The sequence below is a fragment of the Schistocerca cancellata genome, chromosome 3 (genome assembly GCF_023864275.1).
Source record: "Schistocerca cancellata isolate TAMUIC-IGC-003103 chromosome 3, iqSchCanc2.1, whole genome shotgun sequence".
Lineage (NCBI taxonomy): Eukaryota > Metazoa > Arthropoda > Insecta > Orthoptera > Acrididae > Schistocerca > Schistocerca cancellata.
The window spans coordinates 689,653,540-689,773,279 of NC_064628.1; the positions used below are offsets into that span (position 1 = coordinate 689,653,540).

At 42.0% G+C, this 119,740-nt stretch overlaps 1 protein-coding gene across 1 annotated transcript; it reads right to left on the reverse strand.

Annotated features, from left to right (window-relative positions):
• Nucleotides 1-2,896: 2,896 nt before the first annotated feature.
• Nucleotides 2,897-61,482, reverse strand: LOC126176956 (uncharacterized). The gene is made up of 4 exons (XM_049924164.1): nt 61,329-61,482; nt 48,217-48,455; nt 25,902-26,004; nt 2,897-4,531 (listed from the first exon to the last, which is right to left on the reverse strand). The coding sequence occupies exons 2-4, from the start codon at nt 48,420-48,422 to the stop codon at nt 4,313-4,315; spliced, it is 528 nt and encodes a 175-aa protein (XP_049780121.1). The 5' UTR covers nt 48,423-48,455; nt 61,329-61,482; the 3' UTR covers nt 2,897-4,312.
• Between the last annotated feature and the right edge of the window lie 58,258 nt (nt 61,483-119,740).

Sequence of the window (119,740 nt, forward strand, 5' to 3'; positions counted from 1 at the left end):
GAGACTCAAGTAGAGGTGGACTGCCGTGTCTGGCCTCGAAAGACGGTGCACAAGAAGAGAGGCATAACTATTGTGCTCGGCGGGGATACTTGTGTGCAGACGACTGCTTCTGACAGCGTTTCAGATTTAGCTGTGCCAGTTGTTGCATTGTCATAGAGGCGGGGCCGCTGTAAGGCTTACTGTTGTTATCTAAAATAAGTTTGGGAAGGAGAAGGTACTAGGCGAATTGGACCCTGTACCTTATTTTACTGTCAGGCGTGCTCAACTGATTTACCTTTCTGATATATAAACTGCTAAGTTTTTGAGTTTCAGGTCCGATTTATTTGGTCCCTTCGCCAGCGCTGGGTACGCTGCTTCTGTGTGCTCCAACTATCTATTTATCATTTAATTTTCTATTTATTGTTTAGCGGAATTTGTATTAGTTTCGGTCGTTTGTGCGTCTTCTGTAGCTGGTTTATTGTGGATTTCCTATTCTAAGCTAGAGCATTGTAATATCAATGGTTTTGTTATTCCTTTTAGCCTGTGGAGTTATTATTCCTAGGGTTGTCTATTGTTTTGCACCCTCCTTGTTATTGTAAAGCTACATGTATTTGAGGGGCAAGAATTTTCCAATATTGGCATGTTACGTTAGACAAGAGATAATATGTATTTACTGGATTGTGTTTTAATTTTGCTCGTTTGCTCTGACTTTCTGAGATATGTTGTTGATAAGTGCGTCTAAAACATGTTGAGTACTTAAGACAACAGAACCTACAGTCACTTTTCACTCCCACGTTTACTGTGTCACAAAGTACTTGTTGTCAGGAGTGTAGCCTTTGACAGAGGTGTAACGTGGACGACAAACACACTGGAAGAATAAAACAGAAGCTTTTGAAATGTGCTGCAACAGAGTAATGCTAAGGAATAGCTAGGTAGATCTGAAATCTAATCATAAGGTGCTGAATAGAATTAAGGAAAAAATATATCTCACAAGTTGATTAAAAGAAGGATAGGGCACATCCTGAAGAATCAACTGATCGTCACTTTGTCAATGGAGAGATGTGTGAGGGGTAAATACTGTAGAGGGAGACCAAGGGACGATTACAGCAGCAGACTCAACTACACCTCCGGAAAAGAAAAATTAGTACTCTTTTAGAGATTTCCAATTCACTTAACATTTATTGTTGCAACAATGCATCTGGAGTACATGAAATGATTACATTTACGGATCCATAGCACAAGTGGTTCTGAGGTACCAGGTATCGACCCAAGATGAAACACCCATATTAGTATGTCGTAGCCTCCACGGGCGGCAGTGCAGGCACTGAGCCTGACACCCGGTCGATTGTACAGATGGCGAATCCTGTCCTGGGATACGTTATGCCACGCCTCTCGACCCGTTCACGTAGTTCTGTAAGAGCTGCTGGTTGACGAGTCTCACGAGTCGTTTCTCGTCCCATCACACCCCACGAATGCTCGATTGCAGCCAAGTCTGGAGATCGTGCTGTCCAGGAAAGTTGCCGCTCGTCTTGCTGAGCTAGTTGAGTTTCACGGGCAGTTATGGCGAACATTAGTATACAGGGTGACTCACGAAGATATGCAAATATTTTAATATATTGTTCTACAAGTAAAACTAAAGAAAAAAGTTCATATAAACAAAGGTCCGCAAATGTTTAGTTACGGAGTTACGGCTAATAAAAGATTTTGCCTGAAATTTAGCAACTTCGCTAGTGTGAAGCCATCGCAAAACTGTATGAAGTTAAAGTCAAACACGATTTCCATTTATTTTGTTTTTATTGATCTGCTGAATCTAATAAAACATGTCCCAGACGTGTATCTGCAGTAGTTTTCCAGAACATCCAGATAAGCAAAGAAGTTATTTCGTAAAAAAAAAAAAATTCCCGGCCGAAATGGCTGAGCGGTTCTAGGCGCTACAGTCTGGAACCGCGCGACCGCTACGGTCGCTGGTTCGAATCCTGCCTCGGGCATGGATGTGTGTGATGTCCTTAGGTTAGTTAGGTTTAAGTAGTTCTAAGTTCTAGGGGATTGATGACCTCAGAAGTTAAGTCCCATAGTGCTCAGAGCCATTTGAACCATTTTTTAAAAGTTTTTAATTTATAGTGAGCCTTCTGGCTGTGAGCATTCCCTACTAAAATGTAGGCAAAGATGGCGCTGTGGTAGCTATTCCACTACGCTATCTGTTGGCGGACAACGTTGAAACCATTATCAGTACATCTACTATCTCCCGAGTGCCATATACCGTCATCGGATCTAAATCGATGTCGTCTTTCGCAGTGTACCACTTTTTTCCGGCAGTGTAGAGAGAGGTTGAATTAGTTGTGCAGATATGAGATTTTCATAAGAGGAGCATCAAATCAGACTTCGGATTGATAACGGCAACAAAAATAAGAGAATATTTGGATTGTGTTGTGTAATTTAACACTCAAGTCCGGAGAGAGGAAACTTGTCCTATCTAAATATTACTGTAACAACATTAACCCATTTCTTCCCAGTCTTGCCTAAACGCGACACGAAGTTTTCAGTAATTTATTTTTTTCACCAAGTTTTACACTAATTGTGAAAGACAAAAAACAAAGAGAACTTGTGAATGGCTCTTAAAAGAAGTATGATGAGTTTTGTATAATAAGTTCATTTTGACTGCATTTTGGGATACAACACTGGGGAGAAATGGGTTAACTAAAGTGGTCTGCACTCTGTCAAGTTTCTCTTATCTTCTGATGTGCTAGTGGTTGCATCTGCAGAGTGATGACGATAGTAACGCTTTGTGAAAATTCCGTGAGGTATCAGAATTTCACTGAAGCTGAAAAAACTGAAAAATCAAAAATAAAACGAACAAAATTCAATTAGAGGAAGAAGGCAGAATTCAAATGAAACGACTTGGCATTTGTAAATTGCAAATAAATTTAATATCCAACTGAGCGTTGGAGAGTCTATTTACAGTGATGTATAAATATAGAACCTGTTGTGCAGCTTTACTTTAGCGTGTGAGCGGAACACATTCTTAAGAACACAAGAACCTAATTCTGATACATTAGAATACGAGGTACAGCTTAAGTTCTTTCCATGCTGATGAGATTAGCTCCATTAACAGCTGTAGTTTCACAGACAGAACAGCCGTTGACAATCAGCGGTTAAGGGGGTAGGACGTCAAACGGGACGACTTGGAGTAGGAGAGGCACCACAGGACATTTTAATTTCCACTGTCTATACTTTTACAAATAAATTCATAAAACTTTAACAGCATGACCAGGAAGGATTCAGGATTCATACCCATAGCATTGGAAGCTCAAAAACGTAACAAAACACTTTTTTTACATGTGAAATTTCATCATTTTTTTCATTTACTGCTGGCTGCATTTGTTGCTATAGGTACACTCTTCCTTCAAAGTAAGAGAGATTCTTCGATGACTTTTTGCACAGCATACAAACCATAGTTACAGGTGTATGAAACTCTAAAAGTTATTTAATTTATGAAATAATGAATGAACTGTTACATTTTAAACTTCATGTTTAGAAAAAAACTCAAGTTTTATAGTTAATTATCCATATTTTTTCCACAGTTTTGTAATAGATTTGGAAAATTCTAGAGTTTCATACACCTGTAACTACTGTTTGTATGCTACGAAAAATTCATCGAAGAATCTCTCTTACTTAGGAAGAAAAGTGTACCTATAGCAACAAATGCGGCCAGTAATAAGTGAAAAAATGATGAAATTTGACATGTAAAAAAAAGGTATTTTGCTTCGTTTTTGAACTTCCACTGCGATGAGTGTGAGTCCTCATCCTTCCTGGTCATGGTGACAAAGTCTTATGAATTTATTTGTAAAAGTATAGGCAGTAGAAATTAAAATGTCCTGTGGTGACTCTCCTGCTCCAAGTCGGCCCGTTTGACGTCCTACCCCCCTCAAAGAACAGGCAAGTAGATGCCCAGGGTGATGGTGATGGAATCTCTACTTCACTGGATCTCTGCAGCTAAAATTAAACAAGTATTAGCGCAAAGCGGCGACGTTAACTTCATATGCCCTCATTAGCTCCGACTGTGAGAATTCTGGTGTGAACATCACGAAAAGAGCCAATTCACTAGACACACAACGACATTGTAATTCATCGTTTGTTTTTGAATAGTCCCAGGATGTTTAGTGGAGATTTCGAGGCAGTGAGTAGCTAAAGCAAACTTCGCCGCAGAGTGACAACAGAGGGACGTTAGTAATTGGCAGCACCACATAGCATTTAGCCCAGCATAGCGACTGCTTCAGTAAAGTCAGAACGGTTCTCTGGTTCGGCAGCACTGGACTGGGCTGTCCGGCTGTGGTTAGAAGTAGGGCTGGAAGTGGACGTCCTGGAAGACGGTGACGGGCCCGGAGCGGGGGTGCAGGGCGGTGGCGAGGCAGCGGTAGAGGCCCACGTCGAGCGGCGAGGCGCGGTCCACCAGCAGGGCAGAGCCGCCGGGCAGCGGGCGAGGCCACAGGTGGCCCTGGCTGTGGATGCGGCTCGAGCTGCCCGACCTGTCCACTCTGGTCCACACCACGTTCTGCAACACGCAGTTACGTCCAATATAAAATACACACATCAAAAAAAGTTTTGCATCGCCCCTGTTCCCAGAGCTCCTGAAGATAGACGCTGACTTTGGATATTGTATCACAGACACAGTCCCTTTGCCTGTTCAGAGATGTCACTAAACCCTCCCAAAGATGCAAACAACCATGCATAAGCGGCGCTTATGAAACGGAGGGGGTCCGACAGCCGATCAATTCCAGTCGTTCCACCAGGAAGGACGTACACGGCTCGTGTTGTTTGTAGTTCAACCATGCCTAGACGGTCAGTGCCGCGACTCTATCACGTCCGCATTGTTCCTTTGTACCAGGAAGGTCTCTCAATAAGGGAAGTGTCCAGGCGTCTCGGAGTGAACCAAAGCGATGTTGTTCGGACATCGAGGGGATACAGAGAGACGAACTGTCGATGACATGCCTCTCTCAGGCCGCCCAAGGGCTACTACTGCAATGGATGACCGCTACCTGCGGATTATGGCTCGGAGGAACCCTGACAGCAGCGCCACCGTGTTGAATAATGCTTTTCGTACAGCCACAGGACGTCGTGTTACCACTCAAACTGTGCGCAATAGGCTGCATGATGCGCAACTTCACTCCCGACGTCCATGGCGAGGATCATCTTTGCAACCACGACACCATACCGTACAGATGGACCCAACAACATGCCGAATGGACCGCTCAGGGTTGGCATCACGTTCTCATCACCGATGAGTGTCGCATATGCCTTCAACCAGACAATCGTCGGAGACGTGTTTGGAGGCAACCCGGTCAGTCTGAACGCCCTTGACACTCTGTCCAGCGAGTGAAGCAAAGTGGAGATTTCCTGATGTTTTGGGGTGGCATTATGTGGAGCTAAAGTACGCCACTGGTGGTCATGGAAGTCACCGTAACAGCTGTACGACACGTCAATGACACCCTCCACCCGTTAGTGCAACCATATCGGGAGCACATTGACGAGATATTAAAAAACTAAAAACCCGCCTCGATTGCGAAAAAAGCACCTAGTGTTAAGTGCTAACCCAGGTTTCGGCGTACATAACTACACCTTCTTCAGAACAACAATAAAACCCACAAGTGCCTAAGAAGACCTTTGTCAATTATTAAAAGAACACCAAAGCTATACATTTATAAACGAAAACGAAAAGGAAAACACAAACAGTACATATGTACAAAGCTCCACCTCACACCATTAAGTTAAGTAGTGGTTTTGACTTTGTACATATGTACTGTTTGTGTTTTCCTTTTCTTTTTCGTTTATAAATGTATAGCTATGGTGTTCTTTTAATCATTGACAAAGGTCTTCTTACGCACTTGTGAGTTTTATTGTTGTTCTGAAGTAGGTGTAATTATCTACGCCGAAACCTGGGTTAATACTTAACACCACTAGGTGCTTTTTTCGCAATTGAGGCGGGTTTTTAGTTTTTTAATATATTAACCAACGATTGCTGACCCGCTGCGATGTTGAAGGTTCTTATATTGGGGGGACATTCGTCTTCATGGACGACAATTCGCGCCCCCATCGTGCACATCTTGTGAATGACTTCCATTAGGATAACGACATCGTTCGACTAGAGTGGCCAGCATGTTCTCCAGACATGAACCCTATCGAAAAGGTCTAGGATGGACTGAAAAAGGCTGTCTATGGACGACGTGACCCACCAACCACTCTGAGCGACCTACGCCGAACCGCCGTTGAGGAGTGGGACAATCTGGACCAACAGCGCTTGATGAACTTGTGGACAGTATGCCACGACGAATACAGGCACGCATCAATGCAAGAAGACGTGCTGCTGGGTATTAGAGGTACTGGTGTGTACAGCAATCTGGACACCACCTCTGAAGGTCTCGCTGTATGGTGGTACAACATGCAATGTGTGGTTTTCATGAGCAATAAAAAGGGCGGAAGTGATGTTTATATTGATCTCTATTCCAATTTTCTGTACAGGTTCCGGAACTCTCAGAACCGAGGTGACGCAAAACTTTTTTTGGTGTGTGTATTACACGTCATCACTACACTGAAGCGCCAAAGGAACTGACATAGGTGTGCGTATTCAAATACACAGATACGTAAACAGGCCGAATACGGCGCTGCGGTCGGTAACGCATATATAAGGAACAAGTTTCTGGCGCAGTTCTTAGATCGGTTACTGTTGCTACAATGCCAGGTTATCAAGGTTTAAGTGAGTTTTAACGTGGTGTTATAGTCGGAGCATGAGCGATGTGACATGGCATCTCCGAGGTAGCGATGAAGTGGGTATTTTTCCGTAAGACCTTTTCACGAGTGTAACGTGAATATCAGGAATCTGCTAAAACATCAGATCTCTGGCATCGCTGCGATCGGAAAAAGATCATGCAAGAACGGGACCAATGACGACAGAAGAGAATCGTTCAATGTGTCAGAAGTGCAACCCTTCCGCAAATTGCTGTAGATTTCAGTGCTGGGCCATTAACAAGTGTCAGCGTGAGAAACATTCAACGGAACATCATCGACATGGGCTTTCGGAGCCGGATGCCCACTCGTGAACCCTTGACGACTGCACGACACAAAGCTTCATGCCTCGCCTGGACGCGTCAACACCGACATTGGGCTGCTGATGACTGGAAATATGTTGCCTGATAGGACGAGTCTCGTTTCAAATTGTATAGAGCGGATGGACGTGTACGGGTATGCAGACAACCTCAAGAATCCAAGGACCCTGCATGTCAGCAGGGGACTGTTCAAGCTGGTGGAGGATCTGTACTGGTTTGGGACGTGTGCAGTTGGAGTGATATGGGACCCGTGATGCTACTCTGACAGGTGACACGTACGTAAGCATCCTGTCTGATCACCTGCATCCATTCGTGTGCACTATGCATTCCGACGAACTTGGGCAGTTCCAGCAGGACAATGAGACACCCCACACGTCCAAAATTGCTACAGAGTGGTCCCAGGAACATTCTTCTGAGTTAACACACTTCCGCTCCCTAGACATGAACGTAACTGAGCGTATCTGGGATGCCTTGCAACGTGCTGTTCAGAAGAGATCTCTACCCCCTCATACTCTTACGGATTTATGGACAGCCCTGCAGGATTCATGGTGTCCTTTCGCTCCAGCACTACTTCAGACATTAGTCCATTTCACATCGTGTTGAGGCACTTCTGCGTGCTCGCGGGGTCCCTACACGATATTTGGCAAGTGTAACAGTTCTTTGGCTCTTCACCGTACAACATCTCATGTTTATTTTAAAGACTCCAATGTAGGAAAAGCAATTTTATTGCAATATACGAGGTGTGGCTATGAAATAGCTGAACTGAGGTTGTCACAGAGTAAGCACGCATCCACCAAAGATGAAAGACCGATAACTGTTAAGAGTGAAGTCTTCTCATCCGAATGCGGGATCTCTAGCGTCTGAAGACAAATCACTATGGCCGTGGCCTTCCTTTGTGTAAGAGTTGTTATTTTGTTTTGCCGCAAAAATGATTATTGTAATAATACAGCAACGAGTTGGTGCTAAGTTTCACATGATACTTGCAAAACTACTACTGAAACCTATCTGTGGTTAAAAGAAGTATATGGAGAAGACTGTTTATCACGTACCGAGGTTTTGAGTGATTTAAGCGTTTCGAAGGTGGCCAAGAAGACGCTGAAGATGACTCACGTCCAGGACACCCTTCAACACCAAAACTATATCGAAAATGTGGGTAATCTGATTCGATCTGACCGTCGGCTGAGTGTCGATTGAATGCTGTAACTGTAGGAACTGACAAAGAATGCGTGAGGCAACTTTTGCATAACCAGTTTAACATGGAAGAATGTGCGAAACAGGTGCCGAAAATTCTCACAATCGAGCAAAAAGAAGAATGTGAAAATATTTGTACTGACATTTTGAATACCATTGAAAATTATCCTAATTTCTTGGAAAGGGTGATAACATGTGACGAATCTTCGTTTTTCAGTTACGGTCCAGAAACTAAGCACCAATCCATGCACTGGAAGATTTCACCGACAGCGAAAAAAGCTCTAATGAGCAAATTACGATCTAAAGCAAGATGATTGTTTTTTTTCGATATTCATGTAATTGTGTATCTTCACTGGTTTCGTGAAGGACAAAGTAATAATCAACATTACTACCCTGGGGTTCTTACTGAACTCAGCCACTACTCCGTGAGAAAATAAGAAAAGAAAAACTTCCCAAATTGTGGAAGTTCAAGTCATGGGTCATGCATCAAGACGACGCACCGGCTTCTACCGCATTGTCTGTTAAGAGTTTTCTACTGTTGTTTCCTACTGTTGGATCACCCACCATATTCGCCTGACATAGCATCAAGTGACCTTTAGCTATTTCCCAAGGTCAAATCTGCATTAAAAGGGACAAGATCTCAGTCTCTTGAAGCAATGAAAGAAAAAGCGCCACGTGCCATCAACGAGCTCACAGGGGAAGATTTCCAACACTGTTTCCATCAATGGAAAATTCGCATGGAGCGTTGTAGGGATAGAAGAGGGGAGTATGTTAATGGTGATAATAACTAAACATGTACGTTTTTGAAATAAAATGGTTTACAGCAACAGTCCCGTTATTTTATAGCCACACCTGGTTTTTCAACATACTACCCTCTGTGATTCTTAGCGAGGCAGCGATGTACATCTTTGCTCTCTGATGGAGCAGTTTTCATCCTCTCTTTGAACGCGCGGACGATTTCAAAGATTAGTTCTGGATAATTATTTGCAGCATATTGATGCTTCTTGTAATAAGCTTAGCCGCCAATTTGTGGAAGAATAATTGAATTAGTTATTAGTGCGACTTCCAATAAGTTTAGCATATAAAACTAGCATATATGAGTGCATGCTGGCAATCGACAATTTACAGTGCGTGAACGAAGAACTAAAAAATACTAAAAAGTTAACGAACTCTTTATCATTTAAGAGTCACTACTAATCCCCTCAGATTTTCGTGTTCGCAGGACAAGCTGCCGGACAAAGATGATGATGTAGAGAAAGTAAACTTGTTCCCGTATTTCGTAATTTCAACAAATACGCCCTTAATAAGAACGTCAAAGGGATTTTAAATTTAACAAAACATTCAACGAGATACGAGACTATACACAGTGTTTAAAAAATGTCTCAGTACAGTGTGTTCATATAAGAACAACCCAATTATGATTTTTAATACTACTTTCATTTGTGTGCCCATATTATCCGTAGTTGCTTTACACTTACTGAGGGTATTTGAATTCCGACTTTGCGACTATAGTCATTCAGGGTAACTTTTTACAAGTCAGGTTATCTTTGTACCATTTACTGCTTTTTTTTTTCAAATCGCTCTGCTCCACCTAGTTGCATTATTTTGTACTAAAAGTAACAGTTTTATTACCGATGTGATTTCTAGTTAGTATTTCAATTGTCTTTCCAACTTTCTACAAGCTCTTAGGCTTGTGATTATCCGTCAGTTGCGTTGACTATGAAGAGAACTTCCGACAACAGTGATCTAAGTTGAACAATGCCAGTTCGCCAGCTGCGACATAGTCGCGAATATAAACAGTGATCCAGGTACTGTGAAATGTTTTTTATTCCAGTCTTTGATCACAATATAAATTCCTTTGGCGATGACCGGTTTCAGTCAGTAATGACCATCTTCAGATCTGTTCTACACCATGTCCTAATGTGATAAAGCCGTAATGGCATCGTCAAAACATATAAATACACTCAGCAAAGCATCGTCACATAGAACTAAAATATGGTGTAAAATAGGCCACATCGTCCACAAAGTCATTTTGCAACTGGCTCCCACACGGAGAGAGAACAGTTGTAACTCTCAGGATTGTTGTATATGAAGTCCAGTTTTCCCCTCTCTAGTGACGAAACGCCGGATCCTGACTGGCATTGGCAGTAGCTTGAACAAAATTCTCTGCAAGCGTCCGACCTATGTCTCTGGTTGTTATTTGGAGACATCCCTGTTTCAGCATTGCTGCTATTTGTAAACGACTGCGTTCACCAAAAATCCTCCTGATGGGTCCCCATAGTTTCGTATAAATGGAACGGTTGATAGAGTCCAGAAACGCTTGCCATGGTTTTTTCTTGCGCCCCTTAACTACACGTCGAGCCTCGGCTCTCGCGACTCGAAATGCTTTAAGGTTGTCTGCCATAGGCCAGCATTTAAATCGTTGAAGAGCCGCACGCCTGTCCCGAATGGCTGAAATCTGTCCACCAAGGTACAGGTCGCCTCCTAAGATGACCTGAGGACTGAGGGTAAGTCAGCAGCATGATGCATCACTCGCGTGATGTGGTCCACTCATTCCTGGACGTTGTTGCGATGTTCAAACACAATCACCTGGCTGAACAGCGTCCAGTTAGCCCTGCTAACCATTCACCCTACTGACCATTCATGTTGGTGGCTTCTCTTCAGGTAGCGCTCCAGTCAGTGGTGACTGCGAAGTGGTCACTGGAATGGACGTCATCAATGACCTCCCACTGAACAGAGCTGGCGAGGGCTGGAGAGCAGGAAGAGAGGTAAATGGCCGAGAATGACCAGTAGCAGTGCACAAATGAGTGTGAGTACCTGTGCTGAGGATGCATAACTGGTGAGATGTCGTGAGGGCTCTCCAAAACCCGACCCTGAGGCCAAGTAGATGTCGAGCCCCACAAGTCATGATGGGCGTTGAAGGCTCCCAGACGGAGAACTGGTCGAGGGAGTTTTTCTAAAAGATTTGTGAGAGTCTCACAGTCTGTTGCATCTTGCGGAGGTAAATACAGTCAGCAAACAGTGATCCTTCGACATTAACTTCAACTGCAACTGCTTGCATGTCAGTAGCCAGGGGGAGACCAGAGGAGTAGTGTGCGTTAGTGACAAACACAGCGACCCCTCCGTTGGCTCTTTCCGCCGATAGTTCATCCTTGTGGTATAGCATATGGCCCCATAGTACACGGACGTCAATATCTTTAAAACGTGTTTCTTGTAAATGCAAGCACAAGGGGTGCGCCTGTGCTGGGCGTTTCAGTTCCTCCACATGAGCCCTGAACCCATTCAAGTTCCACTGTAGTATGGAAGCCCTTTTATTGGTATGGTTTTCATTTACCCCTATCGTTGCATCGGGAAGGTGAAGTACTTGTGGAGTGGGGAGGGTAGGGGGAGGGGGAGACTGGAGGGACTGCCCAGATCCTATGCATCTAATTCCATGACGTCCTCCTCATCAGTCAGACGTTCCAGAATCATGTCTGACAGCACCCGGGACAGCTTTTGACCCGAACGTCGTGATCCTTTCCCTGCATCCTGTCCTTTCGAGGATAAGGGGAAAGGGGGCGTTGAGAGGCACTCTGCATTTCGTGTGTCTTCTTGATGCCCACTACGGAACTGGCGCTGGTGTTGGCAGCTGCTTGCATTGCTTTAACCTCACTCGCTTTGTCTTGTCATATACACAGTCAGGTGCTTTTGGTGGGTAGTGGCACGATGTACGTCGTCATGTCGAGGCGTCTACCTTGGGAACAAATTTCTGTACCATGGAAGAATAAGAAGTGGCAAAGACAAGGGATTTCATCGCCTTATATTCTTTTTTGGCTTCGGCAAAAGGGATCCGCTTGGTCACTTTTATTTCGTGTACTTTACGTTCCTCAGTAAAAACAGGACAGTCTCGGCTCCAGACTGGGTGGCTCCCAGAGCAATTGAAGGAAGCCATCGGTGATGGGCAGTCAGTCCCAGCGTCATGGGCTGCTTTTCCGCACTTTCCGCAGGTCGTTTCACCTCCACAGCTTATGGTTATATGGCCAAAACATTGGCACTTATAGAACTGCATAGGGTGTAGTATGTAAGGACCTTGCCATACTATGTTCAGGCAGTGTCAGAGAAATGAATGTGACAAAGAAAGTGGCAGTTTTTTCAGTATCTCAATTATTCCACCGTGTTCGTTTCTCCACATCAACTATCCGCTGGAATGTCCATTCTTGCTTCAATTCCATTATGTCCATGTCCATGATATTACGCCACGTGACCACGCCCTTGCTGAAGTTGACAGAGGTACATGTCGACAACGATATCATATTCACCCAATCTGTGCTATTTCTTAAGACGTTCAACCTGCAGTGACCAGTCAATTTCGGCTAGCAAGGAACCATTACGTAAGCGTTCAATAAACTTTAAAGATGCCAGCAAGTCCTTCCAAACCTTTATGGATATAGTAAGGGGGCACTTTTTCAAATGTCCCCTCCTCTTTATCACCAGAAACTCATAATTATTTATGACTCCGTGAGCCCTGTTACTTAAGTCCAAATTATTCTTATTATCAGGATGGCTATCCTCTCTCTTTCTTTTGGATGAATGGGTGTGAGTACTTCCAGGGGGTACAGCCATCACTCTGGGAGGAGAACAGGAAGATTTTGAGGGTTCCATCTCGGTCCCACGAACAGCTAGGGAAGTAGGGGTCCACTCAGACAGCTGACATGGATCATTACCCGTATGTTGAAGTCTACGTTGTTGTCACTGGCCTCTAGTTATTTGCTTCGAGGTAGAACCGTGTGTGTTAGACCTAGAATTACAACTAGATGTCCTTGCATTCTCCTTCTCTTTACCATGGAATTATTTTAGTCGTATGTGACACATTTAGTGGTTATGCACCCGTCGTCAATTTTACATTGGTTCGCAATTACCCTCATCTGGGTTTCGCTGGACGTGACTTGTGGCATTGCCAGTGTTTTTGTTGTAACGCTGTACGTATTGTCAACTCATAGATTGCTGTCACGTGTTCACATTAAACAGACGCATTGAATTTACTTATGTAGCGTGTTGCGTGGTCTTATCACTGATCAATTAATAATGTAGTTTGTCTTTTAGACGATATGTATGGCCAGTATGTTTCTTTTGATATTTTGATTGCATGGATGTAATGGCTATTGGTTTTAATGTGGTTGAAAGACCAAGGTGTGTACTGGATACGGTACCTTAATCATAAGTATATGTAATTTTAAATTCATTTTTTTGTGTGTGTGTTCATTTGTGTTTAATGCATATAAGTAGTTTTTGAGTGGTTTGTTAGCCAGCAAGCTTTTCTGATACGTCATGAATAGATACTGTTGAGTTATCCTTTATGGTGCACTGCATCCCTGCGTGCTAGTTAGATAGTTGTCCTCGTGTGTTATTGTTTCATGGCAGTACATGATGTATGGATACTTTGGTACATGAATGTTGTTCACCACGAATAGTTTCTTGTGGGGGTTTTCATATATTCTGCATATGTTAAGATTATAGGTGGTGTCCTATATTTGGTCCTCTGACACGTCTTGGACGTTCATTTTATGTATATGACATTAAGTATGCTTCTCAATGGTTTACAACTGAGCAATTTATACTTTGGCATGGCACACGGTTGTATTTATATTATCATATTGACAGCTTACCACACAGACATTTAGATTTTTGTGAGGTTGTCTTTCTGCAAGGACTACTCTCTCACAGATGCGTAGATGTTTTTCATCTTGAACATTACCATGAGTTCTACATATTCAGTGTATGACATGGCATAGGTGGTTCACAACATTTGGTCTCTTGACACGTTCTTGGACATTTATTTTATATATATGACACAAATATGCCTACATTCGGTTTTCAGCTTAGCATTTTATAACTCTGATATGATGCTCTCCTTGTGTAAAGACTGCTAGCGCATAGATGCATGTTTCTTCGCTTTACTTATTTCTGAGGTTGTAGTTTTTTTCACACACTTACAATTTTCTACAATTATTTTTGTCAGTTAGTAGGTTGTTTCAGGATTGTGCAGTAAAAATCATGGAATATTTAATTAATGAAGTTATTAATGAATAGCCTATACGTATAATGTATAGAATGGAAATTCGTTATGATATACTTTAGGTATGTGACAATGGACGTATCTGTTCGTTTAATCAAACTATTATAGTAAATTCACTTATAGTCTTGTCCTTGATTCTCATTCTGTTTTTAATCTGTATCTGTAGTGCATAGTTGGTAAGGTGATGATGATATCATTATTGTTTATGCGTACAGGCCTGAAGATGAGGCACTGAGGCACCGAAACTGATAACCATTTAATAAATGACATCATAAGGACGGCTGTAGGTGTTCCATTTTATTACACAACTGAACGGCCGAAGTTCCTCAGTCCTCCAATCACAAGGATAGACATACAAAAACATTTTCTATTTATTTTCATAATCACGTTAATCATGGGAAATACACAGAAACAGAATGCGCCAGCATTACATGAAACTTTTTTGTTACGTCAAATGTTCAAAACACCCTTTCGTAATTGTTAGGTTCACCGCCAGTGTTTTTGATCCAGATGGACGAAGGTAATGTTGACAGGTGGCTCACTCCACTGCTTGCCTTTACATGCGACTAACTTCATTGTTCGGCTAGCATAAAACTCGTAGTATCAACTGTGAAATGGAAGTGCACTCAAATGAGGAGTCAGCAGACGCCCATTTGCTGTGTGCTGATTACCAGATTGTATTGGCTGTGGCGCTCTGCGTTTGTATCTGGAGAGGTTTCCAGAACGACATTGCCCCTACAGGAACAACTGATCATCGTCTTAGGGAGCGTGGGACTTTTAAGCTTACTACCCGCGACTGTAAGGACGATGACACCTCAACTCAAGGAGGAATCTCTTCGTGCAGTTGACGACGACGGCGTAAGGAAGTTAGCTGCAACCAGTAATGTTGATCACATGAGTGTCTGGAGAGTGCCGCACAAGAACCTGCTGTATCCGCACCATGAATAGTGTGTGAGGGCACCATCAGCATCTGATTTTCGTGCTCGGCTACACTTCTGTGAATGGTTCAATCAACAATCAGTTAAACCTCACTTTAGAAGAAATGTGTTGTTCATAGATGAGGCTTCGTTTCAATCTAGATGATTAATGTGTTCAAGAATTTTATTAACTGAGCTCTAACATGGAAACAAACGTTTCCGGAGCCATGTTAATATATATATATATATATATATATATATATATATATATATATATATATATATATATATATATATATATATATATATATATATATATATATTCTTCTTCTATATTTAAAGAATGTTTCCCCAAAGTTTGGCCATACCCTTTTATTACACCCTGTTTATAGCATTTAAGTGATGGTTGTACATTCTTTGCTTTGTTTATTTTTGTATTAGTAAGCACAATAACATTTTACGGAAGCATCAGACAATGGGATAACAGATAAGCAGTGGAGCCGTTACACATACGAGGGTAAGTCAATTATTATCCGCAATTTAGCTATATTTTTGTTTATTTTGATAGTACTGTCGTTTTACCTTGATGACGCATGCTTTGTTTATTTGTTGTTGTATCTTTGCAATTTTCAAGCTGCTAGGTTAGTTTCATTATCGCTGCCGTGCTGTTAATCATGGCTGCTCCGCTCTCTATTTGCACCAAAGAAGAGTAACGTTCAGTGATCCGTTTTTTGTGGTCAAAAGGCGTATCAGGGGCCAAAATTCATCGAAGGCTTTCGGTACAGTACGGTAACAGTGTTTTGCCACAACGGAGTGTCTACGAATGGATTAAAAAATTCCGGAATGGTCGCACAAGTGTTACGCACGATGAAGCAGCCGGACAACCGTTTTCCGCCACAAATGAAGAAACCATAGAGTTTTCACGTGAAACGATTCTCTTAGACAGACGATTAACTATTCACGAAGCGGCACATCGTCTGCAAATTCGTCACAGTTCTGCCTACGAAATTATCCACAACAGACTTGGGTTTCATAAAGTTTGTGCAAGATGTGTCCCAAACAACTCACACAGTTGCATAAACAAACGCGCTTGGACATCTGCAAAAACATTTGGATCGCTTTGGTAACGAATGGGACAACTTCACAGAAGAGTACGGAATGGAAACATCCAAATTCGCCGTGCAAGAAAAAGTTCAAGACCCAACAGTCTGCAGGCAAACTGTTGCTTACGATTTTTTGGGACGCACAAGGTCCAGCACTGCAACATTATGGGGAAATGGAGACAACAATAAACAGTGTACGTTACAGTGAGATGCTTACTGCCATGCTAAAGCCTGCAATTCGAAGCAAACGCCGAGGACTGCTGTCAAAAGGTGTTGTGTTGTTGCACGACAAAGCCCGTCCGCATACTGTTGCCTACAATGCTGAAACGCTCCAGAAACTCAAATTTGAAGTACTGGATCATCCTCCATATAGTCCCGATCTTGCACCTTCTGACTATCACTTGTTTGGTCCACTCAAACAGGCATTAACTGGCCGTCGATTTGCCTCGGACGAAGCAGGTAAAGAAGCGGTGCATTCCTGGCTCGCAGCTCAACCTAGAACCTTCTTTTATGAGGGAATCAGGAAGCTTGTACAACGATGGACCAAGTACATTGAAACGCTAGGAGACTACGTCGAAAAATGTTTATTCTTGTAAGTTTCCTGTTTGATTACAATAAAATTTTATAACTACTTTGCGGATAATAATTGACTTACCCTCGTAGTAAAAAGTACATTTAAAACGCGACTGTTATTCTTAGTGACGGAATTTTCGCAAGCTTTACTGTAGCGAAGATCATGGGAGACCGATCGAAGTTAAATGCGTAGCAAGAAAACACTCCTGTGAGCCGGCCCTTATTTCTGGAGCTTATTTACCGTCGTGGAAGCAAGGATGCCTTTACAAGAACGGACATCTACGCGGGCAACTTGAGCCCAGACACAGCAGTGTTGCCATTAATTTGCGCGACATTCACCGCCTCATTCAGTATTTGCAGGGAAATGTCAAAGATCTCGAGTGCGGTCTAGCATAGCGATGCTCCGACCTTTGCAATAGGTTGAGCCCTTCATCTAGTACACGGGGCGCCGATCCATTACTTTGGTCGATCCTTGTCCTATCATTTTCAGTGCAGTTCTTTGCCGCATATAATGAACTACGTAAATAATCCATAAGTATTATAAAAATGTGTGTGTGTGCGTTCCGCGTCTTCTTCTAAACCACTGGCCCGATTTCAACTAAACTTGGTACACATATCCCTTACTGTCTGCACCAACAGGAACGCTAACTTCGGAAACGTTTATCGATACCTCGTCCCGAGCCCCGAGAGAGTACGGACATGCTTGCAACTAGGTATTTCATTTTCAGTGTTTAGAGTTATATACACTGATGGCCGAAACATTATGATTACTGCTCTCCGCGTAATTGAATGCCCCATGGTAGCGTTGAGGCCACGTGACGCGCTAAGAAAAATACAGGGTGTTACAAAAAGGTACGGCCAAACTTTCAGGAAACATTCCTCACACACAAATAAAGAAAAGATGTTATGTGGACATGTGTCCGGAAACGCTTAATTTCCATGTTAGAGCTCATTTTAGTTTCGTCCATCTACGCTCAATGGAGCACGTTATCATGATTTCATACGGGATATTCTACCTGTGCTGCTAGAACATGTGCCTTTACAAGTACGAAACAACATGTGGTTCATGCACGATGGAGCTCCTGCACATTTCAGTCGAAGTGTTCGTACGCTTCTCAACAACAGATTCGGTGACCGATGGATTGGCAGAGGCGGACCAATTCCATGGCCTCCACGTTCTCCTGACCTCAACCCTCTTGACTTTCATTTATGGGGGCATTTGAAAGCTCTTGTCTCCGCAACCCCGGTACCAAATGTAGAGACTCTTCGTGCTCGTATTGTGGACGGCTGTGATACAATACGCCATTCTCCAGGGCTGCATCAGCGCATCAGGGATTCCATGCGACGGAGGGTGGATGCATCTATCCTCGCTAACGGAGGACATTTTGAACATTTCCTGTAACAAAGTGTTTGAAGTCACGCTGGTACGTTCTGTTGCTGTGTGTTTCCATTCCATGATTAATGTCATTTGAAGAGAAGTAATAAAATGAGCTCTAACATGGAAAATAAGCGTTTCCGGACACATGTCCACATAACATATTTTCTTTCTTTGTGTGTGAGGAATGTTTCCTAAAAGTTTGGCCGTACCTTTTTGTAACACCCTGTATATACGAGTAAGCGGAGCAGAGACGAATGGGGGAATCATCCTAGCGACAATAAAGGGCGCAAATGGGGAAATCCACTGACTTAGCTACTTTGACAAAGGGTAGATTGTCCTGGAAACGAGCATCTCGAAAAGGCCGAAGCTGATTGGTTGTTCGCGTGCCGCTGAGTGAGCTTCTCTGGAAAGTCGTTGAAGGACGGTGAATCACGAGAAGGCGATTAGATGATGGACGTCCAAACCTCGTCACAGAAGGTAGAGTTCAGAGGCTGATCTGTAAAGCAGCATTAGCAGCGCCGTGACGACAGAGTACAGTGCTGACGGAAGAGGCACAAGTGTTACGGTCATACCGTTCAGTGCAAACTGTTGACTATGGGACTTCGCAACAGATGACCCCTGCGTGTTTTCTTGTCGACCCAACGACACTGACAATTGTGACTGCAGTTGGCACGGGATCATTGAGACTGGGCCGTGTATCAATGGAAACGTGTTGCCTGGTGGGATGGATTAGGGTTCTTGTTACACGACGTTGATAGTTGTTTCTAGATACGCCGTCATTCAAGCGAATGGCTGCTGCACAGCGCCACGGACGCAGGCCTGTGGAGGCAGTATTAATCTATGGGAGACATTCACCTCGGTTTCCACGAGATCTGTGGTTGCAATCAAAGATGTCATAATACTTGTGGACATCGTGACATTATTGTAGACCATCTGCACGTCTTCATGCTTGATGTCTTTCCCGTCTGCGACGCCATCTTGCATCAGGATGGCCCGTGTTTCAAGTCCAGAAATGTGCTGCAGCGATTTGAGGAGTATGTTAGTGAATTCAATTTGTTGTCATGCCCACTGGACTTGCCTGATCTGAACTCAATTAAACACATTTGGGGAGCTTTCTGGCGGCAGCTCTGTGTCCACAAAGCACCGGTCCGTAATTTACGGGGATTGCGTGACCTATCGTGGAAATCTGGTGTCACATACCTCTGTAAGCCTACGAAGGAATTTTCAAATCCATTCTACGGAGAATAGACGCTGCATTGCGTTCCAAAGATTGATGCCATTAAGTAGATAGTCATAATGTATTGCCTCGTCTATGTACGAGATTTGATCAAAAAGTAACGGGATTTTTTTTTAATTTCGCGAGCTTTATAGGTCCGATTTTCAAAATTATTTTTTATCTTATTGGTACACATGTTCCTGATGTATGTTGGCATTTTCAGCTGTTTCTGAGTTTATGGTTGACAGTCGAAAAGTTTGTACGTGTTTTCAAGTGCTCGGCTAGTTTTTACTTTCGGAAAAGATGGATCAAAGAATTTGCATTAAATTTCGCTTTAAAAGTGGAATAAAGGCAGCACTGCATTCTAAATGTCTTTTAGTGGCTTCTGGCGAATCTGCTGCGAGAAAGACAAGAGTTTACGAGTGGTGTAAATGTTTCAAAGAGGGTCGAGAAAAAGTCTAAGACGACGACAGCCCTGGACGCCCCAGCATATCCATTACTGACGCCAGTGTGGAAGAAGTAAAGAAAATGGTCCTCGAAAATCGTGAATCACCGTCAGAGAGGTGCTGATGATGTCGGCATAATCTTTAGCTCATTCCAAGCAATTTTTCGGATGTTCTGGACATGAAACGTGTAGCAGCGAAGTTTGTTCCGAAACTGTTGGATTTCGAGCAAAAACGACATGGCTTAGGCATCACTTGGTAAATGCTTAATGAACTTCTAAATATGGTTCTAACAGGTGACGAAACACGGGTAGATGTGTATGATGCCGTCCCATTGGAAACTCCCTGAAGAGCCAAGAGTGAAAAAAATTCGACACGTTCGATCGCATGTGAAGGATCTCCTCAGTATTTTCTTCGATTACAATGGACTGTGCATCATGAGTTCCTGCCTCAGTAGGCTCAATAAGGAATACTACCTGGGAGTTATGCGCCGTTTGCGTCGAGCAATGCGAAGAAAACATCCAGAATTGCTGCAAGACTACTCATGCAAATTGCATCATAATAATGCTCTCGCCCACATTTCACTTCTTGTTCGTGATTTTTTGGCAAAAAACGATACCGTTACGTTGCCTCAGCCACCGTACTCGCCGGACATGACCCTCCCTCTGCAACTTCTTTTAATTCCCGAGGTTGAAAAGAATCACGAAAGGACGTCGTTTTGCCACCATTGGTGAGATAAAAACAGAATCGCTGAAGGAGCTGAAGACCAAAACAAGAGGGAGTTGCATAAGGGTTCCACGATCGGAAAAGACGCTGGTACAAGTGTATTAAATCTAAGCGGGGTGACTCTGAAAGGGACAAAGCTGATGTTGATGAATAAATAAATATTCTTTAAGAAAAACAAGAATTCCCGTTACTTTTTGATCACACCTCTTATGTTCAATTTATTGTTATTTTTACGTTGTTTATTGACAACAGGTGATCGGAAGGGTATTAAGAGTTCATATTTTTGCAATGTATGGTGAAGCAATGAATCATTAAAAGAAATGAGAGCGGTAAACTGTTTGGCCACGGTCAATGTGTAGATCATTATTGATGAAATTTGTCAAACCATAAGGAACACAGATCACGCTCTCAGTGTGATATCCTTAGAAATGCGAAGAGTTTCGTATCTTTTGCTTAGTGATATTACGCCTGCGTGTTTCAAAACATTAACTTGAAAGATGTACGTTTATTTGAGTACATCTTTCGTTAGAGTATATTCTATCAATTAGGTACGGCATTTTATCATTTTTATTTGCCATCTTCATAATTTTCTACGCGAACCGTTGTCTATGCGAAGTGATCTGTATAGTATGTGTTCTATTTTATCCTAACGTTCCATCTGTAATCAGCAGCCTCTGTTTCATGGACACTCTCTGCCTTGCTTTAAATCCATTCTGTTAGTTTGGCTTTGGGATAAGGCGAATTTTCTGCTGTCCCCGAGCTTAGAAACTGAGGGCTGAACTGTTGGAATGCTCAGGACGGCAGCAGAGGGGAGGACTGGAGAACAAGGAGAAAAATGGTGGCAGATGACCCTATCCCTCTCTGTCTTGTCGTACGTGATTTGGAGCGCGTAGGTAGAACAATCTTTCCCGTCGAATTCATGAGCGAGTGTTTCCTTTGGTTGATGGAAGTTTGCGGTAGAAACATCGACTTCTTGCTAGAAAATCTGAGATGATGATGATGTTTGGTTTGTGGGGCGCTCAACTGCGTGGTTATCAGCGCCCGTACAATTTCCCAACCTTTGCTCAGTCCAATTTCGCCACTTTCTTGGATGATGATGAAATGATGAGGACAACACAAACACCCAGTCATCTCGAGGCAGGTGAAAATCCCTGACCCCGCCGGGAATCGAACCCGGTGCTAGAAAATCTGTCAATCAAAACGGGCGAACAAGGGATCTGTAGAGCGAAGTGAGCCGATTGGACCGCTGTATTGAGCCCGGAAGCTAGGTCTTTGACTGGCCGGAATGTGCGTCAAAAAAGTGTGTCCTTGTGACGTGTTGAGAAACGAAAGGTCGGCAGTGTGGCCGCGACGAGCTGCAGTTTCGATGTGTTGGGGATGCTGTACCACGAGGCAATAGCGGTGAGACGCAATGCAACTGCTTGCTGGCGTATTGTTACTTAGGTCGCGATTACAGCATGTTAGTAGTCAAATTTCTTTGCCACATGTGTCTTAAACTAAACTCTTCACACCGCCCTGTTTTGCCACATGTGTCTTTGCCACATGTGTCTTAAACTAAACTCTTCACACCACCCTGTTTTAGGCTGACAAATTTGTTCGTTTCCTCGTTTCAATAAGAGTGATTAACGTCAGTTGTTCTCTCGCTCTGCCCTTGTCCTGTGCAAGTAGTTTAACGAATTTGTAAGTGTATCAACGACGCGAATCTCTGTGAATGAGTAAGAGTCTCAGTCTCTCTTGTTCTTTTCCCTACGCAGCACTTTTCTGTTGCACCTTGTTGGATCACGCACAAGCTTGTAAAATCCTTTCTCTTGTTCCCATAGAGGAACCCCGCATGCCGACCACTTTGCCTGATAAGTTACTGTCAGGTCTTCATTTCGTGAGGAACAGTACCATTTAAAAACATTTACTGATACGCAATTCAAATTTCCATCATGTAAAAGCAACCGGTTAATACATCCAAAGGTTTGAATTCCATGTTTTACTTCAAGCCTCCCATATCATTTTCATATGCATCAGACAATAGATTAGAAAATACGTGAAGTACGGCTAAACGGTGCATTTGTCTTCATAAGGCGATACTGTGATGCTTCTGTCCGTTGCATTAGGTCAAAGAAATTGTTTTGATTTTTTTAAGGGCAGAAATTCATTGTTCACTCATGCTCATAAATTATGGATAATGCTGATACATGGTGAAACAACGCTCTGGTGGGCGGCTTGCGGGTTTAAATCACCTAGGGGTATGACACTGCGGTGCATTTGACCTGCGGTCGTCGCACGGTGGCACTGTCAGCAGTCCACATATGCAGAGGTGTATTGGTGCATGTCAATGTACGGTGCAGCGACTAAGTATGCAGACGTTTTCAGATGTGCTAATGATTACTGTGTGTTGAAAATGGCTCAAAGAACACATATTGATGACGTTATGAGGGGTAGAATACTAGGGCGACTGGAGGCTGGTCAAACACAGCAGGTCGTAGCACGGGCCCTCCGTGTGCCACAAAGTGTGATTTCAAAATCATGGCAACGATTCCAGCAGACGGAAACTTGTCCAGGCGCTACAGTACGGGACGTCCACAGTGTACAACATCACAAGAAGACCGATATCTCACCATCAGTGCCCGCAGACGGCCACGGAGCACTGCAGGTAGCCTTTCTCGGAACCTTACCACAGCCACTGGAACAGTTGTCTCCAGACACACAGTCCACAGACAACTGAACAGACATGGTTTATTCGCCCGGAGACCTGCAAGGTGCATTCCACTGACCCCTGGTCACAGGAGAGCTCGTAAAGTCTGGTGTCAAGAACACAGTACATGGTCACTGGAAGAGTGGTCCCAGGTTATGTTCACAGACGAGTCCAGGTATAGTCTGAACAGTGATTCTAACCGGGTTTTCTCATGGCGTGAACCAGAAACCAGATACCAACCCCTTAATGTCCTTGAAAGGGACCTGTATGGAGGTCGTGGTTTGATGGTGTGGGGTGGGATTGTGATTGGTGCTCGTACACCCCTGCATGTCTTTGACAGAGGAACTGTAACACATCAGGTGTATCGGGACGTCATTTTGCACCAGTATGTCCGCCTTTTCAGGGGTGCAGTGGGTCCCACCCTCCTCCTGATGGATAATAACGCACGGCCCCACCGAGCTGCCATCGTGGAGGAGTACCTTGAAACAGAAGATATCAGGCGAATGGAGTGGCCTGCCTGTTCTGCAGACCTAAACCCCATCGAGTACGTCTGGGACGCTCTCGATCGACGTATTGCTGCACGTCTTCAAACCCATACGACACTTCAGGAGCTCCGACAGGCAATGGTGCAAGAATGGGAGGCTATACCCAAGTAGCTGCTCGACCACCTGATGCAGAGTATACCAACCCGTTGTGCGGCCAGTGTAAGTGTGCATGGTGGTCATATCCCATATTGATGTTGGGGTACATGCGCAGGAAACAGTGGCGTTTTGTAGCACATATGTTTCGGGTCGGTTTTCTCAACTTATCACCAATACCGTGCACTTACAGATCTGTGTCGTGTGTGTTCCCTATGTGCCTATGCTATTAGCGCCAGTTTTGTGTAGTGCCGCGTTGTGTGGCACCACATTCTGCTATTATCCTTAATGCAGTGTGTGTTGCCTATCATCCAGTCACCCTCTCCGCGTGAAAGACTGTAGGCGTCTCTAAACTTAAATTCTTGATTCGCTTCTAAAATATCATTCTCCTCTTAAAGACACTCATTCCTACGGTTATGTTGTTGAAAATCACTCTAGCAGTTTATTGGGGCAGGGAGTATGCAGCAAACTTGGTTGTTAGTCCCCGCTAGTGCCATCAACCGTCGTCGTCCCGGGGCCGACGAATACTAAAAGGATCCTTAACGTCACTGTGAAGCGACAGCGAACACTTAGTCTCTGACAGAAGTTGTTCCCTATGACGTGATCTGTCACCCTAGACCTGCACAGACTTTGAAACGCCGAGTATAGATCGCTGGAAGCGCGGAATGCCGTCCCGCCTTCCTTTTGTTAGAATTTTCAACATGGTATTTAAAATGGAAAAAATTTCTAGCACAGAAATCTATTGTCGGCTGTGAAACAGTTAACTACCTAAATTAACCATAGTGCAGGCCAGTCAAAATTGTTACTGGCCTAATACAAGATTTTTGTTAATGTACGAGGGTTGGAATTTCAACAGTGGCAACTATTTATTTACAGCTCGTACAAAATAGATACGTGTTTCAAAGATTTACTAACCTTCGAAGTAGTCGCCAGCATTGTGTATAACCCGGTGTCAGCGATGTGGAAGTCGTAGGATACTCTTAGCAGTGCCAGTTGCGTTGACAGTTTGAGCGGCGCGTTCTATTGCCCGACGAATTTGTAGCAGTTCTGAAGCGAATGTCGTGAAGTGTTTCCTTCAGTTTAGAAATCGAGTTGAACTCAGGAGGGTTTAAGTCAGGGGAGTGCAGTAGGTGGTACAGCGCTTAGCAGCCCCATCTGTCAGACAACTCAGTAACAACTTGCACTGTACGTGCTTGAGCATTGTCCAGCAAAATGATGGTCAGGTCCTGCAGAAAGTGTCACCACTTCTGTCTCTAAGCTAGTCGTAGGTTGTGTTCCAAAAATGACGAGCATAGAAACAGAAGTGATGACACTTTCTGCAGGACCTAACCACCATTTTGCAGGACAATGCTCAAGCACGTACAGTACAAGCTGTTACTAACTTGTTTGCCGACTGGGGTGGCCGAGAGGTTCTAGGCGCTACAGTCTGGAACCGTGCGACCGCTACGGTCTCAGGTTCGAATCCTTCCTCGAGCATGGATGTGTGTGATGTCCTTAGGTTAGTTAGATTTAAGTAGTTCTAAGTTCTAGGGGACTGATGACCTCAGAAGTTAAGTCGCATAGTGCTCAGAGCCATTTTCTTTTGTACTTTAATTAACCACAGTGTGGCTAGTGCACTTATGGTGTACGACACCATCATCAATGGATGTGTTAGAAGAACAATAGGAACTAGTGATTAAGTGTATTACTGTCACATTTTTGCCTGTTTCCAACCAACAATACGGATTAAGGTCACTAGTATATCATCAGGTCACTCCACGCTACCAAACATAAAATCGCAGCCGGCACCTTATAAACCTCTAATTAAGTTTTTTCGTGATATTAAACTGATCCCTGTGAAGGTTATCTGCAGCTGAATACGTAAGCAATTAAGTAACCAATCAGGGAAGCACTCACCGAGAGCAGCGGCACTGGGAACAGGCAGTGGAGCTCCGCGGCGCCCCCAGGCAGCGCCCGCCAGCCGCCGTTTCCCATCCGCACGCGTGACTTGGCTGCCCACCTGCACACACACACCACATTTGCCGCCTCAACAGAGATGCAAGGGGACGCGTTCTCTCTGCGTTCTTCGTTCACACGACTGCACCTAATAGCCTTCCACGGCTTGTGCTACATCACTCCGCAGTCCTTTGTTCTGTTCTCGATTCGGTAGTTGCGATCTGTACCAGTTGTGATGATACAGCTTCAAACATTATAAAATCTAGACAGGAGGGAATTAAAGACATTAGCTGCCAGCGGGAATTGATTTGTAGCAATCGGGAAAGTTGAAAATTTGTGCCAGGCAGGGTTTCGAACCTGGATCTGCTACTTACTAGGCAGGCGCGCTGACCAGTATGCCATCTGGACACAGTGGTCACCACAGCCACAAGGACTGTCCTAGCGGTCCTCCAGTCAGACCCAAATTCTCAACCTATACGACACAATGCTGATGTAGTGTTCCTGCCCATTAGCCTCATTACACATGGCATCTCACCGATCCACATACGAGTTCGAGCTTGGTGTGCATCAGCACTGAAGTGGATACCGGCCATCAATATACATGTGATGACTGTTCTTTCGGACACTTAAATAATTTAGGCGCTTTAGTTAACTGCAATTAAAATCGTCTGGGTTAGCAGGCCGCGTCATATTTCTACTAAAATGATCGACGTTCTGAACTGTTCTATCAGTAGTGGACACCACAAGATCCCGAGGAAGATCCCAGCAGAGGGGTCGAAACGTCGATCAGTGTAGTCGAAATATGACGCAGCCTAATAACCCAGACGATTCTAACTACAGTGACAACGGCCACGAAAGCCTGCAGAATTGCATAATTTAGGCGATGACAGCAAATGATCCCTTCAGTGCAGATGCACACCAAGCTCGAAATCTTAAGGAAATCGGCGAAATGACGCGAGTAATGAGGCTAATGGGCAGGGGCACTACATCAGTAATGTGTGGTAAAAGTTGAGTATTTGAGTCTGACAGGAGGCGTGCTAGAGTAGTTATGTGGCTGTGCTGAGCACTGTGTCTAGATGGTGTAGTGGTCAGCGCATCTGCCTACTAAACAGAAGACCCGGATTCGAATCCCAGAGTAGCACAAATTTTCAACTTACCTCACTGATCTAAATAATTGCTTACTGTCAGCTAGTGTTTTTAATTCCTTTGCGTCTCGATTCATAGTGGCTGTAGGACGAAATTGGTTATTCTTTCGGACATGTCCAAAAGAAAAGACACGGCATTTAACTAATACCTGTTGTATAGGCATGAGGGTACAATGGACAGAGAGACATATCTGACATGTGGTCTTAAAACGCTATACTCATAGAAAGCACTCTGTAATCTGGTTAAGGAAAGCCATATAATAGACACTACACGAAAAAGAACTAACATGATCATGAACACGGTTTTTTCACTAGAATTGTATTAAGTAGGCAATATAAGAGTAGAAAGGACACTAGAGCTCCTTTATAATAAAACACAGCGTAACAGTCACTTGAAATCTTTGTAATTAGTGACAGCTTCTAACCAAACAGCGTGCCTACGCAGTATCGCCGCAGGTGTGCGACTGTATTCGTGATCTCCTGTCAGAAAGGTCACAGTCAGTAGTAATAGACGGAAAGTCATCGAGTAAAACAGAAGTAATATCCGGCGTTCCCCAAGGAAGTGTTACAGGCCCTCTATTGTTCCTGATCTATATTAACGACATAGGAGGCAATCAGAGTAGCCGTCTTAGATTGTCTGCAGATGATGCTGTCATTTACCGTCTTGTAAAGTCATCAGATGATCAAAACGACTTGCAAAATGATTTAGATAAGACATCTGTATGGTGCGAAAAGTAGCAATTGACCCTGAATACTGAAAAGTGCGAAGTTATTCACATGAGTACTAAAAGAAATCAGATAAATTTCGATTACGCCATAAGTCACACAAATCTGAAGGCTGTAAATTCAATTAAATACTTAGGGATTACAATTACAAATGACCTAAATTGGAACGATCACATAGATAATATTGTGAGTAGAGCAAACCAAAGACTGCGATTCATTGGCAAAACACTTAGAAGGTGCAACAGGTCTACTAAAGAGACTTCTTACACCACGTTTGTCCGCCCTATTTTGGAGTATTGCTGTGCGGTGTGGGATCCGCATCAGATGGGACTGACGGATGACATCGAAAAAGTACAAAGAAGGGCGGCTCGTTTTGTATTATCGCGAAATACGAGAGATAGTGTCACAGACATGATACGTGAATTGGAGTGGCAATCATTAAAACAAAGGCGTTTTTCGTTGCGACGGGATCTTCTCATGAAATTTCAATCACCAGTTTTCTCGCCCGATTGCGAAAACATTCTGTTGGCACCCACTTACATAAGGAGAAATGATCATCACGATAAAATAAGAGAAATCAGCTCACACAGAAAAATTTAAGTGCTCGTTTTTCCTGCGTACCGTTCGAGAGTGGAACGGTAGAGAGACAGCTTGAAGGTGGTTCATTGAACCCTCTGCCACGCACTTTATTGTGAGTAACAGAGTAATAACGTAGATGTAGATGTAGATTCATGCTGCCTGTAAATAATGAAAGATGAAGATGTAAAGAATGTTTCAAAATCTTTGCGACAAGAGTCTAGGGGTGGTAGATCACGTCATGGCATACAACTTTTGTTGGGGACTTCCCGGCTTCCCAGCGGCACTGCAGTGTAGACATCGTTTACAATAATTACGACGCTTATTCGGAAAGTAAGATCCGATCGATCGCGAAATGGAAACCATGGTGAAAATCCGATAAAGCTGTGCATAGATGTATAGGACAGTCAATCGCATCACGTCGCTCTTTTCAGTTCTGAGGGCACAGAGAGGGCGTAAATATGGCTAGAACAACAGTATGAAGCGCTATGAGAGATTTTGCCTGATTTCATGCAGCCCTTGTAGCGTAACTGACATGGAGTTCCTCCTTTCGAGAATTCCTGGCCGCACTCTGCAGGGGCAGTGTGGACACTGCTGCAGCGTTTTCGTTGGGAAGTGTTTGATCACCACTGTACAGCCCGGACTTGGCTCACTCTGATTGTCATCTCTGCTCACATGACTCGCTGGCTACGAACACAACACTCTTGCGCAGACAACAAGTTACAAGGTCAGTGTAGAGAAGTGGCGGGAACCACAGGCGGCTGCCTTATACGACGATGGTATTGGAAAGTTGGTACAGTGCTCCGACAAATGTCTCAGTCGGAGCAGTTACTAGCTGGTAGTAGCTGGAAGGTGTAGCGAGCGGTTGCAAATAATTTTTTTTTTATTTTCACTGTCGTTTCCGTTTCGCGACCGATCGTCCTTAGCTTCTGACACGGGAACCTCCCCATCGCACCCCCCTCAGATTTAGTTATAAGTTGGCACAGTGGATAGGCCTTGAAAAACTGAACACAGATCAATCAAGAAAACAGGAAGAAGTTGTGTGGAACTATGAAAAAAATAAGATAAATATACAAACTGAGTACTCCATGCGTAAGATAGGCAACATCAAGGATAGTGTAGGCTCAACGTCGTCGTGGTCCCGTGGTTAGCGCGAGTAGCTGCGGAATGAGAGGTCCTTGGTTCAAGTCTTCCCTCGGGTGAAAAGTTTAATTTTCGTTCATTGACGTCTCTGTTCACTGTAATAAGTTTAGTATCTATGTTTTGCGACCGCACCGCAAAACCGTGCGATTAGTAGACGAAAGGACGTGCCTCTCCAATGGGAACCGAAAACATTTGATCGCAAGGTCATAGGTCTACCGATTCCTCCACAGGAAAACACGTATGATATATTCGTATACTGGTGACGGCATGTGCGTCACATGACAGGAATATGTTGTCGACGCACCTAACTTGTACACTTAGCGAATGGGTAAAAAGATTTTTCTACCTTGCCCGATTTAGGTTTTCTTGTGGATGTGATAATCACTGCCAAAAAAGTGACGACGGACAGATAATAATTGTCTGAAAATAAAAAATTAATCTTTTCACTCGAGGGAAGCCTTGAACCAAGGACCTCTTGTGCGGCTGCTGCTCACGCTAACCACGAGACCACAGCGACCTTGTACCTGCACTATCCTTGATGTTGCCTATCTTGCACGTGGACTACTCAGTTTGTATATTTTGCTTATTTTTTTCATAGTTCCACACAACTTCTTCCTGTTTTCTTGATTTATGTGTGTTCAGTTTTTCAAGGCCTATCCACTGTGCCAACTTATAACTAAATCTGAGGGGAGTGCGATGGGGAGGTTCCCTTGTGAGCAACCAACGTAGCTGTGCCCCTGAGAAGCGGAAGGTGCAGGTACTCTGCATCGTTTGTATGCAGTGTGTGTTGCCTATCATCCAGTCACCCCCTCCGTGTGACAGACTAGGCGTCTCTCAACTGAAATTCTTGATTCGCTTCTAAAATATCTTTTTCTGCTTAAAGACACACATTCTTACTGTTCTGTTGTTGGAAATCACTCTAGCAGTTTACTGGGGTAGGGAGTATGCAGCACAATTGATTGGTAGTCCCTGCTAGCGCCGGCAACCGCCGTCGTCCCGGGGCCGACGAATACCAAAAGGACCATTAACATCACTGTGAAGCGACGGCGAACACTTAGTCTCTGACAGAAGTTGTTACCTATGACGTGATCTGTCACCCTAGACCTTTGTCGCAAAGACCTTGAAACGCCGAGTATAGATCGCTGGAAGCGGGGAATGACGTCCCGCTTTCCTTTTTTTAGAATTTTCAAAATGGTATTTAAAATGGAAACATTTTCTAGCACAGAAATCTATGGTCCGCTGTGAAACAGTTAACTACCTAAATTAACCATAGTGCAGGCCAGTCAAAATTGTTACTGACCTAGTACAAGATTTTTGTACGAGGGTTGAAACTTTAACAGTGGCAACTATTTATTTACAGCTCGTACAAAATAGATACGTGATTCAAAGTTTTCTAACCTTCAAAGTAGTCACCAGCATTGTGTATAACCCGGGGCCAGCGATGTGGAAGTCGTAGGATACTCTTAGTAGTGCCAGTTGTGTTGATAGTTTGGGCTGCTAAGTGCTGTACCACCTACTGCACTCCCCTGACTTAAGCCCTCGTGACTTCAACTCGATTTCTAAACTGAAGGAAACACTTCACGGCATTCGCTTCAGAACTGCTAGAACTGCTACAGATTCGTCGGGCAATAGACCGCGCCGCTCGAACTGTCAACACAACTGGCACTGCTAAGAGTATCCTACGACTTCCACAAAGCTGGCAACGGGTTATACATAAAGCTGGTGACTACTTTGAAGGTCAGTAAAACTTTGATACACGTATCTATTTTGTGCGAGCTGTAAATGAATAGTTGCCACTGTTAAAGTTTCAGCCCTCTTATAAGGGACAGTCAAGTGAAAGACAAACACCAGCCACAACGGGACCATGGAATGGTTTCATTCAAAAGTAATCACCACACACGTTAAGACATTTATCCGACTGGGAGACGAGACGATCAATTCCTGTTTAGCAGAACGCGGTCGACCACTGACAGTTCCACAACCACACACGCTCTTGCACTTCTTCGTCCGGCTGAAACCGACATCCAGGCATGTCGTTATTCAGGCCACCAAAGACTTTAAAATCACACGGTGAAAGATCTGGGCTGTACGGAGGTTGTTCCAGTGTTTCCCAACAAAATCACTGAAGCTTAGCCTTCGTCCGATTGGCAGTGTGCGAGCGGCCGTTGTCGTGCAACAGGATGCTTCCTCTGCTCGTCGAGTTCCTCGAGCGTGGAACCACAATCAATGCGTAGCGCTTCGAAGCACTTTGCAGAAACTGAGACGCGCCGTGAAGTCAAAGCGCCCAGGAATGCTATCGGACGGAATCATCTCTAGCACGATAACGCCCGCCCCAACACCGTCAATCTTACGGAGGCTACGCTTGTTTGTTGGGAACGAGGCCTACGAGAAAGACAGGCCGCGGCGCGTACGTCACGAAGGTAGTCCTGCGCTCGCTCGCTTAAATCAGCAGACAAACTACGTTTCTACACTTGTTAACTCGCAACTAGGCGTGTCTGTACAAACGAAAACTGAATCTTCTACTGGAATCTCCTATTATGGAATCTTACTGTTATTAGTCCTATAATGATGGGACGTTCATGGGCGTACTTATAATTTGTTACGGCTGTACTGGAGTACAATAAAATAAAATCATGGTAAAATGATTATCAGTTGCATAAGGCACCATTTCCAGCATGTAATGAGTACTATCAAGCAGAAGAGACTAAATGCTGTAAACAAGCCGTTGTATCATTTATATCGAGTGTTGTTGTTGTGGTCTTCAGTCCTGAGACTGGTTTGATGCAGCTCTCCATGCTACTCTACCTTGTGCAAGCTGCTTCTGAATCTGCTTAGTGTATTCATCTCTTGGTCTCCCTCTACGATTTTTACCCTCCACGCTGCCCTCCAATACTAAATCGGTGATCCCTTGATGCCTCAGAACATGTCCTACCAGCCGATCCCTTCTTCTGGTCAAGTTGTGCCACAAACTTCTCTTCTCCCCAATCCTATTCAATACTTCCTCATTAGTTATGTGATCTACCCATCTAATCTTCAGCATTCTTCTGTAGCACCACGTTTCGAAAGCTTCTATTCTCTTCTTGTCCAAACTATTTATCGTCCATGTTTCAGTTCCATACATGGCTACACTCCATACAAATACTTTCAGAAACGACTTCCTGACACTTAAATCTATACTCGATGTTAACAAATTTCTCTTCTTCAGAAACGCTTTCCTTGCCATTGCCAGTCTACATTTTATATCCTCTCTACTTCGACCATCATCAGTTATTTTGCTCCCCAAATAGCAAAACTCCTTTACTACTTTAAGTGTCTCATTTCCTAATCTAATTCCCTCAGCATCACCCGACTTAATTCGACTACATTCCATTATCCTCCTTTTGCTTTTGTTCATGTTCATCTTATATCCTCCTTTCAAGACACTGTCCATTCCGTTCAACTGCTCTTCCAAGTCCTTTGCTGTCTCTGACAGAAGTACAATGTCATCGGCGAACCTCAACGTTTTTATTTCTTCTCCATGGATTTTAATACCTACTCCAAATTTTTCTTTTTTTCCTTTACTGCTTGCTCAATATACAGATTTTATATCGAGTATTGATCTTAAATTAAATTTTGCTGAGTACTGTTAATCAGTAAGACTTCCAGTGGAAGATGCAATTCTCGTTAGTACTTACACTCCCAGCTGCGAGCTGACAGATTTAGAAAAGCATTTTGTCTGCTGAGCTGAGCGAGCGAGCGAGTTCAGGACTACCTTCGTGACGTACGCGCCGCGGCCTTTCTTTCTCGTTGGCCTCGGTTGGGGAACACTGCAACATCCTCAATACAGCCCGGGTCTTTCATCGTGATCTCTGTTGACCTGAAGAAAGACATGCGTTGACGTCGGTTTCAGTCGGATGAGGAAGTGCAAGAGTGCGTGTGACTGTGGATCCATCAGCGGCCGACAGCTTCCTACGAAACGGGAACGGATCGTCCCGCCTCCCAGTGGGGCAAATGTCTTAACGCGTGTGGTGATTATTTTTGAATGGAACCATTCCATGGCCCCGTTGTGACGGATATTCTGTTTTCGTTTGACTGTCCCTCATACCTGACGAAATGGGTGAGCTTATTATGCTATTAAAATTGAATACTGGAGCAGTACATAGAAGACAGCCTGTACTAACTGCAGGTTAGAAAATTTTCGTTAGATAAAGACTTACTGTGATTGGGACGTTGATGCGAGTGAAATGGAATTAAGAAGCAATATCGCTAATGTTAACCTGCATAAAGTTCGTTACTTAACATGAAACAGAGAAAGTATTTACCAGGGTTCTACTATTACGTACACTGTCTTATGACAATTGAGCTGCATATATTTCATGGTTAGTGCACTGTGTTACGTGTACCGATTTACTGAAGAAGTGTATTGTCGTAGTGATTTGAGAGTTGAGAGAAGGTACATTAAATGTATTGGAGAAAACGTCACTAGAGTGTTACTGCAGAATAATGAGAATGACAGTTTTCAACAGTTTTACATTAATAGTGAAGTTTACAGGAATAACGAGGTTTTTAAAAGAAAAATGCTAGATGAGTACTATATTTTCACTTTCTTGTAATGATGTCATTTCTTAATCACTATAATCAATAACATTCCAGAAATCTATTGAATAATAAAGTAACATTTCATCCAAATGTGGCACGTTCGTTGAATATTTTATAACACATTTACTAACGTAGTATATAACTGTGAGACATAGATACCATTTAAATCACAAACGCAACTATATAATTTTGGAGTCAAAGCCCATCATTAAGTTCTTTATCTCATTTAAGCACATTCATTCTGAAAAGTAATTACAGCAATGATCTTTGGTAAGAAAATCGTATACCGTCTGATAGTTGAATGTGATAAAGTAAGGTAGTGATAAAAGGTGAACTATTTTCTGAAATATATTATCCAAAGAAACCATTAAAAATAAGTTTTAAAGATCCAGCGACGTAGTTTTGCAATAATGAGTAGTTAACTGGGCTATATCTGCCTACTATTCGCTTTACTGTAACAGTGTTCACTGGAAGACATACTATCACATTCTTGGCAGATATCCTACTTGATCTCCCTGTCAGTTCGTGGTTCCAGTATGTTGGAGCCCCAACTGACTTCGCACATCTTGTTCGTGAGCGCCTGTGTCAGATAGTCCTGCAAGGTGGGTAGGAAGAAGAGGTAAAGTTTCGTCATCAGCTCGCTTTCTTGACTTAGCCACGCTTGATTTCTTCTTGTGGTGTCACGTGAAAATTCTTTTACACGAGTAACTAGCCGAGTCTGAAGGAAGTGTCTTGGTAAAAATTCTCGCTGCCTGTGGCACTGTTCGACCAACACCAAAGTGTTTTGAAAAGAGTAGACAGAATTTTGTACGACAATATTATTTCTGCGTATAAGTTGAGGAACGCCACTTCTAGCAACAGCTGTGAATGTAGCACAACATGCAAATTGTCTTTCAAATTCTGAATGTGGCAGGGGTAAAATACAGGGAGCGAAAGGCTATTTACAATTTGTACAGAAACCAGATGGCAGTTATAAGAGTCGAGGGACACGAAAGGGAAGCAGTGGTTGGGAAGGGAGTGAGACAGGGTTGTAGTCTTTCCCCGATGCTATTCAATCTGTATACTGAGCAAGCAGTAAAGGAAACAAAAGAAAAGTTCGGAGTAGGTATTAAAATCCATGGAGAAGAAATAAAAACTTTGAGGTTCGCCGATGACATTGTAGTTCTGTCAGAGACAGCAATGGACTTGGAAGAGCAGTTGAACAGAATGGATGGTGTCATGAAGGGAGGATATAAGATGAACATCAACAAAAACAAAACGAGGATAATGGAATGTAGTCGAATTAAGTCGGGTGATGTTGAGGGTATTAGATTAGGAAATGAGACACTTAAAGTAGTAAAGGAGTTTTGCTATTTGGGGAGCAAAATAACTGATGATGGTCAAAGTATAGAGGATATAAAATGTAGACAGGCAATGGCAAGGAAAGAGTTTCTGAAGAAAAGAAATTTGTTAACATCGAGTATAGATTTCAGTGTCAGGAAGGCGTTTCTGAAAGTATTTGTATGGAGTGTAGCCATGTATGGAAGTAAAACATGGATGATAAATAGTTTGGACAAGAAGAGAATAGACGCTTTCGAAATGTGGTGCTACAGAAGAATGCTGAAGATTAGATGGGTAGATCACATAACTAATGAGAAGGTATTGAATAGGATTGGGGAGAAGAGAAGTTTGTGGCACAACTTGACTAGAAGAAGGGATCGGTTGGTAGGACATGTTCTGAGGCAGGGATCACCAATTTAGTATTGGAGGGCAGCGTGGAGGGTAAAAATCGTAGAGGGAGACCAAGAGATGTATACATTAATCAGAGTCAGGAGGATGTAGGTTGCAGTAAGTACTCGGAGATGAAGAAGCTTGCACATGATAGAGTAACATGGAGAGCGGTATCAAACCAGTCTCTGGACTGAAGACCACAACAACAACAACAAGGAAAATATTACAAAAATATATCTTCTTTGATTTTTATCATTTTTAGCAATCCAAGATGGAGTGCAACCTCACTAGAACGGAAATTATTACTGCCAAATGCTACATTAACCGTTGCAAATGTTTTGAGATAGCAATGTTGCCGGATCTTCCCCAACTGAAAACGTTTGAAGTATTATGGGTAGGGCTCTCCAAACAGCTCGGGATTTTGACGTTCTAAAGCGCCAATTGGACAGAACTAGGCACGATATCCCTCAGAATGACATCCAGCAACTCTGCCAATCAGTGCAAGCCGACCGCTACGGTCGCAGGTTCGAATCCTGCCTCGGGCATGGATGTGTGTGATGTCCTTAGGTTAGTTAGGTTTAAGTAGTTCAAAGTTCTAGGGGACTGATGACCTCAGCTGTTAAGTCCCGTAGTGCTCAGAGCCATATAACCAGTGCAAGCCGAATAACAGCTTGCCTAATGGCCACAGATAGACCAACGCATTATTGACTTGCTCAGTTTGTGAAACAGCCGGCCGGTCCGGCCGTCCGGTTCTAGGCGCTTGTCTGGACCCGCGTGACCGCTACTGTCGCAGGTTCGAATCCTGCTTCGGGCATGGATGTGTGTGATGCCCTTAGGTTAGTTAGGTTTAAGTAGTTCTAAGTTCCAGGAGACTGTTGACCACAGATGTTAAGTCCCATAGTGCTCAGAGCCATTTGAACCATTTGTGAAGCTATTCCTCTGATATGACCTTCATTATTCAGAATGCTCCCGACTTGATTAAAGACAACAGAGAGATCGCTTCTAGGGAAGATTCGATAAAATTACATTAGCTAATCCTACATCAATTCAGCGCACCTAATTTTGAAAGCATGATTAGATACATATGCCCATCTGCATCGTCTTCCTGAAATGGAAGCCTAGGATGGCTTGCCATGAAGGGCGACAAAATGGGGCGTAGAATATCGTCGACGTACTGCTGTACTGTAAGGGTGCCGCGGATAACAACCAAAGATATCCTGCTATGAAATGAAATGGCACCCCAGACCATCACTCCTGGTTGTCGAGTCGTATGGTCGGCGACAGTCAGGTTGGTACCCCACCGCCGGCTGGGGTTTCTCCAGACACGACTTCACTGATCATTGGGGCTCACAAGGGAACCCTCCATACTGTAAATCGCGGATTTTGATGAGCTTTAAATATAATCAAAATATCCACGGGTATGCTGCCGGTCTATAGTGTCCAACGGGCACAATATTTCGGCGATCAAACATGTCGCCATCATCAGGTGAACTGACGGACTGAGCTCCTGTGAACGTGCCGGCACGGGGATCCGTACGCTATGGCTGCTCAGAGGGCCCTCTGAGCAGCCATAGCGTACGGATCCCCGTGCCGGCACGTTCACAGGAGCTCAGTCCGTCAGTTCACCTGATGATGGCGACATGTTTGATCGCCGAAATATTGTGCCCGTTGGACACTATAGACCGGCAGCATACCCGTGGATATTTTGATTATCAAATACGCCGGGAGAAACTCAAGAATCACAGCTTTAAATATGTTGTAGAGACACTTACCATGAGTACCTGGCTATCTGGTTTTTTAGCGACGGGCCTTGGTTTCTGAGAAAACCGAATTTGAAGTTCATTGCGCGCTTTGTATACCCGTAACATTACATATGTTCCGAAAAAGTCAGCGTACCGCAGCGGTAAACGTTCACGGCTACTGTGCTAGAGGTACCGTGTTCGAATCCTGCTCCCATAAGGTTTTTTTTATGTAAGCAAGAACAGTCTGAAAAATTTAGTCCTAACGTTCAAAAACGAGTAGACGAATTAAGTGGGAAATACAGAAATGTAGTCGTGCACGAAATCCGGGAAGTTCACGGAACTGGTATACAAAGAATTTTTGCGTTCTGTTATTCTTCCGTACGTGGGACAGAAAAAAAAAATTTTCTTCATTATCGATTCGTGGGGAGGGCAAACCGATTAAACTCTATACGATCATCTATTCGTTGATGAAAGGAAAGCGAGCACCTACACCTTAAAAGTGGTTCCACCAAACGGCACTCCTTATTGCCAGACCTGCAATGTTTATTTTTACCTATAGGTGAAAATCTTCACGAAAATTATTCAGAATGCTCCCGACTTGATTAAAGACAACAGAGAGATCGCTTCTAGGGAAGATTCGATAAAATTACATTCGCTAATCCTACATCAATTCAGCGCACCTAATTTTGAAAGCATGATTAGATACATATGTTTAGCATCAAAATTAGCGGATGAAAGAGAAATCCTTTTGAATGCAAAAGAATTGTGTTTGCCGCTATCGCTCATGAAGAAACCGTGCGCCTGCAAGACGATTGCTTTTATAAAAAGCGCGTCGTGCTGCCAAAATCTGTGCTTCGATTGTTCCTATGATACGTTGGTTGGTCTGTGGGGGTTGAAGGGACCAGATCTACTATAAGTATCACCCACAATATTATTCTGGCACATCAAGCGATGTGGACGATAAAAACAAGATTTTGTAATATTGTATGACAGAAAAAATTAATAACTGAATATATCTTTATAATTTCGCATACCTTACACTGTTTGTTGATATACTTTGAAATAAAATTGACAAATTCGGTTAGTTTTGAAAAAAAAAATACACCAACAGGGTTCGAACACTATACCTCAGCGCGGTAACCGTGAACCTTTACCGCTGCGCTACGCTGACTTGATAGGAATATTTGTAATGTTACAGAAATACAAAGCACTTCAAAATCGTTTTTCTTAAAAACAAAGGTCCGTCGCTAAAAAACCGGATAGCCAGGTACTCAGGGTAAATGCCTCTACAACATATTTGAAGGACTTCAAAATCCGTGATTTACAGTATGGAGGGTCCCCTTGTCAGTTCGAAGCGGGACTCACCACTGAAGGTAATTCTACTCCAGTCAAAGAGATTCCAGGCCGATGACGTTTCTGTAGACGCCCCGGACAACGGTGGCATACCCTCATAGAACAGAGGCACGTCGACGATATTATACGCCCCGTTTTGTTGCCCTTCATGGCAGGGCATCTTGGGCTTACATTTCAGCAAGATAATGCTCCTCACGTCATGATGATCAGGTCCCATACTCCGAGGAGCGTAGGGGACGATGCGCGAGACCCGCACCGCCGTACTAGGCAAGGTCCTAGCGGAGGTGGTTTGCCATTGCCTTCCTCCGACCGAGGAATGAATGATGATGAAGAGGACACAACAACACCCACTCATCTCGAGGCAGGAAAAATCCCTGACCCGTCGGGAATCGAAACCGGGACCCCGTGCGCGGGAAGCGAGAACGCTACGGCAAGACCACGAGCTGCAAACTGCTGCTGACAACATGGCGATAGTTTCTACTGCTTGTCGTCGTGCTTGCCAAACCCTACCTTGACCAGCAAGGTTGCTGGATCCCTCCCCAATCGAGAACATCTGGCGTATTACGGGCAGAGCCCTCCTCCAACTTGCAGTGTCACTGGTCGATTTTACTTTACAATGGTTACAACACCAATGGTCTGGATTTACCATGTAATGTACCTGATCCGGACGAGCATCGTGTACCACAGACATCAAAACATCACGGAACTTGTGATAAACGTGCATCAGCCTTCTGGACATTCATCAAGTGATGAATTTCGGTTTCACTACTCGTAAACTGAATAACAGGGTGCTGTTCAAACTGTCAGTGTAGCAGCCTTTTTACACTGTTCCTGCGCCAGTGCTGGTGCATCTCCTGTTACGCTGGTTAAAGGACCAAACACCCTGTATGACGGTACGTCACTTAAACGGACATTTGGAGAAAGGGAAAGGAAGTTTTTGTTGTGCGACTTGTGAATTATAAATTATTTCAAGACTGTGTACGTGTGCGCGATGTATAAGAAAGATTAAAAAAGTTAACGAATACCACCAAAAATCACAAACAGCGATGTGATATAAAAATAAAAGAACATTCTTTTTATCTGTGTGATGAAAATGAACATGACCAGAGACTATTACTTTATTGAAAGCTCTTCTGCTTTTGTTTCGTCTAGCGGTAGGCCGCCATTGTAGTGCTATCTGATAATTAACGTAAGTTTCATCAGTATTTTTGAAAAATATAATAGAAATTGTTTTTAGAAAGTGTGTATTATTGACTTTGTTGTCACCCCTCATGATCGCAACCGTTAATTCTCATTAACCAAGTTTTTACACAACTTTGTAGTGCAGGGAGCTCATCTCCCATAGCATGATTTAGTTGGCCATTATGCTGACGATTCATGTTATTACATGTAAAAGCGAGAGGCTTCTCAATTTTGATCTTTCATTAATTTCAAAGTTAAAGACAGTAGTGGTAGATTTCATTTACCAAAATTCACAGTACTGAATGAGTTCAGTATGTTTCGAATGTGGCCGCCTAACGGCAGATGAGATTATGTCCAGTTTTGCCTTGCAAAAAATGAACAAAAAATATTGAAAATATTTTCATTCAATAAGTTCCCCAATATCTCAGTTAATCTTTATGTAGTTTGGTACATAAATAACCAGTAGCCCCTGAGACCCATATTAATAATTACAGTTTGCGTAAGAATACACATATTTGCTTTTCTAAATTGCAGCGCTCACGCGAACTATTTGTTAGAAGCCGGTGAGTCGCGCGTTGTGTCTAAAAAAATATTGTATCGTACGTTCTTAGGGGCAGCCGATGTCCGTACGAGTGTTATCGCGGTATAAGTTAATTAAAGTCTCATGTTATCCCACAATATTTAAAGCCACCTCAAATATATACAGGGTGTTACAAAAAGGTACACACAAAGAAAGAAAATATGTTATGAGGACATGTGTCCGGAAACGCTTACTTTCCATGTTAGAGCTTATTTTATTACTTCTCTTCAAATCACATTAATCATGGAATGGAAACACACAGCAACAGAACGTACCAGCGTGACTTCAAACACTTTGTTACAGGAAATGTTCAAAATGCCCTCCGTTAGCTAGGACACATGCATCCACCCTCCGTCGCATGGAATCCCTGATGCGCTGATGCAGCTCTGAAGAATGGCGTATTGTATCACAGCCGTCCACAATACGAGCACATTTGGTACCGGGGTTGCGTAGACAAGAGCTTTCAAATGCCCCCATAAATGAAAGTCAAGAGGGTTGAGGTCAGGAGAGCGTGGAGGCCATGGAATTGGTCCGCCTCTACCAAGCCATCGATCACCGAATCTGTTGTTGAGAAGCGTACGAACACTTCGACTGAAATGTGCAGGAGCTCCATCGTGCATGAACCACATGTTGTGTCGTACTTGTAAAGGCACATGTTCTAGGAGCACAGGTAGAGTACCCCGCATGAAATCATGATAACGTGCTCCATTGAGCGTAGGTGGAAGAACATAGGGCCCAATCAAGACATCACCAACAATGCCTTCCCAAAAGTTCACAGAAAATCTGTGTTGATGACGTGATTGCACAATTGCAACATTACCTTCCTTCAATTGGGCCAAGTGGCGGTGAATCGAGGAAGTACAGTACATACTGACGAAACTAAAATGAGCTCTAACATGGAAATTAAGCGTTTCCGGACACATGTCCACATAACATCTTTTCTTTATTTGTGTGTGAGGAATGTTTCCTGAAAGTTTGGCCGTACCTTTTTGTAACACCCTGAATATATGCCGTGATAAAGTGCCCACACCCACACACATATACAGCTATATTATGATACCTGACATATCTGTCACTTGTTCAAGTTAACATCCTTGAGTAAAACAAACACAAAATTCAATCTAGAAATTCTGACAAACAGGCTTCGGTTATCAGTGTGAATCACTTTCCAATAGTGACATCAGTTCTTTGCTGACTCTCTCAACATCGTCTTGAAATGCGTCCGAATACGCACACAATTTCGATATGTTTGTCAGCAATATTTTAAACTGCAGTGACGCTATAGCTGCCTGCTGTACTTCCAAAGACAAGGGTATTCTTTTCAGAATGTCGTGCGTTTCCGGGCAACGGTGTTATTAGATACGCGGCTTTCAGCGTGCTTCCTGGGCTCAAAAGCCAATTTCCTAGCTCCTTTTCAATGTTATCCGGCTGAGTAAGAGATTGGAAAAACCGCATTCAATTTCCCTTCTATTCGGCATCACGTGCGGAAAGCGGATTTCGTTTCACGTGAATGCAGTGTTTCTCGGAGGAGTGTCGCTGTTAATGTTTCATTAAGCTGGTGGATCGACGAAAATGGAGTTTGCACCATCGTATCAACGTTTTTAATAAAAATCATTGACGGTGTGGAAATGCAATTGTCCTTTAATTGTTTACTTACATGAAACGAACGATACGAACATTTGAAAGGACAGTCTTACGACGTTGTGGTTTGTGCATGAATAGTTGGAAGTCAGTGCTATTTATAGTAGTTCAGGTAAACAGAAATTTGGCCGTACATCGGTTTTGATTCATAAGATAAAGAACATTGAGCAGTTGATTTTTTTTTTTTTTTTTTGCAATTTTCTTGTTCGCTTTCTTTTACAGAAAACCTCAGTGCGTCGGATACATTTTCACGTAAGCAAGATATCAGGAATCTTTCAGCATTTCTAAAAAATTGAAAACTGTTTGTGATAGTACCATTAAAGTTAAAAATCAAAAATATACCTTTTAGTTACTTGCACGCTTATTCGTAGCTTCATTATTTTACGTAATATGACACAAGTAAAAGATTTGACCCTTCTTATAAGAACATTTAGCAGACTGTTTTGATAGTTGAATTTTAAACACAGCTGAATACGATAAGGAGTTTAACAGTCTCGAACCCTAGAAGTAGATACACGTTACTATTCTGTTTAAGGCACCACATGCTACCAGTAAGCATAGTTATTCTAGGTCATTCAGGAAAGTAACTGACAATTATATTGTCTTCAAAAATCAAATTAATTCCTAGAGAATTTGCCTAAAATCGCCTTCAGCTACGCTGATACTGATGTACAGCAATGTTCCACAGTCCAAAATTCAATGGCTATTTCCGAAGAAAATACGTAATTTAGAACGTAAAATATTTTTTCTGTTTCTAACATCAAACCGATTGACGTATGGTACAAAGAATGGTTCAAATGGCTCTGACCACTATGGGACTTAACTTCTGAGGTCATCAGTCCCCAAGAACTTAGAACTACTTAAACCTAACTAACCTAAGGGCATCACACACATCCATGCCCGAGGCAGGATTCGAACCTGCGACTGTAGCGGTCGCGCGGTTCCAGACTGTAGCACCTAGAACCGCTTGGCCACTCCGGCCGGCCGTATGGTACAAAATCGTTCAATAATAGTTTCTGAAGATTTGAAGTACCCCACTATTGATCTAAAAAATCTTAACTCGATAAATGGCAGATGAAGGAAAACTCCCTGCGACACAATTACAAAAAATTGTCTTTGAAAATTACCTACAACAAATGGTTCAGTAACCAACCCATGAATGATTTGTTGGCAACAAACAGATCCGACTTCTTTCCGGATTTCCGCATGCAGACTGGGATCAGTGATCAGTATACAGTACATTTTCAGCAATAGCAGCCACCAAGATACAAAGGACTAGAAATGGAAGCAGAACAGTCTCCATTTTCAGTAAATTTACGGAAAATATTTTTCACCAAGTAAGGAAAATTAGAAAAATATTTTCACAGGATGAGTCCATCAATGTAACAGTTCTGAGAACAAACAAAGAAAAGTTATTGTTGGAAGAGTACGGAGTGGGATGCAAAGCGGAAAGGCTTGCCCTCAATGAGCAGAGCAAAATATATCTAAATTCTAGCAGCATTTGCTGTAACACTCATGTTAGCTTCAGAGAGATTGCGAATACTTACATAATAAATCAGTCTAGCCATTTCCACATTTTACACACAAAGAGGTTCCCTTTGCATCATGCGTCATTTCAGCGTGAATTTTGTTCGTGGGATGATGGAAAACGCGTGGAATTCTGTCATTCGGTTCTAATGCGAAAATGGGACAAAAAGATGTTCTTTAAAGAATTCTCTTTACCGATACGGAATAGATCACCGACCATACACAAGTCAAAATAAGTAATTACCTAAATAAAAATCTTTTTAACGTAACACGTTTTTAAAACGTATTAAAAAGTACAAAATAGTTTCTCCTCGCCCTATACTGATGCCTAACCCCAACAGATAATCCTGAAAATTTGTACTAGTGAATTTTTAATAGCTATGAAATTACCTGTAGAATTTAAAACGAAAACCGTGGGGCTGTGCAACATATAATAGGAAGGAGGTGAAGTACTCACGCATTAGTTATGTACTGCATGCACCCCACGTTTTTTGTTCTAAATTCTACAAGTATTTTCGTATCTATTAAAATATAATAAGCACACATTTTCAGGACTGTCTGTATTGAGTGAGGAATCTGTATGGAGCTAGGAGAAATTATTTTATACTTTCAGCTCAAAAAATGGTTCAAATGGTTCTAAGCACTTTTTTTTCACTTGCCGCCCTGATTTTACGACCCACCACCTAACTGCTTAAGATGGGTCTTTATTGACCACTTAGCCGCTGCGATCGGTATGTGGGCGCTGATATGGCTGAACCTCCACACCAGTTCTCACATCCGATCGCACCGTTGCCCGTGTCCGCCACGTGGAGGCGGGTCATAGTTGATCGTGTTTTGTTTTTGTCTCTTTTATTTTGTTTTCTTTTACTTGGTTATCTTTGTTTGCACTACGGGACTTAACATCTCAAGTCATCAGTCCCCTAGACTTAGAACTACTTAAACCTAACTAACTTAAGGACATCACACACATCCATGCCCGAGGCAGGATTCGAACCTGCGGCAGTAGCAGCAGCGCAGTTCCGGACTGAAGAGCCTAGAACCGCTCGGCCACAGAGGCCGGGTTTCCAGTTCGTTTTAAGAAAATGTTACATTAAAAAGTTTTATAAATTATTATTTTCTGCCTTTTACTTCTGTGTGTGTAAAATTTTTCAGTCTATTTCAAACATTTATCTTGAAGGTATAAATTAGAGCGAATTGAGTCCACACGGGGACTTACCAACAACCGTTTTTACCAAGAAACACTCGCAAGCGATACAGTAAAAGGGATAAATAGCACCGCCACACACTAGGCAGGAAGGCAGGTTAATATTGCATTGCCGTCGAGTTCTGAGCTATAATAAAAGTTACAGTGGAGAACAAAGTACCTTTCGCCGCACACCAGACAAGAAAGCGAGTTAATACTGCATTGTCATTCAGTTCTTAGTTGTGTTGAAAGTTTCAAGTCCGTATCTCATCAGAAAGTTAGTTTAAAATGAATTGAAAAATTTGTCTAAACAAGCAGATAAGAAAGCGACCTAATAAAAACGTGTTAAAAATATGTATTACTCGGCTGCTGAAGGTCGAAGGAATTTGAGCATCGGAGGCAGTAATGAGAGAATGATTATTGAGGGTTCGTCGCAGACTACATTTATGAGTCAAAACATTACGACCTATGTGGGATGGATTTAAGTCATTGGTAGGCTTGCAGAGGTATGTGGCACCAGATGTCTATGCACGATGCACCGATCACGCAATTTCCCGTATATTAAGGATCGTTGGTTTGTGGCCAGCGGAGCTGGCTACCAATAGCGTCCCATAAGTGTATCGTTGACTTCACATGTGGCGATTTTGGTGACGAAGACATCAACGTGAGTTTTAATATGATGCTCCTTAAACCACTCTACAAGATTCTGGCCTTGTGACAAGGATGGTTGCCGGCGGCTGTGGCCGAGCGGTTCTAGGCGCTTCGGTCCGGAACCGCGCTGTTGCCCGAGGCATGGATGCGTGTGCTGCCCTTAGGTTAGTTAGGTTTAAATAATTTTAAGCCAAGGGGACTGATGGCCTCAGATGTTAAGTCCCATAGTGCTTAGAGCCATTTGAACCATTTTTGAACAAGGATGGTTACCCGCTTGAATATTCCATCGCCGTCGGGAAGACATCAAGTATGAAATGATGTAGGTAATCCTCAATAATGTTCGCGATTACCACCACATGTCCCACGGAAGTCAAAGCGGATGTCCACTGTAGCATAATACTACCCTCCTCGGCCTGCATCTGTGGCGTGGCGCGTATTTAGAACTGTCGTTCGCCTCGGTGACGGCGTATGCAGACATGACAATCGACCTGGTCTCATGAGAATCAGCAGTCATCCGTCTAGGAGACAGGTTCTTCTTTCTCCGCTGTCCAGTCACGGTGTTCCAGTGCCCATCGCAGCTGTAAACGACGAAGTCGTTGAGGCAACATGGGTATAAATAAGGGTCGTCTGCTACGGAGCACTACTATCTTCTACGATGTGCACTGAACGTTTTGCTCCGAAATATTTTTGACTGGATCACCACAGTACGAGAGGCGTTCAATAAGTAATGCAACTCGCATTTTCGTTACGATGTATACTAATCAGCGCAACCCCCTGCCCTCATATACTATGTGATCAGAAGTATCCGGACACCTGGCAGAAAATGACTTGCAAGTGGCGCTCTCTGTCTGTAATGCTGGAATTCAATATGATGTTGCCCCATTCTTAGCCTTCGTGACTGCTTCCACTCTCGCAGGCGTACGTTCAGTCAGGAGCTGGAAGATTTGTTGGGGAATGGTAGCCCATTCTTCACGGAGTGCTGCACTGAGGAGAGGTATGGATGTCGGTTGGTTAGGCCTGGCACGAAGTCGGCGTTCCAAAACATCCCAGAGGTACTCTATAGAATTCAGGTCAGAACTCTGTGAGGGCCAGTCCATTACAGGGATGTTATTGTCTTGTAACCACTCCGCCACAGGCCGTGCATTATGAGCAGGTGCTCGATCGTGTTTAAAGATGCAATCGCCATCCCCGAATTGCTCTTCAACAGTGGGAAGCAAGAAGGTGCTTAAAACATCAATGTTAGGCTGTAATAGTGCCACGCAAAACAAAATTGTTCAAATGGCTCTGAGCACTATGCGACTTAACATCTGAGGTCATCAGTCCCCTAGAACTTAGAACTACCTAAACCTAACTAACCTAAGTACATCACACACATCCATGCCCGAGGCAGGATTCGAACCTGTGACCGTAGCGGTCGCGCAGTTCCAGACTGAAGCGCCTAGAACTGCCACGCAAAACAACAAGGGATGCAAGCCCCCTCCATGAAAAACACAACCACATCATAACACCACCACGTCAGAATTCTACGTTGGCACCACACACGCTCGCAGATAACGTTCACCGGGCGTTCGCCATACCCACACCCTGCTATCGGATCGCCACATTGTGTACCGTGATCCATCACTCCACACAATGTTTTTCCACTGTTCAATCGTCCGATGTTTACGCTCCTTACACCAACCGAGGCGAGGCGTCGTTCGTCATTTACCGGCGTGCTGTGTAGCTTACGAGCAGCCGCTCTACCATGAAATCCAAGTTTTCTCACCTCCTGCCTAACTGTAATAGTACTTGCAGTTCCCTCTTCATCTGACGGCGGTCTCTATCTGTCAACAGACGAGGTCGGCCTGGAAACAGTGGACCTAGGGATGTTTAGGAGTGTGGAAATCTCGCGTACAGACGTATGACACAAGTGACACCCAATAACCTGACCACATTCGAAGTCCGTGAGCTCCGCGGAGCGCCCCATTCTGCTCTCTCACGATGTCTAATGACTACTGAGGTCGCTAACATGGAGTACCTAGCCGTAGGTGGCAGCCCGATGCACCGAATATGAGAAACGTATTTTTGGGAGGTGTCCGGATATTTTTGATCACATAGTATATATACTCCCCGTTAATCATATATTGACGTAATAATATATATGATGTAACGCGTATATAAGTGCAGATGTTTCTAATGGTAACTGAGAACAGTGTACTGATCAAAATTGCATCACCATTTACGTCATTTGCAGAGTAATAACTATAACCAATACAAATCGAATGTTTTTACTTTGGGTAGTATCTCCAATCACATGTGGCAAATGTGATGCGTTTGTGGGAAGACTGTTGAACCCAGAGCAACAACAGTCAAAGACTGATGTGTGCACATTAAGAAATTACCTAACGAAGAGTAACAAAATATTTTTTGTTTAGCCTACGTTATTTCACTAGTGTCCTTACGAAGCGTCAGCTGCTAAAGTGAGACTGGATCGACCCCTGAAATGGTACTGGTATAATGAGCTACTTCTGACTTGACTGAAGGCTTGTGGCTGACTGACCTGTCAGGGCGACTGGAGACGATTCTGTTGTGGCTCGTCGGCAGGCAGTCGCGCCGGGACCACGCAGCGTCGCGGCAACGGTCGTAGCGGCTACCGCCGTCGTCGTAAGTGTAGGCGGCGTCGTCGTAAGTGTAGCCGGCGCGGTCGCCGTCGTAGCGTGCGAAGACGGGCGCCGTCAGCAGAGCCAGCACCAGCAGCAGCCGCATGGTGTCGCGGTCAGGCACCGGTGGGTAGAGAGCCTGTATAGGGAGAGAGTGGCCATAGGTGAAGTTGCCCGTGATTGGTTGATTAGCTTTGGTGCCATTTTTCTGCCAAGCGTCTCTCGCACTTCCCATGTTCGCCGTACTTTTGAGTTGAATTGAAGTTCAGAGGACTTTTGGAAACGATTAAAAGGTATTTGAATTATTGAGAGACTTGTTATACGCTGTGCATGCATGTTCGATTTAGTTGTATATCGTTTTTTAAGCTCTTATTACTTTAACAGTTCGTGCATACTGATAGCATCACAAGCTTTTCTGAAGCCAATATCTGACAGTCCTTGCTGGAAACATAAAGTTCCTGTAATGGTTGTGCCATGCTCATTCGACTTTATAGCGTCAAACTTTATTTCGTTCCGAATCAGAACACTAGGCTTATTTTGGTTTCAGTATTATTGCCTGACCGTTAACGCAGGCACGTTGTAAGCACGTTTTCCGCAGTTGTGGTTGCTGAAACATTATTCGTAATAAATAATTGTAGGCACTCTTGAAGACAGTTTTTAATAGGCCTACTTATTGTGGGGTAGAAGGGATACGGTAGTTTTCTTGTTATATTTGGTCGTTATTACAGTAGCCTACATTTAACATTACCTGATTTTTGTAATCTTTTTCGTGTGTTATCTACGAGAGGTATATATATATATACAGGGTGTTACCAAAAGGTACGGCCAAACTTTCAGGAAACATTCCTCACACACAAAGAAAGAAAATATGTTATGTGGACATGTGTCCGGAAACGCTTACTTTCCATGTTAGAGCTCATTATATTACTTCTCTTCAAATCACATTAATCATGGAATGGAAACACACAGCAACAGAACGTACCAGCGTGACGTCAAACACTTTGTTACAGGAAATGTTCAAAATGTCCTCCGTTAGCGAGGATACATGCATCCACCCTCCGTCGCATGGAATCCCTGATGCGCTGATGCAGCCGTGGAGAATGGCGTATTGTACCACAGCCGTCCACAATACGAGCACGAAGAGTCTCTACATTTGGTACCGGGGTTGCGTAGACAAGAGCTTTCAAATGCCCCGATTAATGAAAGTCAAGAGGGTTGAGGTCAGGAGAGCGTGGAGGCCATGGAATTGGTCCGCCTGTACCAATCCATCGGTCACCGAATCTGTTGTTGAGAAGCGTACGAACACTTCGACTGAAATGTGCACGAGCTCCATCGTGCATGAACCACATGCTGTGTCATACTTGTAAAGGCACATGTTCTAGCAGCACAGGTAGAGTATCCCGTATGAAATCATGATAACGTGCTGCATTGAGCGTAGGTGGACGAAACTAAAATGAGCTCTAACGTGGAAATTTAAGCGTTTCCTGACACATGTTCACATAACATCTTTTCTTTATTTGTGTGTGAGGAATGTTTCCTGAAAGTTTGGCCGTACCTTTTTGTAACACCGTGTATATATATATGAAAGAAAGTCGTAAGCAGTTGTTTACTGTGACGTACTAATACGTCTCACACTTTTTGCATGTCACAAGTAAACAACTGCTTACGACTTTCATTCATCTGACGTAATACAGGTACGGTAAATCTTTAGCGTTATGTACGTCCGATACAAAACAAATGCTATACACTATACTTTTTTTATTTACGTTACTTTCATTGCAATATGTGTAGTAAAGGAACTTTAAAGGAGATAAATGCAAGTAATGAATAATTTTTACACCCACTGTATCAAATTGTCCTGTGCTGTACGTAGTAGGCTACTATGAGTATATTATAGCTGTAAAGAAAGGCATTTAACGAATGATTTCGCCATATTGTCTTGTGCTTTTGATTCGGTGAGTGTGTACTCCAATACTCCACTACTGGCCATTCAAAAGTCCCGCCCGCAGTTTGGCAGAAAAATGGCCACCGTGTCGTTCGGTTGGCCACTCTCTCCCTATACAGGCTCTCTACCGATGGGGGCGTTCCTCTGGATCCTTCGCTGACCGAAGTATCGACGGACCTCGCCACTGAAACACGTACACGAATTTGTTGCCGACTGCATTCGAGTATCAGAAATAAACGTTGAATTTAAGCCAGAAGGGAACTCCTTCCACTGCGCCCCGAGAATACAAATACACGCTGCAACGGTCGTGAGCGTTAGTTACCTTTGAGATTGGACGTTGTGAGTTGATGCACTCAAGAATTCCTGTTAGGCGGCAAGACGCCATTATAAACACCTCACAGCGTTTGAACGAGGGCGTGTAATAGAATTACCGACATCGTCGATGTTTCATCTGCGATACTGCAGAAAAACTTGGCAGGAATGTAGCCATTGTAGGTGATTGCTGGCAGCGGTGGTCGCGATAACGTATGGTCGCAAGAAGACCGGGATCCAGACGGCCACATGACACTAACGAGAGAGGAGAGTATCGTGTTCGGTGCGTGGTCTGGCGCATCATACTGCATCTGCTGCAGCAACGTGAGCAGCACTTGGAACGATAATGACTCAACGAGCCGTTGCAAATCGTTTACTTCAAATACAGCTCCGAGCCAGACGGCCTGTAGCGTGCATCCCACTGTCCACATACCGCCGCCATTTGCGACTTCGGTGGGGTCAAGCGAGAGCTCATTGGAGGCCAAGGTGGAGATCTGTAGTGTTTTATGATGAAATCTTGTTCTGCCTTGGTGCCAGGAGGAGGGCAGCTGAGGGCCTACAACCAACCTGTCTGCGTGCTAGACACACTGGACCTGTTGTCGTTGTTGTGGTCTTCAGTCCTGAGACTGGTTTGATGCAGCTCTCCATGCTACTCTATCCTGTGCAAGCTTCTTCATCTCCCAGTACCTACTGCAACCTACATCCTTCTGAATCTGCTTACTGTATTCATCTCTTGGTCTCCCTCTACGATTTTTACCCTCCACGCTGCCCTCCAGTACCAAATTGGTGATCCCTTGATGCCTCAGATCATGCCCTACCAACCGACCCCTTCTTCTAGTCAAGTTGTGCCACAAACTCCTCTTCTCCCCAATTCTATTCAATACCTCTTCATTAGTTATGTGATCTACCCATCTAATCTTCAGCATCCTTCTGTAGCACCACATTTCGAAAGCTTCTATTCTCTTCTAGTCAAAACTATTTATCGTCCACGTTTCACTTCCATACTTCGCTACACTCTATACAAATACTTTCAGAAACGACTTCCTGACACTTAAATCAATACTCGATGTTAACAAATTTCTCTTCTTCAGACACGCTTTCTTTGCCATTGCCAGTCTACATTTTATATCCTCTCTACTTCGCCCATCATCAGTTACTTCGCTCTCCACATAGCAAAACTCCTTTACTACTTCAAGTGTCGCATTTCCTAATCAAATTCCCTCAGCACCACCCAATTTAATTCGACTACATTCCATTATCCTCGTTTTGCTTTTGTTGATGTTCATCTTAGACCCTCCTTTCAAGACACTGTCCATTCCGTTTAACTGCTCTTCCAAGTCTTTTGCTGTCTCTGACAGAAGTACAATGTCATCGGCGAACCTCAAAGTTTTTATTTCTTCTCCATGGATTTTAATACCTACTCCGAACTTTTCTTTTGTTTCCTTTACTGCTTGCTCAATATACAGATTGAATAGCATCGGGGAGAGACTACAACCCTGTCTCACTCCCTTCCCAACCACTGCTTCCCTTTCGTGTCCCTCGACTCTTGTAACTGCCATCTGGTTTCTGTACAAATTGTAAATAGCCTTTCGCTCTCTGTATTTTACCCCTGCCACCTTTAGAATTTGAAAGAGAGTATTACAGTCAATATTGTCAAAAGCTTTCTCTAAGTCTACAAATGCTAGAGACGTAGGTTTGCCTTTCCTTAATCTTTCTTCTAAGATAAGTCGTAGGGTCAGTATTGCCTCACGTGTTCCAACATTTCTACGGAATCCAAACTGATCTTCCCCAAGGTCGGCTTCTACCAGTTTTTCCATACGTCTGTAAAGAATTCGCGTTATTATTTTGCAGCTGTGTGGCCTATCCCACGCACCGTGACTGCAAATTTTTAAGTCAATCTGGTGATTCGACCTGTTGTGCTACCATTTATTAACAGCATACCAGTGGTATTTTCCAACAGGATAACGCCTAAATACTGCTGTTGTAGCCTAATACGCTCTTCAGGGTGTCGACATGCGACCTTGGCCTACTCAATCACCAGACCTGTCTCCAGTCTAGCACGTCTGGATCATCATCGGCCGAGAGCTCTAGCATCATCCACAATCGGCGTTAACCGAACGGAAAGTGTTACAGATAGTTAGAGACAGTGAAGCAGGCAATACAGGACAAGCGTGCAGTCTACTCAAAGTTGTGCCACCGTATCAGTGTGCCAAGTAAAACACGTAACACAGATAGAGAAATAAAACAAAAATAAATACGAATTCAAATTACATACATTTTCCAAAATGAGTTTTCCAGTTAGTAGCGGAGTGTACTCTATTCTTAAACTTCAGGACACACTGAAACTGTGCGCCCTACCTACACTCTCCCAGAAACTTATTTTTCATTGAACTAATGAAGTTAGCCGGCCACGGTGGCCGAGTGGTTCTAGGCGCTCAGTCCGCAACCGCGTGACTGCTGCGGTCGCAGGTTAGTATCCTGCCTCGGGCATTGATGTGTGTGATGTCCTTAGGTTAGTTAGGTTTAAGTAGTTCTAAGTTCTAGGGGACTGATGACCACAGATGTTAAGTCCCATAGTGCTCAGAGCCAATGAATGGGGTCAGTGGTGTAGTATCATTGCCACAGATACTACTACAACTCCGCGCCAGGCAGCCCGTCGTCTGCCGAGCACAGCGGACTCTAGCGGGCTGTGCAGCTCGACCGAACTGGAGTGTGCCTCGTTCACTTCTTACAAGGGAACCTCCCCATCGCAGCCTCCCTCACATTCAGTTATAAGTTGGCACAGTGGATAGGCCTTGAAAAACTGAACACAGATCAATCGAGAAAACAGGAAGAAGTTGTGTGGAACTATGAAAAAAATAAGCAAAATATACAAACTGAGTAGTCCATGCGCAAGATAGGCAACATCAAGGATAGTGTAATCTCAGGAACGCCGTGGTCCCGTGGTTAGCGTGAGCAGCTACGGAACTAGACGTCCTTGGTTCAAATCTTCCCTCGAGTGAAAAGTTTACTGTCTTTATTTTCGCAAAGTTATGATCTGTCCGTTCGTTCATCGACGTCTTTGTTCACTGTAATAAGTTTAGTGTCTGTTTTGTGACCGCACCGCAAAATCGTGCGATTAGTAGACGAAAGGACGTGCCTCTCCAATGGGAGTTACCTCGCATCGGACGGACGGACGGACGGACAGATAATAATTCTATGAAAATAAAAAATTAAACTTTTTACTCGAGGGAAGACTTGAACCGATGACCTCTCGTTCCGCAGCTGCTCACGCTAATCACGGGACCACGGCGATCCTGAGATTACACTATCCTTGATGTTGCCTATCTTGCGCATGGACTACTCAGTTTGTATATTTTGCTTATTTTTTTCGTTGTTCCACATAACTTCTTCCTGTTTTCTCGATTGATCTGTGTTCAGTTTTTCAAAGCCTATTCACTGTGCCAACTTATAATCAAATCTGAGGGGGGTGCGATGGCGAGATTCCCTTGTTAGATAAATTTCAACCTAGGCAGACGCACTTTCATAATCGGCCCTCAGTCAGTTCTGTAATGTTTGCATTGATTCTCTGAGGAGGACCCATCAGGCTTAGTCCCTGAGAATATGGTGTATTAGTTCATGGTACTCCATGTTACGAGAGTCTCAGTTCATAGCCGCAGCTGCAGTCCTACAAACTACTGAAGATAAGTAATTTCATTGTACTATGTGTTTCTTGAATAATAATCCTTCTCTCTAACAGTGTGCCGTACCGCATATTATTGCAACCTGGACTCCTTCAGCTATCAACTCGGCCTCCTACTTATTTGCATGTAGTAACGAACTGAAAACACCCACGCGTTTTGTGCCTCTAAACAGTGAGACACAATAAGTGGATCTGAGCTAATAGTGAACAACCATACATCTTCATTTTTGCCAGTACCTTTTCTGATTTCCTCAGTTGCGGAAGCTATACTGCTTATTGCCCAGAAACGGCTTATACACAACCTGGAGGATTGTTTCCAGAATAGTCTTTCACGGTGCAACGGAGCCGCTGTTTTGTAGCTCCATTACAAATGCAGCAATCAATCAACAAACTACATACGGATAATTAAGAAGATCGTGGCACTTCCTTTCAGTATCCTTGTGCAGCTGGACGAATGTTACTCTACAGTCGATATCGACATAGACTTCGTCAATGCGTAAGGTCAAGGTTTCCGTCTGCCTTTGTGTATCGAGTAAAACAAACATCAGAATCTGCATTTTTCTAATACATTCATTTACTATTCCAACACTAAAAAAGCAAGTCGGCCGCAGTGGCCATGCGGTTCTACGCGCTTCAGTCTGAAACAGCCCGACCGCTACAGGCGCAGGTTCGAATCCTGCCTCGGGCATGGATGTATGTGATGTCCTTAGGTTAGTTAGCTTTAATTAGTTCTAAGTTCTAGGGGACTGGTGACCTCAGATGTTAAGTCCCATAGTGCTCAGAGCCATTTGAATAAAAAAGCAAAAGTTCATTATTGAACAGTACAGCGATGAAATCTGTATTCACACTCTTAAGTTCCAGCTTCTCGAGACTCTTTGTGTTTATACAGATTGCCCTCAAACTACGATTCGAAACTCTGTTACCTCTTCACTATGAAAAGTCGGAGATGAGGGAGTGAAAGTTCAGTTAAAGTGCTTAGCTGATACATTTCCGCGTTATAATAACTTTAACATATTTCCACATAGCACTGTAACAAGCGTCTTTAGTAAAGCACGGAAGATCTATTAAGACAGAAACCGAGCAGCGGGTCGAAAATCTTCCTCCTGCTCCAACGGTACCTGATTTTTCAATACGTTGACTACTCCAAGCCCTGCAACAGCAAAACCGTACATCGGTAGCTGATCCCTTCAGGGGATGACTTCATCTAAGAACTACTGAGATATGTGAAGAAAATTTGGTTGAAGTCTTATCTGATCAGCGATAAACGCCAAATTAAAGAATAATCAATACAAATTTTTCGTTTTTTCAGTAAAAAGTATTCCGATCGCTGCGGAGAACTTCGAAATTATTAGTGACTTTTATTCGGAAAATTCTGCCTGCTGCCCGTTCAAAAATGTTCAAATGTGTGTGAAATCCTATGGGACTTAACTGCTAAGGTCATCAGTCCCTAAGCTTACACACTACTTAACTTAAATTATCCTAAGGACAAACACACACACCCATGCCCGAGGGAGGACTCGAGCCTCCGCCGGGACCAGGCGCTCAGTCCACCTGCTGCCCGTTCAGTTAAAAAAAAAAAAATAACTGAATGAATTATGTAGTGATTAGACGAGTGGATTATAATATTTTATGCTACTAAACGACGTCAAACTTAGCAGTTAAACGTAAAACCTAAAGAAAAAATTGAGTTATATTTCTGATGTTTATCAGAATGTAAATTAAAAATGTTGAATGTGACAATGCATGTATTTAAGGCAAACATTGGAAACTTCAAATGTGTGTCATTTTCTATTTCGATCACCAATGCTAGCCCCTGCCCCTTGGGTAGAAGAGCTGAACACAACCTCTGCTGAAGGACGCAGCGGGAGAACGCTCGTTTCGCTTCGACGGCGCGACAAATCGGACATCGGCAGTTCAAGGAATGAAGCCTCTTTCTTTAGTATCTTACGTGCGGAAGTGACCAAGTAACCTGAAAAGGGCTCGCGGATACAAATCTTTCCTGACGTTAGTGTGTTAGCAACGTCTTATTTTTTTCTGCAGGTGATGCGTTTCGAACTTTCTGGCAAATAGCACACACCGTTGAACGATTACGACAAGTGAAAAACAATGCACTGTTGTCCTCTGGCAAAAAGTCATATTCTGTCGGAGATCTTCCTATGCTGTTTAGCATTTTACGTGCGTTGCGTGTAAGACTCGAAAAATCATTGATTGTTCACGCAATAAGCCATTTATTCATGATAATCTGTAGTTATTTCAATTATAATCCGATACCGAACCTTAAAAACTGGAATATTTTCACTTTGGCTCGGTGGCTAAGGGGGTAACTCAAAGTTCATAAATCAAAATGTCGATCACAAGATTTGTCTCGCCAATCGCTGGTTTCACCTTTCGAATGATTTGTGTGAGTTAAAAATACCAAATTGGACCATGATTTTGAAATCTACTTTAAACTACAGGTCCCGTTATGGCTGAACGGACAAGTCAGTTGAACAGCCGAAGAAAGGAAAGGGCATACCACAACCGGAACGGCCATGCCTAGTAACATACCGTTATAGAAACATTTCTTCTGTTTCCGTCAGTGGCCACATAGCTTTTTGGTCTTTAGACTGCTGGTTCTGGCCAGCGATAAACATCTTCAGATCTGCAGCAAAACACGTCACAATCAAACACAGCTATTGGGCAGTCTACATGTCAAAACAATCAAATATGCCATAATGAAAAGTATTACTTTCATAGATTTGGAAACATGTGCTTAAATATGACGGGCAATACCTGTTTTTCAACATGTCTTAATATAATGACGGCATAGTGGCATCGTCAAGAAATACACACAAAATCAGCGTGGCTTCGTAGCACTTATTTAAAATATGGTGTAAACTAGGCCACAGTGGCAACAGAGTCATCCTATTAACAGCGCTACTATTCAAACCGAAGTGTCTTACGATCACACATTGCCCTTTTCCTTTTTAATTTAACTTTATTCGTGTTATAATTTGTTACATTTTATCACTGTAGCAACCTATACACCTTAGGAGCTCACTATAGATTTCACCTATTGTATTTTTCATTTTATTGTATTTTGTACAATTATAAAATTAAAGAATATAGGTAAACTTAAGGTAGCGACATCTAACGTGCCTCAGACACAAACATATGTTGTGTCTATTGTACCTCAGTTTGACTTGAACAGCAGCTCCTTCAACAGGATGACTCTGCCGGCGCTGTGACCTAGTTTACACCATATTTTAAATATGTGTTACGAAGTTAAGCTGATTTTATTTGTATTTCTCAACGATGCCTCAGTGATCATTATATGTATTAGGACACTTTGTAAAACAGTTATTTCTCATCATATTTTAAGTGCATGTTTCCACATCTATGGAAATAATACTTTTCATTATGACATATTTTATTCTTTTGAAATGTAAACTGTCCACTAATTGTATTTGATTTTCACATGTTTTGCTGCAGATGTGAAGATGCTCATGCTGACCGAAACCGGTAGTCAAAGGAACAAAAAGTTTTGTGATCACTGACAGAAACTAAAGAAATTTATTCTACACTTCCTCGATCACTGTTTTAATCTGCGACTATACTGTAGCATGTGAAACATACTGTTGTGTTGTGTTCAAACCGACCATCTGTTTGAGAATAGCTTCCGTTAATTACTCATTAAAAGTGCTCGTGATAATTTTCATTACTTGCTATTTTTCCGGCCGTGTAATTGGTTCAAATGGCTCTGAGCACTATGGGACTTAACAGCTGTGGTCATCCGTCCCCTAGAACTTAGAACTACTTAAACCTAACTAACCTAAGGACATCACACACATCCATGCCCGAGGCAGGATTCGAACCTGCGACCGTAGCAGTCGCGCGGTTCCGGACTGCGCGCCTAGAACCGCGAGACCACCGCGGCCGGCCGCAGTGTAATTACTTTTGTCAAAATGATAGAGGAAATTACCTGATCGTTGCGTTTTCTTAATGCCCATTGATACCAGCTGTATTTCACTTCATGTCCACAGAACACGGGGACACTTCAGTCCTCTTAGTGTTTCCCCTTCACATAGCAGTCGGTGTTTCCAAAAGGGCAGTTTTCGATTCGTTGTATGTGATTATTTTGGTTGTATACATTTTAATTCCAAATGGCATTTTTCTGTTCTTGTATTCGAGATGCAGTTGCACATATATCGCCAGTAAATCTGAAGCACTGCTTTGCCTAAATGAAGTAAGCCGCCCGGAGTGACCGAGCGGTTCTAGGTGCTTCAGTCTGGAACCGCGCGACCGTACGGTCGCAGGTTCGAATCCTGCCTCGGGCATGGATGTGTGTGATGTCCTTAGGTTAGTTAGGTTTAAGTAGTTCTAAGTTCTAGGGGACTGATGACGTCAGATGTTAAGTCCCATAATGCTCAGAGCCATTTGAACCATTTAAATGAAGCAAAATGCGACAGGAGTAAATAGAAACAAACAACGACCATTCGCCAGTGACTTTCCCTTACCGCTACAGTTATCAAAAATAGGTAAACGGCCGAAAAACGATGGTACATTCACATCCAAAGGAAGATGACATCAGCAGTTTTCACTTTTTAGACCACATCCGGCTACAATGAAAGTGAGTTTCCCGAGTGCACAGACTGTTACTTGCGAAAAACGTTTCAGGATATTTAAACTTCTGGTGATACCATTTTTTTTAATTTTTAGAACAACTGCATCTTCAGCAGTGATATAGATTTATCAGCGACAATTATGTACTCTGTAAGTATTAATGGTTTGATCACGTATATCTATGTGGCCTTACACCTTGTACTAATGTCTGGCGAGGTCTGTCCGCCAAGGGTGTCATACCGTGTCCTGTTAGCACGAATCGCCAATTCAGTCACCTGTCTGGCAAGAAGTTTCGCAAGTACGCGGTTTGTTTACGTACACCAATGTCGAACAGCTTCGAAGACTTCGGCAGCGCCATCATCTACAGCAAGGGCCGCATGGGCCCTAAGGCAAATATCAATAGTGCCCAAGATCACAGGATCGGTAAAAAAAATTCCATAAAATTCCGTTTACGTAAAATTACAATAAATTGCATATTTTCGATTTGAAACTCCCGCCACACAACGTTGTTTCCTCACTGATCCATCCGATTCTTAGCATTGTCGCCCATGCTCGTTCTTGTAACCGGCCGATGAGTCAGATTCATTGGTCTGTTATCTACCGGCTATTTCAGTCTCAACTGCGAAACTAGAGATTTAGAGACGTATAATGAAATTAATTTAAGGAAATACATGAAATTCTGTATTATTTCTGTACAGTTGTGATTAAGAAATTTTTTCATCGTCGTTCTCTTCACTACCAGTCGCTAAAGAAATCTTCGTGTTATTTGCAATTACTGCCAATGTTTGCTATCTAACAGTATCGAAATACTGTTGTAATAATTTTAATTTGATATGCTATCAATTGCTACAAAAAGAATCACATTTGAAGATGAACGTGTGTATAATGTGCTTTCACGAGCTCTGTGCTATTTCTATAATAGCAGATGATAAGCACAAAGAGATCAGCTTTAATTCAATTGAATTTCTTCAATCGAGAGCCCACGGACTAGCTTCCTATGGGATTGAATCATCGTCAATTCCAGCAATTCCTTGTAAATTTCGATCATGAGCATGGCGGTAGCGTATATTTTACAGAAGTAAGTTGGCTCAGTCGAGGCCAGATGTTAAAAACATTTCGTAGCATAATTAATTAAATCAAATAGTTCATGATATCAAAAGCAAAATCTATGCCAGAATTTGACGATGTGAACTGGGTGGCAGATTTAGCATCTTCGGTCGATTTGACTAGTCATTTAGGGTAACTGCAAAAAATGGCTCTGAGCACTATGGGAATCAACTGCTGAGGTCATTAGTCCCCTAGAACTTAGAACTAGTTAAACCTAACTAACCTAAGGACATCACACACATCCATGCCCGAGGCAGGATTCGAACCTGCGACCGTAGCGGTCTCGCGGTTCCAGACTGCAGCGCCAGAACCGCGCGGCAACTTCGGCCGGCGGGTAACTTAAAGAGGCGTCTTCAAGATAGAAACCTACTTATCAGTAACACGTTTCAAACAATAAACAGGTTCCAAATGAAACTGAGATTATGGCAAGCGCAAGTAAATGCAAACTTTTTTTTTCATTTCAATACGTTGGCCAAACATTTTCCTAAAGACGGGGTGAAATAAACAACTAAACTTTTCGATTTGTTGCAACAACTGAAAATGGAATTCAGAGTTTCCGAAAAAATAATCAAAATTTTTGTATTTATGCGACACATTTTACCGACAATGTAGATACTTTGCCAGAGATTCATAGATGGAATGCATAGTTGAAGTGTGACATCCAAGTAAAAGGAAAATTTGGTCGTGTATCTTCGTTGGACCTTTACGAATCATACCTGCCCAGAGACAAATATCCCTTGCTGCAAAGTCATGCGTTATATATCTAATCTTTTTTTGGAAGTCGGGAGAGCGGTGTGCTGACCATATGCCCCTCCATTTTCGCATACAGTGACGCCCGTGGTCTGAGGATGATACGGCGACCGGTCGGTACCGTTGTGCCTTCATGGCCTGTTCCGAGTTGTTTTTTAGTTTTTCTTTCTTGGAAGTACGTACGTTTGTGAACAGATATTTGCAGAATAAAGCATACAAAGAGTAAAAGTTGAACCAAAATCTCAGATTAACACCTTGAGAACACCCTGGGAAGGGCAACCACTTCGATCTAACCTGATACTGATCCATTAATTTCACAAATTCAAATGTCACATTCTTTGTATAAAATTATGAATGAAATGTCATATATAAAACTTCAGATTAATTCCATCTCTTTCAGCATAAAGGATCATAAGTTAATAAACTGTAAATTAGTTACATGTTTCCCTATATACCCGCGACCATCCCTTATTGTTAGCGTTAAGTACTCGTATATTACGTGTGGTCCAAAAAATACTCGTCTTCGTCCAAAGTGACCCAGGTATGCTAAAATGTTGGACACCCCTGGTCTACAGCCTTCTAGTTATTGGAAGTGTGAAGATCACTCTAAGTACCTTGCGATCGTGGTTTCCGGAATTCACCCTGATTTCTGTTACATAAGCCGAGGAGCAGCGTCGCCTGCTGGAACGAGGGACTCGGGGTCCAGAGAGCCTGGCGCCAGCGTACCCCAGCGGCGAAGAGCGGTCGTTGGCTGCTGGCGCCGTAGACCCAGCTGCAACTGCGGCCGCGCCGCGTCGTGCCGCTTCTTATTGGAGGCGGGGGGAGGGGGGAGGCTGGCCACGGACGCACACTTCGACGACCTCCTGGGCTAAAAGCCTTCGCGTGTACAGCACTCGCTTATTGCACTGTACCCTTACACAGGCTAGTGCTTTTGACTAGTGTCCCAGAAAATAGGGAATAAATCGCGTAGAAATGGAGGTATCCGAGCGCGAGGAAAAAGGAAATCCGCGTTCCTCTGAGCCAGCGTACACGCCGGCGAGGACAGATTCGAGGAAGAGGGGCGGTCATGACGTTGCGGCAATTGGGAATGCCGCTGTTTTCAGAAAGCCATCGATTGAGGTGAAGCGGGGACTACAACACATCACTCAAGTTTTGCAGCATCGGGGTTCAGAGGCTCGTCCTTCCTTCCTGTTCGCGCGACTGGTTCATAAATAACCCCGGCTGCAAATTGGGATTGACTTTTCGAAAGTTACGGATGCAATAGCTGGCCGGGGAAGAATGGCCAGAGAATTGGAGTCTTTCAGTCTCCTCGTACAAACAGGAAATGTCCTGACTGACTCATCATCGTCCTGCCAAAACCGCTAAGGACAAAAGCTTGATATTTGGAGACGGTGTTGATCTTATACTCTGGGCTCCGTTTAATACGGGATTTCTCGAAATTCCACCCATAGTGTGATGAAATAGGGTACGAAAGGTTATTTGAAAATATGAAGCAATTAAGGCAATTTTGAAGCTAGAATTAGGAAAATTGATTTTTGGTTTCTCGGTAGGAAACAAATAAATACGTGTTTCGGATCTTTGAGAATTTATCTCCTATGGAGGTGAAATAGCGGGTGACTTTTTTCTAAATAAATAATTGTTAAAGAACCACTAAAGAATTTACTAAGCTACAACTATGAAAATTAGTATTTGACTTCACGGTTACAAATAAAACATACCTGTTTCAGTGTTTTTGGAAATTGAGCCCCTAAGGGGGTGAAACAGGACCTGACTGATTCACTGACTCGTGATCGCCCAGGCCCAATAGCTATGGGTGGAAACTTAAAATTTGCAGAGGATGTTGATCTTTTACTGTAGGCATTATTTAGTAACGGATTTTTCGAAATTCCTCCCCTAGTAGGAGATGAAAGGCTTTTTCAAAATATGTCGTTAATAAGACAAATTTTAAGCTACTTGTAGAATTACGAAAATTGGTATTTGGTTTCTCAGTCAGAAATTAAAAAATATGTGCTTCAGCATTTTTGGAAATTCAAATACTAAGAGGTAAAATAATGGATTAAATGTTTTTGAAAACAGATCATTGTTAACGAACTACTAAAGCATTTTATAGCTGCATCTGTGAAAACTGGTATTTGACTTCTCCCTTATAAATAAAATAATACGAGTTTCAGTGTTTTTGGAAATTCAACCCATAAGTGGACGAACATTTTTATGAACATTTTTGTTCTATTAAAACATTTATAAAGCTAAATCTGTGAAAATGTTATTTGACTCTAAAGAAATATGTGTCAGAGGACAAAAGTTTCTATGGAAATATCACCGCATGAACTCAAAAGACAGGATTAACTGAGATCTCCGACTCCGGCTACCACACTCGCTTTTTAGTCAGAAAAATATTCGGAAAACATCATGCTTCTATCGGCTAAATTAGCGTGAAAAATTTAGAAGATATTGCAGTTTTTGAATAACATAAAAATTCGACTAAAGAAAAACAAATTCAATTGAAGAACAACAAAAAAACCTGTGCAAACTATACAGTATACGCGAAGGAAGCAGTGGGCGCTAAGTTCGTCTATCATAAAGGTCAACACCACGCTGCCGTGCAACCAGCAATTAGAAGAACCCACTGGTTTCGAACATATCAAGCGAACGGGAAGCCGAACTCCAGGTACGAAGGCGCACCACCATAGACCAACACCTTCCCACTTATGTCTTATAAGCATCAAAGATAATCCTTTGTGCAACTGTCGGAAGAAAGATGCTGTTTACTTATAGTTTTTTCAAAGCACAGCAAAACTGCTTACTGCAAAACCTTGTGAAACTGAAGGTGGCCCTTGCAACAAGTGCTCCTGTTTTACCTTGTCACGGATATTCTCAAATATACAAAGCGCTTTTTTTTTGTTTTGTGCGGGACTATAACGTAAATACATGAAATTTAAGGTTATATTGTGTTTGTATCAGCGCTCTAATTTGGAAGTGTATGCTTCCCAATTTCCGCTGGGTTCTCTTGCTTATATTCTATTTTGTCTACGGTTGGTATGTCAAGATTCCTTAAGTATAACTATTGAACCTATGTAGAAACCGTTAAATAATTTAAAATCATTGTTCAAGCTAAGCTCACCGGACAAAAATTTAGTCACTCCAGTGCGCACGCACAGATAGTGCAGCGATCGAGCTAAGTGATCAACCGCACGCGCACTGCCTCTACCTGGTCATAAGGAAGTAGTCATCAATGTGACATTTATGTTTGAAGCGGACATGACTGAAAGAAACGACGTCACAGAGTGGCAAAAAGGGGAATCGTGTTTCGTCGTGCCCATGGCCACACGGTGAGTGAAGTTGCTGGATTGGTTGACGTTTTGCGGCGGACAGTTCAATGTATCTACAAGCAGTAGTGTAACACACGTGGCTTCGAAACACGAATTTTACCGGAGAAGCGTTTCATGGCTTGTGAATCAAAATCGATTCCAAACCCGACAGGAATTGCTACAGGCAATGATTGAAGGTCCATCCCAACCTGTCAGCGAGAAAACGTTGGGACGGGAACTGCATGCAATGAACATGTGGAACCGGTCACCTCGCAAGAAGCCATTCCTCGCACGGGCACATAAAGCTGCGAGTCTTCAATGGGCTAGAAACCATACAAACGTGGACAGTAGCTGATTTGTGGAACTTAATGTAGCCTGAATAATCACGTTTGTGCCTATATTCAAATGACGCACGTAGTCGAGTGCATCGAAGGCCAAATGGAGCATTTTATCCTGAATATGCACAAGATCAGGTGCAAGCTGGAAGTTGGTCTGTGATATTTTGGGGGTGTTTTTCCTGACCTGAACCCCACTGAAAATGCGTGGGACATGTTGAAAGAGTGGGTAAAAAGCCGGCGGCAGTATCCCCGCAGTCTGATGGAACTGCTTGATCAGATCCTCAGCGAGTGACTTAACTTAGCATCAACTTACCTAGACAACCTTGTGGTCTCACTCCATTACAGAACCCAGGCTGTTATCAAGTCCAGGGCGGACTTACAGGGTATTAAATGATGCCAATAATGACTTCTCAAGGTGTGTCAAATTTTTTGGTCAGTGAGCTTATTTACACAGTGATTTCTCACTATGTATGATTCTGTATCTATAATTGGTACTATGGTTCAATAAAACCAAGTCTAAAAAAAAGAAGTTCCTTCCCAACTGTTCTCCACTCCAAACTTATGCTCCGTTTGTAATGAGTTCGTATTCGATTCAACGTTAAGCCCTCAGATGCCGTAATAGCCATGGGTCAAACATGGTTTTCTTTTCATTCTGAGATATTGTTCCGTTACTAATAGTCGCGATAACGGTGGGGCAAACAAAACAAAAATTATTGCGCACCCCGTACTGCGAAAGTGTATCCAGATGCACCATATTGTTCAGAAGTAATCACTCGAGAGTTTGCGATTGTCCAATAGACTGACGAGTACGTCGAAAAATTGCAGATATTCGTTTGTAGCGAATGTGTGAATCTGCAGCAGAAATTTCGCTCTAATAAAACTACCCAGCAGGTTACCACTTGTGCCTTTGGAGCACATCAACTGAATTTTCTGCACTCTCCCCTCTGCTAGTCTCAAAGCTCGGTTGGAGGACTGAAGTTTCGAGGGGGGATCGAATAGTGCTACGACGTTTGAGCCAATACCGCTTAAGATCGCCTTCCCCAAGGGAAAGAGGTCAGCTTTACCTATTGTAAGTAGGCTGTTTAGGTTCTTATATTGGTAACGCCGCCGCCACGTAGCGCTCTATATGAAAATCACTGGCTGTGCTGTGTGCAGTCTGTGGCTAGTTTGCATTGTTGTCTGTCATTGTAGTGTTGGGCAGCTGGATGTTAACAGCGCGTAGCGTTGCGCAGTTGGAGGTGAGCCACCAGCAGTGGTGGATGTGGGGAGAGAAATGGCGGAGTTTTGAAATTTGTAAGACTGGATGTCATGAACTGCTATATATATTATGACTTTTGATGACTATTAAGGTAAATACATTGTTTGTTCTCTATTAAAATCTTTCATTTGCTAACAATGCCTATCAGTAGTTAGTGCCTTCCGTAGTTTGAATCTTTTATTTAGCTGGCAGTAGTGGCGCTCGCTGTATTGCAGTAGCTTGAGTAACGAAGATTTTTGTGAGGTAAGTGATTTGTGAAACGTATAGGTTAATGTTAGTCAGGGCCATTCTTTTGTAGGGATTTTTGAAAGTCAGATTGCGTTGCGCTAAAAATATTGCGTGTCAGTTTAAACACAGTCATGTATAATTTTTCTAAGGGGACGTTACATATGTCGACCCTTAGCCGAGGATACCTCACTGGAATCTTCTGATTTTTTCTTGTAGTTTGTGTAATTAGTGTAGTTTTGTTTATTGCTAGCGCGTAATTGTAGAGAGAATCTCCTTTGTAGTTGCAGTCTTTTATTGTTGTACAGTAAAACAGGTGTGGCACGCATGTAAATTTGCACCAAGTATTTCGCAGCTGCGCTTGCAATTAATTAGATATTATTTTCAGTGCTATGTTAATGTGTTCTCTTATTTTTGCTCTTCAAACTGTGCTTTTCTGTGTTGTCGTGTGAAATATTGTCACAATAATGGCGTGTGGAAAACGTAATACTAGGCTCCAAAGTAAACTGAGAAATGACAGTGAAGACGAAAGCAGTGTGTTAGCGCCACCATGTAATGAATTAACTAATGTTCAAAGTAGTAATTTGATAATTGTGCATAGGGAAATGGAGCGGGCTGCAAATAATGGTGTAGGCAGTGAAACAATTAGTGAACAGGGAAGCATTATCGATCGATCGTCGGCAATAGCTCGCCTCAGGAATCCGAAATGACAGGACACAATTTCGCAAATACTGTAGATTCAGGTTTTGGGTCCTCACCGTTTTCTCAAATAAGTCAAGACACATTTTCTGCTTGTCAAAATGTGAATGTTGCCGGTGCAAATTCACTGCCGAAAAGCACTGAGGAACATGTTTCAGACACCAGTGCACTGTTATTACAGTTAATGCAACAAATGGGACAAAGGCTTCAAAAGTTAGACACAATGGAACAAAATCTTCAAAAGTTAGACACAATGGAACAACACCAGAGACAAACACAGCAACAGTTAGACACAATGGAACAAAATCTTCAAAAGTTAGACACAGTGGAACAAAATCTTAAAAAGTTAGACACAATGGAACAAAATCTTCAAAAGTTAGACATCACACTTGAACAAACACGTGAAGATTTAACTCCTAAGTTACATAACATCGAATCGAAATGTCAAAAAGTCTGTAATGACGTAAAAACACAAATCTGTGAGCATTTCCAACCTATTTTTTCGCGTCATGAAAATGCATTACAGAATCACGAAGCAGCCATAAAAGAACTGCAAACTATTGTTCATTAAAATCACGACACCTTGCAAGCTAAAACTGACTCAGTTGCATCTAACGATTCGGTTACGCTACTTTCAAAAACTCAGGAAAACTTAAAGAACACAGTAGATACGATTTCAACACAAATGGACACTCTGAAACTTGGTTCAGAAAAACACACTGAGGAAATAAGTACACTATCGAAGAAAGTAGCCGAACTTCCGGATCAGTTCACTAACTTATCTGCAAAGGTAGATGATGATCTGAATGACACAAGACCTGTAGCCATCACTGACACAGAAGAGTATGAACAAATTAAGAAATTCAAACAAAATCAGAATCAAATTAATACTCAATACAAAAGAGAAATCTGGGAAGTACAAGATCAGTTGGCACAAGTAATACAAAAATTACGTATTTCAGAGGACACTCGCGCCCCAATACGGGAAGAGGGACATAGAAATACGGAACAGCCACAAAATAATAACACAGCAAATTTCGGAATTTATGAAAGAAATTGGCAAGGTGCACCGAATTTTGAAATGGAACCGCCGAAACGACGTAACAATGACCGATATGCGACTCGCCGACATGATGACTTTGACTATAAGCTGTTCATTACTACACTTAAATTCAAAACATTTAAGAATTCCGGCAACGACATTCATCCACAAGCATGGCTTCATCAATTCTCTCATTGTTTTCCTCCCAACTGGTCATTAGAGCACAGATTAGAATTTATGTGTGGCTACTTAGAGAATGAACCAGCTGAAAGAATGCGATCGGTCATTCACGATTGTCACAGTGAAGGAGAATTTTATCATGCCTTCCTCTCAGCATATTGGTCTCAAGCTACACAAGACCGAGTAAAACATAGCATCATAATGATGAAACATTTCGAACAATCTGAATTTTCCAGTCTTGCGAAATATTTTGAAGACATGTTACATAAGAATCAATATCTTTCAAACCCATACAGCCCTTCAGAACTCATCCACATTTGCTTAATGAAATTGCCTGAACATTTAAGAAATATTATTTTGGCAGGACGTTGCAAAGACGACATTGAAGCTTTTCAGGGACTCTTACAAGAATTAGAAATTGACACTGACAATGGCGGAACGCGAAAACAGGAACCCAACAATTACATGTCACATCCGTCGCAATTCCGCGATAACAGAAATAATAACTGGACACGACAAGGCTATTCTCACAACACAAATCGTGAACAAAACAGACACCACCCATATGACAACCATTGGCAGAGTAGTAATAATTACAGGGAAAGATCACCTCTCTGCAGTAGTGACTATCACAGAGACAATCAGAGAAACAGACAATATGGGAACCAAAAAATTATTATCAAGGGAGACAGAATAACTTCAGACGCAACAGTCCAATGCGCAGTTACGATTCTGGGAGAAATTCTCCACCACATGACCGACAAACAAGAAACTATGTAAACTACCGACAAAACGACAGACCTGAATTCCATCAGAACTGGCGAGATTCAAACAGAGCAGGGCACTCTTGACAAGGTGAATTTGTAGAAGTTAGGTCTCCTAATACCAATAACGACGCACGCCAACAAAGAGACAGACAATGACTCGCACCGCAGGCAGCCACGTGCGCCGGCTGGCTCAGGGAAAAATTACATAGACGCTAACCTTGAGAAAAATTCCAGTATTCTTTACCGACGTATACTACACGATAATTGCATCGAAGTTGAAACACTACGTACTAGGAAGAGTAAAGGTTTACACCACATTTCACATGTAAAACCGTTTATTGAGAGATAATCTGCTTTTTAACTTTGTCTTTGCCATATAACTTTTCACTTTACATTGATAGTTTGCTTTGTCAGACTTAGAATCTGTTAACATGCAACAATGTTTGAAGTTAAATATCCAGTCAAGAACCAAGAGCACTTATTTCAACAGAAATTACGAATGCATTGTTATAGTGAACAGGCGACACAGTGTTGTTATTTGTACATTCTTGCTTGTTAGTTGCACGATTACGTAACGACTATAAGGCTCACATGCTTAGAACATTTACCAGTACTGCTAATGAGATTTTAATGCAACATTTTGGTTTACTTGAAAATACATTCTGGATTTAAAGTACTTTCAGTGAGATACCACATGACACAGTGGTTAGTTTATGTGACAGCTACACGATTTTATCACGACAGTACTAATGAGTGACAATTTACAATGCTGCTTTTACGGTGTTTCTGTTTTATATCTGCACAGTTTTTCTGAATTATTCTGGAAAGTAAAACATGTTTTAGTAGTAACTTTTGTGGTATAGCTACAATGAGACTGCCTTTTCCGTAGCACAACAATACGTTACAGCACAGTACTTTCTTCATCATGGCAATAAGCATAATAACTAAGGTATCTATACGCAAAGCATTTCACTTTTGTTTATCATGAGGTAAGTACATTGGCTTCTGCGGAACTTAGCTTTCGGAGGACGATAACTATGACACTTCCACAGAGATTATCTTGCAACAAGACGCACAGTTTAGCGCTACAGTACACGTATTTGAGTGATTAATTTTGTACTTAAAACATGTATTTTTAAAGATATTTGAAGTACAATGATACAAAGGTTTTCCGTGATACATTTCATTCCATTGCTGTAATCTGTAACACCTGAGGGTATAATTACATTAATCCTCAGGGAGTACATGCCTACTTTGTGTATCATGTGTTTGGCAAGCACAAGGAGCCCTAGCTAATATGGTATTTGCTTATACAACTTTACACATCGGTACTATATTTCTCTAACACACAAATTACACAGCCATCTGCTCATTTAACTGAGAGATAAACATTTTTTTTTTACTACATCAGTGACACATGTTTACGCAATTACACAGTTGGGTAACTTCACACTTATGAAATTGTATTTTGTCTGTACTTTGTGAACTGGTCATATTTTTTCAGAACCATTGTGATACTATGAGAGCTTTGAATGATGTATTTGGTATGAGATCATGATTTTTAAACTACGTTTGAGGTAGATGACACTCTTGAAATGAGCAGAGAATTTTTTTTAGGTTTTGACATTATTGCAGAAAGCTACGACGTTTTTGAGATTTGACTCAGGTGTTATGATGTTATTTTTACGACGACGATGTGTATTATGCTGTTGAGGTATGTTTATGATCAATAAGCTGATGTTATATGAGGAATTTGATTATGCTATGTAGTTATTATGATGAAATATTGAAGACGTGTTGATGAATATGAATATGTACATGTGTAATAAGGTAAGAAATAAGGAGTAGTGGTTAGGGACTCTGATTTATGAAAATGATGTTGGAAACCAAGAATCGTACTTTAAGAGCTATGAAATGTGTGTATATGCGTGAATGTATCACAATGCAGGCGAAAATTTTTTGCACACTGTTATATTCGTAGGATTTTGTTTCTACACATTTGCAACGCAAATTCTCGACCTGTGAAATTTTTTATATGAGACTGTCACTGTAATGCAAACTGGTGTCGTAAATATTTCAATAAGAAAGTTAAGTGACCACTTTCACGTAATGAGTCGTGGGCACCCAGCTGCGTGACAGTCGCCTGGAAAAAAGCCATTAGTGTGTGCCTTTCAGAGGCACAGGGGGAGAAAAAAAGGGGCCATCATCCTCGCTATTGACATTCCATTGTAGAAAGCATCACAAATACGACACGCTCATTACTTGGAAACATATCGTACATTGTGCTACTTACTGAAATGCTTATGAATTGGTGGGAAATATTCTTACATCTGCAAACCTGATTATGACAAGTGTCTTTCTACAAGAGTTGAGAGCTACTGAGTTACGAAATGCCACATAGCTATTGAATGATGTTTTTATGCTTTGGTTTGCGTAACTGCTTATTTCATTTGATATCTGTTTTCCAGCTGTGTTGCAGCATTGGTTTTATAAAATAATCTTAAATGCATCTGCTAATGTGAACACTTTCTGTCAACAGATCTATTAAATAATTATTTTCTGATCCACATTCTTTGAAAAAGGAAAGAAAAATAAGAAGGGACTAATAACAGTAACTGCATATATAATTTTCTTTTCAAGTACTTTGTAATTTTTTTGTAGAATTAGTTTTTGTGGTGCACCACTTTAATTACATAGACATTAAGATGTGAATATACATTTCCCTTGTCTGTATTGTTGTCTTTAGTGTAATATATTTTTCTGCTTGAGCTATGTCATGTTTAGATATAAGTTATTGCATTTGCTGCTGCTGTTTGCCAGGCATAGTGCTACTAAATTTCTCTTTACATTTCTCTGTTAAGCCAGTTTTACTACTGATTTATTTTTCTTGTTGCTGCACATTGGCTCATATTAGTTGTAATTTTGCATTTTATCTGTTAATTTAGATTGACTGCTGCTTGCTTTGCAAATTGGCATTTTTTGTCATTGCTGTTTGTGTTAATTTGTTATGTGCTGCTGCATTGCCTCGTCCCTTGGTATATATATCTGAGCTCAGTAGATTTAAGTTAGCTTAAGAGGGGGTAGACTATATAAGAAACTAACTATGATGAATTGGAAGAAATGCATTGGGAATCTATAAGAAAATGGTTTGGCCAAACAAGTATTTTGAAAGAGGATATGAACAAAAAAAGTAGGGTTTAGGGACAACAGGTTTAGGTGGGATTTTCTTGGAAATAAATGATGAGGTAAGATAATGGAAAATAAATAATGAGGTAAGAAATATGTGAACATATAAATACAGAAAGCATGCTTGAATAGGATTTTTTTGGTGGAAACAAATGTTGAAATAAGAAAAAAAAAGATCTATGGTATGAAGTTTTGGGTTGGACTGCAGTACCAAATGTTACACTGAAAACGAACCCTGTCCTTTCCTTTTGTGTTATCCCACTATGTGTTTGTGTACCCTTGTGTATTTGTTTTCTTCCTGTCTCTGTGTACTGTTTCATAGAATTTTTTTCTCTTCTAATACTAAGCTACATTCACTATGATGAGGAATACTGTTATCCTCAAATATAACTGGCATTAATAATATGTTATTTACTTTAAAGATGTTTAGACATTATTTATTCTGTTTTGTTTTAATGCTCATGTGTGAAGTTGATGTTTCAAAATTTATTCTGATCTTTTATGTATCTACTTATCTCATAATTCCTGTAACACTGATGTATATGTTTATTTCTATTGTTTTGTAAAGCTTGTATACTACAAATGTTATCTGTATTATTATGTTTTTAATGATGTATTTTGAACCTTTGTTAATGTATTCTTATGTTATAAAATTGTAATTGACACCAGTTCATCAAATTAAGTAACTTGTAAATTACATTTCACTGCACACGTTTCTGTTGGTCATAGTATATGCACAGTATGTGATAAGTTGGGACTGTTAGTGCTTGCACGTATGTTGATAATTCAGCAAGGGACTGGATAACAGCATTGCTGGTTCTAAGGACATTTCAAAAAAGAATTTTGGGAGTGCACAAGTGGTGGTTTATGGACTTGCTATATTGTCTGCAAGACTCTTCGATGGTGATTGTGCACCTGCACAGTCGCAACAGATGGTTGCTGGCCATCTCTACAAGGACTACAGTGGGTCTGCATCTTTGATGACCCACCAATACCATTATTTCTACAAGGACCGCAGTGGGTCTGCACCTCTGATGGCCCACCAATACCATAATCTCTACCAGGACTGCAGTGGGTCTGCTCTGTGATGACCTACCTACCAATATTCTTCAAAACTTCGACTGACCCTGCTGTGGGTTTGCTCTGTTGTGGTCCATTACCTGCCTGCATGTCAAGAGTCAGCACTGTCTTTCCATTAGAAGGACAACACTACTTCTTCAAGACTGCATGGAAATCCACTACTTCGTGTGCATTTTCTTTTACTGCTCAGACTTTGAGAAATCACTGCTATTTTACTGTGATGAACGATCAGGACTGTCTCTATGGACTGTGAGAAAATTTTAGCTTTTGACCAACATTGTATCAATAAGTGTGTGCATTTGATATCTTTGTTATTGTAATTATGAAAAATTTTATCAAATCATTATTGGCCTCTGCCCAAAACAATTTGTAAAATTTTTTGTGGGGATCATGGGGGCTATGTAAGTAGGCTGTTTAGGTTCTTATATTGGTAACGCCGCCGCCACGTAGCGCTCTGTATGAAAATCACTGGCTGTGCTGTGTGCAGTCTGTGGCTAGTTTGCATTGTTGTCTGTCATTGTAGTGTTGGGCAGCTGGATGTTAACAGCGCGTAGCGTTGCGCAGTTGGAGGTGAGCCACCAGCAGTGGTGGATGTGGGGAGAGAAATGGCGGAGTTTTGAAATTTGTAAGACTGGATGTCATGAACTGCTATATATATTATGACTTTTGATGACTATTAAGGTAAATACATTGTTTGTTATCTATTAAAATCTTTCATTTGCTAACAATGCCTATCAGTAGTTAGTGCCTTCCGTAGTTTGAATCTTTTATTTAGCTGGCAGTAGTGGCGCTCGCTGTATTGCAGTAGCTTGAGTAACGAAGATTTTTGTGAGGTAAGTGATTTGTGAAACGTATAGGTTAATGTTAGTCAGGGCCATTCTTTTGTAGGGATTTTTGAAAGTCAGATTGCGTTGCGCTAAAAATATTGCGTGTCAGTTTAAGCACAGTCATGTATAATTGTTCTAAGGGGACGTTTCACTATGAGCTTTAACGCTTCATCCAGAAGCTTGGTTGAATATCTCAATGCTTTACTGGAAATGATCCTTTAGGAGGAATAACGCCATTGCCCTCCTCCTTTCTCTGAACTGATTTTCCAGCCAGTTACAAGCGGACTTAACTCCGAACCATGGAGTAACTTGGAATTTTCACATTACCGTTTTTCTAGGGGTTAAAGAAGAGATTAATGAGGCAAATGTCCTACGACTGGCTAGGATCAGATCGCAGACGTTTGGATTTGTAGTCTGTCACTGAACTGCAGAACTACTGAGCCACACAGAGATCATAAGAACACGAAAGTACTAATTCCCCTATAGACGAGCAGCTGTGATTAATACTCCGGAAAGATATCCTGGAGGAGTAAGGTTCAAATCCTCGCCCAAACACTCCGGTATTCGATGATTTCCTTAAAGTGTGCCATAGCAGTTCTTAAATAGTTCCGTCAAAAAGTCCTCTAATGCTCTTAGTCAAGCAGTATGTTAACCACTAATGTCTCAGAGTTTGCGTTTAAGATAATACAGAAATGTTTCAATGGGGACAGGAAAATATGTTAGAAACTTTTGTTGAATATGCCTCCCGCAGTAGTACGAGGGCAATTACGTTCGACCTAAATCGTCTCTGTTACAAAATATCCACCAACGTCTTTTCCCCGTTAACTGCACAGTTACCGAAAAAACGCTATGATTACGGGAAACTAAATTATTTTCAGACTTGTTGGCCTCATTCGTCCCCTTATTCTTCACTTCATGTGTTAGGGAAATTGCCTATTAACACTCTCTTGTATGGTCTTCCTACATCTCCCCTTCCAGTGAATTTGCAACTGAAATCCTTTACCGCGATTCTTTTCCCACCCATACGGTCTACACGTTCCTTCCATTTTTTCTTATTTTCCTTTATTTTTTCGTTTAGGTTACATTTTCCTAAATCTTGCTGTATGTACTCATTTCGACTTTTGTGGATCCTTCCACCTTTCTTAGATTCCTCATTTCATGAGCCTGCGTTCTACTTCCTTGGCGTGTTGTTGTCGCCCATGCTTCACTTCCATAAGCAAGGCTTAGTACTGCTACGGTTTGGTAAAACTTCAGCTGGGTTCTTTTCCTGGCTTTATTCTGCAATCTTTTTACGATCGTTCCACCTTAATTACTGGTCTACGTCATGGTTATATTTGTACGTGATGTCGCATCCTAGATAATTAAAATGTTTCTTCCTTCAAGATTTAATTATTCAAGACCGTTTTAGATCTTACCGGTTGCAAGCCCTAAAAAGCCGTCACTTTCGTTTTATCTACGGACAATTTTAGGTTATAATATGAGGCAATTTACTGCAATTTATAGACCCCCATCTGAAGATCATCTTCATTCTCTGAAATCGGAGTTATGTCATCTGCACATAAATTGCATTTAGTCTAGTGTCACGATTTAAACACTCCTTCTTTACTCAACGTTTTCCGTTTACTTATAACTTCATCTGAGTATTATTGAAGAGTGACGCAGAAATACAGAATCCTTGTAGCACCCCTTTGTTTATAATCATTGTGTTTGTGACTGAAGAGTGTCGCAGAAATGTAGAATCCTTGTAGCCCCCCTTTGTTTGTATTCATTGTGTTTGTGACTGAAGAGTGTCGCAGAAATACAGAATCCTTGTAGCACCCATATGTTTGTATTCATTGTGTTTGTGACTGAAGAGTGTTGCAGAAATACGGAATCCTTGTAGCACCCCTTTGTTTGTATTCATTGTGTTTGTGATTATATTTCCCATGTCTATCACAATGTCGGTTTTTGTGTATGGACAGCCTGTTAACTATTTAGGAGTTTGTCCAAATCCGATTATGTTGCATTTTACCGTTTCGCCATTTCTATACTTAGTATATGTGTCTTTTTTGAGAGGTATGCATTTTAAACCAACAGATGTTATAATGTTTTCTACCAGCTGATGATGATTGAAACAACCGAAACCAGTAGAATAAATATAATTTATACAGCAGATTGGCAAATAAAAAAAAGCCGTTTTACAAATGTGAAAAGAATTTGGGGAATAGAGGTGCTGATGATATGAAGCAATACGAATACTATTTCAGTACAAAAGAATTACTAAGGAACGATTGAGCGTTGCATATAACATATATTACTGTTTCACGAACCTGAAATGCACCATTACGCCCTGAGAAGTTTTATTCTGCTAGAACATCTCAGTGGCAGTCGATTAGTAGGTTGCTACAGACGTGATCTTACGCTCCGCCGAAAGGCGTCCACATTCTCTTGCTGACATCCGGGAATCACTTAATACACCAACCTTTGAAATAAGAGTGTAGGTCGAGGGGCAAGGAATTAATACTAGGTACTTACTCGTAGGTACAGAATCTGTACCCGACTTCCTTACAGTCTTTTAGGAGTCATACATAACCTAATCAGTTACATAAGACAAAAGTTGAAAAGCAAGGAAAAATGCCCTGTCGAAAAAAAATGCAAAAATTCTTCAACATGTTGGACTCAAAAATTTTTGTAAGTTCTCGTGAGATGAGTAGGATTCAAACTCGCTGCTGGCCAGGCAGTTTTTTTCCCAAGCGTCCCCAAAACCACTTGAGGCGAGTGTCGAAATTGTTTCGCAAACAAGGACTTTATCCACCAAATTATCTGCTCTGTCTCTAGTAACGTTGATGGGATGTTAAAATCCGATCTATCTTCATTTGCAACAAAGTTACAGAGACCAAGTAAAATATGGAAACAGAAATATGGAAAACAGGCAAAGCTCAGAATCAAAGCACATTTTCTTCTTACTTACAAATACTCTGGACTTTTAGTTTAAATATTTCATGTTTAGTAACGTAACGACCCGCCAGGTTAGCCGAGGTCGCTAATGCGCTTCTTCCTGGACTCGGTTAGGTTCGCCATCCCCAGTTCGAATCCGTCTGTGGGATTAACGACGAGTGCCGGTGTGCTGGCCAGCCTGGATGTGGTTTTTAGGCGGTTTTCCACATCCCACTACGTGAATACCAGGCTGGTCCCCACGTCCAACTTCAGTTACACGACTCGCAGACATTTTAAAACGTTCGCACTATTTCATGGCTTCCATTAGACACACTCTGGGATACACTAATTCCGTCGCGCAGGGGGGGGGGGGGGGGGGGTTTACGGGTTGCCGACACGAAGGACATCCAGCCACCCTCTGACGCCGCTAACTTCGCCAAAACCATAGTAACAAGGGCGACCCCATGTTGAAGTGCGACAAAGACCCAAAGAATATGAAATATGTTCAGTAATGTAAGATGAATTTATCACCACAAGAATTCCTCTAAGTAACAAAACTGAGTGCGATAGCGCCCTGTTTGAGAAATGGCTTTATTTTGATGATTTTACACCGTTAATAACAATTTATTTCAGTATTCTTCCTATGTCTTACCTTATACTTCTGTAAGACTCTGTCACGTCTAATGATTTTGAAGAGATTTGGAGTCAGAATATCGACCCTATTTATTCTAGTTATACAAGTTCGAAGGGGCCTCGAACTTCTTTGCAAACGTTTTCAATGGAAAAAGTCATATGTTTCGTGTAGTAGATCAGTCGTCTACCTTCAATTCGGTAACGACAATGGATTTAAAAGTCTCCAGATACTGCAGATACTGGAGTTAGAAGGTCATACATTCGCTTTCACACAGAGGATGATGTGCTGTGAAAATTTTAACGATATGAGCATTCTTATTATTCCATGGAGTTGAAGACATACACACACAAAAGAAATGAGGCAGAATCCTTGCCCTCTTTCTCTTTTGCTTTTCCCGTTCTGTCCCCCTCTCCTCAGTCTACCTGCGGACTGCCCTCGATAGAAAGAGCGCAGAAAAGCAAGTATTCGCACTATGGTAAGAAAAATTCGCAGCCACTGAAGCCGAGCAAGCGTGCTCTCTGCCTACTTGGCGCCGGGAGCCATCAGCAAAACGCTGCCGAAAGTGGACGTGCTGTAGAGATCCCACCACCATTCACAAAAACGCCGCACTCCGCCGGCTGCCGACCTTCCGAGCCGACGGCCGTGATAGGATGGCGGTTTTGCCCTCCGTTAACGGCAGTCTCGAAGAATGTGTCCCACATACAGGCTCCGCGTGACGCAAGGAATATTCCAGTATGGACACAGCGGTCCAGAAACAATGTAACTGATTGTAGACTGTGTGGCCCCCTGCAGTTTCCGAAATTTTCTGAACAAACTTTTTAGACTCTGATCACGGGAGCGTAAAAAGTGCAAGTGATAAATCGTGCAGAGTCTGTATGCGGCACTGCGTAGCATCTGAGCAAAGCAGTGGTTCCCAACATTCCTGAGAACGTCACCACGGAGTGTAGTAAGGGATCAGCTAATAGCCGACCCCCTCCCCCAACAGCATCAACATTATGTAAGTCTACAGGTTTTCGTGGCCGTTGTCACTGAAGTTAAAATCTTCTGGGTTGTTAGGTGGCATCATGTTTCTTCAAACGATCGACGTCTCGACCCCTCTACTGGGATCTTCTTCAGGAGCTTCTGGTATCGACAGTAGATTGAGCTCAGTCTACAGTGGACAACAGAAGGTCCTGTTTAAGATCCCAGCAGAGGCGTCGGAACGTCGATTGTTTGAAGAAACATGGCGCAGCCTAACAGTCCTTGAGAGTTTAACTTCAATCATCAACATTAGCACCGAACTAAAAATTAAAATGAAAAGTAATGTTCTTTGAACACTTCTTTTTAAAATGAGGAACGATAAATGATATTTGGTTTTTGTAGGTACTTTATTAAATTACGAACTAATGAGACAACAGGTACTACTTATTTCTAACAAACTTATTTACAGAATTTAAAATCAGTCCTGTTAATACGTGCGTATTCCACTTAGGGTTTGTATATCACTTGATTGCTGGACTCCTTACTTCTGAAATGGGGGAAATTAGAAATTAGAAGACTTCAAGCTGCCAATGCTTTTTATCTGACCACTACCACGAATAATAATACTGTGTGGGCTCTACAGCAATGTAGTAACCATTACATAGATACTGTTCTATTTTGCTAACAGCCGGCCGGAGTGACCGAGCGGTTCTAGGCGTTTCAGTCTGGAACCGCGTGACAGCTACGGTCGCAGGTTCGAATCCTGCCTCGGGCATGGATGTGTGTGAATCCATAGGTTAGTTAGGTTTAAGTAGTTCTAAGTTCTAGGGGACTGATGACCTCAGAAGTTAAGTCGCATAGTGCTCAGAGCCATTTTTTTGGCTAACAGCTTGTTTATTCTTGCGAAGTGAATAATAAAACAATTTCTGGTCTACTACGGGAACTATCTAAAAGTCGTAGAAGGCTTTTTAATGGAGTATTTAAGGCTATGTGATACATCTCAATCTTACCGTCACAGATGCGTGGTACGAAATACGTAAATAGTGGGTGGATTACATGAGGAATATGCACCAGCTGTAGCCAGCACCAAATTGTGGCACACGTTAATGCTAGTATTTGAAAAAAACCTATTTATTGGTAACTTTTGTAGCCAATATTACAGTCCTATAAAATAGAGATAATAGTAACTACGTAAAATAAATTAATTTCAGTTACCGAAATACAGTTGAATTCTTTTGTTTTTTACTCTTCAGAAAATGCATTTTACCACTCCCGGAGTAATGAACTGTGTCGGGAACTACTAGGGCACACTGTTTTCTTCCCCTGCAGTCAGTGATTTTCTACCGAAAATACGTAATGGACGTCTATAAAACGAAGCACGCTTTATCTACAGACGCGGCGTACAAAAAATACTTGAAAAAGAAAGGTGTTTGTAGTTAATCATTCGTTGCCAAGCGACTTCCCAGGTATCCGAACGAACTAAATTGAGTTCCATCTGATTTTCATTTTTAATCTCTTTTCGTGCATTGTTAACACGAACGATAGATGCTGATTTTTACTTCCATTCAAACTTTCCATCACATCATTTCGAGTTCTAACACGTCATTCCCAGCTACTGCTGACAAAGATTTGATAGTTAACGTCTCTTCGCATTTACTCAACAGTGATGATATGTGCATGGTTTACCCGCAGTCTGCACAGAACTTTTCGCCACGTTATTTGTAATTAAAACGTGCGTATATCTCACTATTGGTGAAAGAAACCGATATTTAACGTCTGTGCGCTGCTAGAAAACAATAGTGATATGTACCTGGTTCGAATCCCGTTACAGCAAAAATTTTCCGCCTTGTCGTTTAAGGTTCAAACATTTCGCTACTAGTGAAAAAATTCAATAACTAACATTTCATAATGCTTAGTTAACAATTCGAATCCCCGCCCAACAGAAAACTTTTACGTCGCCTCATTTCGAGTTTTAACGTGCGCACACTTTGTTACTTGTGAATGAAACCGTATCTGACACCTTTTGTGGTTAGTTAACAGGGACTTTGGTTACTGGATAGCAATCCCCACCCCGTACCACAATTTTCGTCCTGTAATTTCAAGTTCAGACTTGCTGATACAGGCCAAAAATTAGATATTTCACGTCTCTTTACGAATAGTCAGCGATGACGATCGGTGCTGTGTTTGAGTCTCGGTCAGGACTGAAAACTTTGTTTTGTTAGCATTTACTATAGGTGCTGGATTTGAACCCACATCCAGAATGAAACAGTCGTCGTGCCATTTAAAGGTCAAACATGTACACAACTAGCTTCTCATGAATGCCTTAGACATTTAATGTAACGTCGTGCTAAATAACAAGGGTGATAGGTGACTTTTAAACTGCACTTAGATCCACGTGCCATTATGCATCCAGTAAATTACTAATGATCCGCTGTTGATGTTGAGGTTTCCACAGATCGTTTGACGATGTTATTCGCGGTTTTTTTCTAACTAGTTAGTTCTGGTATTTCAGTTTCAATTTTACGTTGCAAGTTTCAACTTCTTACGACATAATTTAAAGATACTGAATTGATACTGAATTGTCTTCTAAGATGTGCAGTGAGCGAACGACGTACCTTCGTTCTTTGGTTGTTCAGTTGTCATCCCCTTTACAGAGAAGAAGACAACAGTGAGAAAAGTTTGCGTTCATCAGCTCGTTGAATCACACGCTTCAGTGACGAGCTTCAACTTACAGAATTAGCTGCCATTATAAAAAGCATAAACATTTGAATATGACTACAGAAAACGAAACTGCAGTCAAATTTATCCCAAACTGAAACATTAGTGCATGCTTGGAGCTTTGTTACAGGCACCTTACGTGCTCGAAGCTACATTAAACCGATAACGTAAAAGAAATTCTTCTGCTGTTATTTATACAAAGAGAACTTGGGAAGTTTTGCAACACTGTTTTATTTTTTTTTTTTTTTCGAAGTAATTTCCGCCACATTGAATACGCCTCTCCATCCTCCAAAATCAACTCCCTAAACGAGTTCTCCCAAGTTTCTGTAGGGAGTAAGACACACTCCTTGTTTCAAGCCCTCAGTAGATCCTCATAACTTAAAAACTGCACTCCTTTCAGCTTCATTTTTACGTGTGGGAACAGTGCAAAGTCACAAGGAGCGGGGTCTGGACTGTAACGAGAGTGCACAAGAAGTATCAGTCCTGTACCCCGCACATATTCAGAGCACGCTATGGCGTGGTGAGCTGGAGCGTTGTCGTCATGGAGGAACCAAGTGTCCATTCTTGACTTCGGTCGCAGGTCCTTCACAGACTGGATGACTTTGGGTAGGCACTGCTCAGTGATCCACTTAGCTGGGACTGCCTTCTGTGTGCCCAAAACAACACGCTCCACAGTTCCACTCGATTTGAAGAAACAGCTATCACTTTCTTCTTTACTGATCGGGATTTTCTGATAGCTACGGGTGTGTCGCCATCTTCAAAGACCTGATCTTTGTTCTGAGTCACAGTCGGCACGTCATAATAGTACAGCCAAATCTCGTGACCTGTCACGATATTCACATACTGAGGTTGTCCGTTAGAAAACTTTTTTAAAATCTCCCAGCACCAAGTCACACGTCGTATCATCTACTCTTCCATTAGTCTATGCGGCATCCAGAGACTAATAAGTTTCTTTACTTGCGAATGATCATGCAGAATCGAACGAATTGCTGGTGTATTTAGCCCTGAGGTATCCTCTATCTGCTTACAGGTCACTCGCCTGTCTTCGTCGAGCATTTTCCCCACAGCACAATGTTTTCCTCCGTAACTGATGATCGTGGCCTTCCCGTCCTCCATAGTGAAATTTCATCTTTGGGATTCTCTGTACCAGCTAAATATACTTTTACGATGTGGGCACACATCACCGACTGCAAAAGTCATTTCTTAAATGCATTAGTCTATGTTGAAACCACGCGCGAAGTTGTACCGCAAAACTGCCCGAATCTCACTTCGTGACCATTGTTGCATAGGAAGGAGGAAAGATACATAAGATACTTCATTACCCAGTTGATGATCAAAAAGTCAGTATAAATTTGAAAACTTAATAAGCCACGGAATAATGTAGTGTAAGTAGGCTGTTTATGTTTTCTTATTGGCAACGTCACATAGCGCTCTGTATGAAAATCACTGGCTGTGCTGTGTGCAGTCTGTGGCTAGTTTGCATTGTTGTCTGCCATTGTAGTGTTGGGCAGCGGCAGCTGAATGTGAACAGCGCGTAGCGTTGCGCAGTTAGAGGTGAGCCGCCAGCAGTGGTGGATGTGAGGGGAGAGATGGCGGAGTTTTGAAATTACATATATTATGACTTGTGATGATATTAAGGTAAATACATTGTTTGTTCTCTATTAATATCTTTCATTTGCTAACTATCTCTATCAGCAGTTAGTGCCTTCCGTAGTTTGAATCTTTTATTTAGCTGGCAGTAGTGGCGCTCGCTGTATTGCAGTAGTTCGAGTAACGAAGATTTTTGTGAGGTAAGTGATTTCTGAAAGTTATAGTTTAATGTTACTCAGGGCCATTCTTTTGCAGGGATCTTTGATAGTCAGATTGCGTTGCGCTAAAAATATTGTATGTCAGTTTAAGCACAGTCGTGTATAATTTGTTCTAAAGGGGACGTTTCATATGTCGACCCTTAGCCGAGGATACCTCACTGGAATCTTCTGATTTTTTCTTGTAGTTTGTGCAATTAGTGTAGCTATTGTTTATTGCTAGTGCGTAATTATAGAGAGAATTTCCTTTGTAGTTGCAGTTTTTCATTGTTGCACAGTAAAACAGTTGTGGCATGCATGTAGATTTGCACAAAGTATTTCGCAGCTGCACTTGCAATTAACTAGATACTATTTTCAGTGTTATGTTAAAGTGTTCTCTTATTTTTCCTCTTCAAATTGTGTTTTTCTGTGTTATCGTGTGAAATATTGTCACAATAATGGCGTGTGAAAAACGTAACACTAGGCTCCAAAGTAAACTGAGAAATAATAGTGACGACGAGCGTAGCTTATCAGCACCACTGTGTAGTGAATTAACAGACATTCCAAGTAGTAATTTGGTAATTGTGCATAGGGAAATGGAGCGGGCGGCAAATAATGGTGTAGACAGTGAAACAGGTTGTGAACAGGGAAGCATTATCGATCGATCGGTCGGCAACAGCTCGCCTCAGGAATCGGGAATGACAGAACACAATATTGCAAATACTGTAGACTCAGGTTTTGGGTTCTCACCGTTTTCTCAAATGAGTCAAGACACATTTTCCGCTTGTCAAAATGTGAATGTTGCCGGTGCAAATTCACTGCCGAAAAGCACTGAGGAACATGTTTCAGACACCAGTGCATTGTTATTACAGTTAATGCAACAAATGGGACAAAGGCTACAAAAGTTAGACACAACACTTGAACAAAATCAGAAACAAATGGGACAAAATCTTCAAAAGTTAGACACAATGGAACAAAATCAGAGACAAACACAGCAAAAGCTTCAGAAGTTAGACACAATGGAACAAAATCTTAAAAAGTTAGACACAATGGAACAAAAGCTTCAAAAGTTAGACTCAGTGGAACATAAGCTTGAACAAACACGTGAAGATTTAACTACTGAGTTACATAACATTGAATCGAAATGTCAAAAAGTCTGTAATGACGTAAAAACACAAATTTGTGAGCATTTTCAACCTATTTTTTCGCGGCATGAAAATGCATTACAGAATCACGATGCAGCCATAAAAGAACTGCAAACTATTGTTCATGAAAATCATGAGACCTTGTGGGCTAAAATTGACTCAGTAGCATCTACCGATTCGGTTACGCAACTTGCAAAAACTCAGGAAAACTTAAAGGACACAGTAGATTCGATTTCAACACAAATGGACACTCTGAAACTTGGTTCAGAAAAACACACTGAGGAAATGTGTTCACTATCGGAGAAAGTAGCCGAACTTTCGGATCAGGTCACTAACTTATCTACGAAGGTAGATGATAATCTGAATGACACAAAACCGGTAGTCTTTAATGACACAGAAGAGTGCGAACAAATTAGGAAACTGAAACAAAATCTGAATCAAATTAATACGCAACACCAAAGAGAAATCCGGGAAGTACAAGATCAGCTGACACAGGTAATACAAGAATTACGTAATTCAGAGGACACTCGCACCCCAATATGGGAAGAGGGACATAGAAATACGGAACAGCCACAAAATAATAACACAGCAAATTTCGGAAGTTATGAAAGAAATTGGCAATGTGCACCGAATTTTGAGATCGAACCGCCGACACGACGTAACAATGACCGACATGCTACTCGCCGACACGATGATTTTGACTATAAGCTGTTCATTACTACACGTAAATTCAAAACGTTTAAGAATTCTGCCAACAACATTCATCCACAAGCGTGGCTCCATCAATTCTCTCATTGTTTTCCTCCCAACTGGTCATTGGAGCACAGGTTAGAATTTATGTGTGGCTACTTGGAGAATGAACCAGCTGTAAGAATGCGATCGGTCATTCACGATTGTCACAGTGAAGGAGAATTTTACCATGTGTTCCTCTCAGCATATTGGTCACAAGCTACACAAGACCGAGTAAAACATAGCATCATGATGATGAAACACTCTGAACAATCTGAATTTTCCAGTCTTGTCAAATATTTTGAAGACATGTTGCACAAGAATCAGTACCTGTCAAACCCATACAGCCCCTCAGAACTCATCCGCATTTGCTTAATCAAATTACCTGAACATTTACGGCATATTATTTTGGCAGGACGTTGCAAAGACGACATTGAAGCTTTTCAGGGACTCTTACAAGAATTAGAAATTGACACAGACAGTCGCGGGATGCGAAAACAGGAAAACAATCACTACAGGTCACATCCGTCACAATTCCGTGACGACAGAAACAATAAATGGCCACGACAAGCCTATTCTTACAACGTAAATCGTGACCAAAACAGACACCACCCGTATGAAAACCACTGGCAGAGTAATAGTTACAGGGAAAGATCACCTTTCCGCGGTAATGACTATCACAGAGACAATCAGAGAAACAGACAATATGGGAACCAAAACAATTATTATCAAGGGAGACAGAATAACTTTAGACGCAACGGTCCAGCGCGCAGTTACGACTCAGGGAGAAATTCTCCACCGCGTGACCGACAAGAAAGAAACTATGGAATCTACCGACATGACGACAGACCCTCAACTGCATCAGAACTGGCGGGATTCTCGTCACGGTGAATTTGTAGAAGTTAGGTCTCCAAATCCCAATAACGACGCGCACCAACAAAGAGACAATAGGCAATGACTCACACCGCTGGCAGCCACAAAACGTACTTATGAAACTGACGACGCAGGTGCCGTAGCTAGTAATTACGTAAGAATGGAAGACATTAGAGACATCTTACTCCAGGAACACGACGTAAAACATAACAACATTGCATATCCTGTGATTCACATTACAGTAAATGACGTAAAATTTACGGCAGTACTTGACTCTGGCAGTCCCATTTCAGTAATTAGTGAAACAGCTTTTAGCAAATGCAACAAATCGAACGATTGCCCCACACTTCCGTTACGTAAGATTAAATTACAAGGTGCAATCTTTGGAAAAAGTGTAGATGTATGCCAACAAACCAACTTAGAATTCTTTTGTCAAAGCCACAGCTTCTCTATGAACTTTCTTATTGTTCCATTATTGTCGACGGAAATTATACTGGGAGTAGACTTTTTGAATGAATACAAAGCAATCTTAAGCTTTCACGATGCTGAAATAAGTTTAGAGAAAGAAGGTAAGTCAATAGCTTTGAAATTTGAAGACTGGCTCTCAAACCATGATGAGGAAATTAATCCGCTTTACCTTCTGTTAGACAACAGTTCGGAATTTTCTACGGAAATAGACACTAACAATCACTCTGCAAGTACTGACAGGGATGACATCGACGGCATATTTGAAATTAATGAGTTAATTCAGAATAAAATTCAAACAATTGAGAATTGTAATGACACTGATAGGCAAGACCTTTTTGAGATTTTACAAGCACATTCCACAGTTTTTACTCACAAAACAGGAACAATCAAGGGATTTCAATACCAATTTCGTGTTCGTGAGCATACTAAATTTTGTGTTAGACCATACGTAATTCCGGCGCATTATAGGGACCGTGTTAGAACAGAAATACAATCTATGCTTAATGAGGGCATTATTGAGCCTGCAGGAAGCTCATACAACAACCCATTACATGTTGTTGAGAAGAAAAATGGATCGATCAGGCTTGTTTTAGATTCGAGACAAATCAATACTATCATCATTCCTGAAACGGACAGGCCGCAGACGATGGAAGAACTTCTTCAAAATTTTAATGGTGTAAAAGTGTTGTCTTCCATTGATCTCAGATCCAGCTTTTATCAGATCGAACTTCATCCAGAATGTAGAAAATACACAGCTTTCCTTTGTTTCGGCGTTTGTTATCAGTTTCGGAAACTTCCTTTCGGTTTGAACATTTCTTCGGCAGCATTCATTCGTGGGTTAAATTCCATATTACCTGAGTTCTTAAAATGTCGCATCACCTTATATGTGGACGATATTCTGATAGCAGAAGCTTCATGGGAACAACACAATCGCATCCTCAACAGTTTGTTACGTATTTTTGCAGAATCTGGAATTACAGTTAACTTGGAAAAGTCTGAATTCGGTAGGTCAAAGGTGAGGTTTTTGGGACATATTATTTCTTCTGAAGGCATTCAGCCGGATCCTGAAAAGTTAGAAGCAATCAGAGCCATTCCAGTTCCATCCACAAAAAGACAAGTCCGCAGTTTTCTAGGTCTCGTAAATTTTTACCGTCGTTTTCTGAATATGCAAATTCTAGTTACACCAAAACTTTGTTCTCTCACTGGAAAAAATGCTATTTGGAACTGGGACGAACAAGCACAGTTGGAATTCAATTCTTTGAAAGAATCGCTACTTAACGCGCCAATACTAGCTCATCCAGATCTGTCACAAGATTTCTGCCTTAGCACGGATTCTTCTAAAGTCGGTCTTGGTGCTCATTTATTTCAAGAAGCCACAGAAAATGACACTACTGTTCAGAAAACCATTGCTTTTGCTAGCCGAGTGCTAACAAAATCTGAAAAAAATTATTCCGTTACTGAATTAGAAGCTTTAGCTATCGTTTGGGCATTTAACAAATTCCGTTTCTTTCTTTCTGGTAAGCACGTAAAAGTATACAGTGATCATCGTGCATTACAATTTCTTATGTCTTCAAAATTAAATCATGATAGGTTAAAACGTTGGGCATTGTTTCTGCAAGAATTCCGCTTCACAATTGTCTACATTCCCGGCAAGGAGAACATTGTTGCGGACGCGCTGTCACGCGCACCGGCTGGGCTTGAGAAAAGTAACATAGAAGGCAACCTCGAGAAAAATTTCAGTATTCTTTACATTCAGAAAGTTGCCTTTGAAAACTTCATCACCACATCTTTAAAGGACATTGCTCATGAACAAGATAAAGATCCGATTTGGAAAGACATCAAAAGTAAATGGCATGAAAAGACACACACCCAGATTCGGCATTATTACCTGGTTAGAAACAACATACTCTTCAAACGCTGCACTGTTGATGACAAGCTATGGGTATTTTGCATTCCAGACGATTTTGTTAATAAGCTCATTTGGTACATTCATTTCAGCTACGCACATTTTGGTCCACGAAAATGTTATCATATTCTTCGAACGACTTGTTATTTTAACAATATGGAAAAGAGAATTCGAAGAGTCATGTCTATTCGTAAACTTTGTCAAAAGGCGAAACCATCTACTGTCTCACATCGTGCTCCGCTGTTTCCTATTATTCCTTCTAAATTAAAAGAATTTGCTGCTGTTGATCTCTTGGGACCCCTTGTCAGAACATCGAATGGATTTTCGTACGTTCTAGTCGCTGTTGAACTTACTTCAAAATTTGTTTCTTTCACTCCGTTACGTAAAGCCACTGGACGGTCTGTATCCAACGCCTTTGTTAAAAATTTCTTACGTGAAGTTGGACACGTTAGTAAAGTCATTTCAGATAACGGACCGCAATTCAGATCTGCTGTTTGGTCACGCATGCTTCGGAATCATAAAATCAAACCTGTTTTTATTTCATTGTATTCACCACATTGTAACCCGTCTGAACGGATTATGAAAGAAATCAATAAGCTTAGCAGACTTTATTGTCACAGAAAGCATCAGCATTGGGACAGATATTTACACTTATTTCAAAATGTGCAGAATGAAATGCCTCATGATTCCACTGCTTTACCACCTACTCTTGTACTGAAGAATGTAGAACCTCCGAACAGAATCAGAGAGCTTGTACCTTTCCCGAATACACGTAAACTTCGACACAAAGACATAATTGATTTGGCTCTTAAAAATATAAAATCTGCAGCAGACAAAAGGAGAAAACTACACGGTAAAGCAAATGCAAAGAGATTATGTATTGGTCAAAAAGTTCTCATTAAAGCTCATTCATTGTCACGTAAGAAGAAACACTTGAGTCACAAATTCTTTCTAGTTTACAATGGACCTTACAGAATCCGACGTATACCACATGATAATTGCGTTGAAGTTGAAACTCTGCGTACTAGGAAGAGTAAAGGTTTGCACCACATTTCACATGTAAAACCATTTATTGACAGATAATCTGCTTTTTAACTTAGTCTTTGCAATTTTCACTTCACGCTACTTGTACAATTTGTCACACTGAGAAACTGTTAACATGCAACAATGTTTTGAAGTTCAATATCCACTCAAGAACCAAGAGAACTTATTTAAACAGAAATTACGAATGCATTGTTATTGCGAACAGACGACACAGTGTTATTGTGTGTGTACATTCTTGCTTGTTAGTTGCACGATTACGTAACGACTATAAGTCTCACATACTTAGAACATTTACCAGTACTGCTAATGAGATTCTAATGCAACATTTTGGTTTACTTGAAAATACATTCCGGATTTAAAGTACTTTCTGAGAGATACCAGATGACACAGTGGTTAGTTTATGTGACAGCTACACGATTATATCACGACGTTACTAATGTGTGACACAATTTACATTGTTGCTTTTGCGGAGTATCTGTTTTATATCTGCACGGTTTTTCTGAATCCTTCTGGAAAGCAAAACATGTTTTAGTAGTAACTTTTGTGGTATAGCTACAAGGAGACAGCCTTTTCTGTAGCACAACAATACGTTACAGCACAGTACTTTCTTCATCACGGCAATAAGCGTAATAAGTAAGATATCTATACGCAAAGCATTTCACTTTTGTTTATCATGAGGTAAGTACATTGACTTCTGCAGAACTTAGCTTTTGGAGGACGATAACTACGACACTTCCACAGAGATTATCTTACAGCAAGACGCACATTTAGCGCTACAGGACACGTATTTGAGTGATTAATTTTGTACTTAAAACATTTATTTTTAAAGATTTTTGAATTACTAAGAAAGTTTTCCGTGATACATTTCATTCCATTGCTGTAATCTGTAACAGCTGAGGGTATAATTACAATAATCCTCAGGGGGGTACACGCCTACTTTGTGTACCATGTGTTTGGCAAGCACAAGGAGACCTAGCTAATATGGTATTTGCTTATACAACTTTACACATCGGTACCATATTTCTCTAACACAAATTACACTGCTATCTTATCATTTAACTGAGAGCGACAAACTTTTTTATTACGTCAGTGACAGATGTTTATGTGATTACACCGTTGGATAACTTCACATTTACGAAATTGTATTTTGTCTGTACTTTGTGGACTGTTCATATTTTTTTGGACCCATTGTGATACTATGAGAGCTTTGAATGATGTATTTGGTATGAGATCATGATTTTTAAAGTACGTTTGAAGTAGATGACACTATTGAAATGAGCAGAGAATTTTCTTTAGGTTTTGAAATTATTGCAGAAAGCTACGACGATTTTGAGATTTGACTGAGGTGTTATGATGTTATTATTATGACGACGATGCGTATTATGCTGTTGAGGTACGTTTATGTCAATAAGATGATGCTACCATATATGAGGAATGTGATTACGTGTTTATATGTATATGAATAATGAATAGAAGTTAGGGACTCTGGCTTGTGAAAAAGGATGTTGGAAACCAAGAATCATACTTTAAGAGTTATGAAATGTGTGTAAATGCGTGAATGTATCACAATGCCGACGAAAATTTTTTGGACACTGTTATATTTATAGGATTTTGTTTCTACACATTTGCAACGCAAATTCTCGGCCTGTGAAATTTTTTATATGAGACTGTCACTGTAATGCAAACTGGTGTCGTAAATATTTCAATAAGAAAGTTAAGTGACCACTTTTTTTGACAGAGGATGTGAACAGAATACAGAAAGCAGGCTTAGATAGGACTTTTGGGAATAATGATGAACGAAGGGAGATCTCCATGCAAAATACTGCAGTAAAACAAACCCTGTCCTTTCCTTTTGTGTTATCCCACTATGTGTTTGTGTACCCTTGTGTATTTGTTTTCTTCCTGTCTCTGTGTAGTTTCATAGAATTTTTTCTTCTAATACTAAGCTATATTCACTATGATGAGGAAAACTGTTATCCTCAAATATAATTGGCATTAATAATATGTTATTTACCTTGTAAATATGCTTAGACATTATTTATTCTGTTTTGTTTTAATGCTCATGTGTGAAGTTGATGTTTCGCAAGTTATTCTGATCTTTTATGTATGTACTCATGTCATAATTCCTGTAACACTGATGTATATGTTTATTTCTATTCTGTTGTAAAGCCTGTACTACTAATGTTATCTGTATTGTTATGTTTTAATGATGTATTTTGTACCTTTGTGATTGTATTCTCATGTTATAATATTGTAATTGACACCAGTTAATCAAATTAAGTAACTTGTAAGCATTCATTTCACTGCACACACTTCTGTTGGTCACAGTAATGCACAAAATGTGAGAAGTTGTGACTGTTAGTGTTTGCACGTGTGTTAATAATTCAGCAAGGGACTGAATAACAGCATTGCTGGTTCTAAGGACAATTCCAAAAACTTTGTGAGTGCACAAGTGGTGGTTATGGACTTGCTCTATTATCCGCAAGACTCTTCAATGGTGATTGTGCACCTGCACAGTTGCAACAGATGGCTGCTGGCCGTCTCTACAAGGACTACAGTGGGTCTACTCTGTGATGACCTACCTACCAATCTTCTTCAAAACCTCGAATGACTCTGCTGTGGGTTTGCTCTGTTGTGGCCCATTAGTAGGTTGTTTATGTTTTCTTATTGGCAACGTTACATAGCGCTCTGTATGAAAATCACTGGCTGTGCTGCGTGCAGTCTGTGGCTAGTTTGCATTGTTGTCTGCCATTGTAGTGTTGGGCAGCGGCAGCTGAATGTGAACAGCGCGTAGCGTTGCGCAGTTAGAGGTGAGCCGCCAGCAGTGGTGGATGTGAGGAGAGAGATGGCGGAGTTTTGAAATTACATATATTATGACTTGTGATGATATTAAGGTAAATACATTGTTTGTTCTCTATTAATATCTTTCATTTGCTAACTATCTCTATCAGCAGTTAGTGCCTTCCGTAGTTTGAATCTTTTATTTAGCTGGCAGTAGTGGCGCTCGCTGTATTGCAGTAGTTCGAGTAACGAAGATTTTTGTGAGGTAAGTGATTTCTGAAAGGTATAGTTTAATGTTACTCAGGGCCATTCTTTTGCAGGGATCTTTGATAGTCAGATTGCGTTGCGCTAAAAATATTGTATGTCAGTTTAAGCACAGTCGTGTATAATTTGTTCTAAAGGGGACGTTTCAGTAGATATAGAGGTAAAAATTGACACACATGCTTGGAATGACATGTTCCCGGCCGGTATGGCCGTGCGGTTAAAGGCGCTTCAGTCTGGAACCGCGTGACCGCTACGGTCGCAGGTTCGAATCCTGCCTCGGGCATGGATGTGTGTGATGTCCTTAGGTTAGTTAGGTTTAATTAGTTCTAAGTTCTAGGCGACTGATGACCTCAGAAGTTAAGTCGCATAGTGCTCAGAGCCATTTGAACCATTTGAATGACATGTTGTTTTATTAGAACCAAAAAAAAAAAAAACAAAGTTCACAAAATGTCCGACAGATGGCGCTGGACAGCAAAACGTCAGTGATTGCGCATGACAATCGTGTATAATAGGACTGTAATGAGAGAGAGAATCAGATGCGCCAGCAGTCGCAGCATGTTGTTACCTGAAAAGCCGCTTTTAGTGAAGCTATATTTTCAGAATGGGGAATGTGCTAGTTCAGCGTTACGATCCTATCGCCATAGGAAGGGGATTCAAACGGGTAAAGGTCCGGTGACAAATGCAGCTGTGGCGAGAATGATTTCCAAGTACGAAGCCACGGGTTGCTTAGACGATAGACCCCGTAGTGGGCGACCGAGCACACGGCGTAATGCTGCTGAGTCAGTTCAGGAAGAAATGGAGACTGTAGAGGGTTCGTCTATGCACGGGGAAGTCGGCGCTCGTGCAATCGCACGTCGCACCGGCATTTCATACACTACTGTTTGGTTGGCACTGAGGCGTACCCTCCGATGCTATCCGTACAAAATCCATCGGTATCAGGAACTGTTACGTGGCGAATTAGTGAAGCGGAGGGAATTTGCGGTGTGGGCGTTTCAAAAGATGGCGGAAGATGACGATTGGCTAAGTAACGTGTTGTGGACCGATGAAGCTCATTTCACGCTCCGAGTGTCTGTCAACGCCCACAACTGCACAATTTGGGCTACCGAAAATCCTAGAACTGTCGTGTAAACTCCTTTGCACGACGAGAAAGTCACGGTATGGGTTGGATTTACCACATCTGCCGTTATCGGTCCTTTTTTCTTCTAGGAAATGCGTGATTCTGGTTTTGTAACTGTTACCGTGATGGGTAAGAGGTACGCCGATATGTTACGGAATCGCATCATCCCCAGCCTGGCTGATAAACACCTGCTGGAACGTACGATCTTTATAGAGGATGGCGCTCCACCCCATATTGCTAGATGCGTGAAAGATCTCTTGCGCGCGTCGTTTGGTGATGATCGTGTGCTCAGCCGCCACTTTCGTCATGCTTGGCCTCACAGGTCCCCAGACCTCAGTCCGTGCGATTATTGGCTTTGGGGTTACCTGAAGTCGCAAGTGTATCATGATCGACCGACATCTCTAGGGATGCTGAGAGACAACATCCGACGCCAATGCCTCACCATAACTCCAGACATGCTTTACAGTGCTGTTCACAACATTATTCCTCGACTACAGCTATTGTTGAGGAATGATGGTAGACATTGAGCATTTCCTGTAAAGAACATCATCTTTGCTTTGTCTTACTTTGTTATGCTAATTATTGCTATTCTGATCAGATGAAGCGCCATCTGTCGGACATTTTTTGAACTTTTGTATTTTTTGGTTCTAATAAAACCCAATGTCATTCCAGACATGTGTGTCAATTTGTACCTCTCTATCTACATTATTCCGTGATTTATTCAGTTTTCAAATTTATACTGACTTTTTGATCACCCGGTACTTATCAAGCGAACGATGATTAACTGGTGGATGGAAAACCTTTTAAAGAACAACAATGCAACGAATTACCATACAACTTTTAAAGTCCAGATGTCTTTTCAGAATCTCCTTCTGACGAAAGAATTAAGTTTTTACTAACGATTACTGAATGATTTATGCTGCACCGTTGTGGATATTAGTTTTATCATATACTAATGGAAGTAGTAACTTTTTTGAAATATCATTTATTGCAATAACTTTGAGTTTACAAGCGTTAAGTAGTGTCTCATCTCTAATAGCATGTTTCCTTATGTTTGCAGTTTTTTAGTATTACATTTGAACTGACTGACTGACAGGGGAGGATTCGCCAGTGGTTCCTTAAGGCAACCATTTTGCAGAGGCAAACATCTGTTCAGAAAAGAGGGTCTGCAAGAGTGTTGTGTTATGTGTTTTCTGCAAATCAGGCGGAACGCAATTCAGGTTGAAACGTCCCCTTAGAAAAATTATACAAGACTATGCTTAAACTGACACACAATATTTTTAGCGCAACGCAATCTGACTTTCAATAATCCCTACAAAACAATGGCCCTGACTAACATTAATCTATACCTTTCACAAATCACTTACCTCACCAAAAATCTCCGTTACTCGAACTACTGCAATACAGCAAGCGCCACTACTGCCAGCTAAATAAAAGATTCAAACTACGAAAGGCACTAACTACTGATAGGCATAGTTAGCAAATGAAAGATTTTAATAGAGAACAAACAATGTATTTACCTTAATAGTGTTGAAAAAGCATAATATACATAGCAGTTCATAATATCCATTCTGTACTCAAAAATCCGCCATCTCATTTCCCACATCCACCACTGCTGGCGGCTCACCTCCAACTGCGCAACGCTACGCGCTGTTCACATCCAGCTGCCGCTGCCCAACACTACAATGGCAGACAACAATGCAAACTAGCCACAGACTGCACGCACCACAGCCAGTGATTTTCATATAGAGCGCTACGTAACGTTGCCAATAAGAAAACATAAACAGCATACTTACATAAAGAAAACATAAACAGCCTACTTACAAGGTCTTTCGGATATTTCTGAGTACGGTAATACCATTGCGACGATGTTTGCAGAATTTTTTAACTGCTTCCTTATGTATGGTCAGGTATTAGATGAACACAAAAGTGAAGTCACACTGACGGGACCGGATATTTCTGCAGCATAAAAAATGTTGTAACTTAATTAGAATGCAAAATAATCTGTCCTAATGGAACTATCATTTCTCTGCCATATAGCAAAACCACACTTGTATGTTTTCGTTTTATATTAAGAACTTTTTTAATGATAGTTGCAAACGCCTGTTGAGTTAAAAGAGTGCTCCTGTCCATAATAAAGGATTTAAGATACATCTTGTAGTCGTGGTTTTAGTTTATGACTGTGAACTAATAGCTCCATCAGGACAGGTTACTCTGTAACCATGACATTCGGAACCTTACACGACTTATTGTAGTGCAATCAGATTACAAATGCTTCATAAACGTAGGGTTACAGAACAACTGTAAATTGTTGCTTAACAGATCTGAACATGGGCGACATGAAAAATAGCAATCAACAGATAGAAAATATAACCTTTTTTGTGTGAATATGTCCAATTTTGATAAAGCATTTATTCCTTGAACAGTTTTATTTATCAGTACGCAATGTGCTTCAACGAATGACTTTACCTTCTAAACAATGAATATCATCATGTAATTGTAATCAGACTGCACCATAACTTTTTGACACATTCGTCCATACTTCTGGGTATCTTATTCCCTCAATTAATAGATTGCTAAGCAACGGTGCTGCAATCAACACGAAACCTGCGAGTGAACTTAAAATGGATAAGAATATTGCCGGGCCACCAAAGCCAGAGATGACTCAGCGCCTTATTTAGCGAAAGACGCAGGCGGTTTGCAATGACGTTGCGTTTTGACAAATACCTTATGATCATTCAGCGGAATTTGAAACGCCTTTCAAGTAATCAGTTAACTACAGTGTGATGCTGTACGCATGCCTTAAGCGGTCCTGTGAATTTGAAATTAGTTTGATAGATAGTTTAGTACTATAGATCTCACAGAAATCGGAGTTACTTGGTACGGTGCACGCAGTTGGCCGATTTTAAGTAACTATCTCGACATTTGCCTGATGTAGCATACGGACAGATATAGGGCAAATTAAAGTAAAAATTCAGTATTTTTGTTGCTTTATTGAGTAAAGTTGTGCTTTAAGAATAACATCTCGATGTTTAATTTTCTAAATGTGCGTTCGAAATATGTGGAAAAATGTTATTTCGGCAACTCCCGTCTGCCACAAATCCCTTTCCCCCTACTGTCATCCACACATTCCACACACTAAACATTTTTGTTGAACTAATTTCCTTGCCACTTAATCGAAAATAAAAGCAGACTTTTTTAGGGTTGTGACGAAGAAAGTGGCTGTTCAGTTATCTGTGACTGTTCATCTGTATACAGAAGTATTTTATCATGAATAGAATGTGAGATACAAACTGATTTCCATTTTAGTTAGCAGTTATTTTCTTGTTCTGCTCAGAATAGATTGTAAGAATGTTCTAACATTCGAAAAGTCGGGAAAATGTTGAATTTTGTATGTAAAGAGCAAGTAACGTTCACATAAGAATATCACCAACGTTGGTCCTACACGTGAAGAGTAAAATATGTGAAGAAATTGATAATGTGGACGAAGCCAAAGATGAATTTAGTAGTGGATTTAGGTTTATTAATTTAGAAATTCTTGCCTATATGGTGAATGCATTTCTGTAGCCTTGTGTTCGGAAGCCAGGTCAATGGGCTAAGATCATGGCAACCACTGCCCTCCGATCTTCACGAGTCGGCAAAATAATGTTAACACACATGAGAAACCGTCGTGTTGTTGTTGTTGTTGTTGGTGGTGGTGGTGCCTTGAGTCCGAAGACTGGTTTGATGCAGCTCTACAAGCTAGTGTATCTTGTGCAAGCCTCTTCATGTCTGCGCAACAACTACAATTCCTTTGAGCCTGATTACTGTAGTCAAGCTTTTGGTCTTCCTCTGCAATTTTTACACTCCACACTTTCTCCGTTACCAACTTAACGATTCCCTAATGGCTCAAGATGTGTCCTATTGACCAACCCCGTTCTTTAGTTATGTTGTGCAACAAATTTTGTTCTCATTTCGACTCTGTACTTCATGATTAGTTATTCGAAGTACTCATCTATTCTTCAACATTCTCAATAGCACCACATTCAAAAGCTTCTGTTCTCTTCTTGTCTGGACTGTTCATCGTCCACATACAACGCTACACTCCAGATACCTTCAGCAAAGCCTTCCTACTCTGAAATTTAAATTCGATGTTAATAAATTTCTGTTTTTCGGAAACGCTTTTCTTGCTGTTGTCAGTTTGGATTATATATCCTCTCTACTTCAGCCATGTCAGCTATTTCGCTTCGCAAATAGCAGAACACATTTACGACTTTTAAGATCTCACTCCATCATCCATCGACTGATTTAATTCGACTACATTTCATCACTCTTATTTTACTTATGTTCACATTCATATCGTAAACTCTTTTCAAGAGACTGACCATTCCATTCCATTCCGTTCAGCTGCTCTTCCAAGTCTTTGCCATCTCTGACAGAATAAAAATGTCGACAGCAAAACTTAGTTTTTATTTCCTCTCCCTGAACCTTAATTCCTTCTCCAAATTTCTCTTAGTTTTCCTTTAATTACTGTCAATGTTCACAATGAATAACAGCAGGGACACACTGCTACCTATCTCTCTCATGCCCTTCAACTCCTATAATAATTGCAGTCTGGTTCCTGTATAAATTGTAAGCTTCATACTTCAAAGTAAATTATAGTCAAATGCTTTCTCTAAATGTACATATGCAGTATGTGTACACTTGCCTTTCTTCAAACAGTCTTCTAAGGTACGTTGCAGAGTACCCTCGTGTGTACCTAAATTTCCCCAGAATCGAAAACGAATGTGATCCATTTTGGCTGTTACCAAATTCTCGTGTAATTGTATCAATATTTTGCAATCATTATGCTTTAAACTGATGGTTTGGCAATATTTGCTCCTGTTACTACTTACCTACTTTGAAAAAAAATGGTTCAAATGGCTCTGAGCACTATGGGACTTAACATCTATGGTCATCAGTCCCCTAGAACTGAGAACTACTTACACCTAACTAACCTAAGGACATCACACAACACCCAGTCATCACTAGGCAGAGAAAACCCCTGACCCCGCCGGGAATCGAACCCGGGAACCCGGGCGTGGAAAGCGAGAACGCTACCGCACGACCACGAGCTGTGGACTACCTACTTTGAAGTTGGAATTATTATATTCTACAAACAATGGAAAATTCAGGCTGGAATGTAACAATATAATGAAACGATAGTTGCTACTCACCGTAAATTAGAGATGTTGACTCGCAGAAGCGCACAACAAAAAGACTGTCGGAAAGTTAGCTTTGGCCAACAAGGCCTTTGTCAAAAACAGACAACATATACACACGCCATAATCACGCAAACGCAACTCACACACATACAGGACCACAGTCTCTGTCAGTTGGAGCCAACTGCGAGCCGCAGGCCATTATGGAAGAAGCAACAGGGTGGGGTAAGGAAGAGGCTGTGACAGTGAGGGGCAGGAACAGCAGGGTAGGGCTGGGGGACGGTAAAGTGCTGCTGCGAGCGTGCAGCGACGAGGTATAGAGTGAGGCAGCTATGTGCAGTCGGGAGGCTAGACAGAGTGCGAGGGATACGGGGGGATTTACCCGAAATTACTTCTCCTTTGAAGGCATTACCTAACAACAAATCCAGGGTACGGCTATTTGCAACTGCATGGCGCCATCCTATGCCAACCTATTCATGAGCCATCTAGAAGAATGCTTCCTGAACACCCATAATCCCAAACCTCTCACCTGTTTCAGATTCAATGATATCTTCGTGATCTTGCTTGAGAGTGAGGACACCGTTTGTACATTCCTTAGAACCTCAAAATCTTCGCTCCCATTCGTTTCACCTCGTCCTACTCAACCCATCAAGCCACCTTCCTCGATGTTGACCTCCGCCTCAAAGGTAGTTATATGAATACCTTTGTCCATATAAAACCTACCACCTGTCAGCAATACCTCCATTACGACAGCTGCCACCCATTCCATACTAAGAGATCCACTCCATACGGGCCAGCCACCCATGGCCATCACATCTATAGTGACGATAGGTCGCTTTCGAAATATACTGAGGGTCTCACTGAGGCCTTTACAGATCGTAATTAACCTCCCAACCTTGTACAAAAACAGTTCTCCTGTACCTTATCTTTCCAGTCACCCGACACCTCCCAAAGCCCCACCGTCTGGCAATAGAGGAGCATTCCACTCTTGATTCAATACAACCCAGAACTGGAAAAACTGAATTACATTCTCCACCTCTCGTCGTCCCCAGAAATGAGAAATGCCCTACCCACTATCCTTCCAACAGTGGTATTCTGCCACCCACCAAATCTACACAATATCCTCATCCATCCACACACAACCCTGCTCCCAGCCCCTTGCCTCATGGTTTACATTGGTTTACATCCCACCTAGATGTAAGGCCTGTTGCAAACATCCTCCTACCACCATCTACTCCAGTCCTACCTGTGAAACCAGTCATGTAATCCAAAACTGCAACCACTGTGGTGCATTTTACGTGAGCATGACAACCAAAAAGCTGTCTGTTCACATGAATGGTCACCGAGAAACTGTGACCAAGAAAAAAGACCATCCTGTTGCTGAGCATGCCACCCAACACGATGCACTTTATTTCAATGACTGCTTCACAGCCTGTACCATCTGGATCCTTCCCATCAACACCAGCTTTTCTGAAGTGCACAGGAGAGAACTATCCCTGCAGTATATTCTACATTCCCGTAACAATCCTGGCCTCAACCTTCGTTAGTCATTGTCCTTGCCCATTAGCCCTTCCTTTTTCGCATTCCAGTACTACACAGCCCTCTGTTCCACTTGCTTACCCAGCCTTTTTACCTCTCTCCTTTTCCGCTAAGTCCCTCCTCTCTCCACTGCCCTCCATCTAACCTCCCAACTGCACATAGCTGCCCCACTCTCGTCCTTGCCCCTCCACACTCTCACACTCATTGTTGGTGCAGCATCTTAATGTCCCACATTACTCCACCCAATATCATTAATCCTATACCTTCATATTGATCACTCTCCCTGCGTTACCCTCGCGAATTTCCTCGTGTTACTGTATTTCCCGCACATTTCCTGTGCCACATGGGCTTGTATCTCATCCTACCAACCCCTCCCACTCCCTCTCCTCTGTATTCCACTTCTCCCTACCAATTTCACCTAGTCGCTTCTGCCGTCCTCCTTTTGACACTTATCCACCCACAGACCTGAAACCACCGTTATAAATATTTTTATTTCTCATTTGATCGCATTGTGACTTCTCGCCAATTTCAATTGGTTTTCGCCTTTCACTATCAGCCTACTCCCTCGGTTTTCAACTTGTTTCCCCTTATTTCATCCATTTCTTTCTTTTTGTAATTTTTCCCACGTGTTCAAGTTGGTTTTTGTGAATTTTTTCGGACGTAATTCTATGTTATTTACGTGTTTTTCCACCACCGTGTATCCTTGCCCCTTCCATCTGCGTCAATACGGAACAGTTTCCTTGTCTCTAGCCAGGACCCAATCCAACATACTGTTCCTGCATAGTTGCTTGGTTCCCCCCTCAAATGGCTTTACTATCAAATTACTCATCTCCAATTACCCTTCCTTCCACAAAGACCTCCATCTGTTCAGACTCCGCCAATCCTTAGCCCTCACCGACATAGTCCCAAAAAACCATATCAGTCAGGCCAAATCTCCATGCAATACCTTCTCTCCATCCGTAAAATTCTCCTCCTATGCAGTCTCAAATTCCTGGATCCCATAACACACATTAAAACTCTTTCCCTCCAGGAACTAGGGCAACAAGCACAATGCCACCTCAAAAAACTCTCTCACTTTGTTGTCCTGCCTTGGACTACCACTGTCTACCACCACTTCAACAAGTCCCAAACCTCCCCCAAGTTCCTTCATAGCTGACAAACCCTGTCTTGCAGACCTACTACATTTACCCCACCCTCCGAAACTCCCATCACCACACAGAATCCAGAACCTAAACAGGCCCGAAACACAGTCATGAACCTTTCCTCCAAAAGCCTTCGCCCTGTAGAAGTATCAGTCGTTTCCAAAGGACTCACCTTTTGCCCCACCCCCAAATTCAATCATGCAGGACTTGTTAAACACCTTCTCTCTTTCTCCTGGTCGCTACAATGGAAACACTTTTTCGCCACCAACCCTACCAATCAGACTCAATCAAAGACCAATGTCGAACCCTGTCTAAGTTCACTCCTTCATCCAACCATGATCCACCCCCATTGCCCCCCAATCACCCCTGTTACCCTTTCAGAATTTCTTAACCTCAAACCCTGCCTCACCATCATTCCCCAAATCCCGCAACATGCAAACTAATCTTACATCTGCATAAGGATCCACAGTCCACCACCTAAAAACTGATCCCAATCTTATTATCCTACCTGCTGACAAAGGCTCCACCAATGTTGTTTTGAACCACAAGGGCTACTTGGCAGAAGGACTCCTCCAGCTGTCAGATTCATCCATTTGCAAACCCTCACATGGTGATCTCATTCCAGAAATTCAGCGGAATAACCAGTCTCCTCTCTCCCCCGCCATCCGTGTAGACCTCCGTCTGCATCTAGCTGCCCTACTCTCCACCTCGTCCCTGCAAGCTCCCAGCAGCGCTTTACCCCCCAACCCCTACCCTGCTATCCCTCCCCCTCCCCACCCCCACCTCCTCCTTACCCCCATTCAGTTTCATCTCCCATAATGCCCCTCTGCTTGCAGTCTGGCTCCAACTGGCACAGACTGTGTGTGAGAGCTGCGATTGCGTGAGTGTGTGCATGTGTCTACAATACCTATTTTTGAGAAAGGCTTTGTTGGGCAGAAGCTATCTTTCTGACAGTCTTTTTGTTGTGACTCAGCATCTCCACTTTATGATGAGTAGCAACTATTCTTTTCGTTATATTGTTGTAATTATTAGATTCTTCTTGAAGTGTGAAGGTATCTCGCATAACTACACTACTGGCCATTAAAATTGCTACGCCAAGAAAAAATGCAGATGATAAACGAGTATTCATTGGACAAATATATTATACTAGAACTAACATGTGATTACATTTTCACGCAGTTTGGGTGCGTAGATCCTGAGAAATCAGTACCCAAAACAACCACCTCTGGCCGTAATACCGGCCTTGATACGTCTGGGCATTGAGTCAAACAGAGCTTGGATGGCGTGTACAGGTACAGCTGCCCATGCAGCTTCAACACGATACCACAGTTCATCAAGAGTAGTGACTGGCGTATTGTGACGAGCCAGTTGCTCGGCCACAATTGACCAGACGTTTTCAATTTGTGAGAGATATGGAGAATGTGCTTCTGAATCCAGAAAGGCCCGTACTGGACCTGCAACATGCGGTCGTGCATTATCCTGCTGAAATGCAGGGTTTCGCAGGGATCGAATGAAGGGTAGAGCCACGGGTCGTAACACTGTAACGTCCACTGTTCAAAGTGCCGTCAGTGCTAACAAGAGGTGACCGAGACGTGTAACCAATGGCACCCCATACCATCACGCCGGGTGATACGCCAGCATGGCGATGACGAATACACGCTTCCAATGTGCGTTCACCGCGATGTAGACAAACACGGATGCGACCATCATGATGCTGTAAACAGAACCTGGATTCATTCGTGCATCCAGGTTCGTCGTTGAGTACACCATTGCAGGCACTTCTGTCTGTGATGCAGCATCAAGGTTAACCGCAGACATGGTCTTCGAGCTGATAGTCCTTGCTACTGTAAACGTCGTCGAACTGTTCGTGCAGATGGTTGTTGTCTTGCAAACGTCCCCATCTGTTGACTCAGGGATCGAGACGCGGCTCGCGGCTGCACGATCCGTTACAGCCATGCGGATAAGATGCCTGTCATCTCGACTGCTAGTGATACGAGGCCGTTGGGATCCAGCACGGCGTTCCGTATTACCCTCCTGAACCCATCGATTCCATATTCTGCTAACAGTCATTGGATCTAGACCACCGCGAGCAGCAATGTCGCGATACGATAAACCGCAATCGCGATAGGCTACAATCCGACCTTTATCAAAGTCGGAAACGTGATGGTACACATTTCTCCTTCTTACACGAGACATCACAACAACGTTTCACCATGCAACGCCAGTCAACTGCTATTTGTGTATGAGAAATCGGTTGGAAACTTTCCTCATATCAGCACGTTGTAGGTGTCGCCACCGGTGCCAACCTTGTGTGAATGCTCTGAAAATCTAATCATTTGCATATCACAGCATCTTCTTCCTGTCGGTTAAATTTCGCGTCTGTAGCACGTCATCTTCGTGGTGTAGCAGTTTTAATGGCCAGTAGTGTAATAATCCTGGACACCAGGTGGCACAGTTTTGTCATGGCTGGCTCTCCCAACAATTCGGATGGAATGTCGTCTCCTCTGAATCTATTGTGTCAATATAGATCTTTTGCTGCTCTGTCAATTCTTTTCGCAGCATCATATGTCTCCTCCCACATTCATCTGCTTCCCTTCCATTTCTATAATATCGTCTTCAAGTCCATTTCCACTTCATGTATCTTCCATGTGATTCTTCCACTTTTCAGCTTTCCCTTCTATGCTTAGTACTGGTTTCCCGTGTGAGCTCATAAAATCTTTCTCCAAAGGTCTCTTTAATTTTCCTATTGTGTGCAAGGATGGATGACCAAGTTTCAGTTAATATGGGTCAAGAATTGACGAAACTACAGCAACAGCAGCTGCAACTTCAAACACAACCAGTGCCGGTTTAAGTCTCAAGTGACACAAGTTGCCGCTTGGGGACGCCAAGCTAAGAAGAACGCCAGTGGCACCACAGTTGTTAATATTTCTGTACAAGACTTGTCACAATTAGGAGCAGCCATTTGGGGCGAGAAGCTGACATGGGTGGCAGGAGCTCCCAAGTGCAAGATTTGCATTCATTGCGTATCACAATTAGTACTGAGAACTAACACAGGTGAAAGTGTACGAGGGAAAAGAGAGGAACGGGGGGCCGCCAAATGGTAAGTCGCTTTTGTGGAAAAATGTTCTCGAACCGGCCCTGAACCTCACAGCGAGCGCAGAAGCACGCTCAGTTATATGCAATCTCGGAATAAAAAGCCGAGCAGGCTGAACACCAGCTGCTCATCACGCCAGCCCAACAACCGATGCCAGCCCAACAACTGACGCCAGCACAACAACCGACGCCAGTTCCGACATACTGTATCCGCCACACGCAGACGACAGTGGCGTTACACAGCTCGGCTATCGACATCACCCGACGTTGAGATGACTCCGCCGAACCGAAACTCCTCGTGTGGCCTACTCCCCCTCCCCCCCCCCCTTCAACCTGTTCAGCGATCAGAGCAGAGACACTTTCAACCCTGTGGCCTACAGGTCAGTTATTGCGCTCCAATGAATGGCGAATAATATTAAACATATGACCTCATTGCCTCTGCTCGTGTATTAGCCTCATTACACCATCTCGCGGCTGTCGGAGAAGTCTGCAGCAGCGATCGATTCGCTGTCCGAAAACAGGTTTATTACCATGCAAAGTGAAGTGATGACCTGGTCAGGGAGCCAGCACCGTTATGCTTATGGTCGAGAATAAGTTGTCTGGTCAGACGGAGAACGAGAAATTATGGGGTAAGGTTGGCAGATGAAATGAAAGTAAGAAAACAGAAACAGGATATGTATCAGTAACAAGAGATAGATTCAAGTTAGCTCTGATAAATCCAGGGCAACGGCCTTGCCGCAGTGGATACATTGGTTCCCGTGAGATCACCGAAGTTAAGCGCTACCGGGCGTGGTCGACACTTGAATGGGTGATCATCTAGGCCGCCATGTGCTGTTGCCATTTTTCGGGGTGCACTCAGCCTTGTGATGCCAATTGAGGAGCTACTCGACCGATTAGTAGCGGCTTCGGTCAAGAATACCATCATAACGACCGGAAGAGCGGTGTGCTGACCCCACGTCCCTCCTATCCGCATCCTCCACTGAGGATGACACGGCGGTCGGATGGTCCCGGTAGGCCACTCGTGGCCTAAAGAGGGAGTGCTTTTTATCTGAGAAAAGGAACAATAGCATTGCTTCCTGTGCTGTGTGGAAACATGTTTTAAGAAAAACGAATCTGTCGCTATGGTGCTGCCTAAAAAATTTTAAAAATGGACATATGTTCTGTAAAATGATTTCTCTAAATGTAAGAAAAAAATAGATGAGAGAAACACTTGACGCGCCGATGAATGATGCTCGAAAACATGTACAGCAAAGAGCTGCCGATTGAAAATTTAAAATCTAATGTTTAACTTAGAATTTTAAAGACAAATATCCTCTAGTATTCTTTAAAATCCTAAGTTAAACATTGAACTTTAAATTTTCAATCGGCAGCTCGTTTGCTGTACATGATTTCGACCATCATTCAATGGCGCGTCATCTGTTTCTCTCATCTAGTTTATTTGTTACTGTTGGATACATAATTTCGTAAGACACTTTGTCGTTTCTTTTCAGTTTTCATTTTCAAGTTTTGTTCAGAAAGCATGAAACATAATATATATTTAAATATCGATTGGTATACGATTATTATTGTGCAACTGGATCGGTTGCTTGTCAGTTTGATACTCCCATTTGTTCATTTCCAACTCTTCGTTTGGCTATGAAAATTGAGACCAAAAATTATCCTTCAAATCGCTCAGTCCGTCAGTTCACCTGATGATTGCGACATGTATGATCGCCGAAATATTGTGCCTGTTGGCCACTGTAGACCGGCAGTACACCCGTGGATATTTTGATTAGGAAATATAATAATACTTCACCATTATGTTCATTCCATCACAAACTGCACAGCAGTTTGAGAGGACTTAACGCTTATGTACCTGTCAAACGGTGTTTCGACAGATGCAAGCTAGTCCATTTGTATAAAAATTACCGCGAAGACTGTACATATTACTGAATTCTTTCTGGCAGCCAATAGGAGACTAATCCGCGTTGTGAAACTCCCATGCACAAATAGATCAGAAAAGTTACCAACAGGGTTCATAATCATTCTTAGTGAGAAGTTTCTGCGGCTGCGCCATTGGTTTTAAAGTGAAAAATATACGATCTCCCAGTTGCCATCAGAAATTTCAGTGAATTGGAGAAATGTAACTGTGTCAATGGCAGTTGATGGAAGAATCAAGTAGTTAATGCCCCTCTCGTGGCGAACAACTCATTCATTAACAATTTATTCTATCCGAAGTCCCAAGTACAAAAGAGTAGATAAGTGCGGCAACAGTTCGACTGATCCAAATGGTCATCAGAGGATAAGCGTATCGTCCTTGTCTCTAGACCTGTGTCCGTAAAAGCTTCCTGAACCTTGGGTCGGATTTGTGACGGAAATATCGCAATGATACGCAGTGTTGTCGAAGCAAGACGAGTGGAGGTGGCACCAATGCTGACAAATGAAAAAGCGGTGCGAAACGAACGGGCGTACGAATGACCCTAGGCCGGAGTCCGAGGCAGCTCACAGACCTTAACGGCAGCTGAATGCCGTTTAAAACGACCGTAACAGGCGCTCTGCGCGGATACAATGAGCAAAAGCCCGCTGTCTGTTGACGCGTTCAATATTCGTTCCAGTGAGCATCCTACGAACACAGCAAGAGTCCCTACAGCAATATATATACTAAGATGGAATCTGTTCTTTCGGCCATGTCCGAAAGAACAGATACCATCGGTGACCAAGCAGCTCGTTAGAATGAAATTACAGTGAAATGAAAACCCTTAGTTGCTTACAGGCGTTGACATACGTCAACGGGGACAGATGAAAATGTGTGCCCCGACCGGAACTCGAACCCGGGATCTCCTGCTTACATCTGAGCCACCGAGGACACAGAGGATAGTGCGACTGCAGGGACTTATCTCTGGCACGCATACCGCGAAACCCACATTCTCAACGTATTGTCCCGCACTACATTCGTAGTGCCCCCGCCCATTATAGTCATTACTCACGGCGCGTTGCCGATTCCCGTAAGAGTTCGGGCACTGTTTGTGCATCTGCACAGAAGAAGAAGATGGTCAAGTGGCCGGTGAGCCTTACCTATATATATACTAAGATGGTATCTGTTCTTTCGGACATGTGGGGGCACTACGAATGTAATGCGGGACAATACGTTGAGAATGTGGGTTTTGCGGGATGCGTGCCAAAGTCCCTGCAGTCACACTATCCTCTGTGTCCTTGGTATCTCAGATGGATAGGGCGTCTGCCATGTAAGCAGGAGATCCCGGGTTCGAGTCCCGGTCGGGGCACACATTTTCATCTGTCCCCGTTGACGTATGTCAACGCCTGTAAGCAGCTAAGGGTTTTCATTTCATTGTAATTTCATTCTAACGAGCTGCTTGGTCACCGATGGTATCTGTTCTTTCGGACATGTCCGATTGAACAGATGCTATCTTCGGACTTGTCCGAAAGAACATATACCATATCAGTATATATATAGTTAACGCTCAGTGGCCACTTGACCATCTTCTTCTTCTGTGCAGATGCACAAACAGTGCCCGAACTCTTACGGGAATCGGCAACGAGTAATGAGTATAATGGGCGGGGGCACTACGAATGTAGTGCGGGACAATACGTTGAGAATGTGGGTTTCGCGGGATGCGTGCCAGAGATAAGTACCTGCAGTCGCAATATCCTCTGTGTCCTCGGTGGATCAGATGGATAGAGCGTCTACCATGTAAGCTAGAGATCCCGGGTTCGAGGCCCGGTCGGGGCACACATTTTCATCTGTTCCCGTTGTCGTATGTCAAACCCTGTAAGCAGCTAAGGGTTTTTCATGTCATTGTAATGTCACCCTACAGAAATATCTTGGTCTTGCGCTGATATACAGGGTGGTCCATTGATCGTGACCGGACCAAATACCTCACGAAATAAGCGTCAAACGAAAAAACTACAAAAAACAAAACTTGTCTAGCTTGAAGGGGGAAACCACATGGCGCTATGGTTGGCCCGCCAGATGGTGCTGCCATACGTCAGACGGATATCAACTGTGTTTTTTTAAATAGGAACCCCCATTTTTTATTACATATTCGGGTAGTACATAAATAAATATGAATGTTTTAGTTGGACCACTTTTTTCGCTGGCGCTGTAATAGTCACAAACGTATGGGTCACAATTTTAGACCAACAGTTGGTAACGGGTAGGTTTTTTAAATTAAAATACAGAACGTAGGTAAGTTTGAACATTCCAGTTGTTCCAATGTGATTCATGTGAACTTATCATTTTTGAGAACGCATGCTGTTACAGCATGAATATCTGTAAATACCACATTAATGCAATAAATGCTCAAAATTATGTCCGTCAACTTCAATGCTTTTGGCAATAAGTGTAACGACATTCCTCTCAACAACGAGTAGTTCTCTTCCGTAATGTTCGCACATGCATTGACAATGCGCTGAGGCATGTTGTCAGGCGTTGTCGATGGATCACGATGGCAAATATCCTTCAACTTTCCCCACGGAAAGAAATCTGGGGACGTCAGATCCGGTGAACGTGCATGCCATGGTATGGTGCTTCGACGACCAATCCACCTGTCATGAAATATGCTATTCAATACCGCTTCAACCGCACGCGAGCTATGTGCCGGGCATCCATCATGTTGAAGTACATCGCCATTCTGTTATGCAGTGAAACATCTCGTAGTAACATCGGTAGAACATTACGTAGGAAATCAGCATACATTGCACCATTCAGATTGCCATCGCTAAAATGGGGGCTAATTATCCTTCCTCGCATAATGCCGCACCATACATTAACCCGCCAAGGTCGCTGATGATCCACTTGTCGCAGCCATCCAGGATTTTCCATTGCCCAATAGTGCATATTATGCCGGTTTACCTTACCGCTGTTGGTGAATGACGCTTCGTCGCTAAACAGAACGCGTGCAAAAAATCCGTCATCGTCCCGTAATTTCTCTTGTGCCCAGTTGCAGAACTGCACACGACGTTCAAAGTCGTCGTCATGCAGTTCCTGGTGCATAGAAATATGGTAAGGGTGCACTCGATGTTGATGTAACATTCTCAACACCCACGTTTTTGAGATTCCCGATTCTCGCGCAATTTGTCTGCTACTGATATGCGGATTAGCAGCGACAGCAGCTAAAACACCTACTTGGGCATCATCATTTGTTGCAGGTCGTGGTTGAGTTTCACATGTGGCTGAACACTTCATGTTTCCTTAAATAACGTATCTATCCGGCGAACGGCCCCGACACTTCGATGATGTCGTGCAGGATACCGAGCAGCATACATAGCACACGCCCGTTGGGCATTTTGATCACAATAGCCATACATCAATACGATATCGACCTTTTCCGCAATTGGTAAACGGTCCATTTTAACACGGGTACTGTTTCACGAAGCAAATACCGCCCGTACTGGCGAAATGTTACGTGATACCACGTACTTATACGTTTATGACTATAACAGCGCCATCTATCACAAAGCGAAAATAGTGGTCCAACTAAAACATTCATATTTCTTTACGTACTACACGAATATGTAATAAAAAATGGGAGTTCCTTTTTTTAAAAAAAGGCAGTTGATATCCGTTTGACCTATGGCAGCGCCATCTAGCGGGCCAACCATAGCGCCATCTGGTTCCCTCCTTCTAGTTAGACAAGTTTCGTTCTTTGTAGTTTTTTCGTTTGATGCTTATTTCGTGAGATATTTGGCCCGGTCACTATCAATGGACCACCCTGTATTGTGTCCTTCAACAAAGTGCGTCCCGAACAATCACCTCAAATGAAAATATTTTTTCACATATTATACAAATACACGCTGCACTCTGCAAATAATCAAATCGCGAAAGTAGAAAGCAGACTTCATCAGTGAATTTTACTGATGAAATCATCTTAGGTCATTAATCGAATAGCAGCACTGTCTTGAATCGTTGTTTCGACAAGTTTCCTTGGCATGATTGTTAGTAGGAAACGTTTTTTCAAGACAATGCTGTTACTCAGTTGATAACCCGAGTAAATTTCGTCACCATAAGTATCAACTGTGTTGGACAACTTCAGGATCCAGTATGTAGCATTACAGCATATCATACCAAGATTACGTTCTGTATGGGTAGATCACATAACTAATGAGGAGGTATTGAACAGAATTGGGGAGAAGAGGAGTTTGTGGCACAACTTGACGAGAAGAAGGGACCCGTTGGTAGGACATGTTCTGAGGCATCCAGGGATCACAAATTTAGCATTGGAGGGCAGCTTGGAGGGTAAAAATCGTAGAGGGAGACCAAGAGATGAATACACTAAGCAGATTCAGAAGGATGTAGGTTGTAGTAGGTACTGGGAGCTGAAGAAACTTGCACAGGATAGGGTAGCATGGAGAGCTGCATCAAACCAGTCTCAGGACTGAAGACCACAACAACAACATGTCACTACATGATGGAAATGTAGAAGAAAGATTAGAGTTTAATGTCCCACCTAATATCATTACAGGTAAAACGCGAGCTTGGGTTGGGGAAGAATGGAGAAGAAAATTAACCAAATTCTTTTCAACGAAAAAAATCCAGCATTTGTCCTAAGCTATTTAGGGAAAGAAAATAGAAAACTTAGAAGTAGATCTTTTTATATATGTCCATCCTGTTGACTGGAGGTCTTGGGGACCATGGTCGCTCACTATTGAAAGAAAATGAGACACCTACAGTCGTCCTCATGATCTTCTTTATTGCGTAGCAACAAGTTTTGGCGCTTCAATGCGCAGATTCCCCTCGTACCTGGTTGGATCGACGGCACCGAGGATGCAGAGGAGCCCGTGGTCCAACAGCTATAAAGATCCGGACGAGACGTGAACCCAACACTTTGCCCGAAGATTGCAAGTAAGAAACATACTGAAACACTGCCGGAGAACAACGCATCGCTCGGCTGTCAACCCAAGGAGATTTTATCAAGATTCAAATCAATTATGATTGCATTTTTTTATATTCACGAAATTGTGTATATTCACTAGGTTCCTGAAGATCAAACAATTAATCAACGTTACTATCTTGTGGTTCTTGCTCAACTCCATGAGAAGATACGAAAAAAAGACCAAAATTGCGGAAGAACAATTCATGCATTCTGCGTCAAAACACACTGGCTCATACCACATTGTTTGTAAAGAGGTTTCTATTGAAGTACCACCCAAGCTTTCACTTGATCTAGCACCACTTGACTTTTACCTGGTCACCAAGGCCAATCTGCATGAAAAGGAAGAAGATTTCAATCAGTCGAAGCTCACAATGGATGATTTCCATCAATGGAAAATTTATATGGAGCATTGTAGAGATGGGCAGTAGTAGTATATTGAGGGTGACAATAACTAACGACGTATGTTTTTGAAATAAAATATTTTACAGCAATAGTCCTGTCATTTTATAGCCAAAAAAATGTTGTAACTATGTGTGTGTACAGGGAGGTGTGGGAGGAGGGGGGGGGGGGATACTGGAACCCTGGAGCAGGTCATTTTTCAGGGTAGAACCACAGATCATGATGCCAAACACAACAAATGTGTTATCAGAGAAATGTAGACATACAAAATGCTGTGATCCAGAGATGCATATGAAGGGTTGTAGCTTGTCACAGATATTCGTTAGTAAAAGGAACTGCAGTCATACATGACTGCAAGGCATGTAATGTGATATTCCGAGAACATCAATGTGCAGCGCCAGCAGGAAATCTGAATGCTTTTCACTGCAAGGGTATGGTACAGTCAGCACACACAGTGACTATGCAATCTCATATAAGTGGAGCCATAAGACCAAAAACGAAAACTGCTCTCACACACACCAGCCTGTAAAGCTCATGGAGGTCTGCCAAGGGAGGCAGTCTCCAAATCCTAAGGACCACATGGGGACGTAGTCCAGGACAAATTGGCAGTAAAGCAAAGCACTGAGAGGAGAGAAGGGATGGAGAAATTCTCAACTCTGTGCCCAATATACATACCCTCATCTGATCACCCCATAGTTCAGGTGCAACAGCACAACATACAGAGAGCAAGTTCCTGTCATCCAGTTAGGAACTGGAACTAAGTGAGAGCATAGTGATATCCGTATACTTTATCATGCTCCTCAGGTGCGGCAGGTGTAGCAGCATAAATGGTAATTTTTTTTTTTTGCAGTCATAAACATATACAGCTGAGCATAAACAGTTTGATTATTTTAACATAGGTTCATTTTATATTGCATTTTTTTGTTATAACAACCTAACACACTAAGAAATGTAGTTTACTAACACATTAATATAACACAGCTGAATAGCATCCTCATTTTGTCGAGTAGAAGTCCCAACACCTGTACTATGCAGCAACTTGCGCCCAGAAATCACGTCACACAAACTTTACAAGCTCACATCCTGCTGACAGAGCACCTCATCCTTTTGTTTCTAGATACAAGATTACTCTTCAGACAGTCCAAGTTACTCAGGACCTCATCCTGTATTATAATTATAGGACCACTCAAACCAAAATGCAGGTGTTCATACTGCAATCTCTGTGTCTTCATGTAGCAATTGCACACAAAGCAACAATAAGTTAAGTCAGTCACTCATTAAGTAAACATCTGCATTAATCATTCTTCGCATCTAGTAAATTTGTGAAATCACTCATAATCCATGTAGCTTACTGATCTATGTTACAAAACTGATGTTAATACATTACAGTCAAACTGGTCATCGAAACTGAATTTAGTGCCTAATTATGGAAAAATGTTTTTTTCTGATTTGTTCTGATTGTGCCTGCTAGTAAGAAAATGGTACTCTCCAGGCAAAAATTAATTAATGTTCAGTTTTTACTTTCATTTTAAATAGAAAACTTATGGAATTTATATATACTTCGACACAGATATAGTAGGTATATTATGGACAACTGTCCATATTGCTTAGAGGAGATGAAAAATCATATTTATGGTCCACTGTGATGCATATCGAGAGATCATCGATCTTCAAAATATGGACATGATGAAATACAGAAACCAGTCACGATTTACAATTAAAAGCATTTGTGAATGGACTGTAGCAGGATCAGAAGAGTCTAAAAATAAGTCTTTTGTGTGTTTAATTTTATACACAGGAGAAAATACCTCTATCATCTGGCCAGATCACTAGCCAGGTCCAGAATGGCGTTCTTACCGTAGTTAAATCATTGCCACCATGATGCCAGTTCCCCAGTGTGAAAGTATGTGGCACTAAGCAGACACAATAATTTCATTTAGTCATCCATATAGGGACCATAGTATCCATTCCGCAGATGTTCCTCTTTTTGTTTAAGTCATATGTCTCATATCAATATTTAATGTGTCCACAGCATTCACCTGATCATTTGGCACCAGTTATCTGTCTCTCATCCCAGAGGTCTTCATATACTCTAAAACACTTAACAAAAAAATGCTTACCAAACAATCAGAGGTAGGGTATTTGTGAAAGGATGTTCATTCTGACCTAGGCTCATTCCTCATTTTAGTTCCGCAGTTCCTTGTTCTCGCCTCGGTCTCATTCCTCGTTACAGTTCCACCATTCCTCATTACCATTTACGTCTCGTTCAGTCTGTCTTGCTCTTTTTTTGGGTGGTCATTTGTTTCTCATTCCAGCTCCACCATTCTTCCTTGTATTTGCCCATTCCAGTCCAGTTTCAAACCACTGGTGAAATCTCAAATTCTTGTGCTTCGTGTTTGCTAGCCCATGTTTTTAAAAACCAGGTCATAATTTCCACTATCAAATTTATAAATTATATTTACCAACGGGAATACATAAGACACAAGGGAATTACAGACATTGCATGGACTATCCTACCACACCTCCCATCAGAACCAAATTCTCAACTTATCCACACACTACTAATGTAGTGCCCCTTGCCCACATCCTCATTACTCGCACCATTTCACCGATTCCCTTACGAGTTCGAGCTTGGTGTGCATTTACACTGAAGAGATCACCTGAATTATAATCAGAGCAATGGGCAAGGAGCACTACATGAATAGTGTGTGGATAAGTTGAGACGTTGGGCCTGATGGAAGGCATGCAGCTGCAATGACCATTGTGTCCGAATGGCTGACTGGTCAGGGCATCTGCATAGTAAGCTGGAGAGCCAGGTTCAAATCCCAGTCCAGTACAAATTTTCAACTTTCTCCATTTATTTCAATTAATGCCACCTCACAGACAATGTCTGTAATTTCTTAGTGACTTAATTCATAATGTCTGCTGGATCAAAATGCCGTCTGTTCTTTTGGACATGTCTGAATGAACAGGCATCACATCTATATGGAATATATAAGGTAAAATCTTCTGGGGTGTTAGGCTGCATCTATATGATCGAAGCTTCCGGCTCTCTGCTAGGGGTCTTCTTCAGGTATTGTGGTGTCCACAGTTAACTGAACATTGTCCAAGACCAGCCTTGCATTCACTTATAAATCGGGATTTTTCCTGCACTTATGCCGGATAAGTGGGATTATTGATTACAATTCCTGTGGTTATCATCGGTCGGCCATTGTCATTGGACAGTAAGTGAATTGCCCACATTAATGCTGAAAAAGTGGGGTTATTGGATAAAATTCTTGTGGCTACCACTGGTGGACCATCATTGATGGACACACAGGGATTTTTCCCACACTTATAGTGAAGAAGAGTTATTGGTTGAAATTCTTCCTGTTGTTGTTGATGGACCCCCATCATTGGATAGAAGTAAACCAGACAGAGCAAGAGAGGGGGAATGTTTACCAAAAATATTACTGGCCCCCAGAGGTGGCTTCCTGGACATGTTTTTATTGCTCACACGTTGCGGCTGCATATACACTTCCTTGATGATGGGGAGCCACAAGGCTGGAAACTTACAGCCAACCTCTCTATTGAAGTTAAATTCGTTATTAGAAATTTCAATTGATTCTCAGACTTTTCTTTTATAAATGTTCCTTTCCTTAGTTAGCAGATATGCATTATATACAGGGTGTTACAAAAAGGTACGGCCAAACTTTCAGGAAACATTCCTCACACACAAAGAAAGAAAATATGTTATGTGGACATGTGTCCGGAAACACTTACTTTCCCTGTTAGAGCTCATTTTATTACTTCTCTTCAAATCACATTAATCATGGAACGGAAACACACAGCAACAGAACGTACCAGCGTGACTCCAAACACTTTGTTACAGGAAATGTTCAAAATGTCCTCCGTTAGCGAGGATACATGCATCCACCCTCTGTCGCATGGAATCGCTGATGCACTGATGCAGCCCTGGAGAATGACGTATTGTATCACAGCCGTCCACAATACCGTGGAGGCCATGGAATTGGTCTGCCTCTACCAATCCATCGGTCACCGAATCTGTTGTTGAGAAGCATACGAACACTTCGACTGAAATGTGCAGGAGCTCCATCGTGCATGAATCACATGTTGTGTCGTACTTGTAAAGGCACATGTTCTAGCAGCACAGGTAGAGTATCCCGTACAAAATCATAATAATGTGCTCCATTGAGCGTAGGTGGAAGAACATGGGGCCCAATCAAGACATCACCACCAATGCCTGCCCAAACATTCACAGAAAATCTGTGTTGATGACGTGATTGCACAATTGCGTGCGGATTCTCATCAGCCCATACATGTTGATAGTGAAAATTTACAATTTGATCACGTTGGAATGAAGCCTCATCTGTAAAGAGAACATTTGCACCGAAATGACGATTGACACATTGTTGGATGAACCATTCGCAGAAGTGTACCCGTGGAGGCCAATCAGCTGCTGATAGTGCCTGCACACGCTTTACATGGTATGGAAACAATTGGTTCTCCCGTAGCACTCTCCATACAGTGACGTTGTCAACGTTACCTCGTACAGCAGCAACTTCTCTGACACTGACATTAGGGTTATCGTCAACTGCACGAAGAAGTGCCTCGTCCATTGCAGGTGTCCTCGTCGTTCTAGGTCTTCCATAATAATCCATACATCAAATGTGCATCTGTCAACTCCGCATTTGTAAACATTGCACGGACTGCAAAACCACGTTCGTGATGAACACTAACCTGTTGATGCTACATACTGATGAGCCTGATGCTAGTACTGTAGAGCAATGAGTCGCATGTCAACACAAGCACCGAAGTCAACATTACCTTCCTTCAATTGAGCCAACTGGCGGTGAATCGAGGAAGTACAGTACATACTGACGAAACTAAAATGAGCTCTAACATGGAAATTAAGTGTTTCCGGACCCATGTCCACATAACATCTTTTCTTTATTTGTGTATGAGGAATGTTTCCTGAAAGTTTGGCCGTACCTTTTTGTAACACCCTGTATATAATATATATCCCCCCCCGCTCTCTCCTGCTCTATCCAATGACAGTGGCCCACCAATAGCAGCGGGAAGAACTTTAACCAATAACTCTCTTTCAGCATAAGTGCAGGAAAACTCCACCTCTGTAAGACAAAATGACACTGGTTTTTAACAGTGTTCAGTCAGTGCCAATCATACAGGAGAAATATGACATGACCTAACAAACCAGAAGATTTTACCCTCAGTGACAACAGCCACAAAATCCTGCAGACTTTGGGAATATAAACATTTGTGTATATATAACTCACATAAGCTGTCAAAAAATAAAATGAAATTATAAAAAGGGCAAAGCTGGTAATTCAAGAAAGCGTTAAAAGGTAGTTGAAGTCTATTCTAATCTGTTTCATTCACTCAAGTCACAATTTTTATTTATTTATTTATTTATTTTTATGCAGAATTTATCTAACAAGGGGACCTTACGGACTGCTCTGGGCAGTGTCTGGACATCCATTTCGTAATGCAGTATGGCACATTCCTCAGAAACTCAATAAATCGGCTAAGAAGATTTCTAAGCTCTGACAAGTACAAAACAATTCCTGTTCGTTAGTGTAGCCACCTATAGCTGAGTGTGTTGTGAAGAAGTTTTGTACCCACAAAGTTGGTGGTTTGAATCTTACTAGGAACAATAACAACTTTTATTTAAATTCGGTATGAATTAACAAATTGAAACATAAAGTAACTAATACTGAATTTTAATTTTCATAATAAAATGAGGTTTTTTATTTTTAATTGCTATTCATATCAAGATCAATTAAAATCTGACACAGACCAATAGTACCATTTAATTAGATAAAAAAAGGAATGGTGAATCACTGAAAATTAATGTGGCCCCGAAAAGGACATCAGCCAAGAACTAATTCCCAAAGACGAACTAGACTGCCCATCTCTAGAAATAATATTGTGGCTCTGACAAAAAAACTATGTATTTTTGCTCCTCCCTCCAAAACATTTTGCTTCTCAGATCAACAAATATATCTGACTTATGAAGTTGTGAGGGTTATTTTTGTGCAGGGTCATACAAAACACAATGGCAGAGAAAACTACAAAAATGAATTGCTGTCTTGTTTAAAATGAAGATGAAGGTGTTTAAGGCAGTTTGAGATACTGAGCTTAAAAACAGAAATCTGCAAGCAGTTTGGCACTGGTAACTCTGCACTGCCAATGTTATATCAATCCAGAGATCAAATTACATAAGCACAGTATGTTCAAGTCAGGGAGAAAACATATGAGAATGACTAAACACAAAGATGTAGTGACAGTGTTGCTTGTTACTTTCAAACAAGCTACAGTCCAGAAGGTTGCCAAATCAGGACCTTTATAGCTGGAGAGTGTTGATGAACTTCAAAACAAATTGATATAGAATTTTCTGCAGATCCAAGCTGGTTGGAATACTTCAAGAAAAAGAATGGCACAGTGTCAAACATGCGACAAGCATGATTTAACTCAAAATTCTTTCAGTGACAAAAAAATATACTGATCCCTCAGTTTCATATTAGACATTTTTCACTATATCTGTATGCAGATGTTTTAGTTTCGTGTGTCTTCTGTTTATATGCCCATTTCCTCTAGATCCTTTGTAACATTCATGAACCAGGATATTCTTGTTTTCAATTTTGAGACAAAGATGTTAAGATGAGTTTAGTCCACTAGGAGTCATTCATTCTTGGTTATAATGTGAACTCAGTGTTCATACGTTGTGTCCCTAATTGTGAAAACCAGCTAATCCAATTACAACTAACAAACCAAGAGAGCAAAAAAGGAACATCTCCTCCCCTGGAATGAGGTGAGATCACAAACAAAATACTTACAGACTGAAAAACAACAAGTCTGCTGGAGAAAATCCCATAATAGTAGTATTATATAAGTCTGAGCCTGAAGCATCAGTAGATGTTTTCCAAAAACCCATAGTAAACATATGAGAGAAGAATTATAAGATGAGTGGAAATTGGCCACAATTCTTCCGCTGCATAAGCAAGGAAATAGTGAATTTACAAATCATTATCATGTTATCGCATTACTCTCAATTAACACACAAGATCCTGCCACTACCCATCTTAAACTTACTAGAACACCTCAAGCATAAACTGGGAGAAAATCAAGGAGAATAGTGGAAAGATCAGTCAACAGAAGAATAAATAGTGAATCTGAAAATGTTAATAAGATATTATATACTGAGGGGAAGACAGTAGGTATCTGCATTAACAAATTTTTAAAAGCTATAGGATTTCGTATATCTTCATGTGCTGAACATACTGTCAGAAATCGTAGTTGTTGAATAAAAGCTAGGGATTATAGGAGTAACAGTGACAGCACGAAGTCTAAAACAAAATTCCAAGCATGTTTCTCTAAATTGTCTGAAGTCAAAATAGTAGTTCAGTAGGGAGCTGGAGACTCCCTACTTTTGTTAAACTATGTTTTGGATAAAATAATTAAGAATACAGCATGGAATTAACCTATTTACAACTTTAAGGATTGGGAGTAAGAAAACAGACTATTTTGCTTTTCCACATGATCTAGTAATAACAAACAAATATTTTGAACAGTAACAGAATAAATTTTCTTCAGTGTGTATTTAAAAAATAAACATATGTAATATTTTGACTGTGGGTTCCTCATAGAAACAAGAAGAAAAGTTCAAATCAAAATGCTTCGTTTCCCTCCTTCCTCTTCCTGTACATACCTCAGTAGCAATACATTCTATTTTTTTTTTCCAATTTTGGTAGTTCTTGACTGCCCATACTGAACACATTTTGCTCAAAATGTAACAAAAACTAATTACACAAAATTTTTGCACTGAAGAACAGTTCAATTTGGGAAGACAGGAAATTTCTAAGTTCATTGACTGAGTGTTGCATCTACAATGGCGCCAGTGTGTCAACAGCCATGACATGTATCATCAGCAAGTAGGCTTGGCAAGCAGGCTGGCAGAAACAGCAAGCTTAGCAAGGCAGTGAGCAAGTGCAATTGGTTCAGCAGGCAGTGTGTGTTGTGTGGCCCCATAATGTTATGCAAGAAGCACAATTCGTTTCACAACTTCTCTCCCTGCAGGTTTGTAGAGAGAGCTGACATACCAAAATAAAATGTAGCAGTGGGAGAGCCTGCTGAAGGCTAGGAATAAAGGAGGGCAGTTCAGTCATTACACATGACGTCTAATAGCAAAACCCCCTCCCCAGCTGTAATAAATACACCAACCAAAGGCCAGTAGAGACTCGATCGGAGGGATCAATGACGTTTACCTCATTCACACTCGACTCTCTGATTACTATTAGGTAAGAGTTCGTGCACAAACATTCCAGTCTCCAGTACATCTCTGCTACACTGTTGGGCAAGGTTGACTGCATCTCTGTGAGCTGCCAGGAGCCATCTTCAAAACTGGAAGGACAACTGCCACTGATGGGCCACTCAGGAAACAGTCACAATGACACCAAGCATGGGCACAAGCTGCTCTAACGTCGCAGCCTTTGACCCACCACCAGCTTGCTGAATGGCGGGTTAGGATTGGC

Bases quoted from the DNA above. Each gene is read 5' to 3' on its own strand.
- LOC126176956 (XM_049924164.1), bottom strand. From the start codon at position 48,422: ATGCGGCTGCTGCTGGTGCTGGCTCTGCTGACGGCGCCCGTCTTCGCA. The intron at 26,005-48,216 runs GTCAGTCAGCCA...GTGTGTGTGCAG, and splicing joins GTCTCCAGTCGCCCTGACAG to GTGGGCAGCCAAGTCACGCG. The intron at 4,532-25,901 runs GTGAGTGCTTCC...TGCGTGTTGCAG, and splicing joins TCCCAGTGCCGCTGCTCTCG to AACGTGGTGTGGACCAGAGT.